At 28.5% G+C, this 144,179-nt stretch overlaps 2 protein-coding genes across 2 annotated transcripts; both read left to right on the top strand.

The window, feature by feature from the left end:
* Positions 1-35,902: 35,902 nt before the first annotated feature.
* Positions 35,903-37,059, top strand: LOC135932008 (calcyclin-binding protein-like). Its single transcript, XM_065469339.1, has 6 exons — positions 35,903-36,097; positions 36,146-36,314; positions 36,356-36,452; positions 36,494-36,593; positions 36,637-36,746; positions 36,792-37,059. The coding sequence occupies exons 1-6, from the start codon at positions 36,080-36,082 to the stop codon at positions 36,943-36,945; spliced, it is 648 nt and encodes a 215-aa protein (XP_065325411.1). The 5' UTR covers positions 35,903-36,079; the 3' UTR covers positions 36,946-37,059.
* Positions 37,060-57,548: 20,489 nt separating this feature from the next.
* On the top strand, positions 57,549-129,317 carry LOC135925479 (probable N-acetylgalactosaminyltransferase 9). The gene is made up of 10 exons (XM_065460823.1): positions 57,549-57,871; positions 60,958-61,124; positions 75,785-75,962; positions 93,529-93,732; positions 95,285-95,402; positions 125,030-125,218; positions 125,990-126,124; positions 127,431-127,535; positions 127,783-127,926; positions 128,251-129,317. The coding sequence occupies exons 1-10, from the start codon at positions 57,549-57,551 to the stop codon at positions 128,398-128,400; spliced, it is 1,713 nt and encodes a 570-aa protein (XP_065316895.1). The 3' UTR covers positions 128,401-129,317.
* The last annotated feature ends 14,862 nt before the right edge of the window (positions 129,318-144,179 follow it).

The raw sequence follows: 144,179 nt of genomic DNA, 5'->3' as shown, positions 1-144,179 counted from the left end.
TCCGCAACAAGTCTGAAAGATTTAATTGTTGTTTGAGCATGTTCCGCCCTTATGGGGACGCTAATTAATTGTACCTGCGGAGGAGGAATATCCCGAATATCAGATCGCATGGGATAGGTCTATCCTAAACTATGCGCAATGTGTGGTCTCAGGTTGGAGCTTCTATTGAAGGTGCAGCGCGTGCAGAAAGTAAATCCAGAGAAGGCTAGCAGCCTGGTAACCGATTAGATCAACTATTTAATGGACAAACCCACTATTGCCTTCGTAGTCGTATTTGAATGGTATTCTCCGTGTAGTACCCAAGGATGTGACGTTGGCCATGATGTCCGTATCGTGTAATACTTCACTGGATGTGAGAGTAACGTTAGCTGGTTTGTGATAATAAAAATAACGGCAATGTAAGCAATTTAAAATTTAATTCATGCCTTAAGAGTATTTAAACTTCTGAAGACATTAAACCTGAAATTTATATAAATAATTAGTGCATATTTATTATACCAATGCTTCAATCCTTTTGTAGATAGTTTAAGAAAAACGGCATTATTGGCAATGAGGAAAAATTTGACAATATACATGAACAAACATTATAGGACACTGAATATTTTTGGGTGAGTCCATACCATATGCAATACCTGATTATACTAGTTTATCAATCAGTTTTTACAGTCATTGAATAAAATCTAGTTATAAGCAAAACAATAGCATGCCTTAGGTTGAGTCTTAAATACCAGATTTTAAATTGCGAATAAAAAATCAAATAAATTATGGTTTCTTTTTCCCCCATTCAAAATATTTTTGAATCTTTTCTTTTATAATCTTTATAGATATTATTCAAAAAAAAATAAAAAAATAAAGGAAATAAAACAAAATTGATCAACATCCTAACTATATTTCAATTAGAGGTGGGCGCGGGCAGTGAAATTAAGTGTGACACGATGGGTTACGACTTGAATGTGAATAAAATTTAAATTATAAGGCATGACTGAACGTGATGGGCCTTTCCAAGATTTTTGCCAGGCGTAATTGGACGTGAGCACAAATTTTACTTGAATCACGGAGATTTTAATTTTTAAAATTGTTTTTTATGAATAAAAATTTGCAATTTTAAAATTATAAATTATACATAAGATAGGCCTAATAAATTGAATTTTCAAAGTCTAAAGTTTTTAACAGGTGATGAAAAGGCAGATACATTTAAAACAACTTAAAAATGCTAAATGATTTAAAATTCGACGATATGAATAAAACAATACCAACTAACATTTTTAACTTATCTAATTCATCCTGCATAAAAATCCGTATATTCTCTAAATAGAAGATTTATTTAGAGAAATTCTAGATAATTCTGATGAAGCCTTAACATCTACCGATAAAAGTTGTGAAGATGAACTTAAAAGATTCAACGCTCATAAAACTAATATAAATGAATATTTTTTGAATTTTGGAAGCAAGAAAATTGATTTCCTTTTTTTGAGAAAATTAGCTAGTAAAACTTTGCCAGCTCCGATAAGTTCGGCTTTTTAGTAAAAGGTTATTTTCTATAGCTAATCACTTATTAGAGGAAAGATGAACACAATTGAAATAAAAAAATAAGCATTTTTTTTTCTAAATAAATATTTTAATTGATAAATTATAATTATTTTGGGTTATTAATATGGAATTTGAAAAATAAAAACTATGATAGATTAAATTTTTAAAAAAACGTAAAAGTTTAGTATTAAAGTTTTGAAAAATTTAAAACACCATGAATTTTCGGGCGTAACGGGCTTGATCAGAATATTGTCTTTCGAGTCGGGTCAATTTTTTTAGTAGTAAACTTGAAAGGACGTGAATTTCTTTATTGCCACTATGAGCGGGCGGGCCGTGAATAAAAAATTAGGCCTGCGCTCACCTCTAATTTTAATCATTTGTCATGTAATAATATCACCATAAAAAATATAGTTATTAAAAAAACTCAATAAAATTGAATCTAGCAGATGCTTTTCAACTATAGTTGATGGTGTATATGATCTTTCTGAATCAGAAGTAATAGCTTTATTAGTAAGATATATTGAAAATGGTAAAACGCTTAAGCTAGTTGAAAGATTAATAGATATATATGTATGGGCAACACGTCTGGCACTGGGCTTTAGTTCCATGCATGAATCTACCCTCGAATTTTTCGGGGTGAAGTTATGATGGTGCTTCAAATATGAGTGAAAGGACCGAAGGAGTACATGCTTTTATTAGAATTGATGCCAAAGGTAGATTTTGTTTGGTTCTATTGTCATCAATTAAATTTTATCATTGTTTAATTATGCCAATAGATAAAAAACAAAGAAATGTTTTAGGGATCTTAGACGAGATTTACGTGTATAAAAGATATGCTGTGCTCAAAACATTTTAGAGTGATGCTCTAAAAAAATCGCAAGAATTTTTAGGCATTAAGAATACCACACGGTAATACTATCTCATTTGTTTAGATTCTAAATGTTTATTTTATATTTATAAAAACTGGCTATCACCGTATAAAGCTATTGTAAAAAAAATAATCATGATGTCTTGAGACAAATTTGACAAAAGGATTCTGGAGATCCTGCCACTTCTAGGTTAATGATAGTCACTACCAAGTCAACGTATACAATTTTCTAAATACCAATTAAATTTGCTAAATGCCGACCAAATTTTATTAAAATATAATAAGACCCTTATTTTTTAACATATTTTATAACAAAGTCCGGCCTCCTATATATCATCCCCCCTAAGAATGGAACCACCAAGTTAGATTAAGAAAAATAACATGATCATTGCAGGGATTCGAACCCATAATTATCGGATTGGTGACGCTCTTGCCGACTAGGCCAGAGAGGCTTTCCAAAAATCACGATTTTTCAAATATATATTATAAATAAATTTGGTGGTGCCTATCCAAATGAAAAATAAACAAAATACAAATTTGATAGGTATTACCTTAAGGTGACTATCATTAACCCCACTTCTACAATGGCTAGTGCTATACTTTTTAAAATAAAAATTTTTTATTTTATCACTCTATTATAAAATATTGTTAATAACAAACTTGGCTTGTACAAAATTGCAAACCATATCTAATAGGGTTTGCAATAAACTCTGCTCAATTGGCAAAAAATTGCCTGATTAATTTGAGAAGCATAATTAGACATCTTATCTTGAAATAAACTAATATTCAGACATCGCTAATGCAATTTTTATCCCCTTGTCACCTATACTCTGTTTTTGGTGAGGAATTCCTTAAATTTATCACATTATTAGGAAGAAAATTAAGCCTATCATAATGACGCCTTCTTTTACAAGCCATTACGATGGCTATTCATTAAAGTAATTGCTTTGCTATACATGTTTTAATAAAGTATACATGTGAATCGATTAATTTTATTTAATTTTATTTTTATTCATTTGTTTTTTTTTAAAGTTTTATATATATATGCGCTATATTTTTATAATCGTTAATTTTTTATATTATCTTTTCTTTTAAACTCTTTTTTAATAATAAACTCAATAAACAAAAAACAAAAAAAAAATTTTAATTGTAATTTTTTAATGTTTTTCAAAAGGCATTTTATGAAGGGGAGTTAATATCTTATGATTTTGAAAGTTCTAGGCTTCAAACATTACCAATTAAAAGGAAAAGTATATATATATACCTTCATTTTTCACTTTAAAACCAGTATGTTTTATGCTGCACCTGATTTGTTAATAATGAGTTTAATGAAAGATTTAATGAGGAATCGATGTAATATTTAAATCAAACATAATTTTTTACATCAAATGGAATAGCGGAAAAGACAATGTTAAAGATAATATCAAATCTGTGAATTTCACCATTTGAATTCGAGTCAAGTTTTTAAAGAAATGTATAAGTTTCTTCTAAATATTTGTATAATGGCTAAATGGAGTATGTGATTATTACACATGATCTGGAGGTTAAACAATCTAAAAATTTGTCATTAGAAATTATTTTATTAAAATATTTACAATTCATAAGGAAGGGATGGGAAGAGAGAGAAGAGAAATTTTGAAACTTATGATTCAGACAAGGCAATTGGTTTATTTTACCTTCTTGCTTACCTCCTAATTTTTCTGTTTCAATTTATCAATTATACACAAATATTTATTAACCTATTAGCTCATGCACTGCCGAAAGAGTCGTGAGTAAAATTAAAATAATTAAAACAAAACTTCGTAGTACCATTAAAGATGTTTTCTGGATTATTTCATTTTACCAATGGAACAAAATATATTTAAACCATGGTTAGCAAGTCGGTAAATTGACCGAAGGAGTATTTGACCTGGTCAAATATGGTCAAATACTCTAAAATGTTATTGGTCAATAAATATATTGATTTAATTAACAAATATGTATTTAAAGCATATTTAACAATCTAATTAAGTTACAATTTATTTTAAAATATATTTGATTATAAGATTTTCATATTAAAATATTAGAATCTCATTTTGGAATATTAGAATTTCATTCTGAAATACCTCATGATTGTATATCTATATATAAATAAATAATATTTTGCTAAAGCATGGTTTGAAAAAATTACTAATTGCCAATTTATATACATTAGTACAATTATACAAAAAGATGAGCGTCGCAGTTGTTGAAGAAGTTGGACATTTGCCACTGAAAGAAATTAGCTATGGATAATAAATTAAAATTTTTAAACTATTTATTAATATTTAGCCATCTTTTTGTTGTAAGCATGATAAATGTACCTTTGCCCACGTAAAAAACGAGATGCTTAATTTGTAAAACACATAAAAAAAGGGGGGAAAAAAGAAGGTATAAATTATTATATTATAAAAATAATAAAAATTAAATTAAAGGAATTGATAAGGTTTTGAGAAATAGTGGTTAATAGAGAATAGAGATAGAAAGAAAAGAATGAGATAATAAAATTTAGTGATTTCATTAAGGGAGGGGAAAAAAATAAAGAAAGAGTTATTTATAAGGATTGGAGATTATAAATAAGTTAGGATAAGAATATTTAAATATTTGAATATACTTGATTATCTTCTTAATTATTGGTTATGAAAGAAAAATATGAGTATAAAAAATTGTAATGTAAGTACTGACAAAAATTGTGAATATGTTTAAAATAAATATACAAGTTGAGTATCTTGTAGAGATTTCATTAATGTGTAATTGATAATATGAGATGAAAATTGATAAGGTAATCTAAAAAATAAAGAAAGGATTAAGTGAAATATTAGCCTGAATCTTTTTATTCACATCATTTATTTTATTCATATTTAGAAAGTTGAGGCAATATTGTTTATATCAATTCAAAGACGATTTTTCAAATCTCTATGTCATCGCTACGTAATGTCATCGCTACGTCATGTCATCGGTCATGTCATCGCTACGTCAGGTCATCGGTACGTATTTTTTTTTATTTGTTGATTTTATTTATTTATTTTATAAAAACAGATGAATGGAATATCGAGAATTGATGGTGTACACATACCTAACATGGTAGCGATGACATGACGTAGCGATGACATGACGTAGCGATGACATGACGTAGCGATGCCATGACGTAGCGATGACATGACGTAGCGATGACATGACGTAGCGATGACATGACGTAGCGATGACATGACGTAGCGATGACATGTCGTAGCGATGACATGACGTAGCGATGACATGACGTAGCGATGACATGACGTAGCGATGACATGACGTAGCGATGACATGACGTCACGATGACGTAGTGAGCACATCGGAAAATTATAATATAGATTATGTAGTTTTCAAAAACCATTATCAATTGAGGCATATATATATATGAATTAATTAACCTTTTGAGGCATATATATATATGAATTAATTAACCTTTTTTATCATTTATAATTCTTTAGACGCAAAATTTTTTTATATCAACAATCAAAAATATTTTATACTCTAATAAATAGATTTTGTATTAAAAAATATTATTTTTAGAAATGTCTTGTATTATTTTATAAATTTTAAAAAAGTATAATATATTAAAACCCGGCCGAAGACCCGCAAATTGGGGGGGGGGGGGGTATGTGAGACGAAGCCCCCCATAAAAATTTTTTAGTTGATCCCCCTGAGGTTGTAAAGGCTAGCGACGCCCTTGACATAATTTAATCATGCCAAGATTTTACAATTTCCTCAATAGAAGAAAAAAATTTAAAGATACGTTGAAAAAGAAAAAACTTATCAAATACATGTGCTCATACTGCTGATTATTTATTGGATCCCCAATATACGGGGAGCATCTTAATAGTAGTGAATTTGATTAAATATGTAATATAATACCAGGAAACCAAACCGAAACGAATATAAGTTCGGTTCAGATTCAGGTTCTGATAAAAATAAAATTTCAGGTTCGGTTCGTAAAAAATAAAAATATCGGTTCGAACCTCTAAAAACCGGTTTGTACTACATTCAAATTATATATAGGGAAAAATACCTTTTTTTTATTTTATCATTAAAATAAAAAACACATATACATAAAACCTTCATTTTTATTAATTGCACATTATAAAATAATATTTAATTTATAAATATAACCAATAAATATCAATGATTAATTTAATATGAGCAATATTTAACTTTATTTACTTAAAATTTTTTTATTAAGCCATTAATATATTTTCAAGATTCGTCTCACTCATATTACAGCTATAAGGAGATAGTATAAATTTAATTGTTGAAAAACATCTTTCCACACTAACTTGAGTAGTTGGCACTGCCAGTATTATATCAGACAATTTATATAATTCTGGGTATCAATTACTCTGATTTCTCCAATAGTCTAAAATATTAATATTTTTATTTAACTTAGGTTCTTTAGAAAAATTAACTAAAATATTTCTAATATTCACCGATTTTTGTAACAGATTTTGTTTGTTACCATCTTTTTTTAAGAAGACTTTCTACCAAATCCTCTTCAGATGTCGATATATTAACCGGCGTTGATTCACCTTCACTCGTAACAAAGTTTAATTCCATATTATGCCATATTTTAATAATATGCTCTCTAGCCTTCTTTTTTTCTTCTTCAGTCAGAAGCACTTGATATCTATATAATAAAAATTAAAAATATCATTAAAAAAATCTTATTATTTTTTATGAATAAATAGAAAAATATATAAAGTAAAATAAAATCATTAATTAAGGTGAATAAGATTATTAATTAAATTTATATAAAATATAATATAATATTTTTAAAACATACCTTAAATCTAGATATACACATAACAAAGGGGAATTGTTGTTTAGAAGTTGTTTCTCTCTAAAATTGCATCTATTATTGAACCAGCAAAGGGTGAAGTAAAAATAAAAATTTCTAATTTAGCTTTTAGCCATATGCCATAAAAATCCCCTAAAGTTAGCTGCTCAAGTTGTAAGTTCTTGGTAGCTACTTTAAATAGTTTTTGGATATATATCAACCCTATATTTGCTTCCAATTCCAAAGCTGTAAAATAAATTTCACTATATGATACTTGAATGCTCTGCAATTAAAAGTGACCAACTTAATACAAGCATCGATTATTATTATTTTTATTAAGTTTTACTGATATTGTCTCTTCTTTTATACTTTTTCTATTGTCTGTTGGCTTTATCACATCTTAAACCTTTATATTTTATTGCTTTTGTTGTGATATTTTGTTAATTTTATCGAATTATAGAGGGTGGTTTCTTTTTATGTGACGCTCAAGATTTACTCCATGATAGCCTTTCATATTTATTTGACAATCAGTAATATTACATTTTGATGTGTCATTTATAATACTATATGTAAATAAATTATATATTGGATTTAATTTTCTCTAGGTATTATAATTTATAAGCTTAAAATATTTAATAAATGTTGTAAAATGGCAATATACTAAAGTTTATAAAAATTATGACTGACACTTACCAATCAAATGTGATTGATATAATCTTTAAAACAATTCGAATATAATTAAAACAACATCTATATAATGTTATTAAATAGTAGAGTTTTCCGACTATGAACTCGAGCCGGAGTCGTAAAAAACGGCTCAGATTCAGCGACTTGTCTATTTATTATTTAAAAAAATTATTTTTAATATGAGGTGGGAGGGGGTAAATAAATGGGCTCGAGCCCTCTCAAAATTTGAATACCCCTCTTAACGAAATATTATTTAATGGCTCCGTAATAGCCCCGAAATAAATCATTTTGATAGCCCCCTAAACGAGAATCCTATTATGTATTACATATAGATTTGATACTATTTCTAAAAAAATAATTATACTAGAGAATGTTATGGTAGGCAGGGAGTTTTTAAAATCAATTTTTATTTTTTTATAGATCAAAAAATTGGATAATAATTTAATAATACTGTACATTTAAAAGTAGTATATATGTTAGCGTCAATGTGTTTTTTCCGGCAATGTATTATTTTTTCAACTTTAAAATCATTTTTTGAGCCCTTTTTTTAAAAAAATCTGATTTTACTGAAAATACATTCCATCATATTTGGAATGCCTATCTTATCAATTATAAATAATTTTACTATTAACCTTTGAGTCATTTATAAATTATAGGAAAAATTACATTGACGCTAACATATATACATACAAAATAAAATTAGAATAATATAAAATAAAATTATACAAGGTTTTTATATACGAAAATATGGATGTTCAAAATTAGTAATACGAATATATGATATTTAATTTATAATACTATTTAATGACCAATATTTAAATAATATTTTAATTTAATAATTTTTTTTTTAATTGTTCCTTGCTGTATTTGAAGTGAGCGGATATCGTTAAGTTTTGTCCAATTTATTGTTTAATGTTTGCCATTGTTGTTGTTGCTTAAGTCATGTATTTATCGTTGGTTTGTTTGAATCGCTAGCTTATTATCCTGATCGTCAAATCATTAGCTTGATCTTCATCATCTCATTAGCTTGATCATCATCTCATTAGCTTGTTGATCTTGTTATTCATTATCATTTGTAGTTATTATCATCAGTACCTACATGGCCGGGGTGGATAGGAGACAAATGTCTCCAAAATATATTGGTATTTTTTTTTTGGGGGGGGGGGGGGGGTAAGTATAGATTTTTGTGGATAGATATTTTTTAGGGGGTAAGCTATAATTTTTGGAGTTAGTTTTTTACTTAAATATAGTCTTTTTAAATTCGATAATTGATATGATAGATCTGTCTATTACAAATAATAAAAAACTATAAATTTTTTCTTTTTTTACATCTTCTTATTAATATATTTACCATAATATTATACAATTTCACACGTAAAATAATTAGTTAATCTCTTAAAAGTAAAGAAGCTAACATGTATAATTAATTTTAATAATAAATTTCAGTAAGAATATAATAAATCATTTAAAATTTCAGTAAGAATATAATAAATTATTTAAAATTTCGGTAAGAATATAATAAATCATTTTAGCAAAATACTTTAAATTTTCTTATTAAAAATAAGATTTTTGATAGGTAAACAAATTTTAACTATATTTTTTATTTAATAATTAGCAAACATCCAAAGTTATTAAAGATTCCCGTATTATATTTTTTCTCGATCAATCCCAATGGAGTGGCCTATACAGCTTTTCAATTGCCGACTAATTATTAGCAAGAATTAAAGATTTGATTATTATTTCTAGCCTAAATAGGCCTGAAAGGATGTTAATAAAATTTTATTGTTAGTATAAATGGTAGCTTATTATAAGATTTTTTTATTAATATCACTATAGCATCGTGGTTTGGCGAATATCGCGGCCAAAGGCTGCAGAATTTTTTAGGCGGGTAAGAATAAATTTTTTAGGTGAGTTTGCCTCCATCAAATTTTCTGCCATGTAGACACTGATTATCATTGTTTGTAATTATTATTTGTAAATTATTATCAGCATCAAATTATCTCGAATAAAATAATTTTGGAATAATTGAAATGATAATAGAATAAATTAAAACGGAATAATAAATAGAATAAAGAATATAATCGTATATTGGAATATTGAATCATGAAATATTTTGAATTTGATACGATATATATCCATAACAGTTTGTATTTTAATTTTACAAAAAGTTTTCTTATTTCCCCAATCAACGTTTTTCCAGTTTTGATAAGAATCAGAATCATAATCAGTCATGAATAAACCAGGTATTTTCTCTAAATTAACTCAATTATTTGTCTCAATATTTTTATTGCAAAATTTATTTTGAATATTTGGTAATAAATTATGTAATCCATTTTTGTTGAAGTTATTGCTATTTTGAAATTTATTATTATAATGATAATTTCTATTGTTATATATGTCTCATAATAATATTTATTTTATAAATTTCTACTTTCATAATAACTTTTATTACTAAATTTATTATTATGATAATCATTTTTTTTTATAAATATATTGATTTTTGTTATAATAATTATTTGAATTCTTATTGCTGATAATAATTATTATTATAACTATTTTTATAAGTTTTAGATTGAAAAGTATTATTAGGATAATTAGATGTATGAATTGATCTAGGTGTTTCTTTTATTTTCTTTAGTGATTTAAAATTACATGCTAATTTTAATCTAATCATTACTTCCTCATATGTTGAACTTTTATCCTTCATAGCTTCCATTCATATAAATTGTCTGGAAAATTAAGAATTATCTCTCTACTGACTATTATATATATATGTACAAATTTTTCTATAAGGATTAATCTAAAATCCTCTCGTGGCGGTTGAGAATCTCTCAATTACAAATCATTTACTGTAAAGCAATTCTTAATTTTGAAATTTTGATTATACCGAAAAAAATTATAGAGGGATAGAGTACGATATATATTTGAGAAAATTTTTCGAGAAAATTTCTAAATTATCTTAATATATTATAAATAATTTTATATGAAATTTTTTTTAAAAAACGGAAAAACTGTATGAATTTTCTAGAAGAGATACTCTTCACATACTGGAATTTTTTTTCCGGCAAAACTAAGCACATTTATAAATCGCCCTTAGTAAATAATTAAAATGAGATTTCTATGGAGAATTCATAAAATCTATTCCAATTTCTATATATCGATTGAGATCTAGAACAGTAATAAAGCTAAATATATATTTTTTAAAAAAGCTTAGTTTTAATTAAGCGTGTTCTTAAAAGTAATCATTTATATATTTTATACCCATTGGACAAGTTCTATAAATAGAAAGTTATCATAAATGCAATTAATTTTAATATATATATATATATTTTACAATGATATAATAAATTTATGTAGTAATTTTATTTCATGTTGAACCTTGGACACCGTCTACAATGACTTAATATTTACTTGAGGCAAATCCCCTTGAAAAAATCTCTAATTACCTCCCTAAAAAAATTAATCACCTCGGCTGTGATATTCTTAAGCCCCTAAAACAGTTAAAAAATGTATCACCCCCGCGAACGTTTAAAATTTTAATAGGTCTATAATTAAAGTATATTAAATAAATTTTTACAGCAGTATATGCTGGCCTTTTCATCTAAAAATTAATTGATACCCCACCCTTAGCTTAACCCCCTTAGATCTAACCCTTACATCCTTCGAAAGATTTGTTAGCAAGCACCCCCCTCCCTCCCCACACCAAGTATGTAGACATGTAATCGACATTTTTATTGGATGTACCTATTAAATTATTATATGTTCTTGCAGAGGAATAATTAATTATTATCTAACATTTGTGACTAACTAAGGTTGGATCTTTTTAAACAACCCTTTTATTTTAACGTAACTAATAAGCTATCATAGCTTTGTGAGCACTACATATATAGGTTTAGCTTTTTATGCAAAATATGATAATATAACAACATCAACTTTAATTAGTTGGTGAGGTTTTGCTTTTGTTATTTGGTATTGTCCCCCACTCCCTTTCACTGCGGAACCTGATAAAAAGTCGAGATGGTGAAGGCATTGGAAGAGACTTACTTTTTAGTAATAGTACTCTAACAGTGTAAAAATAAATTGTTAATTTAAGTTTAAAGTTAAAAGCGATATGAGTAAATAATACCTTTAGAGGAATGAAATTATTATGGCGCTTTGTGAAAATCTAGAAAAGGTGTAGAGCAGATTATGATAAATAGTGTCTTTTAACGATAAACAGCAGGGATTGAAAGCAGGAAAATCTAGCATAACTGTTTTGAAGCAGATAAAGTTCGGAATTAAAATTTAGAATTTCCTTATTGATAATCTATTCGGTAATGCGAGAATAGTAATCGAAAACTTACTATGGTATTTCAGCAAAAAATAGTAATAGGGAAATATAATAAAGTGACAAAGACAATCCCCTGGTCTAAATTCGCCGATATACATAGGAAAAATTAAAAACTTTTGTTTGTGAAGATGAGTTATCAAATTTTGGATCATATAGCGCGCTTGAATTAAAAATTCCTGAAGTGCGGTACATAATCTCGCAACAATGGCACTCGATCAATGGAAGAAGAGATTGTTAGGCTGTTTTTACAAGAAAAAAGAGCCTCTATTTAGAACAAATTTCGATAATCAAATTATATTTCCTGGTAATTCGATAATTGCATTCAAATGAACATCTCAAAGTATGTTTGTTTTCTGCGTTATAATATATGACCAAGGTTTTATTTCAAAATCGTGAGTTCCCAGTTATTCATATTGGGAATAAATTGCTCTGAAAAAATAATATTTGAGAGGGCCTTGATATTATTTTGTCAAGTTTTAACATTTTTGATCTCAAATTTGATAGACTAAATTAAATTCTAAAGAATTTTGAGGATATTTATGTACATGTAATCTTTAATAAAATATCAAATTCCAATTAAAAAAAATATATAAATGACATGTTCTAGAGTTTTGAAGATTTCGAAACGCGGAAATTTTCTTGAGCCTACAATATATTAATCAAATATTTTAATTAAATTTCGAGTGAAGGAAAAATTATTTAATGGTACTATAGAAATAGGAGGAGGTGGAAGATCTAGATTTGTTTTTGTAGTATCACGATTTAAGAAAGTTATACATTTCTGCCAGCGGGTGAGGAGGGAGAAAGTGGGGATTTTACACAAAATCCTCAAATTGAAGGAGGTAAGGATAAATATTTAAGATGGATTCAACCATTTTTTTTAGCAGATCTGCCTTGGATGAAAATCTATTTAAGACATGTTTTTTGTAAATTGTTTTAATATATTAAAGTATCCGCCTATATTTTTGTCAAATATTTGATCCATTTAAAAATTAATTTTTTTGCTTAAAAAGTATATAATAAAATAAAAATAAAAAAAAAAAATATATTTTTTTAAAAAATATTCATCTACATCATATATTATGGTCCTCGACCATATTTTATAATTTTCTTATAAATTTTATCAAGACGATATTTACGAATTTGATATACAACTTCAAGTTTTATTTATTGAATTAAAAATAAAAATAAATTACTATAGATTTACTAATGTCTATTATATATCTAGAATGCACGTACAATTAATGAAGTGACAGATCGAAATGAGAACCTGTTACTTTTTGCTCAGCTCCGATAATAATGTTAATTATCATTTCTTATAATATAAATTTCCTTCACTATTTTAGAACATTAGAATATTAGCAACAATAATTCATCCATGATTTAAGCTTAATTGGTCTCATATCAATCTGCCAAAATCTGTTGGTAGGTTAATTAACCTATGGAAAATCTGCAGGATCAATTACATGTAGATGCTTATTCGAAGGATTGTATAGAAAAATCTGATATTTTCTATGGGATAAATAGTTCGCAAATGGAATTTCCTTTAATAATATTTTTCATTCAAATGATGATTTAATTGATATTTTGTTTACTGATATAAATAGAAATATATAACACCTTTGCCATGTTTGTTTATTAAAAGCCAAATATGATCTTAATGAAAAACGCGGATGGTGAATCTAATTTGGGTAATGAGAATTTTATTCGTTCTCTTACGATTGATGTTACCTTTTATTTAAAAACCATATCCAATTTTTATACTTTTTTCTCCCCCCCCCCTTAAGGTAGGCCCAGTTTAACCCCTTAGTATTAAGTGAATACTATTTGATTAAAAATATATTTAAATTAACCTTTAATTGAGACCCATATCAAAATTCTTTGTTAAAATATTATTGATTACCTATGGCTAATATTTAATAATAAAAATCTAAAGCCAGCATGCCCACAATAATTTTGTTCCCCTAACCCGGTTCAAGACCATAATAATTTTTGTAGTTCAAAACTAAAATAAAATCTTAAAAAAATCATAATGCTCAGAGATCTTCATAGTGCTTTTTTTCATCAGGCCCCACCCAGGCCTGCAAAAAATTTTTTTAGGCCAATGTCTGGCCCATATTATATATTAAAAAATTTCCAAGCGTTCAAGAGCTTATTAATTTTGATTTTTCTCAAGCCCAGCCCAACTCATTATAATTTTGAAATTTTTTCTCAAACCTGGTCCAACCCATAATAATTTTAAAAAATTTTCCCAAGCCTATATTAATTTTAGGAATATTTTCCAAGCCCAGCCAATCCCATAATAATTTTGAAAAATTTTTACCAAGCTCGGAGATAGTTAAATTTCTAATTAATTTATCATAGCCCACCTTCGGCCTAAGGAAGTGTAGCCTGAAAATTAAAAATGGCTCGGAATCAGAAATTCCCATGATTAACAAATGGTGAAGTATCACAAAATATAATATGGGTATGGGGTTAAGAATGGATATTAAGAAAATATTATTAATGTATGTATTGCCATAATATAAAAAAGTATATTTTCAATAGCTAATTTTATTGAGCAGGAACAATGAAAAATAAAAATTATACAAATATTTACTATATGCAAAATAATAAGTATATATGCGAATTAAGATGAATATTGTTTGAAGAACCATTTTGGCAAGCTTTTTCTATCATGTAGGATCCTTGAGAATATAAATTTTATAAATATTTAAAAAAATAACGATTTTCCTTTTTGAATTTGGACTTATATTTTTTCAAAGAAAAACAGCAAGGAAAAGGGAAAGAAAAATGAGAAGGAAAAGAAAATGGGAAAGGAAATAAAATCTGGAAAGGAGCACGGAGAGGATAAAGTTAAGAGAAAGAAAATGAAAAGGTAAAGAGAAAGAAAAGGAAAAGAGTAAAGGAGAGGAAAGGAAAGGAAAGGGGAGAGAAAAAGATTAAGGAAAAGAAAAAGGGAATAATAGAAAGAAAGGGGGGGGGGATGAAGGTAGGATGGTTAAAAAGTCTGATTTAGGTCGATTTTTAAAAACAACACTATTATTTTAGCCAAATTAATATGTAAGACTGAAGATTTTGCTCGTAGATGGCAAAAATGTTGGACCCATATTTTGCCAAATCTCGAGGCTTATATAATATTATTTTGTCTAAAATAATAATAGGGTTATTTTTGTAAATTGACCCAAATCAGCATTTTAATAACCCTATAAAAATTGAAAGGTAAGGAAAAAAGGTAGAAAAGGAACAGTGAAAGGGAAAAGAAAAAAGGAAAAAATAAATAAAACTTATTATTATTTTTGTTGAAATACTTGTAGAGGAGTCAGCTATTATTAATACCCTTTAGAGAGCATATCCAGTGTAGTTGATTAATATCCACTGTTTGGAAATTTAAACCCATTGTATGGTATCTTTATTATTATGTATACATATCTAATGAGGGGTAAGGCACATCTTTCTTTTATACCACATTTTTGTTTAAAATGGTGAGGTTAATGTATTGTGTTGGATGTTAATGAAACTATTTTCATAAATATTCATAATTTTGATTATATGTGTGTTGATTTTATATTTAAATTATTTCAGATGGATGATAACATATTGAGTTGAAGGCTTTTAAATGTCAATAATCATGATATATAGGTTAAATTTATGAAATGTTGCTTTTTCTAATTTGATTTTTAAGGCTATGATCAATTCAATTGCATTTCTTCCTTTACGGAAAGATTTAATGTTATCATTGGTGTTAATAATTTTATTATTAGGTTATAAGTTGGTTAGAATTTTATAAATTAATGATGAAAAATGAAATAGTTATATCTCTAGAACCATTTGGTGATTTAGTGAAAGGTATTTAATGATGTTTGCAGATTTCAGGAGGTATGTTTGCTGCTAACCATATCTTGTTTAAAATTGGAAATAGAATTTTTGATGTTGTAATTGGGAATTTTTTAAAAGTTCATTTGAAAGATTATCTGACATGGATTTGTGAGTAATAGTGGAAAGAGTTGTAAAGTTATTAGGGAATCTGTAAATAAAAAAAAGGTAAATGAAAAAATTTGCCTGATTCTTGATCTTTCTGAAGTATATATGAATAATTTATAATGATCTGTTACCAAACGATAATTTCTTCCAATATTACAACTGTCAAACAGATTTTCTCAAAATATTTATTCCTACAAAAAATATACAACAAAATAAATAAATACGTACCGATGACATGACATAGCAATGACATGGCGTAGCGATGACATGACGTGGCGATGGCATGACGTAGCGATGACATGACGTAGCGATGACATGACATAGTGATGACATGACGTAGCGATGACATGACGTAGCGATAACATGACGTAGTGATGACATGACGTAGTGATGACATGACGTAGCGATGACATGTCGTAGCGATGACGTGACGTAGCGATGACATGACGTAGCAATGACATGACGTAGCGATGACATGACATAGTGATGACATGACGTAGCGATGACATGACATAGTGATGACATGACGTAGCGATGACATGACGTAGCGATGACATGACGTAGTGATGACATGACGTAGCGATGATATGACGTAGCGATGACATGACGTAGTGATGACATGACGTAGTGATGACATGATGTAGCGATGCCATGACGTAGTGATGACGTAGTGAGGACATCGGAAAATTATAATATAGATAAATATAATTAATATATTAATATTGTTATATTTTTTTATTACAATAACACTATATTTAATTTATTTTTATATTAGTTAATTTTGCATAGGTCATAAAATTTTTTCAGAAATTTATTTAATGAGAAAAGGCCTATTCTGAATTTCGATTCCCTTTTTAGAAAAAGATCGTAACAAACTTATATACTATAATTTGCAAACTAATAGTTTGCTAATATTAAATTCCTAATTTTACCTATAACAGCATTAATAACCTAATCAAAATTAGCATTTTTTTTTGAAAAAAAACCATAAAATACCAATATCTAAATGATAATCCTCATAAAATATATTAATATTGTAAAGATTAGGTTGGGTTCGATGAGAAGAATTAAATGTTTGGTATGTAATTAAAAACATGTATAGTAATTAAACCAGAGTTGTACATTTACTCAAAATAAAAAGATCTTCAAAGATCTTTTATTTTTTAAAAATTTTAATATAATATTTCTTGTTTTATACCTCTCCTTCTGCCTTGATGAAAATTGAAAAACATCTGGGCTTTTAATAAAGGGGTAAAAAAAATAAATATCATGAAGATTTTTGAAGATCGTTGATCGCAGCACACAAAATTTTTAAAAAATAAAAGATCTTCAAATTTTACGATCTTCAAAGATCTTGCTCAAATTTTTGAGCTAGATCTCGCTCAAAAATCTTTAAAGAAGATCTTTTGTACAACTCTGAATTAAACTCGATAAATAATATTAAAATAAAACTTTATTTATATATAAAAGTCAACATCTTACTGTTATTAATATTATTAATCTTTATATAAGCAATTTGTTTTTCTTGTTAATATGAAAGTAAATAATGTTTTTTATATATAACAAAATATAGCCTCAGAACCATAGGCGTAGCCAAAATTTCCCTAGTGGGGGGAGGGGTTAAAAAATTACTGAGGGCTTCGCCTCCAGGCCCTATATAAGCCTGGAACAAATTTGAAAATTTTTATTAATTTATACAAAATATAATAAATTACTTGTATGTACATTAATATAAAAGCATGGTAATAATTTATTCCAAACAAGTATAAGAAATTTATTTATAAAAAGTAAGTGGACATATAGTTGATATTCCTTTATTATATAGAATTAGTTACAAAATACTAAGTAAAATTCCACTTTTACAGACATATTTGATAGATAGAGAATATATTAACAAACGCCGATTTTCATATCAGCGGCGCACGGCCGGCGCAGAAATTTTTTTCAATGAATTTTTATTTTCTACTATTTTAAAATCATAATTATATTGACGTCATTATAGAATTCAATCAATCAAAAATATAAAATTCCAAAAGTTACCATAATTTTACATATTTTTAAAATGGATGCATCTACATTTAATAATTCTATAAATAATTTTAGTATCCTAACTCTGGATAATAAAAAATCCATAGTCTCGAAATTTTTTGCAAAAGAATTAGAGAAATTATTAATGCTCTAAGATATAAAACTGCAGAGGTTGAATTTGAATTCGAAGAAGATCAAAAAAATGTATAAGTACAATAGATTTAACATCAGACATGTTAGATCTTGACAGCATTAATCCATACCCGGATACCCGTTTTTAAATTGGCAATTCCAATGATAATAATAATTCCACGAATAACCTTAAAATTAAATGTCCCAACACGTTGGCATAGTATATTAATTATTCTAAAAAGCATATCTGGATTAAATAAGAATTTAATTAATAAGAATTGGGAAGCACTTTCTCAAATTATCAAATTATGAATCTGAGCTGGTAGAAGAACGATTAGTATTTCTTTCAAAATTTAAAGAAACTGTCGAATTTCTTTCAGTACAAAAAAGGGCCTACTTTAAACTTGGCGTTACTTTTTAGAAGTGAAATTGAAACAAATTTAATAGTAAATGATAATGATAGTTCTGAAATCATTTCACTTAAGGAAAATATGCTAAAAAAAAACTTGTGTTACGATTTTCGATGTGTAATCTGTAAGTAATAATATATAAGTATATTCTTTTATTTTTTATGAAAAATTATCTAGGTATTGGCTTCTCTTTTAGATCCAAGATTTCAAAAATTGACAATTGTGTCAAAGTATTTAATAGAGCAAAATTGTTCAGCTTCAGAATTTATAATAAAACATCTTAAACTTATAGAGAATGATGATAATCAGGTAGTAAATATAGCTAATGCAAGATGAATTATTAAATTTAAGTTATTTGACAAAATTGGCAAATAAACACTCAACAAATATAGATTGTGATTCCAAGTTAAGTGACTTAGAACAAGAATGCCACAGTTTTCTTGGAAAACGATATTCACAAGATATGGAAGTTCTAAATTTTTGGAGGGAAAAGAAGAGTAAACTTCCCAATCTTTCCAGGCTTGCCAAAAAATTCTTTGCATTTGAGTGACTAGAACACCTAGTGAAAGAGTTTTCTCTACCTCTGGATTGACGTTAAATTCAAGGGAATCATTATTATCCCGCTAATTTAAATAAAATAATTATTATACATGATAATTATAAAATTACGAAATCGATTTTGGATTTATAATGAGTTTTCTATTTAATAAATATTAAAAAATATGCCGAGATTTCTGTAGAGTATTGCATATTCGTTTTTTTTAAATAATAAGCAATTAAAAAAAAATATGTTATAAAAATTTATAACTGCGCCGACTTACGCCGATTTGTTGACAGTGGCTAAAAATCCGCACGCCGCCGGCCGTTTATAGGATTTTTTGAAAATTGCGCCGGCCGCCGATAGTTTGTCGGCGCACAGGTCTAGATATATTGCAAATCTACGACATTATTCCACTGTTCGTATTGTGTTTTAATTTTTTTATTTAATATTTGATTTAATTTTATCAATAGTATATTTTACTTTTATTAAGATTAATAAATTAAAATTACTCAACTTTATAAAAAATTATATTTGATATATTATATTATTTAGTAATTTTATGGATCTATTATTAATAATTATATTACATTTCAATTTTGTCTTAAGACCAGGGCCATAGGCACGTGGGAGCCCCGGGGGTGGGCAGACCCCCCAACTTGGCCCCCAGAAAAAATCTTTGGCCCCCAAAAATGGCCCCCATAAATTTTTCCAGCCCCCCAAATTAAAAAAATTTTTTTGTAATTGATCATTAAAAATAAATTTTAAATATTTATTCAAAAAACATCTTGTTTGTAAATTTATTCCTATCCTGTTTTATTTTTATCCAGTAATAAAGCATCATTCGTTCATATTTTATCATTTTCATGTGTGTTTGTGTATAAAATTGTATAGGCGCTTAATTATAACGTTTAAATTGTACTTATTTCAATGATAATTATTTTATTTATTATGGTTCAATCACAATATTATTATCTTTTGAAGGTCTCTGATATAGATCTGGGTGCAAATCAAAAAAACTGGGATTTTCTGAAGCTAATCAAGTATTATTCAAGGTTTGATATACATATCAAATCTAAGGAAACAAATTGATACCGATTTGTAAATATTTATTAAAATAAAAGAGGTTCTTATTAAATTTTTATAAAATTTGGTAATTATTGCAGTGTTACTAAATGATTTGGGTCGATTTTTAAAAATGGTCCGATTTAGATCTTAGACAAAATAATATTATCTAAGCCCGATATAACCAGTTATTTAAAACAGCGGTGAATATTTTAGCAGATACCACCAATTTTGGTAAGTCAGCAAATTAATCGTAATCTTTTATGATCATAAATCAAGATTTCATGTTATTTCTTAACATACAGGAGCTACTTTTCCGTAGACTGGTTCAATAAAAATTACGGATGCTGCAGATGTAGAAAACATAATTTATTCTTTCTAGACTATTTATAGCAATGTTTTCATAAACCATCCAAAAAGATCCTGAATTAAATATAATTACGAAATTTATATATACAAATACGCGATATACATCACCCAGATTCAAAACGAAGTAATATCTATTATGGTAGATATGGTGCTTGATTATATTTCTGATAAATATAACAACATATTTTTCTCTTAAGGCTGATGTGACAAAAGATGCATCAGGTTGTGAAAACCTGAGCAATTTATATTTTTTTGGAGAAGTCCAAGAAAATTTAATAGGGATTATTAATTTACAGTGTCTTTCTGCTGAAAGCATTACTAATTGCATAAAGCAACTTAATGAGTTAAATATTAATTCAACGAATGATAAACCAGGCATATGATGGTGCACACGTTATATCTGGCCGAAAATGAGGAGTGCAAACCTTACTTCAAAAAAAAATAATCATCCACATGTTGCATCTTGTGGCTCAAAATTTGTATAATAATATTGTTATCATTTCTAATTTTTTTAATTTATTTAATGCATTGCATAATTTTTTAGGCGGTTTAACGTATCCTGTAAAAATGCAGGCCATACTCTTAAGAAACTTTTAGACCAGAGGTGGACTGGTCATTTAGTAACATCTCGCATCATTTATGTTAATTTTGAGGCTATTGGTGAAGTTTTTCTAATGGAACTCTTAATTTAGAGGTTTCCACTCATGATGTCGAAACCTCTGGTCTTTTAGCTCAATACGTTAATATAAATTGCGTTATATTAGCCATTATAATTTATGAGATATTAATAACAATAGATCCACTATATAAGTATCTACAGTCAGTAGGTACTTATATAGATGCTAAAAATTGTATTGATTCCACGATCAATATATTTAAAATATTTAAGAAGCAATAATTCTATTGATTTGATTAGAATAAAGGTTGAAAAACATTTAGCAAAATTTAATCTCACTCCCCACAAATCATCAAGCGTACGTAAAAACGCCTATAAATTTCCAAGATTTTTTAGTCGAAACTAAATTACAATTTGATTACGAAAAAGACACCAATTGGAGTTCTTTAAAATGGAATTATTATGAAATTATTGATTACTTTGTTGATAATTTTTTAGATAGATTTGCACAAGATGATTATAATCTACTATCAAGTTTTAATGCATTGTCCCCCTTTGATAGTAATTATTTTATATCGGACAAAATGGCCACATTAGAATAATTATTAAACTTAAATATGGAAACTTTACATCATGAAATGAAAATAGCTAAAGGATTATTAGCTGCAGAAGTTAAAGAAACACATAATTTTGAAAATATCCTAAAAATTATGTATAAAAAAAATATCATCATGCATTTCAGTGGAATTTCTTTTATAATTCTATTGAGTAATATATAGATTTAATTTTATTATTTATAAATTAATAAGACTATCTAAATTTATTAAATGAATACTATTTTAATTATTAGATTAGATTAATAATAAATTATATTTCCACTATGTCAGTTTGCGATCAAATTCTGTGTTAAAAATATATCAATATCCCTCACTAAATATTAATTTAGCACTAACAGTTGAATCTTAATTGACTTTTATTATTTAAATTATTATATCTAATTAAAAAAATATAATCATTTATTTATTTTTTTTTAATTTATTTAAATTACGATAATTAAATTACAATGACATATTATATACAATATATTATATTAATCAGTTAGAATATCATATAATAGAACATTTAAGATACTAGTAATTTATGTAATACTAAATATAAAAATAAAATCATAAATTCAATATTAATTAATGAATAAAATTTAGATATAAATTGTAAGTAATTAGGGGGTATCAGTCATTGAGAATATGAAGCTGAGGTAATTGGATTTTATTATATTGAGGGCTAATCTTTGGCGTAGGTAGTAACCCTCGTTGGGATCTTCGGTTCTAGTAGAGATCCGTTTCCCCAGCTCTTTAAAGAAGGCAAGGGCGTGAGAGCCGAACGATGTTAGAGTCGTGGCGATTAGTGGTAGGAATGTGTAATTGGCCAGAAGCGATGGCGAATATTTAGCGAGTTTATTCGTCTCGGCGTCTACTAGAGCATCTCTATTTATATTGGAAGGGGCAAGGGGATCGATGCATGAGAAATCCCAGGTTAGAAATTCCCCTCTCTTCCAAGGGATCATGGTAGAGCCATCGGGACGCTTACCATCAGAATTGTAGAGTCCAGTGGGTTCTAGGGTTGATGGGATACCGGCAGATTTTAGGGCCCTGGCAATAGTATCATTGCATTTTGAATGTCTAATGAATCTGCCTCTACAGCGCTTGCAGTGTAAAGAGTGACGGCCTTTGGAGTTGACTGGCGTTTGACAAAGGATGCAGTGATAGGGTATTACCATATCACAATTAAGTCTTAGACCGATGGCGTGACGTAGCTCATCATTGCTTAGGAGCTGGTCAAGGTTTCGCGATGGAAAAGCTTCGAGAAATTCATACCCGCTGTCTGCGGAAATGGAGAAGAGTAGAGAATGGTCCTCGGGTTGGCTCCTCGATTTAAGGTATGCAACGGAGTTGCCAACTAGAGGCTTATCCCAGTCCTTCTGCAGTGTCGATGAGGGAGGATCGACTAATGAAAGAGATTTCCATAGATCAATTGCCTGGGGAAGTAAAGGGTCAGGATGTTTTGTGAGTGCGTGTATGATGGGCTCGCAGGACAGGCGAGAGGATATGAACGCACTAACAGAGAGTAGGGAAGGCGATCGTATGCCAATGCCGCCGGATTTGGTTGGCAAGGTAGCTTGTAGCCAAGATAGGTCTCCGAATTTGAGATTGAGTATATCCTCTGTAAGGTGTTTAATCTCTAGCTCGTGTGCAGCGAGGTTGACGTCGTATTGGAAGATACGTGACGATCGGAGTGTATATAGAATTTTTGGGATTAGGAGGTAGTTCTTTAATAGAAAGAACGCTTGGTGGGCTGGGAGGCGAGATAGTGTACCGCGCATAAGGGATATCTCTAGTAGAGTGTCGGCGAAGAACTTGACAAAGGACTCGTCTTTACCCACTGGAGATCCGAGATGTGTTAAGAAGTTCAATGGTGTATGATTGAACATAGGATCATAGTTAAGGTCGATGATTCCAAGAGGACAATATTCGCTCTTGTCTTGATTGATTCGCAGTCCCAAACTGCTCTCGCTGGATTTTATTATTTCGACCGCCTTCATAACTTCGCTGGGTGAGCCGCCTAGTATACCATCGTCGATATACCAGTTATGAAGGTTTAGTTTACATTGGTCATTTTTGCTTTGTATTAGGCTATTAATGCCCAGACTGAATAAGAAGGAGCCTAGAGGGTCACCTTGTTGTATTCCACTACTAGAAGGAATCAATCTATCTCCAAATTGAAGATGCGATGGACTAGCATAACATTCGAAGATGAATTGCGAGTATTCTGGGTAAAGGGTAAGGATGGGATTAAGAAACGCTGTACGTTTTAGAGAGTTAAAAGCGTTTGAAAAATCTATTTTAATTGGGATATCGTCACTGGGGTCTGTTTGTAGATACATTCTGGTCATGTGTAAGGATACCTCGCATCCCCCTTTTACGTTGACTCCTAATTGATTAGGGCACAGGTGATTAGATACTGTGAACAATATTCTGCTCACTACTAGCTTTGCGGTTAATCGGCGCCAAGTGGTTCCAATAGCGATAGGGCGAATATCTTTATTAGGTTTGTGGAGGGCGATGAGTTTAGCTCCATAAAGGAGTGGAATAATGGCGGGTGGTAAGCCTCCAGCAAGCATACGGTTGATGAGTTGAGTAATTTTTTCCAAAACGTCGCATTGTTGTGTGATGTAAGGTGCGGTTAGATCCTGTAGGAATATTGGGCGAAACCCATCAACCCCCGGTGAAGAATCGCGTTTGAAGGAGAGAATAACCTTTCTAACCTCGCTTGAGGTAAAAGTGGTTGCAATTAGAGGAGCTTCGGGGTAAGACGGTATTTCGTCCTTAAGATCGTGTGGGTGGTGTTTTAGGAGAAGAGCTTGATAAGTTGTTTGATCGTAGGGAGCTAGCTTATTGTCAGATGTTGCCAGTCGTATGGCGGATTTAACATTCAGGTTATCCAGCTTTTTAGATATAAGCTTGGCCTTGGTGAGTAGGTCATTTTTGTGATTTTTATTTTTATCAGTGTCATCACCTTTAAAAGATGTGGAAAAGTGATTGATGGGTAAGGGGTAGATAGTAGCATCCTTGATTTGCTGTGTCAGATTTTTTACTGGCAGGATCAGGAACTTGCAAGGTAGTAAAGGCAAATGACAGGGTGTCTAGCCAGTGTTTTATGGAAGAATAATTATTTATCAAGGAAGTCAAGTTCTTTGAGAGGTGTTTGGCAACTTGAAGTCTTGCTCCCTTAGGTATACGTGAAATCACAAATGGTTTTGGTGTGACTAGAAATATTTCTACATCTGTGGAGTCGGTTGGATTGAAAGTGAGAACATTTTCGGCGGTTGAGGTGGGGACTATTGGGCTAGTAGGCACATCAGTCAACGTGGGAATGGTAACTATAGGTTGTGCGAGGGCAAGGGCAGAAAAGGCATTTAGGGTTCGAGGGATAGCTGGTGATAAGATGGGAAACCCAGATTGAGGACATTTTATCTTCTGGTTTCGATGAGATGGCAATAGCCCCAATTTGGTTACTTTAACGAGTTTATTACATAAAGGGCAGTTAGATTTGGTAGAAGCTGTGCTGAGGTCTGGTAAGCTCATGAATTAAAAAATTTTTATCAGTTTAAGAGTGAAAATGTTGGATATTATTTTTATCTTCAAATATGGGTTTCTTGTGGGTTGGTATATTAAGGAAGTTTAATGAGTTATTATTTTCTGTTGGCAATTATTTTATTTTTTGTAAAATATTCAGTTTCTCTTTCTGCTTTTATAGCAATATTAGCTTGCTTTAAAGGATTTGAATCAATAGTATAATTAGATAAGAGATTAAATGTCTTATCCTTTTCAAGTGTGAATATTGATTGTGTTTTGTGCATTTAAATAAAATGTTTGGATGACAATTTTATATTAGTCAACAGTTTTTGGTATAAATAAGGGTAAATTGTAAAGATTGGTAAGAATGATAGAATTGATAATGTAGAGTGTTTTGTTGGAATAATATAAAAGAACTTGTTGGTTATTAATTGATGTATAATAATTGAGGATGATTGGTAATCTAAAAGTAAAGGAAATATTAAAGGAAAAAGTATTTACTTAAATTTTTTGTATCATTAATCTACAATTAAATTTTGATATATTGGAATTGTATAGAATTCATTGATGCAAAATTATGAAAGAGGACTGAATATTTTGGATGATAAAATCATTTTTATGTCAGGTTGTGGTATTGGCAGTGGTTGTAGTGTTGGCAGTGGTTGTAGTGTTGGCAGTAGTTGTAGTTTTATTGTTAGATTAATCAGGCGTAGCTTTTATGATTTTTCTAAGCTTGCAATTTGTTTATTTTGAAATTGGATATCTTGCTGAGATCCACTTATTAAATTGTTAACATATTGCTGGATTTAATTTTATAAGGTTGGGTGGCAACATGATGATACAAAGGATATTGATTGTGTTTTGTACATTTAAATAAAATGTTTGGATGACAATTTTATATTAGTCAACAGTTTTTGGTATAAATAAGGGTAAATTGTAAAGATTGGTAAGAATGATAGAATTGATAATGTAGAGTGGTTTTGTTGGGAATAATATAAAAGAATTAAATTTTTTGTATCATTAATCTACAATTAAATTTTGATATATTGGAATTGTATAGAATTCATTGATGCAAAATTATGAAAGAGGACTGATATTTTGGATGATAAAATCATTTTTATGTCAGGTTGTGGTATTAGCAGTGGTTGTAGTGTTGGCAGTGGTTGTAGTGTTGGCAGTGGTTGTTGTGTTGGCAGTGGTTATAGTGTTGGCAGTGATTGTAGTGTTGGCAGTGGTTGTAGTGTTGGCAGTAGTTGTAGTTTTATCGTTAGATTAATCAGGCGTAGCTTACTATGTACTTTTAGGATTTTATGTGCTTTTCTCTTCTCAGACTTTAACCAAAATTAAATAGATAATAAAAAAGATACTAAGAATCAAAGCCTGACAAGCGAATCAATAACTGTATTTAAAAATGAATTAATTTGAATCTTATATATTTTTTTATGAAAATTAACAAATTTAATTGTAATTTGCCGAGTTTAACATCATTAATCAACTATATTATTGATTTTTAAATTTAATTATAATATCTCTTTCTAAAATTATTTTTAAGGTCCAAATCCACATAAGTATAAGAGTTTTATCTATATTATAATTTTCCGATGTCCTCACTACGTCATCGTGACGTCATGTCATCGCTACGTCATGTCATCAGTAGGTATTTATTTTTATTTTTTTTATTTGTTGATTTTATTTTATTTTATTCATACAGATGAATGGAATTGATGGTGTACACATACCTAACATAGATTGAGAGTAAAAACAATATTCCCTCAAATTTGTAAATATGAATGAAACTTTTTATTTCACTTAATCCTTTCTTTATTTTTTAGATTACCTTATCAATTTTCATCTCATATTATCAATTACACATTAATGAAATCTTTTTACATATTTTTCTTTCATAACCAATAATTAAGAAGATAACCAAGTATATTCAAATATTTAAATATTCTTATCCTAACCTATTTTTAATTTCCAATCCTTATAAATAACTCTTTCTTTATTTTTTTCCCCTCCCTTAATGAATTAAATTTTATTATCTCATTCTTTTATCTCTATCTCTATTATCTATTAACCACTATTTCTCAAAACCTTATCAATTCCTTTAATTTAATTTTTATTATTTTATAATATAATAATTTATACCTTCTTTTTCCCCCCTTTTTTAATCTTATTTTTTAATTACTTTACAATTTAATTAACCTTAATCTTAATAACATTACATTCATCATATTATTTTTTAACTTTTAGAATATCATAGGCTTGATAAGTCCCCAAAAAAAAATTTTCTGATGAGAGCCAAACCTTATCAAATCCTTTAATTTAATTTTTATTATTTTTATAATATAATAATTTATACATTCTTTTTTCCCCCCTATTTTAATCTTATTTTTTAATTACCTTACAATTAATTAACCTTAATCTTAATAACATTACATTCATCATGTTATTTTTTAACTTTTAGAATATCATATAAGGCTTGATAAGTCCCCAAAAAAAATTTTTTGATGATAGCCCTCCAACTACCAAAAATATTCATCTAATATTGACCCATCTACCGGTTTTACATTATTTTAATGTATGTTTAATTTCAACAATAGTTTATTTATATTTTTGCCTGATTTCTTTATTTTCCTAGGCTAACCCTTATCCCTCACATTGCTACAAAACATGATGAATCTATTATTAAAGATAAGCAAAGAAAATAATGACGATTAAACAAACGCCTTACCCGTTCTATTACTGGTAGACAAAATAATAAAGAACTATTGTAATATATTTAAATAAATTGATTTTTTATATTCGCTTAAAGATACATATTTACAATTTATAAAAATAGAAAAACATATATTGTTATATTAAATCACTTTACAATAAACTAATCAAATCATTTCATTTGGCGACGTCGATTTATTTTTCAAGTCATTTTTGACGACGACGAATTATTTAAAATAAAAAGATTAAAATTATACCACCTCTGAAGAAGATTGAAGAACATACTCAATTTCATATTCAGAATTTGTCAAAGAAAAAGTTAATATTCAGGATTACCTATATAATATAAAACTCATTTTCAAGGTAAAAAATATTTTCGATGAAAATAATAAAAAGGATCTTTTATTGGCCTATATAGGCACCGAAAATTTAATTAAAATTAAAAATTTTTATTTTCCAAATATTTTAAATAATATAAATTATTTAACCTTAATCGAGAATCTAGAAAAAATTTTTAAGGATGTCTCTAGCATTTTTCTTTATAGGAATAATTTTTTTACATTAAAAAGAAATAACGAAAGTATAATTGACTTTTCAATTAAATTAAAAAGCATTTGCGCTTTATGTAATTTTAAATCGCCGGTTGATGAACTCTTAAGGGATATTTTCATCTTAGGAGTAGGGTTACCCGAGCTGGACAAAGAACTTCGGTCAAAATATGCCGAAGGAAATATTACTTTTGAAGATACTGTGCGTCTAGCTATTGCGCTGTCTTCATTGGAGAAGGAAACCCTGACAGAAGTTAATAGAATAATTAAACATAAGCCTATGCAAGATTCCAAAAATACTTATTCTAGGAATAATTATAACAACGTAAACAAATTCAATAATAATAATTATAATGCTAACAAATTCAACAATAATTTTTATAAACCAAGTTTTAAACCTAATTTCAGTCAAAAAAAAGTAATATGCTTTAGATGCGGAAAAGCAAACCATAGAGCGAAAGAGTGTAGAACGCATGCTATACAAATGATTTTACCACGGACACCTCGCCTGTCTTTTGCTAATAAAGCTACAATTGATGCGAAGATAAATGGACTGCAGCTTACTATGGAATTCGATACTGGGGCGGCGTGTAGTGTGATAGACGAGGTTACTTGGAGTCGCATAGGCAAACCAACATTATCACCTGCTTATAAACTAGTAGGATATAACCATATCAAAATCGAAGTGGTGGGTAAATTTTTAGTGAAAGTCGAAGTAAAAAATATTTCAAAATTTTTACCTATTTGGGTAGTTAAGGGTGAGAATTCGCTCATTTTTGGAATGCCTTGAATTTGATATAAAACTTCCTGAAGAAGTTCGTATTAACAATATAAATATGAAAGATTCCAGTTTAAATACAATTGTTTCAAAATTTCCGCAAATTTTTTTAAAAAAAATTAGGATAAATAAAATTACAGGAAGCCGTCATAAAGATACAACCAAATACAGTGCCAATTGCGTTACCATCTAGAAGAATTCCATTTCCGTTGCGTCGAACCGTTGAAGCTGAGTTGGACAGACTTTTAAATGAAGGCGTTATCGAGAAGGTAGATCCAACAAAGACTCCAATTACTTGGACTACGCCAACGGTTAATATTTTAAAGAAATCCGGTGCCGTGCGGATATGCGGAGATTTTCGTTTAACAATCAACAAATATTTAGCGATAGATAACGATTTACTACCAACTTTCGTTGACCTGGCAAATAGGATCGCGGGTGGTAAAATATTTTCAACGATAGATTTAAGAGATGCATTTTTACAAATCGGAGTTAGTCCAGAATGTAGAGACCTTTTAGTAATTTCGACTCATGTCGGTTATTACCGATATCAAAGAATTTATTTTGGGTTGACTAGCGCTCCGATAATATTTCAACGTTTTTTGCAAAACCTATTAAAGGGAATTCCTATGGTTAGTGTATTTTTAGACGATGTAATTATTGCAGGCGAGAATAATTTTGATCATATAGTAAATCTAGAAGAAGTATTAAGAAGATTTGATAAGGCTGGACTGACAACTACGACCGATAAAATTAAAATTGGAGAAAAGTCAGTTACTTATTTAGGTCATGTTATTGATAAATTCGAAATTCATCCGACCGTAGATAAGATTAATGCTATAAAAAATTGTAAACACCATCTAATGTTAAAGAATTACGTTCGTTTTTGGGAATGGTAAATTATCATGAATCGTTTATTAAAAATTTACATTCTATTTGTGCGCCTTTAAACCGACTAACGAGTAAAAATGTGAGTTGGTTTTGGTCAGCAAAAGAAGATGAAATATTTAATGTAGTTAAAAAAATATTATCAAAAGTAGTTACAATAATTCCTTATTCAGCCGATATTCCTGTCGTGATTTCTTGTGACGCTTCCGAAGATGGTCTAGGAGCTGTTATTGCACACCGATTTCTTACTGGCCAGGAGAAACCGATTGCTTACGCATCGAGGACACTTTCAGCAGCTGAAAAGAATTACGCCACTATTGATCGGGAGGCTTCGGCCATCATGTTCGCTATCGAGAAGTTTCATCAGTACATTTATGGAAGACATTTTATTTTGGTTACTGATCATAAACCTTTAAAATATATCTTAGGTGATAAAAGAGACCTTAATAAGATAACAAATAACCGTTTAATACGGTGGGCCACGAATATTTTATATTTTATAATGATAGAATCATCATTCCTGATAACCTAAAAAAAGAGGTTTTGAATGTTATCCATCTAGGACATCCGAGGATAGTGGGGATAAAATCCTTATGCCGATACTATGTCTTCTGGACAAATCTTGACCGAGATGTTGAAAAATTCGTAAAAAACTGCAAAAGTTGTCAGGAAGGAAAACCGGGAGCCAGAGATGTATCATTATACAACTGGAATATTCCTACCCGACCTTGGGAAAGAATACACATTGATTTGACAGGCCCCGTGTCTGGAAAGTACTGGTTAATTTGCGTAGACGTTTTCACCAAATGAGTTGAAGTTGCAATTTTAACACATATCAATTCGACGAGTGTAATAAATAATCTGCGTAATTATTTCGCTAGATTTGGTTTACCTCGTTACATTTATCAGAAAACGGTACTCAGTTTACTGGATCTGAATTCAAAACGTTTCTTTTTAAAAATAATATAAAGCATTTTAGATCGGCCCCTTATAGCCCCAAGTCGAATGGTTTGGCTGAGCGCTATATACGTACGATAAAGACGCGTTTCTATGCTGGAAGGAGAAGTGGGACTCCGGACCAGTTAAATTAAGCGAATGTTTTAATTACACACCGAAATACTCCAAACGCAACTACCGGTAAATCCCCTGCCGAAATGATGTTTGGAAGGCCGCTCAGGACGACGTTAGATCATGGAAATTATCTACGAGAGAAAGGACTGAAAACGAGGTAGAGACCTGTGTAGTCAAAGAACAAAATTTTCGTGAGGGTTTTCCGTTAAGGAAATCGACACTAGAAAATTCTAATGTTAGAAAAATTTCTTGTATCAACACGAATAAATTGGAGGTTCCACAATCGAATTATGGTAAATCCCGTTTGTGTTTTAAATGTAACAAACCGGGACATGTAGCCATAAATTGTACCGAAAATTGACTATATGATTGCAAGTGTAATCATATATTAAGTAGGAGATCGGGAGGTAGAAATAGTAATAAGGTAAATAACCATGCTGAAATGAGATATGATTCTCGTAAAAGCCGTGGTTTTAACATAAATTTTTTTTATCTGATGAGAAAAATAAAAATAATGAAGATTCTAATAATTTTAAATGGGAGAAATATCCTAAGGGTATTGTTAAATATTCCCATAAAAGGGATGTTAATACTTTCAGATGGGAAAAATATCCCAGTGATATTGCAAAAAATATATAAATATTGTTAATGAACCATTAAATTCCGAGTTAAATGGGAATTCTCATGAAATTAATGTTTTAAATGAGATAAATATTGATCAGTCAATTAAAACATATGAGATTTAATGACTGAGAGATTAGTCGAACCTTGTCCTTGTCCAAGAGTTCGTAAGAGTTGACTCGAGGGACATCGACATGTTGTTCGACACAGGGGCTAGCATTTCCATAATGTCTAGAAGAAATTATTATAAGTATTGGCCTGGGGGTAAAATTGAAAAAGAATCTATGTGTGTCAGACAATTTGATGGGTCTGAAATTGTAGTTTTGGGAAAAACTAAGTTAGAGTAATTCTCCATGATACCACATTTTTCCTAGATTTATGGGTAGTGAAGAAAGATGTGGAAACCCATGGGGTGGGATTGGATTGTTCAGTTAAGTCCTTTCAATAATTATTAGAATATTTTTGCCATACATAATGGTTCGGCCCTAAATGAGACTAAAAACAAAAATATTGCTAATAATGCTCGAAAAAAAGTTTATGAAATAGAAGGGACGGATTTAACTAAAATTCAACCCTTAATTCTGATAGATATGTAAATTCCACGGAATTAATGGTTGAGGACAATATTAGCATTAATGGAAACCCAATGGTTGCTAATAGTAATGAATTACATAAAATGCGTGAAGATATATCTCTTTTAATGAATAAATATTAAATAATTTTCGAAGACAAGTTAGGATGTCTTAATGATTATCAAGTGGGAGTAAAGTTAGGGGTAAAGTTTTCAGTGGGCCAGGTTTAGACCAGATTGTTTGACAATCGGGGAAGGAAAAGGGAGAGGTTCGAAATTAAGTGAAATTTTGTTAATAACCGGGTACTGTGATCCGTCATCACGATCACAATAAATTGGGGTAAAAGAAAGGGTAAATATTATGAGAAGCAGCGTCTGCATGACAGGATTTTCACTGGGTGCAAACCCCCTTCAAAAACCTTTGCCTACCCCCCTAAAAAATTCCCGCCGCCTTCGGCGGCGATGTCTCTTTATCATTATTTTCACCTATTTATTTATTGATACTCATTTCGAATAATTTATAAAGGATAACTTAAATTAATCTAACTCTACTACTAACTATCGATATTTTGTGAATATAAAGAATTTATTTTTTAGATAATAAATTTAATTAAAACCTCCATTATTTACAATGATTTAATTATTATGGCATTTTGAGCTTGCTGAAATATCTAAACCTTTTAAATTATATTTAAAAGGATAGTTTATTTGGAAAACAATGTGTATGATTGTTTGCAATATATAGATTTGGTCGATGAATTGTATTATAATAATACTATAATAAAAGTATTAATTTTTACAGCAATAAATTTTGTCTTATTTCATCTCAAAATTTAATAGATAACCCCCAAAAAAATTTATCCTACCCCCATTAGCAGCTTACCCCCTACCACCTCAAAAAAATAGGATGCAAACTGTTCCTACCCCTCCCACTCATGTAGACGCTGAGGAGGAGATATACTCGATTATTTTTATAGTATGAATCTTAAAAGTATTAATTAAACGGTTTATATCGTGTCAGGGCTCAGTATTTTTTTTTATGATGTTCAATTTATAAAGGTTTTTGTGGTCAATTTCGGTCTAATTTATGGTTCAATTTAGACAATGGTTAAAAGTTGTTTGGTATATACATGTAAAAGAAAAAATTTTTTTATATCTGCCAGATAATAGGGGCGCATTTTTTTCAAATGAATAGAAAAGTTTTTCATGGTATTAAAAAGTTTGTTCTCAGAGTATGTCGAAAGGTTTTTGTTTGGATCAATAGAATTTTTTTTTTATAAATATTTTTACAAAAAAATGGAAAGTTTTGTTTTCTTAATGTTATTAAAAATTGTTTGTCGTGCGTAATCTGTTTTTGTAACCTGATGACTGTTTTAATGAATAAGAAGATTTTTATGATATTAGTAAAGGTTGGTGAATAAATTTTTGTTTTAAATTTTTGTCTGGCCAGTCCAGGGTAGATGGTAGTTTTTATTTTTAAAAAAAAAGAAATTTTTTTTTGAAATTGCCATTATGTTTATAAGTCAATTAGAGAAGACATGAATAAGGATTGGGGGATTCGCCTGATTGACCTAATATTTGAATAGAAAAGTTTTATTTTTGTGTTAGTAATAAAGTTTTTGTTTGGTCATGTTTATGTTTTGATTATTCACATTGATAAAAAGTTTTTTTTCAATCGGCAGTGTCTGCCAGTTGTCATTTTTTTTATCTGGTTTTATGTTGTAGCCGGACATAAAAGTATATATTTGTTGGAAAGAAAACACAGTATCAATTTAGTAAATGACTTTTTATCATGGTGCTTCATAATATATATTGAAAAGAGAATCTTAAACATTTGGTAAAAAAATTTTTTGTTAAATATTTTGTTCTCCCAGCTCTTCTGTTGTATATCCCCCCCCCCTAACTTATTTTTATTGGAAGTTGCCTCTAATTTTGTAATTAATGAAGGAATGAATAATACTGACCTGGGGATCCACATGACTGTGTTAGTTGTTTTTGTGGATAAAATATTTTTCCTTTTTTTTTGTGGTATAAATATCATTAATTTTTTTTACGGTCACTTATGATAATTTATTCTCTTTTATATTTTTGTTTGTATTTCACTTATGTATTTTAATAATTTAAAAAAAAAATATATAATAATAATTTAAATAAATTGGCAAAATCACATATAAAACATATTCTCCATTATCAGACTCTTGTCAAGTTAATTATCAAGCCAATGCTGAAGTTTATCGTTTACTCAACCTTTCGGAGAAATGACAACCAAGCCCGATTACGATGGATGACGTCAATGTAGACAAATATAGAACAAATCTCTTTACGCTAAAAATATGATATGATGAGAATTCGTATTAGCCAATTATTGTCTTAACTATTTGCACGAAGATGTCCATATAGCATACCTTTGTAGACCATAAACATTCATTATTCTCTTATCAGCAATAATTAAGAGGCGTAATTATATAAATTTGGATTAAAAGTAGACAACGGGATATCAGATATTCTTCCTATGAACATAATATCAAGAAAAATTCTCTTATTATAATAATCCACAAAGTTCCGCGATACTTACATCCAGATAATTCTAATTATATATCACGAGATTCTACATGATTCACATTATTACATCAAAAATTTTGTAGTAGTATGCAATTATTTTTTTTAATGTACAGCCATTGGCCCATAAAGGGGTGGCATGTCGTAAATTATAATATTTTTTTTGTATTTGAAATGTCAATCATTTCAACTTTGATTTTTGTGATATTTTTTTTTTATCCTTTTGATGGAAAATGATTTTTATCACTCATTAATTTTTTTTTATGAAAAAATTATTGAAATTCATTATTAATTTTTTTATGTTGAAATTTATAAACCATTTTTTGATGATTAATTCTTTTATGTTTATGTGTTTAAAATAAAAGGTTACGATTTAAAATTCCACAAGTATTTAGTTGTTATCACATTTTTAGCTTTGAGTAATTTTGATAGTAGGAAGGATTGACGTTCGGGTCTTCCGATTTTTGATTTTCAGTTGAGTTTTTCTGCTTTATTTTGTTAGCGTTTTCTGCTTAATTTTGATAGTTATTTTTATTTTGTTTTTTTTTTGTCATTTCTGATTTTTATTAATTTTTACATATATAATATAACCTATTCGTGATAAAAACTCTGTAATATTCTGTCACCTTAGACTATTTATAACTAATTACTTAAGACCTTTAAAAATATAGATATAGAGTCTCTTACCTACGACATAAATATAATATAATAATTTATTTTTTTTACTACCAATTGTTTAAAATTTACCATCACATCAATCTAATTCCGTTTATCCTTTTTTTCATTACCTCATCAACAAAGAAATCAATGACTACTTCAAACCAAGTATGGCTTATAAAAAAAACGTTATTTCATCGTGCATTTTTAATTTAGCTTAAATTATTCAAAGAAGAGCTTCTAAAGCTTCAACAAATTGCTACATACCCATATGTTAAAAATATTTTGAATAATGAAATTCAAAAATTAGCACAGCAAATACCAGCTCAAAATAATTTCGTAAACTATAAAACTCAACCATCAACAACTAAAATTCTTAATTATGGTTTAAATTATTGAATTTTACAGTAATCATATATAATTTAGGTTGGGATCAAAATAATGATTATTTAGAAATATTCTTAACTCTTAATGGAATACAATCTATATCCCAAAATAACATTGATGCCCAATATGGTGAAAGGTAATAATTATATAATTAATCATTAATGATGAAAATGATAGATCTGTTGAAGTTGTTGTTAATGAACTTGGTGGCAAAAATTATTCTTTTTTGATTAATAACCTTTGTGAAATAATAGATCCAGAATACAGCAAATTTAAAGTTTTTAAAATAATTTTTAAGAAATTTTATTTTTGAATTATAGATAAAAACAGACCTATTAGTTATACACCTAAAAAAGAAATCTAAAGGAAAACATTGGCCTTGTGTTACTGAAAATGAAAAGAAACAAAAAGAATTAAAGGACTCAAAATTGTATATTATAAAAATATTTTTTTGAAATTATTTCTATTATTTTAGTAAACCTTCACTTGATAAAGATAATTCTAATCCTGAAAAAGCTTTGATGGACCTGATGAAGAAAATGTATGATGACGGAGATGATGAAATGAAAAGAACTATTCAAAAATCTTGGCATGAGTCTCAGGAGAAGCAATCTAAAGGAATGTTTTAATAACTATTAAATTTGATTCTTGTTTTTAATTACAATATTATTAAAGGTTGTTAATTTGTTAAATAAAAATAAATTGCTATTGAAATATTTGATGCTTTAAAAATAAATAAAGTTGATTTATTTAATGAATATTATGATGTTTTAAGTTCATGGGTTTTTAATTTACTCCATATTTAATTTGTCTTTAAAACAATAAACTAGGGCTGTGCTGATTCACAACAGATATTTTTCCAAAAATATTAAAACCTGGTAAGTCACTAGGGGAAATTTATAATATTATTTTTTATTAAAAAATATACGATTGGTGTATTTTACTGTGGCCATTAGTTGAAGATTTTTTAATTAATAAATTTTAATTTAACATATAATAAAATATCTTTTTCCCCTTTTAATGGATTACATAAATTTTACCAAGATCATAATCTCATATACAAGAACCATGGCTTTTTAAAAAGATCATGAGCTTCTTATTAATCACACATTTTGTTATAATAGCATGAAATTGGAGAAAAATGCACTATTCTGATATTATTTAAATTTAGAGGAAAAAAAGTAAGTTATAAATTTTGCATTAAATTAGACAAAGTTTAATAATCTTGAAAAGAATTATATAAATGTTAAAAATATGTTTTTGGCCTTAAAGCCCTTTTATTTTGTGAGATAATATAAGGTGTTTTCTTTCAATCTTTTTTTTATAATGCTTTTTGGGCTGTAAGATATAGTAGTGATCTGCATCTGGCCTAATTTTTCAAGCCTAGCCAGGCCCAAAAATTTTTTATAAAGTTTTGCCCGGGCTGCTCCGAACCTGATTTGCCAGCCCGGCCCAAATTTGTTAAATATAGAAATTAATTTTTATAATTACTCAAAATAAACGATATATGTTATATGGTGTCTACTTTCTATAAATAAAATCACATATTTTTATTTTACGTGAAAAATTCAACATAAAATTGATAATTTTAGATATATTTTAAAAAAATTTTAAGGCCTGAATTTTCTTAAAAAATATTAGGCACTACTTGGCCCAAAGCCCGTTCAGGTCGGGTATAGGCTGGGCCTACTTTTGCAGATTATAATGTTGTTAAACAGCTCCATTTAGTTGATTTTAAAAAAGGACTAAATCAAAATTTATCCAATATTATTACCTAAGCCTTGAAATTTTGCCAATAGAAATCCAAACCTTTCTGCCATATGTGTTTTAATTTTTTAAACATTTCAACAAATAAATTATATTTTAGTTCCTGTCATTAATTTATTATTATTAAATAAAAAAAACTGATTATATATAAAAAAACAAAAGAAATAGAAAATATTGGCCCTATTCAATATTTTTAGTAAACGCTAAATATTGGTGCTGATCCGATATTTAATATAGGCACAATATATTGAGATTTAAAATAGCTGATTCATATATGATATTTTTCAATGCTTCAAATTCAATTTTTTTATATTGTTAAATGAAATCTTACACGTTTTTTTCAAATATGGTCTATCCATTTTTTTTCTTTATATTTTGGGATATACAATGGGTTATTATTTTTTTTGTTAACATTTCTGGGAATTGTTTGAAATTGAAAGAAATGTTTATTAAGGATAAAATGGATTTAAAATATTGAATAAATAGGTATCTCAAAACCAAGGAAAGTATCCAAGCTTCTCTTTCTATTGGATCTCTGTTCTTAAATTTGTCATATTTTTATAATAATTTTTTGATAACTAATAAAAAATGGAATTTTTCTTGGAAATGGGGGTAATGTCCTCTTAGATATTAGCCTGTTTTCTTAAATATAATTTTGGCTTAATATAAATATCACTTTAAACATCGTGAAATTACGCGTGACACGATGGCTTCCGGTGTGTGTGCTTTTAAATTATTAGGCGTGATGGGCCTTCCCAAAATTTTTACCGGGCGTGAATCTCTAATTTTATTTTTAAAATTGTTTTTTATGAATATTAATTTTCAATTTTATAATTATAATATATTTTCTAAATTAATTTAGTTTTTTTTAAAAGGAATAATTTTTGAAAACAATAAAAACTTCCTCATTTTATAAACAAAATTTTTTTTCCTGTCTTATTAAATTTACATTGAATGAAAAATAATAAATCTCTCAACTCTCGTTCGGCAATGAAAATTTGCTAATAAATAAATTTAATTTAAATATGTTTTATTTTCATTTTCTTTACTAAAATATTTATCAATATTCAAAGAATACTAGGATAATCCTAGCGTAGATTCTCTTCTTACATGAAGTTTATCTATGAAACAAAAATTAGTAAAATTTTGTCAACCTGATATACAATAACAATGAAAACCCTAAAAAACAGGACAACATTTTAAAGGAGAGATTTATTATGCAGCCATTTTATAAGGTAGTCAATTCTAAATCCGAATTTCAAAAGTCTTAATTTTTAATAGACAAAGACAGAATGCGAAATGATATAAAATTGGATGATATGCATAAGTTAATGCCAACTATCATTTATAACTTTTGTAATTCATCCTGCAAGCATAAAAACCATATATTCTAAATGAAACATTTAGAGAATTTCTATATTATTTTGACAAGCATCAACATCTACTAATGCAAGTTGTGAAGATGAACCTATGCTCATAAAACAAGTAATCAATATTTCGAAGTTTTGGAAGCAGGAAAATTCATTTCTTTTTTTGAGAAAGCTGTTAAATTTAGTCAGCCCCGGCCAGTTCGGCTTTTATCGAAAGGTTATATTCTATAAGAGGAAAGGCGAACACCAGAATTGTTAAACACTACATTTAAAAGTAGCGAACTACCGCTATCGCTATTTGTCAAAAATGTAGCGCGCTACCACTATTGCTACTCATCAAAAAAAACTAGCGGCCATTAGCTTCTATTTTTTAAAAGTAGCTTTCGCTTCTTTTTAAGATACTTTTTATAAAGTAAATTTAGAAACAAATTTGTTTTAATTTTTGCGTTTAAAAAACGCGTCAATGAGATTTTCTATTATATTATCTGTTAAGGTTGGCAGGGAGAAAAACAAAATTAAGAAAGTATTTTAAAAATTTTATTTTATTTTTTCATTTAAAAAAATATTTAACTAAAAATGTAGTCAATTTTCATCCTTATATAGCTTATAAAAATCAATTTAATAGTTTACCATTTTAAAACTATTAAGTTAATATTATACAATCAGTCCTTTAGTTAATATAAAGAATAAAAAAATCAATCCGTAAGGTTAATATTAAGTTAATAGATAGCGAAAAAATAATAAAAAAATCAATAAGGATATCTTAGCATACCACCCTTTAAGAAATAAACTCCGCTTAAGTTCTTCTTGGACGTTATTCTTTTATGTTCAAAATATAATCTTGGTATCGTGTGGATAATGTTATATTTCGACTAGGCCACGTAACGTCAGCTGTACAATCTTTTTCTTGGCAATAACATTTCTCCTTTTATAAAATGTAATCGTTGGTGAAGTGTTTTGATCATGCATGTGGTCTAAGTGCCTCCTTAATACACCATTTTTCGTGTGAATTTGTTATAGCATATTACTTTCTTTTTTAACTATAACGCCTTCATCCCATTTATTTACTCCAAGTTTTGTACCAAATTTTTTCTCCAATATCCATAGTTCTATTTTTTGGTAAAGTTGTGAGCAAAATGTTGTCTTTGTCTTTTTTATACTTTAATAAATCCCAATTAGTTCTCATATCATGATTGAACATAAGTTTTCTTGGTGGGATACCAGTCGTACTGTTAGGCGTGTTTCTGTATTGAATAAAAATTTTTTGATATCTATATCTATATTATTTTGTTCCATACACTTTTTCACTTGTGATTTGAAAGTTCTCACCATACTTTCAACTTACCCATGTGACTGTTAATGGTGGGCTGAAGTCTAAAAGTGTTGTATGTCATGGTCTCTACAAAATTTGTTGAACAGTTGACTTGTAAAGTTTGAGCCATTATCAGAAACTATTTGTTCTGGAATACCGAATAAGCTAATAGTTTTCATCAATTCTTTTATTGTGAATTCCGCGGTTATTGATTTCACCGGCGTGATTATAGGAAACTTACTCTACGCATCTACTATAAGCAACCAGTATTTGTTAAAAAATGGCCCAGCGTAGTCAATTTGTATTCTTTCGAATGGCTTGTCCTTAACATCCAAGGATGCTGTGTGTTAATGGGATTATCAGCCCAAATGTTAGATGATTTGCATTCTTTCATTTCATTATCAATATCATTGTTAATTCTAGGCCACCAAAGGTATTTTCTAGCTAAATGTTTAGTTTTGCCGGCACCCATTTATTTTCTTTAAATAGACAATTTCCCATAATACAAATTCCGTCACCATATTGTTATATGTTTCATTTTTTGTCGTGTCACCGTTTCTAATATCGTTTATTATTTCCATTAATTCTCTGTCGTTAGAAGTTTCTTTTCGATCATTTTAAAGTTAATTGGTACGTCCCATAAATCATTATTTTCTTTTATAACATCCACAATGTGTATTTCTTCTTCTAAAGGTGTTAAAGGCAATCTAGAGAAACAATCTGGCACCGTGTTGTGTTTACCCGCTCTATGTCTTATTTTGAAGTCATAAGCTTCTATAACAATGTTCCACTTCTGCAACCTCATCGACATGGATGAGTTTTCTTTTAAACCTTTGGAAAAAATGTAGATCAAAGGCTTGTGATCAGTGATGATTGTAAATTTTGTTTCAATTAGATATTCTTGAAATCTTTTCATTGCTAAAATAATCGCTAACTCCTCGCGTTCGATGTTAGTGTAATTTCTTTCGGATTTTAGTTAGGATCTTGAGGCAAAAGCTATCGGCTTTTCTTTGCCGTCCCCTTCTATATGAAATAAAATAGCTAGCTCCTAAGCCACGTTTAGATGCATCAGCGGCTATACCTATGGGTAAATTAAGATTGAAAAAGTTAAACATAGGAGGCTGACTGATTAGAGTTTTTAATTTTTTATAGAATTCTTGATGTTCGGTATCCCAATACCATTTATCTTTGTTGATTATTTTACACAGTGGATCTGCCAGATCTGCAACCGCTTTAAAAATCCAATTCGAATATCCTTAGATATTACAACAACACTACAAGAAAATGGCCAGATTTGTACTATGGAAAAATTTTAAATTATCTCATTTTCCTAAGTTTTATGAATATTATTATGTTCAAGATAATAACCATAAAATTATTTAATTTTTCACCACTTACAATTATTCCAATTTTGTTGAAATATTGTAACCTTTTACCAATAAAAAAATCGGATCTGTCTTGGACCTATTTTCGAAAATAAAATTTTTGGATTAATTGGGCAGAAAATTAAAATAATTTTTTATAAATGGTCTGACCTGAAAAATATGTTCGATATAAAACTCTATTACATATAATCATGATGGTCCCCAGAAATGGCCTCCAAAAATATTTGCAGTAGAGATCGGCAAATAACTTTTGAGCCGGTTTACTGTAGAAAATTCACTTTTGTTACTTTCTTGTGGTAATCTTGAAAGAAAATCAGGATCAACGTTATATTTCTCAGCTTATATTTTATGCTAAAATCATAACCTCCTAATGTTATATTCCCTTTTTGAAGTTTAAGGACATAGTACTGTCGTCCTTAAGTCCTTTGGTGAAGATATGGACTAGAGGTTTATGGTCAGTAATTATTAAATTTAGTCCCTATTAAGTATTCCTGGAATTTCTTTATAGCGAATATAAAAGTGAGAGCCTCAGCTCAATTTTGGTGTAATTTCTTTGAATATTAATAAGGTTCTCGACACAAAAGCTATTAGTTTTTCTTTGCCGTCTTTTTCAGTATGAAATGATACAGCTCCTAAACTTAGATGCGTAAGTTGCAATTCCGATAGGTAATTCAGGGTTAAAATAAGTCAAAGCTGGAGGAAGACTAATCAACGTCTTTAGATTATTGAAACTTCTAGAATGTTCTAAGTTCCATGCCCATTGACAATTTTGTATACAGGATCAGCAATTTCTGCAAAGTTGTTTAAAAATTTTCTATAGTAACCAGCCATTCCTAGAGTGTTGATAATTCAGCAGCTGATTTTGGTACTATCATGTTTATTATTGCTTCAATTTTGTCATGGTTAGCATGAATCCCCTCGGAGTCAATATCATGACCCAGGAATCTCACTTTGTTTTTAAAAAATAAACTTTGGGCAAAATTAGGTACTAACCTATACGATAATATTTTTTTTTCAAACACTTTATTGATGTTGTTTGAATGTCATTAGCCCAAAAGGAAGTCTAGTAAATTGATAGTATCCCTTGTGTGTGGATATAATCAAATGATATCTCCAACTTTTATCAATCGGAATCTGTATAAATTTAAAATTGATCTTGGCAAATTTCTTTCCTTCCGAAAGTTTAGGTATTTGATCATTTATTCGTGGAAGTGGATATCTAAAATCTTCTAGAGCTGGGTTTATAGTGTCTTTAAAATCAGCGCAAAGCTTAATGCTCCCAACATCTTTGTAGACGGCGATTTTAGAACTTGCCCATCGAACATCTTTTACCGGCTCAATGTTTTTTCTTGTATCCATCTATTAAGTTCTTTGCTCACAAGATCAATCTTTGCATAGGGTATACTTCTTTGTGGTATAATTTTGGGTTGAGCATCTCTTCTTAAATGTAGTTTAACATTTGCTTTGTTAATTGGTCTGTTGGTAAATTTGGATTCACAATTCTTTAATCAGTTTTTATTAATTTCATCTTCATAATTGGTGTCAATATTTGCTATAAATTTGTTCAAAATATTTTTGAAGGTGTTAATCCATGTACTTCTTAAAGCATTTTTCTTGATTCAACAACCATTGCTTGTAAATTTTTAGTGATATTTTCATAACTTACTTTGACTTGAGTTGTCCCGATGATCTTGATTAAGTTTCCGTCTAGGCTGTAAGTTGCAGCTTGGATTTTTAAATTTCTCTTATGCCAATTTCCTTAGCCATCTCATGAGGTAAGATAGTGAAATTAGATCCTGTGTCAACTTGCATTGTTGTAGCAACATCATTTAATTTTAGAGTAGTCATAAATGCATTATCATATCATTAAGCATGTCAGTTAAGTTGTTGACATTAAAATTATTATCATTATTGTCTTTACAGTGTCAACTTTGTCTTCAACAATTTCTTCAATATTCATGTTGCAATTGTTATAGTTATATTGATTCTGGTCATCATATTGTATTTGCTTTCTCTGGTTGTAATCATGCCACCTGTTGTTTCCTCCATAGTTATTTGAATAGGATCGGTGATTGTTGCGATTTTGATCATCTTATTAAATTTGTTTCCTCTGATTATTATTACGCCAGGCGTTGTTTTTACCGTAGTTATTTGAGTTGTTGTTATTAGATTGATAATTGTTTTTATTGTGATAATTTCTAAAGTTGCTGTTGTTAATATAATTGTTACTATTTCTAAGATTACTATTATTGTCATAATATCTAAAATTATTATTATAGTAATTCCTATTCCTATTATAATTATTATTATATCTATTGTCATAATTTTGTCTAAAATTGTTTCTAAAATTATCATTAGGTCTATTGTAATTATTGTTATTCTCATACAATTGTATCTAGGTAAAGTGAAGATTAAATTCTTATGTTCATTATTTCTATTATTAACATCTCTATTTTTATTAAGTTTTTTATCATTACTTGCATAATTTATATTATAATTATCCTATTTAATATTAACGCTACCATTTCATTTAAGGTTGTATTAACATTTTTACTTAGTTTATGTTTAATGTTGCCATTTAAAGTAGATGTCCTAGTTTTTCCTTAATACGATTATCATCTGGAAAAGCGCATTGTTAACTAAGTTTGGATAATCTTAAGTACTATTCTAAAAAATTTCGTTTGTGTCTTGGGAGTCAAGTTTAAATTTATTAATTAAATTATTTATATTTTGCATAGGTACTAAATATCTAAGTTTTATTATTAAATTAAGGTTATCTGATCATATAGACCTAATTTTATCGTAGACTTCATCTGTTAAATTATAAAGTAATGTATTAATCTTAAAAGAGTCAGATGATGCGCTGTTCGCAAAGTAATTCAATACTCGGTCTATATATAAATTATATACCCATTTAATATGGGAAATTTATATGGAAGCTCTGTGATAGCTCTAAATATATCATCCATTAATAATTTTATAAAACGTTTATTTAATAGAGTTTATTTAGTAGATCTTTATGACAAATATTTTAACGGTGTTTAAAAAATGAATACATTTCTAATTAACAAATACACATAGCACTTCAAGAAATTCTGCTTCGTTGTAAATATAGAATTTTCCATTTAAAGATTCTTAGAATCTTAACATATCCAAAGTATGGAACTGGAAAAAAAGCGTCAGAATTAGATACACGAAAATAATTGATAATAAAAGTTCCCGTTAATTCGAACAATAGATCACAAATAATATATATGGTTATGGGAATGATCAAAATTTTAAAAACGTATATCGGAACAAATAATATGAAAAATATGTGTTTTTATTACCTTTTTATATCGAATATTTTATGTTATACAAAATACTAGTAGGACTGATGAATATTTTTTATCAGTTCATCCTCGCTAAGGGCTACATGTAAAGAGGACATACGAAGAAGAAGCTTTTATTTTTACTTCATTTTATTATTTCATAAATTATATCACTTTTATAAAATATAGCTGGTATATATACAACAAATCTTTTTAATTTGAATGCAAAATATTATAAAATAGTTTTTATCAATATAATCTATTCAATGTAAAATAAACTTATTACAAAAGTAAAAATAAGCTAATATGAATAATAAGTTTTTTCTAAAAAATAAAAAATTCAAAAATAAGAAAGTTCATTATTCAACAATATTGATTGATATGACCAATACTTAAAGGAATCGATTTATATATTATAAGTAAATTAAAAAATGAAAGATCATTATTTAAATTAGCAATTATCAACCTGGGCTTATCTTTACCCAACTCTATCCTTAATTAAAATAAAAGATAAATTTCTGATAAAATTCTTAATGTCAACTGCTATTTCCTTATACTATACTATACTATACTATACTATACTATACTATACTATACTATACTATACTATACTATACTATACTATGCTATACTATACTATACTATACTATACTATACTATACTATACTATACTATACTATACTATACTATACTATACTATACTATACTATACTATACTATACTATACTATACTATACTATACTATACTATACTATACTATACTATACTATACTATACTATACTATACTATACTATACTATACTATACTATATGCATATTCATTTCAATTTCTATATATTATCATTTATCCTGATTAAAACTCCATCTAATATAATAAATCGAAACTAATTTTATTTCTTCTTTCTAGCTTATCCTTAGAGTAATAAATAAATTAATCATTATAATTCACACATTTACCGTTTATTCTATTATACATTTATATACAACCATAGACTTATATTAACATAGCCTGCTCAACTACCAATTCTATAATGTTATAAAAACGTCTTTCATTTGGCAACCATTTGCAAAATAGCAGCCTTTATTTTAAGAAGTCTATGTTTATAATGTATATAACCTTAAATATTTTATGTATTTAAGAAATTTTATATTTAAATTCCAAAAATTTTCAAGATATGACATTTTTCAAAAAGATATAAAAATAATTTATTATTTATATTAAACAATTTTTTTAATAATAATTTATTATAAGAAAATAAAGTAACAAAAATAATCCATAAGATGGATCATTTAAAAAAAATTTGATTTGTAGCAAAAATAGTTTAATCTACAACAGAATATGAATATATATTTTATAATATAAAATGACATAAATTTACAATTCATGAATATCTCGTGAGCTACTATGGTAACTTTTAAAAACTTTTAGTGACAAAAAATGTAGCATATAAGATTTAAAAGATACCAAGCCAAAAATCGAGCGTTGCAAAATAAATTATCGAAAAATTTAGATACATTTAGTATAGTTAGCGCATTACTTCGCTACTTTTTTCAGATACTAAAAATATTTTCAAAAAAATTCTAAAGTAGCGTAAAAAACAGCCTTAGCTACTTTTTTAAAACGCTAACGGTAGCGATTGCATCTACCTTTTTTTGTGAAATAGCGATAGCAATGGAGCGCTACTTTTAAAAGTATCTTTTAACAACACTGTATTTACAATAATAGTTTTTATTTTTCAAACAAAATCATTCTTGAATGTTTTTTTGCTTTAAATTTAATTTAAAAGGGTTAGATATTCAATTCATATTCATGACTAACAATACACCATAACAATGCATTCATCGTAAATGAGAGGAATTAATTTAATTCATCCAATTCCATTGATATACCAAATTACAAAATTACAGACCTATGATATTTCATAAAAGTGAGAATTCATAATGCATGGTTTTTAATTTAATTCATTCATCATCAAATTAAGGAGAAAATTCTAATTCTTTGTAAAACTTGATGATCTATCAGCTAGTAATTATATAAATGCCATATTTACTTATGCATATAAATTATATAATTAAAGATATATAATTGTATATCAAATATTTAATAGATTAGAACCTTAAAGATTTTTAATAATGGAAGGCACAAAGAACTCCTTGGTAAATTGTTCTCCAGAGTTTTGAGTAAGTTTGAATCTTCTCATGACATGTATCCATTCTTCAATAAGATCTTTAGTGTAAGAAAATATATTTGGTAATTTAAACATTGATACTGTGAAAATCTAAATATTAACTCTCTGACGAAATGGATAGGCTATATTTTTTAATTTGATAGATTTTCATTAATTGACAATTTATCTAAACCTTAGTCATCTTAACCTTGAGTATAAAATGTGAAATATTTATTAAAATAAAATTACTTGAAATATAATTTACCAATATTTTTAACGTCTTCTGGTGAGATATCTTGGGTATTATACAAAATTATCATTAAAAATATTAAAAATATCATATATAAACACATGATAGAAATTGCAATTAGCTAAACATTTGCATGATAATTTTATTGGCCAAATTTGTTGTGACACGGCTTTTATATATATTATAGATGCTTGAACAAGCCGATTACTAATTGTTTTTAAAATGTTTGATGATAAAAGCTAAATATTTAATTTATGTAAAAAATATAATTACCTTATCTAAAATTTTGTTACTTGAAAAATAATTACAAATACAAATTTGACAAAATATATTATTATCATAATATCTGCTTGTTTTAAACATCTATGTTAAAATTTATCAATTTGTTTTGGCGCGTGAGCAAGGAAAAAGTTAGCAGTCTTTCTAATAGGCGGATGGCGAACGACTTTCACATCCAACATCACCACTATGCAGATGCACGACCAATATTTACGAAGGTTTTAATTTATTAAGCAACATTATAAGCAGAGTGTTATAAATGAGATATATAATATATATTATTAATGTTATAAATGTCATAGTAAATCATGTATTCTATCACATGACAATTATTATAAATCTATTTTGATTTGTATATGACATTTATAACAAATAATATATATAATATATCTCATTTATAACATATCTCCACACATGATCTTACAACTCCTCATTGTGATTTCCGCGTTTCTAGTTTTCTGTTATCTTCCATATTTTCTAAAATCTCAGCTATATCCGACTCTCTATTTTTTATATTTTCTTCCTCTCTCTCTGACTCCATATTTTCTCCATTTTCTTCCTCTCTCTCTAACTCCATATTTTCTTTATTTTCTTCCACTGGTCCAGACTTCTCCATTTCTTTAGCTACCTTCCTTTTTCGAAGTTGATCCGTATGCTTTCGTACCATTCTATCCTTGCTTTCTACCAAATAAGAATATCTACCAGTTCTGGATTTAATAACTCCTTCTCTCCAAACTGAATTTATTTCATTATGCACCCATACCGGGTGCAATCTCAAATTCCCTCATTTGACTATGTTCATCATGCGCTGCTTTTTGTCGTATATTCGATCGTTCCATTTCATCCCTAACATTTGGATGTAACCAATTTAATCCTGTTTTTAAATTTCGCCCCAATAATAACTTTACCAGTGAACGTCCAGTTGATTCATGTTCACCCATTCTATATGCTATCAAAAGTTCTCCCATGGCTTCCTCAGGCTCCCTGATGTCTTTCCAAGTTGCAAAATATCGACTCTTGAGGGTTCGTATCGTTCTTTCCGCTAAACTGTTCGTTTTTGGTTGGTACGGTGTTGTATGTATCAATTTAATATTTTTCTCGAAACAAAATTTTCGAAATTCTACAGAAATAAATTGAGGTCCATATCTATTACAATTTGTCTAGGTGTTCCAAACCGTACGAACCATTTCCTTAAAGCCCTGATTATTGTCGTGGACGTGGTCTCTCTCATTAACCCAGCCTCAACTCATTTAGTATATGCATCAACTCCAACTAACCATGTATACGAATCAATAAACCTCGCGAAATCCAAATGAATTCGTTCCCATGGCATATTAGATATGTTCCACGAATATAAAGGAACCTCCATAATATTCGACCGGTTACTTTGACATGGCATACATTGACGAACATATTGTTCAATGTCTTTATCGCAATTAGGCCACCAACAATACATTCTAAAAATTGATTTCATAGCATTTATTCCTGGATGCCTTTATAAATAATCGTTAATATTGATTTCTTCAAAACGGTTGGAATTACCAACTTCCCATTCCATTCAATAACATCATGATCTACTGACAATTCCTCTCTACGATTATAAAAACAAACTAACTCTGTGTCTTTTTTCGATCAAAATCCACCCATCCACGCTCAATGTTTTTAACTACTTTTTTAAACAAGCAATCATTCCTTGTTTCCTTTTTGAGTTCAACTTGACTAATATTTATATCGTGCAAATTCTATAGCTCTGATTTATAACGCATTTTTTTGATCATTATTTGATTCTATGCGTTCTACTGGCAGTCTAGATAAAGTATCAGCTACTTTATTTTCTTTTCCTGGAACATATTCAATATCAAAATCATATGTGGACATTTTCCAAGCCCAGCGCGTTAATCGACTATTGGATATTTTAGGTAGTTCCCGTTTATCACCAAATAATTTTTCCATAGGTTTGTGATCTGGTCGCAATATAAATTTTCGACCAAAAATGAAAGTATGAAATTTTTCCTTTCCAAACAAAAGTGCTCGTGCCTCTTTTTTTATTGGTGTATAATTTTTCTCTGACTCCAATAATGTTCGCGAGGCAAATGCGATAGGTCTGCTAATACCTTTTTTTTACTAAATGACACAGCACACCTCCAAAATCAGTGTTGGAGGCGTCACATTCCAATATAATTGGCAAGTTTGGCGAATATGGAATTAGGGTTTTATTTGTTGATAAAAGCTGTTTTATTTTATCAAATACCTCTTGTTTCCTGTCCGACCAACCCCAGCAACATTTAATGCTTATTAATTTATGCAGTGGAACGGCAATTCCATGCAGATGTGGCAAAAATCTCTCGTGATAATTCACAAGTCCTAAAAAAGATCGTAATTGGTGTATATTATTAGGAGTTGGTATCCTTCGAATAGCATCTATTTTTTCTTTCGCTGGGTGTATTCCATTTTTGTCTATTACAAAACCTAGAAAAGAAACTGATTCATTTAAAAAGCGTATTTTGGCCCATTTTGCCTTCATACCCACCTGTTTTAATTTCATTAATACTTTTTTTTAGGTTATTCAAATGTTCTACATCATTTTTCCCCGTTATGTTAATATCGTCAAGATACTCCGGTCATTTGGGAGTCTTGTGATAAATTATCCATATATCTTTGGAAAATGGTCGGCGCACTAGAAAGACCGAAAGGCATACATTGATATTGGAAATAACCAATATGGGTTAATATGGTTAAGTATTCTTTTGAACTCTCTTTTATTGGTAATTGTAAATATGCATCTTTCAAATCTATTACCGTAAATTTCAACCCATCTTTTAATTTTGTTAAAAGATCATCCACCGTTGGTAAAATATGATAAACGTATAAAATATATGGGTTTAATGTTACCTTAAAATCCGCATAAATTCTGATTTCTCCATTTGTTTTGCGTACGTTTACTGTTGGAGTAGCCCATGTCAAACGTTTTTTTGTTGGGTCAATCTCCTTCAATATTCCCGATTTAACCAATCTATCGAGTTCCATTTCAATTGGTTTTCGTAATGGAAAAGGTACTCTACGAGCTGGCCATGATTTCGGCCTTGCTGCCTCCTCAGATGTATGCTAACATTCACCCGTCCTGGCTTGTCATCAAAAACACTGAAAAATTCTGTCGTCATGCCAGCAATTTGTTTATCGGTTGTTATAACCTCTTGTGATACTACGTATAGTAACTTGTCGTGGGATAAACATATTAAATGCCAGTATCCATGGTAGTCCAAATAATGGTTTGTCTTTTGAACGAGTCACCACAATCGGTAGTGATCTGCTTATCGTTTCAAGACGAACCCTTACAATAGTCTCACCAAGTACATCCAGCGAAGCTTGGGCCGGCCAATTTCATCCCAATATTGTTTCCCAATCAACGATACCTGTGCCCCGTATCATAGTCAAATTCTATAGGTACTCCATTTATCCTAACAGATATCTTCGCACTATTTCTACCAATTTTGGAAATGTTATTAATTGAATCTGATGAGTCATTGTCATCTTGATGCATAGCATGTAACTTCCGTCCCTTACAATATTTAGCATAATGCCCTACCTTTTGGCAATTATAACATTTCACCCTTGATGCAAAACATTGAAAAAAGGGGGGGGGGTGAGTTCTTCCACATTTTGAGCATTTATTGTACTTACACATATCATTATTGTTAAATTTACTGTTATCTCTGAACTTAAAATTATTATTATTAGTATTGTAATAACTAAAATTTCCTTTTTCTTTATTATTATTATATGGGTACTTTTGATTAGAAAAATTTCCTTGATTATTCTCTATCTGCTCCTTAGTATTATTGACTTTTTTACCATCATATTTGTCACTTTAACCTCAGCCCTTTCCATCGTCAAAGCCATATTTAAAACCTGTTGAAAACTCACCCTTTCTCCTATGTCATTTATTCCATCTGGAAATCTGATGCGAATATCTTTCTCCAATGCACCCATTTTGATTCCAGCCACCTTCTGACCCCTCAAACTCTCATCCAGGTCAGATTCAAATTTACACTCTTGTGCCAATTTTTTAAGTCGGTCTGCAAACTCACCAACTGCTTCACCCAATGACATTAATACTATAGACTGCCGATCGTAATGCTAAAATCAAAATTGAAGTGGCAAAAATTGAAGTGACTGGTGACCATTTTGTGTTTGTATCTTTTACGAAAGAAGCATATGATAATTTCATAAATTTCAGGTATATTTTTATTATGTTTATATTTATAATATATATATATATTCTAATTAAACACCAATTTATTATTTACCTAATATATTATAGTATATATGAATCAAATAAAGGTCACTACTGAATATTTTACTTGAAATATTTCTGCTCTTTATTAACATTTGCAATTTATTATTTAATAATGAATATCTTTTATAAGAATTCAATTTAATATTTTTTAATTACTAAAAGATTTAAAATGGTAGTATATTGCTGTGGAAGCAAAATTTCCTTTCATAAGTATGATATCTCAAATTAATTATTCTATTGTAAAAATTATTTATGGCAGATTTCCCATGAAAGATAAAATATTATTACAAAAATGGGCCCATGCTGTGAAGAGAGAGAACTTCAATGTAACAAAATATAGTAAATTATGTTCAAAGCATTTTACACCAGATTCATTTATTCCATCTGTTACAAATCATGTTCAATTAAGAGAGGGAGCAATACCATCAATTTTTAATTTTCCAAAGCATCTTCTAAAAGTAACAAAATAATGAATAATAAATTATAACATGCAGGTTTCCTAGAAGCCAGATTAATTCAAAAATACATGAATATTTTTTTTATAGAAATCAATTCTAGATTTCTTTTGTATTTTTATAATTTATGTCTTATGTCTTTTATATTTTATTTTTGCTTATAATTATGTTATTCCTTAATAAATATAAACTATCCATTTCTAAATATATTTCTTTATTTAAATTTAATTCACCAAAGTTTAAAAATCAATAATGTAAATATATATCATGAAAAATACAAATAATATATATTATGTTATATTTACATCAAATAAAATAATTGTATTATTATAATTAATATGTATCGCGAAAAGAAAATATTAATCTTATAAATCAATAATAAATACAAATAATATATATGTTATATTTATGTCTAGTAAAATTAATTTATTATAACCAATAAAGTCAGAAATTTTCAGATAATTTGTTCTTCACCTATAAATATTTAAGTTAAATAACATATTTTTATATTACTTGGTTTATTGCCCTTGAAAAAGTACAGCCTTGTTTAGTTTTTGCCTGATATTTAATTGTAATTTTTGATTTACTTTATTACCAAAATGATGCATTCTTATGTGCAGGTATCTGAAAATAAATTTTTATTAAAATCAAGTAAATATTATATATACCTTTTTATTATAAGTCTTATTATAATTTGATAATGACTTAACCCTGCCTCTTGATCAAATATATGATCTTGCAGGTAACTAAGGATATTTGTGCCTAATATTTTTGACAATATTAGACATTCTATTTTTTTAACAGCATGTCTTTTAGTTATTTCATCTACTTTTTCAAAAGCCCTGAATGAGCTCTCTGTTATTTTGGACACGCTTTGGGATGGTATTATCAATCCACCATAATTCTTAATTTTTATTAATGTATAATTATTGTCGTTTGCGGAATTATCAATTAGGGAATGTAAACAGATATCACATCTAACTTTCTTTTCTTCATATTCAGTAGTGACCTTTATTTGATTCATATATACTATAATATATAAGGTAAATAATAAATTGGTGTTTAATTATAATATATATATATATTATAAATATAAACATAATAAAAATATACCTGAAATTTATGAAATTATCATATGGTTCTTTCGTAAAAGATACAAACACAAAATGGCCACCAGTCACTTCAATTTTTGCCACTTCAAATATATTAATCGGCAGTCTATAGTATTAATGTCATTAGCTTCACCATCCCCTCTTTCTATACGAATAAACTTAATTCTCGAGCTGAATAACGTTGAAATAGGCTTAAATACTTTTTTACACAATTCAATTGTCTCCTCATAATTAAGTTCTTTCAAAATTTTTGGATATACAAAAACCTCATCTCTGCCAAATTTCTAATCCCCATATAAGCAAATAATATTTTTTTATTGGTTTCATTATTTATTAATATACCTCTTACCTACAACACATCATCTATATATTCAATATAATCTTGAAAGTTGTTTTGTTTATCATAATTTTCAAATTTCATTTGTATAACAGAGTTGGGCAGGTCCTACGGAAAAAGAATCTAGATATAGATACAGATTCTTTGTAAAAAAATGAATCTTAGATACAGATACTAGTATCTTTTTCAAAATATCAAAAAGATACAAAATAAAGATACTTGTATATTTTGCCAAATTAGAGTGTCTTATAAATACAAGATACTTTTAAAATATAATTACCAATTAAATTAGAATATTTATTAAATACAGTTTTTATTATTTATTTGTGAAGAACATAACAAGCGCATATAATAAGAATGAATATTTACAATAATTAATTAAACATTTAATGATGAGTTAAATATCATAATCAAGCATTTTAATATTAGTAATAGCCCATTTTTAGCAAAGATAGGGAAGGGATAGGAGACTAGTATTTTTAATGGGAGTTAAAATATTAATTTGCAAAAGTGTATTTAAAATAGATTAATTATTTTATAAGATAATCAAATTTTTCAAACAATTTTTCATTAGACATTTGCAGTTTCGACGTACTTAACATTGTGCCCCAAAGCTTAACAACTTTTCAATTTAAGCGATGAGGTTATTGCAGTATTATATTTATAAAAAAAATTCCTAAAATATGGATGTGATGATGTCAAAAAGCCTCATTATATTCAAATCATAGGAAAATATTTTCTTAAAATCTTTTGCCCATACCATCTTGGGCAGCTTTCAATAAAGGGAGACAATTTTGTAAACTTGAATTTTTAGGTAACCTATGCCCCTTTTAACTATATATAAATAATATACTATAATTTGTTTAATTAACAAAATCTGTGTTTAACCCTTTATCATTTTTTTGTTTATACAGGTTTTCCATCTAGTCTTATATTGTCTTTTTTAACTTTTATTTTTAAAAGATTTCCATATAAAATTTTTGATTTACTAGAACTTCATTCCATAATTTAAATTTCACTACTTTCTTCTCCACTACCATGAGTGTTACCTTGAATTCATAGTGGCAGGATTGCGCTCATTTAATAGCTGATAGTTTTTAAAATCTGATTAAGAGATCAATTTTTCTTTATTAAAATAATTATTTCTTAGATTATTATTATGAATTAAATTGTAGATAAAATTAATATTAATAGATAAAAATTGTTCCCATAAACAGATTTTAAAAATCGATCAGCTGTTAAATTAAAAAATATACTATTTAGTTACATTTATATATAAAATATAGGGATATACCGATATTTTTATCGGATCGGGCCGATATCTCACCTATTTTAAAATATTGGTTATCGGCCAATATCATATAATTAACCGATCCTATCCAATATAAAATGGCGTCTTTAACAAAAATAAAATGTTTTAAATTTTTTAAAAAAATTTATATCTAATATCATTTATTTTTATTAATAAAATCAAAATCCATATTTTTTTAATAATAATAATTAATAAATAAACATTCTGCCATATTGTTATTTTTTTGCGCATTCTGTTTATAAAATTGTGCGATAACCTCTTCAGAATCTGTTTTTAGTAAAGCGGTGTTATTGACAGTTACCATTGCCTCTGTCTGATTTCTGATAAATTGGAAATTTTGGTATTTCTAAAAAGAAATCTTCTATATATTAATGTTAAATATTATTTTAAATACTTATTCAAATTTTATAATATATTTGTTTATTACTTATATGTATATAGATTAATGTTGTTACTTATTATATAAAAGTGATTTAACAATAAAAATATTTTATATACTATTACAATTGCAATAGAATTGAATATAAACTAAAACTGATAATTATAATATATTTAAATGACATAAGTTATGGTATAATTAAATTATAGATGTTATACTAATAAAAAGTATATTACAAATTAAAATCATTGGTATCTTTACAGAATACAAAATTAAATATGATATCGGATCGGTAATCGGCCGATATCAATTTAATATCGCAAATATCGGATCGGAGGCCTCCAAAAAGTGATATCGGTACACTCCTAGTAAAATTAATCTTTGCTTATTTCGTTTTTGTATTGTTATTTTTTTTAATCTATCTACATTAATATGAGTTGTTAATTTTCCTGCTAATTTTTATTGTCATTATATTTAAAATATGGTGGAAAAAAATGAGGAAATTAATATAAGATTCTCGAAGAAAATAAGATGTATACTGTGATATGTGAAATTTTAAACATAATATTAAAAAGAAACTGTATCTGTATCTTTTATCAAGAAAATGAAAAAGATACAAGATTCTTTTCAGAATAAAGGATCTTAGATACAGATACAGATACTATACCTTATTAAAAATATCAAAAAGTTACTGAGTACAAGATACTAAAGGATCTTGTATCTTGTATCTTAGATACAAGTATTTGCGGTACTGCCCAACTCTGATTATAAGTAATGTAAATCACAAAATTAAAAATAATTATTCAAATAAAGTAATAATTAATTGTCATTTACTCTTCGAAAATTACTTCGTAATGATTGCCACTTTATAAAATATAATTTATGAAATTCTTAACTTACAATAAGGAAAAATCGGTAAATCCTTTTGATTTAATATTGATAGAGAGATTAATTTTTAATAAATATAAGTGATGTTTTCTAGGAATCATATAAAGTTTCCTGAGAATAATAAGAATCAGGTTTATTTATCAAAGAATCCCATAATATATTTTGATAAATTTATGAACCAAGTTTATTTTATTAAAGAATCAAATTTATTTTTCACTGAAAATACAAATAAAATTCGCTGTTTATATAATAAATTATATAATTAAAATAATTATCGAAGGTAACAAAATGACCTTTCGAAATAAATTGTAACTTGTATAATGTCATTAACAATTAGAATTTGTATAGTTCAATGTCATTAACAAAAAAGAAAACAATTTAAAATTTGAAAATCATTATCAAAACAAAAAAAACTTATAGTTTAAAGGATAATAAAAAAAAATTTAAACGACTTCTTAACAATAAGTTATGATATGAACATCTTTATTTGCTGAATATGAAAATGATAAATTTATTTATTAAATTATTACATTAATTCCTCAGGAAATTAAATTGCTCAACATGTGGCAAAACATGTGTAAATAAAAAAGTCTACAATTCGTGACTCGCTATGATTATATCTCGAAAATATCATTACCCTAGAAATTACAGCACTTTTATTAAATATGCCGCTTGTTTCTTCTTAATTATAACAATTTATAATATATATCAACCTATATTTCACAACCAAGATCCAAAGAGAAAATCATACTATTCTTACATTAAATATATAGATAAATACCCTGGTTTAGGAGAAAATGGAAAACCTGCTTATTTAAAGGAACCTGATGAGATAGAAAAATCAAAAGAAATCATTAAAAAAGATTCGTTTAATGTTTTATTGAGTAATAAAATTGCCTTCAACAGAAGTATACCTGATAACCGTCCAAAAGAGTACATTAATCTTTTAATTCTCATTATTAACATAATAATTTTTAATGGCCTAACTGAAAAATATCTTAACTATTACCTTTTAGATAAGAATAGGTTAAAATATCTTGTATTGTTTTAAAATTGAGCTAGTTAGATTATTTTTGAATCAGCTTTGCAGTAAGATATATATCAATTTTGTAGCTAAATTTTTTAAATTGAAATATTATGATGGGGGGGGGAGAGCCAAATTTTAATTTTTAAGTCATTCTGTTCATTAGACTTTATTTGATATGATACCCTATCATAAATTGTCTATCATTATGTTTATTCATTTTGTTTGAATTTAGTAAATCCATTTTTATTAAAAAAATATTATTTATTTTAATATACAAGTACTCATTAAAATTTATGTTCTTAGATTCAATAATTTTTAGTTTTTTTTCTCTTAGGAGTATGAATATTCATTTTTTAATCATATTAATACTGTTATAATTTCCTTTATTGTCATGATCTACCTATTATTCACTAATAAATATCAAATAATAGAAATACAATTAGTATCATCACAGGAATCAATATCTATATTTGATCAGTATTTAAATCATATATATTATGGTAAACAATAGAATTAAGATAATGCAGCCTATTAAAGCATATAAATTTTATATACAAATATGAAATAATACTGCTAGATGATATTTTCAGATTCCTAAATTATAGATTTTTGTCTTTTATTGTCATGATATTTTGTTTGCGAGAATTGAAAACTTGCCCCAGAATGTTTGGTAATATCTTCTACATTTTCTTTTGGCCAAATATATGCTTTTTATATTAAGAGCACCAGTACTTTTTATTAAAATGTTTTATATATTTTTATAATTTATACCAGGTTTTTGTGGAGTGAGAACATATAATTTGATGAATTTGGCTTTTACAGCTGCATATTTCTTCTTCACTTGATCATAATTTAGGTTATACCTTTCTAATTTCCTCCCATATTATTTAACTTGCTGTCGTTCTCTAAATTTTAAATCATCTTGCTCTAAGCGTTTTTATGCACTATTACATTCTCCATAAATGAATATTCTGACACTAAAACAAATATTATAATATAAATGGCTATATTTTTTTAAAAATTTATAAAAATTGGCAGTTATTTATAAGTTGTTTTAAGATATCAAAGTCAGGAACAACTTATTTGTATTATAATTCAGAGGCTTTATTAAAAAATAAATATGAATCTTTATCTTAGTATTACATGCTATTACATATTGACAGCTAACAAGCCTAAAATTTACCTACCTATTTATTTTTATACTTCCCATTATGATTAATATAACTGCCCATTTCTTATTATAATTTGAAAAATATTTTAATTACTTAAATTTTTTTCGTAAGAATTTCACAAGTTTATTTAAGCTAAATTTATTTTATATATTTCTATTATTTAAAAGAAAATAGTAAATTTTTATAAATTCGGAAACATCATTTAGACCACTATTTTATTTTTATCTTGATAGTAATAAATAATGCCATCCGTGCCCAAACTATTTTTTTAAATATACTTTGATCTAAGATTTACTTAAAAAATAATAGAGAAACCTTTTTTTTGATATATTTAAATTATATTATTATTTTAACTTTAATATGTTTATACTAACTTATATATATTTTCACTTAGCTAGCCATTGGGTTAAATTAAGGCCTAAAAATGTTAATATCACTATGCAAAATTTAAAAAATCCGAAGGGGTCGGGTTCGAAACTCTTATTGATTTGTCGTATAATTTCGAACTACATTCCATTATGTGTTTTAATGGATTTATAGAATTAATTTCCTATTTTTTTTCATTTGCGAATTTTATTTTTTAATGCCGACTAATGCATAATTTTAGTCATCTACTCATTTTCCTTGGTGGTTAGGGTCTATTTTTTTTATAAGCTTTAAAATCTTTAATTTTGTAACAATTAAATCTTATTAAATTTTTGAAGTTAATAGATATGGACCATCCATACTATAGTAAAAAAAAAGTGGGTAGAATCGCCTTTTGTCTGAATATCGGTTTTAAACATGCCATTTCCGAGAAGCGAATTATGATATCGACATTCGCGAATTACCGCAAATAAAACAATCCATTTTTGCGAAAAATAATAATTAAGAAACAGAGATGAATCTGATACTTCTACACCGTTGATATCGGTATTGGCCGACACTTTTAATTTTTATCAGTACTACGCCATACTAAATTATACCAAATTAATTTTTTCAGATTGTTATATTCTTTCTTTTACTTTCTCGTATATACCATCATTTTTTTGTGCCTTTCTTAAGTTAAATACTAATATAGATGGTCAAAACGTTTTAAATATTATCTGAAAGAAAATATTGTGAAACAAGTGGATACGAATCTAGGCTTGAATTGGAACACATATGATGCAAATGACATTTATATTAATCCACCTTTTGTGTATGTTAAAATAAATAAATAAACAGTTAAAACTTCCTACATAATTTTTTACTGTGGTATCTGTATCTATATCGGCAAAAAAATTTATAGCCCATGCACTACCTCTAAAAATATCATTTAACGTAATATTTTGATTTTCGAATGCGATGCGGAATTTATTTTTGATTTGATGATGCATACGTATACTCATTTTGAAAGATATTAAACCCATACTTGTGGTATAGTAAAATCAAGTTGATACTTGGCTGCTTGGGAACTACAATCTAATATCAAATTCTTTCCAGTTAAAAAATTTGAAAACCTTATGTTTTCATTAATTTTCGGAAGATTATTTTAAAAACAATCTTCTTTTTTTTTTACCAATTCCATATATTTTTTTAAAATATATACTATGCAACTTATCCATTATTCCCTTCTATTCTTTCAATTCCAGCAGATTGATATAAAACTTTAAAATTTTTATGTATTTTTTTTTAAATTAAAATTTATAAGGTGTTTCCATTCAGTAATAATTTATGCTATTGCAATTTAAAATCATATAAAAATGATTTTTTTTTACCATCCCACTTTTTCTTATATTTCAATTTTTATTGTTTGTTATACCATTAAATCAATTATTTATAAAAAAAATCATTTATAGATGTGCAGAAATAAAGTATGACGATGATCTTCCAAACGCCAGCATAGTAGTGATATTTAACAATGAAGCGTTTACCGCCATTATCCGAATGATATGGAGCATCATTAATCGTACCCCCACCCAGCTCGTTCACCAAATCATATTATTTGATGATTTCAGCGATAAAGGTTAGCAAATTTTATACCCTTGTTTTTTTCAGACATTATAACCTTAGTTCTGAGACTGCCAAAGGCAGTGTTTACAAATTTTATTAATTTTTTATTTTGATAGAGACTGCCCTATTTTTTATAATATATATTTAAAAAATCCCGATTTCGGAAAGCGTATGTGGCCTATAAGAACGTGGTTTGCCTATCTAATAATTCTGGGTTCACATCAAGGTCCACATTATTTTTTCTGAAGCCAACTTGGTATTTCCATCATAGGGGGATGATATATGATAGATGGTAGCGACACGGGATTCCACCACTTAATATAGAAATGGATTTAATTTAGCTTGTTAAATGCTAGTTTTAAACATAGGGCGCTATTGCTTCCACTATTTTTTCAAGAAAGTAGCGCGTTATTAGATAATTTAAAAATTTGACGCTACTTTAGATTTTTTTAAAAATATTTTATAGTTATCTCTATTTCCACATATAAAACATATTGGTATTAAAATGTGACTATAATTTCAAATATATGTAATTTGGTTATTTTTTTTATTGCATTTCAATGGTATTAACATATCTACTGTCATCCCCAAGTCTAGAGCGATGATCAGAAAGTATAAGCTTTGTTGTATTAAATAATCGTTCAACATTAGCATTTAATGGCAATGCAGTATCAAATTTAAAATACATATTTTTTTATATAATAAAATTATCAAAATATTTATTTGAGTATTTTTAGATTTAAAAAAATGCGTCTAGAGGATTTTCAGTATTATTATTATTTATTTCAAAAAAATCATATATAGTAGGTGACGTTTTTGATCTGACTAGCCTGGTTTGGCATCCTTTATATTTTTAATCTACAAATTTTTCGATAATAGGTTTAGTATATGAGCTAAACCAAAAACAATAATTTTTTTTGAGATGATGTAGGCCATCAATTATTTAATGACATGACTCCCTAATTCTTTTCATATATCAGCGTTGTCGATAGTTACATCACAATTTTATTTAATTTTTTATGAATAATCTTATTAGTTCTGACAATATTTTATAGTATGTTATGGTATAAAATGTAAATTATATCAAGCAAAATAGAATCAGCAACTTCACATATTATTGTTGCACAAATCTTGAACCATCCAAATTGCAAAGCCCTTTAATCATTCTCAGGTTTTGTAATTCATAATTACATATTTTTTTTTTATCTTGATATCAACAAAATGATTTCAGATTAGATCAAATTTACCACTCGATTATGCCATGCCACATTATTAACAAAAATAAATAAATACGATTTTAGATGATAACGATTAGTGTTGGTGAATGGCTCGATTTGAGCCGATGTTTAAAACGGCTAGCTTAATATTTTAGCCAGTAAAATATTGCATAAGCCTCGAGATTTCTCTAATAGATATCCAAACCTTTGTGCCATATATGTGCAAAATCTTCAGGCTTGCGTCATATTTTTTAAAATATAATATTAAGTTGAACGTTTTTAAAAATCGAATCGAACCGTTTACCAACGCTAATATTAAAGCAAAAAAATCTGAAAAAATTATATTTGAATTAACTAAAATTAATTTTTTCAAAATTAATATTGATTTAAATCCACCTTTTAACAAATTTATATATAAGGATATAATATTATATGCCTCTCTATAACGGTTTTAAATAATTTTGCAGGGATCTATATATTTTCTTATTAAATAAAAATTATATAAATATTTGTTATCCTTTTTTTTGCCCCTGATTGCTCCCGGTCTAAGACCGATAGGACCGTTGACCTTCACTAATCACAATAGCATTCATTTTAAAAATTAATGAATTATTTTCTTTCATACTTACTGATAAACTAAGATTTTTTATAAACAGTTTATACATATCGAATTTTTCCAGTCGGCTTATCAAGTTAGCTAATAAATTATCATATATATTTTTTCAATAATTTCCTAACCGGATATATTACCTTTTACTTGCAAAGAAATATTATACTATGGTTATAGAAGTCTTCCACAATAATATAATTAAAAAAATCTTCCAATAATAATAAGACAAATAATATCACTAATAATTGCTTTTATTTCCAAATATTTTCGAATTACGAATTCACACATAATCAAACAATAAATATAATCGAATTATCAAATCTATATATCACATATATTTTTATCAATAATCAAATTAAAATCAATAAATATTTTTATATGATATACATTTTAGTAAATAATGTTATTTTTTTTTATCTACACATACATATATTTTACTAAGCTTACAACATTTCGAATCCCGGAAAATAATTCCCCGGAAAAAAAATCCCCGGAAATTAATTCCCCGGAAAAAAAATCCCCGGAAAAAAAATCCCCGGAAAATAAATCCCCGGAAATTAATTCCCCGGAAAAAAATCCCCAGGAAAATAATTACCCGGAAAAAAATTCCCAGGTAAATAATTCTCCGGAAAAAAAATCCCCGGAATAAAATTCCCCTGGAAAATAATTCCCCGGAAAAAATTTCCCCACTATACATTGAATTGCTAATGCATTGCTAAACTGCATTGCTAAAAGGCAATCAATCATTATCAATTATAAATCAATCAAAAATTTATTACGTATATTTTTTTAATGATAATTTTTTAAACTTTTTTTAAAATATATATAAATCATTTTTTTATTATAAATGAAGAATACTGATTAAATGATATAGTATATAATTTTATTTTTATTTAATATTATTAATAAGAAATTTATTTTTCTAGCTTATTAAAACAAATATACATTTTATTCAATTTTAAAAATTAACAAATATATATCCGTAAGAGGGCGTTATATGTTTTAATATGTATCATTTTAGGAAACCGGAATGATGATTGGATAGAATTTTTTTTATATTTGGGTATATATATACATATGAAAAACCTAAAAATTAAAAATTTTTTTTAGGTTTCTTTAATGTTTAATGATTAGGTTTAGAATAGTAAAATAATGGAAATTTTTTAAAGTAAATATTGCTGGCGTTATTTATCAAAATCTCTTTATACGTGTATATTTACGTGCTAAGCATTATTCTAAAAAATATTTTGAAAATAATTTGATTTGACCGATTGCCGAGCTCAAAACCGACCACTCACTAAATATTCGATTGACCAAATTTATTAGGAATATAATTTAAAAAATGTTGATTTTCGTTTTATATATCTATAAATACGTATAAAACATAATCCTAATAATTCTTCAGAATTAATTTTATCAAAATTTTTAAATATTTTATTTGAGAATTATTATTTCGTTGATTTATTTATAGGGAATTTTTTCTCCTAATTTTGTAATTTTAATTATCTTAAAAACGGAGATTTTTTTTCCGGGGAATTATTTTTCTAGATTCTTTTTTAATATAGCTTACATTTAATATATTTATTGTAGCTTTCATTCTCTTCGCTACACTGCACAAGGTACGATTCCCAAACAATTTATTTTAAATGAAATAGTTACATTTCTCATATTTAAATAAATATATTATGCTAAGCTAACCTATCTCATATTTTACTTTTAATAAACCTTTTATCGGTCCGTTGTCTCACCCCCTCCTTCATTATTATATAGGATTTAACTTGTAATATACAATAAATTTATTGAATTTAAAACAAATTAAACAATAACATAAAATTTATCGAATTTAAAAACATTTAATGGTAAATCTAAATATATTTCCGCGAATATGAAGTTAATGATTTATTTTCAAAAAAGATACTCCAGCAGTAGTCCGCCAACATATTTATACGATTCTTGCCGGGAATTTAAATTGAAAACTTAAGACCCCCCAAAACGAAATTCTTTACCATTTTTCTCAAAAAGCAATCGATAAAAAATTATAAAAATTAATAAATTTATAAGGAAATATAAATCTAACACTATCACCAATTTTCAGGGATTTTCATTTGATACTTTTTAAAATATATCCGTATTACCATTTTTGAGATTTCGAAAAGTTGCCTTTATACGATAATATTTTTAAAACTTGACGTGAAGGGAAAACTTAGAAAACGAATTCGAACTCAGTGTCAAATTCTGCACCAAAACTTGTTTTTATTTATTTTTTCTCCCATTTTTCTTGTCACACAGTACAATTAATAAAAATTGATAAAGACATAAATATTAAATAAAACCTATACAATAATTTTAATCTATATTTATTCAACTTTTAGGTAGAGATATCAACATCCAAGGATGTTTTTATCATCTAACTCAATCAACTCATAGAAAGATTCATTAATTGGGGTTAGAATCATCATATCGGAATGATCCAATGTTATGCTTATTTGCAGCTATGATCGATGGATTAGCATTCTTACCTATACACGATGTCAAACGAGGTATGGAGTATTTAAAAACCATTGTATCGGATGAAAACAATGAATTATTGTTTTATTTTGATAAAAATTATGTGAATGGAGAATTGAGACATGGGAAAAACTCTCAAAGGCAAGTAGAGCCATTGTTCCCACCAGAAACATGGAATGTGTTCAATGTTACGATTGCTGGGGAAAATCGAACAAACAATGTATGTGAAGGATGGAATAACCGATTTAAGCATATTGTAGGCAACAAAAAACCGAAGATATGGGAACTACTCGAAAAAATAAGGATGGAAATAGCGGTTGATATGGGAAAAATCGTCCAATGGAATATTGAGACATACACTCCCAAAAAAATCGTATTTATGCAACGAAACAAACTATTTTAAAAAATTTATGCATTGATTATTTAGAAGAGAGAAGGGACTTGCCCAATTTTCTCTCTTCAATTGGAGAACATATACGTTCTAGAATTGTTTCTTTTGAATAATATAATTTATTATTCTATATATCATTTAATAAAATTATAATTATTTCTTTTCTGTAACTTTTGAAAAAAATTCATAAGCAAAATAATAATTGTTAGATTAGAAAAATATAATACTCACTGCTGATAATCACCTCTGGATGTATTTTGATTAAAGTGGTCAGCATTTTTCATTACTTTTGGCAGTATTTAATTAAAATTGGGCAGTAAAAAATATAATTTTGCAAGTTTTATAGTGATTTTGTATTCAGTCAGTTAAATTCTTAAAGTAGGTAAATACTTCAGTAAAATAATATTTATCAAATAGAGGGTATCAGATTGAATTGCTAATTTCCTATTTAGCCACAAAATTTATAAAATTATATTATTTAATAGCTTATCCTTGTAAAAACAAAAAGGGGCGCTATTTAAGAGTCAGTAAACTGTGAAAAGCCTTTTATCATATTTCTAAAAAAATGATTAAAATTTGTGTAAAAATAATTTTTCAATAAATACCTAAAAGTTGATGAAAGTGTGTAAAGGTGAACTAGATTTATTTAACTTTCGTTTTATTATTTAAAATCTCAAATCCTCGAAGAAATTTGACTTTAAAAAACATTTCTATTTAATTAAATACTGCAGAGCAGATCCGGGTCACGGGATTTTTTTTCCGGGGAATTATTTTCCTAGATTCAAATTTACTAGTAATATAATTTGAAAATTGTTCATTTTTGTTTTATATATCTATAAATACATATAAAACATAATCTCAAAAAATATTTTAAAAATATCGTGGTTTGGCGGATAACCGACTCGTATATGTTTTACTCGTAATTATAGATATATAAAACAAAAAATGAACATTTTTCGAATCATATTACTAGTAAATTTTATGAATCGAATATTTAGTAAGTGGGGTTTTGAGCTCGGCAATCAGTCAAATCAAATTATTTTCAAAATATTTTTTAGGATAATGCTGAGCACGTATATATATACGCGTATAATACAAAAATGAAGATTTTTCCATGGATAACGCCAGCAATGCAGTATTTGGTCATTCGGTCGGTTTTCGGGTCAAATCACGATATTTTTAAAATATTTTTTGGAATTATGTTTTATACGTATTAACAAAAATCAACATTTTTCAATTTATCTTAATAGCAAATTTGATCAATTAAATATTTAATAAGTGGTCGGTTTTGAACTCGGCAATCGGTCAAATCAAATTATTTTCAAAATATTTTTTAGAATAATGCTTAGCACGTAAATATACACGTATAAAACAAAAATGAAGAGATTTTGATAAATAACGCCAGCAATATTTTCTTTAAAAAATTTCCATTGTTTTACTATTCTAAACCTACTCATTAAACATCAAAGAAACCTAAAAAAATTTTTAATTTTTAGGTTTTTCATATGTATATATATACCCAAATATAAAAAAAATTCTATCCAATCATCATTCCGGTTTCCTAAAATGATACATATTAAAACATATAACGCCCTCTTACGGATATATATTTGTTAATTTTTAAAATTGAATAAAATGTATATTTGTTTTAATAAGCTAGAAAAATAAATTTCTTATTAATAATATTAAATAAAAATAAAATTATATACTATATCATTTAATCAGTATTCTTCATTTATAATAAAAAAATGATTTAAATATATTTTAAAAAAAGTTTAAAAAATTATCATTAAAAAAATATACGTAATAAATTTTTGATTGATTTATATTATATAGGATTTATCGCTACACTGCACAAGGTACGATTCCCAAACAATTTATTTGATTCCCAAACAATTTATTTTAAATGAAATAGTTACATTTCTCATATTTAAATAAATATATTATGCTAAGCTAACCTATCTCATATTTTACTTTTAATAAACCTTTTATCGGTCCGTTGTCTCACCCCCTCCTTCATTATTATATAGGATTTAACTTGTAATATACAATAAATTTATTGAATTTAAAACAAATTAAACAATAACATAAAATTTATCGAATTTAAAAACATTTAATGGTAAATCTAAATATATTTCCGCGAATATGAAGTTGATGATTTATTTTCAAAAAAGATACTCCAGCAGTAGTCCGCCAACATATTTATACGATTCTTGCCGGGAATTTAAATTGAAAACTTAAGACCCCCCAAAACGAAATTCTTTAACATTTTTCTCAAAAAGCAATCGATAAAAAATTATAAAAATTAATAAAGGAAATATAAATCTAACACTATCACCAATTTTCAGGGATTTTCATTTGATACTTTTTTTAAAATATATCCGTATTACCATTTTTGAGATTTCGAAAAGTTGCCTTTATACGATAATATTTTTAAAACTTGACGTGAAGGGAAAACTTAGAAAACGAATTCGAACTCAATGTCAAATTCTGCACCAAAACTTGTTTTTATTTATTTTTTCTCCCATTTTTCTTGTCACACAGTACAATTAATAAAAATTGATAAAGACATAAATATTAAATAAAACCTATACAATAATTTTAATCTATATTTTTTCAACTTTTAGGTAGAGATATCAACATCCAAGGATGTTTTTATCATCTAACTCAATCAAATCATAGAAAGATTCAGGAATTGGGGTTAGAATCATCATATCGGTATGATCCAATGTTATGCTTATTTGCAGCTATGATCGATGGATTAGCATTCTTACCTATACACGATGTCAAACGAGGTATGGAGTATTTAAAAACCATTGTATCGGATGAAAACAAAGAATTATTGTTTTATTTTGATAAAAATTATGTGAATGGAGAATTGAGACATGGGAAAAACTCTCAAAGGCAAGTAGAGCCATTGTTCCCACCAGAAACATGGAATGTGTTCAATGTTACGATTGCTGGGGAAAATCGAACAAACAATGTATGTGAAGGATGGAATAACCGATTTAAGCATATTGTAGGCAACAAAAAACCGAAGATATGGGAACTACTCGAAAAAATAAGGATGGAAATAGCGGTTGATATGGGAAAAATCGACCAATGGAATATTGGGACATACACTCCCAAAAAAAATCGTATTCATGCAACGAAACAAACTATTTTAAAAAATTTATGCATTGATTATTTAGAAGAGAGAAGGGACTTGCCCAATTTTCTCTCTTCAATTGGAGAACATATACGTTCTAGAATTGTTTCTTTTGAATAATATAATTTATTATTCTATATATCATTTAATAAAATTATAATTATTTCTTTTCTGTAACTTTTGAAAAAAATTCATAAGCAAAATAATAATTGTTAGATTAGAAAAATATAATACTCACTGCTGATAATCACCTCTGGATGTATTTTGATTAAAGTGGTCAGCATTTTTCATTACTTTTGGCAGTATTTAATTAAAATTGGGCAGTAAAAAATATAATTTTGCAAGTTTTATAGTGATTTTGTATTCAGTCAGTTAAATTCTTAAAGTAGGTCAATACTTCAGTAAAATAATTTTTATCAAATAGAGGGTATCAGATTGAATTGCTAATTTCCTATTTAGCCACAAAATTTATAAAATTATTTTATTTAATAGCTTATCCTTGTAAAAACAAAAAGGGGCGCTATTTAAGAGTCAGTAAACTGTGAAAAGCCTTTTATCATATTTCTAAAAAAATGATTAAAATTTGTGTAAAAATAATTTTTCAATAAATACCTAAAAGTTGATGAAAGTGTGTAAAGGTGAACTAGATTTATTTAACTTTCGTTTTATTATTTAAAATCTCAAATCCTCGAAGAAATTTGACTTTAAAAAACATTTCTATTTAATTAAATACTGCAGAGCAGATCCGGGTCACGGGATTTTTTTTCCGGGGAATTATTTTCCTAGATTCAAATTTACTAGTAATATAATTTGAAAATTGTTCATTTTTGTTTTATATATCTATAAATACATATAAAACATAATCCCAAAAAATATTTTAAAAATATCGTGGTTTGGCGGATAACCGACTCGTATATGTTTTACTCGTAATTATAGATATATAAAACAAAAAATGAACATTTTTCGAATCATATTACTAGTAAATTTTATGAATCGAATATTTAGTAAGTGGGGTTTTGAGCTCGGCAATCAGTCAAATCAAATTATTTTCAAAATATTTTTTAGGATAATGCTTAGCACGTATATATATACGCGTATAATACAAAAATGAAGATTTTTCCATGGATAACGCCAGCAATGCAGTATTTGGTCATTCGGTCGGTTTTCGGGTCAAATCACGATATTTTTAAAATATTTTTTGGAATTATGTTTTATACGTATTAACAAAAATCAACATTTTTCAATTTATCTTAATAGCAAATTTGATCAATTAAATATTTAATAAGTGGTCGGTTTTGAACTCGGCAATCGGTCAAATCAAATTATTTTCAAAATATTTTTTAGAATAATGCTTAGCACGTAAATATACACGTATAAAACAAAAATGAAGAGATTTTGATAAATAACGCCAGCAATATTTACTTTAGAAAATTTCCATTGTTTTACTATTCTAAACCTACTCATAAATTAAACATCAAAGAAACCTAAAAAAATTTTTTAATTTTTAGGTTTTTCATATGTATATATATACCCAAATATAAAAAAAGTGCTATCCAATCATCATTCCGGTTTCCTAAAATGATACATATTAAAACATATAACGCCCTCTTATATATATTTGTTAATTTTTAAAATTGAATAAAATGTATATTTGTTTTAATAAGCTAGAAAAATAAATTTCTTATTAATAATATTAAATAAAAATAAAATTATATACTATATCATTTACAGTGAAACGATACACATGTTTAAATATACTATAAAAGGGGGTAAACAAAATAAGATTTTATTTTTAATAGAATAAAGATTGAAATTAAATATGGACAAGCAATTAATTAAGAAGATTAATAGTTGATTAATCATTATAAAAAGAAATGTGTTACATATATATAATTTGTGATGAAAAATGAATTTTTTTCTTATTTTCTTTGAGAATGCTCAAGTAAGATATTTGATTAAATTTCATTTAAAATTCTAAATCATTTTTTGTAAAAAGTCTTTTTAATATTTGAAAATATTTTAGAATTTCTTAAATGTAATCTATTTTGTATATCCATTTATTTCGATAAAAATATGATAACACTATAAACTTTTATAATAATTTCGATAAAATAATTAATACATAAAAAATATAATTAAAATTTATCAAACATTTGTTGTTCTTCCGGCATTGATAACATTTTGGTAAATATATCTAATTTTTCTTTATTCCAATATTTGTGTATTCTTTTTGGTCTTTGAATTCTCGACGAAGATTGGGAGTTTTCATTTAAATTGGAAAAATTAGTATTACTATTGGATAATAAAGATTCTATATTAAACATTTTTTTTTATTATTTAAGAAAAATTAAAAATAATTAATATGTAAGTATTTTAATTTTTTATTTTGAATTAAATTTTAACACATTTTTTTTATAATGATTAATCAACTATAAATCTTCTTAATTAATTGCTTGTCCATATTTAATTTCAATCTTTATTCTATTAAAAATAAAATCTTATTTTGTTTACCCCCTTTTATAGTATATTTAAACATGTGTATCGTTTCACTGTAATCAGTATTCTTCATCTATAATAAAAAAATGATTTAAATATATTTTAAAAAAAGTTTAAAAAATTATCATTAAAAAAATATACGTAATAAATTTTTGATTGATTTATAATTGATTATGATTGATTGCCTTTTAGCAATGCAGTTTAGCAATGCATTAGCAATTCAATGTATAGTGGGGAAATTTTTTCCGGGGAATTATTTTCCAGGGGAATTTTATTCCGGGGATTTTTTTTCCGGAGAATTATTTACCTGGGAATTATTTTCTGGGGAATTTTTTTCCGGGCAATTATTTTCCGGGTATTTTTTTTCCGGGTAATTAATTTCCGGGAATTTATTTTCCGGGGATTTTTTTCCAGGGAATTAATTTCCGGGGATTTTTTTTCCAGGGAATTAATTTCCGGGGATTTTTTTTCCGGGAATTTTTTTCCGGGATTTTTTTTCCGGGGAATTATTTTCCGCTTACCCAACATTTCCACCCCTAACGGGCCAAGGACATGTAAAAAAAAATATATAATATATATACAATATAAACACATTCTAAATTTACCGCACATAATGTTTTTTTTTCTTTTAATCATTTTCCGGTTGCAATAATTTAATTTCTTCCATCTCCGTATCAGTATATTCCATATTTTCCTTTGTATTATCAACTTTCATATTTTTCTTTTCAAGATCCGTTGTATTTATATATCTTGGGTTCTTCTCCAGGCGTATCCCTAGTTGATTGGTATCTACCTTATAGCTTGGGTCCTTTGTAGCTTTTGGGGTTCCTTGATATCTTACGGGAGGCCACACTCTATTCCCATAATACTTCCTCCTGGATTCTAATTCATTCACTTTATTATAATCCATCTGTCCCACATTTATTTGTTTTTTCATCTTCGGATCATAATTTCTTGAACAACTAGGAATATTATCAGAAACCTCTAATTCATCATTATGAAATTTCGGTACACAGTTTTTTTTTCAATAAATAAGAAGGAACTTCATAATCAGCAAGCAAATGCTCTTTGGACTGGCAGCGGAAACATTGCCGTCCCATGATATATTTATTTTTCTAAATTCCATGTTTTATCAATATCATATTTTCCCCTAGGAAAATAGGGATATAGTCGAATGTCTTAGCCTTTATGGCTTCGGCATTCCTAAGGCTTTATTTTTTTTTGAATCAAAAATATACACAGAATATAATTGCGAGAAAACAATAATAATAACAAATTAGTAATATGTGCTATTTATAGGGTAAATTATTTTAAAAAAAACAAACAATTAAAATAAAATAAAATAACAATATGTTTTTTTATTTTTGCACAACCCTCAAAAAATAAATGACAATTAAATATATAATATATAACAAAACAGATTTAAAAAATACATACGGTAATTTTTTTGCATTTACAATTTTTATATAATTTAATTTTTTTTATAAAATACATACGGTAATTTTTTTGCATTAACAATTTTTATATAACTTAATTTTTTTTATAAAATAGAGTTTAATATTTTTTTCAAATGTTTAATATACGACAAATTTTATCTAATAATACAAATTCATTTACATTAAATCCTGATCCTGTTTTATCTAATTCAAATTCAATACCTAATATTACAAATAATTTCCATATGATCAATTCTTCCTCTGTAAGTGGTGATTCTATTACTGATCCAACATCGGCTATTCCAAGAAGAAAATATACTAACTGGAATAAGGAAAAAATTGATATAGTAAAAAAATTATTATCGGTACCCGAGAGAGAGCGAATGAAAATCCTTTTGATTTTTCAAATTAATAAAATGCATCAATTTTTGGAGATTGGTTATCGAGGACAACCAATGAATTAAGGTAAATTTATAAAAATATAATTTATATTGAAATATATTTTAAAGGAATTTAGAAAAAGGAGAATATATATATAAAGAAAAAACGAAAATTAAAATATCCAATTTTTAATGTATTTTTTAAATCTGTTTTGTTATATATTATATATTTGATTGTCATTTATTTTTTGAGGGTTGTGCAAAAATAAAAAAACATATTGTTATTTTATTTTAATTGTTTGTTTTTTTTTAAATAATTTACCCTATATAATAATAAATAAAGGGGGACAAAAAATCATCATATTAATTATTGTATCTTTAGATTTATAAAAAACAATGTGAAGTATAATATTAAAATTTACCACATATGTTAGTTGAAGAAACGATATGTATATATTTTTTTTCCTTTAAAAAAATTGGAATGGAATGTGATGATATTCCATGTTTATAGTTTTAATAGTTATAATTATAAATTTATATTTTTTTTTTACCCCTCTCTTCACATCTTTATAATTTTTTTTGTGGTTTTCATACTAATTTTTTTTCCTTAATTGATGTGATGATATTCCATGTTTATAGTTTTAATAGTGATAATTATAAATTATATTTTTTTTATCCCTCTTCACATCTTTATATTTTTTTGTGGTCCATATTTATTTGTTTTATAATTGAAACTTAAGAAAAGAAGAAATAATTGTAAATGATATCATAAAACCTCATGTGTTGTCTGATAAATTTACAACATAATAAATTGTCGTTGGCTTATAAAGGATTATTTACCACCGGCCCGGTCCTTCAGGACTCTAATCTAGACCGATGATTCATTCATTAAAATGCATTAGTTCATATATTGATTTCAGCCATTGAAAGGGATTTAGACGAAATGCGAAAGGAAATAGCATACCAACAGCCAGAGTTGTTAAGAGATATTTTTTAAATGGCTCTAGATACAGATACATCGCCTGTATCATAATTGTATACAGGGTTCGTTTTTCTCTATCTGAAACTGATTATGAGAGCACAAAATACTTAAACAATATTTTAATATTTTGTTCTCATTCAATCGAACACCATATAAAATTTTTATCATTCTTTTGAACAAATTCCCATTTAAAACTAGCATTTATTATAAAAAAAATTTTTTTTACATTAAACTTATAATTTGTTAATTAAAAGTTAGTGGAATATCTATATATTAAAAATTAAATAAATTTATTTGCTTAAAATAAATTTGTGCATCAATGGTATTGTTTTTATTTATTAGTGGACGTCATGGCTAAGCAAGGATTTATATATTCCTTTACATGAAAAAAATATCCTTCACAATTTTGAACTGATATTTATATTTAAATGTGAAAAAAAATGATATTTAATGAATATATATTATTTTATATATAAGTTTTAATTGTATATATATATTTTTTAATTTTTTATTATATTAGTCTTAATATTTTTTTATATATTTATTTAAATTATATGCTCATATGAGATAAAATGAATTTTGCATTCAAATATTTTTATTTTTAGATAAAAAAAGCTTTAAATTACAGTATATCAAAATGTATTTTAAAAATAGCTAAAATAGATATAGATAGGACATTTTTATATCTAGATACTTTAACAACTCTGCTAACAGCCAATGAAATTAGCTACAGCTAGGGTTTAACAATCTTCAAATGAGCATTTGAAAATTTTTTCGCCCAAAATTTTGAACAAAATCTTAGAAGATCAATGTAATTGAAGATTTGATTTTTTAAAGATCAAAAATTTTTTACAAATATTTGTGATTTAATCATAAAAAATTTTTTTTATGCATAAATAGGCCATAATATTACTTAAGAAAGATTTGGAATTTTTGGCAATATTAGATCAAAAATCCTGTTATGCCCAAAAAGTTTCTTTTAAGAAAATAATTTTAAAAAATCTTCCGAAATCGAAATCTTTGAAGATTTTTTATTTTTGAGTAAATGTTAAACCATAGTTTTGATATCATAGTTCTATTAAATAGGATACACTTAACTATATACCTTGAAAAAATCTCAATTATTTATAAAATAATTTATGACAATCCTTCAGATATATTGTCTTTGGAAATTCCGACAATTTGTCAACCGGTTACGAATTCTTATATATTAGTTTTAAAAGTCTCGGACATGAATCTAAGCTTGAGATAGAAAGGCAATTAACTTGTTCTAGATTTTGCAAGGCCGGCTGGTCTTTGTTAAAAAAATATATGCCGGTGTATTTTTAGAGTCCTAAAAAAATTAGGTTCGTGAACAACGAACGTCCAAATTTTTATCCATATCTTAGTATATAATCCCCTCCCCCCCCCACTCCCAACGTTTTTAGAAAAACGATATTATAGCTTTATACATTCTATTTATATTAATATCTACCTTTATATTTAAATCTAAAATTTCTGCACAGAGGAATTAAAACGTCCCTTGGATGACTACGTAAGGGACCATTTTTCTTCCAAACTGGTTCAAATTTACAGGAGCAAAGAGCGACTAGGTCTTATTCGAGCGAGGATAGCTGGGGCCGAAAAGTCCAATGGAGATGTTTTAGTATACCTTGACGCCCATTGCGAAGTCAACATTGGTTGGTAAGTCACCTTATTATTTAGATTTGATTGTTTTTATACCGAAAAAAAAGATATGAGTAAATTTAATTTATTGACGGTTCATTCACGATCATTAGTCCTAATATATTATGTGTGTGCTGTGCAGTATAAAATTACATAAGAAAAAGAATATTTAAAAAAAATTATTTTCTATAAGATATATTTAAAAATCGCTCTCTTGATCATGTATTCTATTACATAATTTTTACATCTTAACCTGTTTATTAAAAAAAAAGAAAAAAATATTATGATTTCGGAAAGTTTATATGAGAATAAATAAAGATTATTAGAAACCTGCCCGCCAGAGCTGGTTTTAAAATGGTAAAATTTAAAAAATCGCCATGGTAAAATAAAAAATACAAACCCAGGCTGGGCTTAACTTTTTTACAGAACCCGGTCAAGGCCGATTTAAAAAAATTAATTTAAATTGTATCAAATGATTAGTTAAAAAATGTCGATAAATTATATAATGGGTCGTCTTTTAGCATTCATTTACTGTTAGGTTTAGTTATTAAAATAATTTTGATAGATTATTTATGCCTGAAAGCCTGAAATTGTTAAGGCATTAGGCAGGTTTTGATGGGATGCTTTAAGCAAACATTATTTTTAATAAAAAAGAAACCCAGCTATATTTTATAGAGCACCAGAACTAGACAATACGAAGATGACGGACTTGTTTTTTTGAAGATTATATGGCCATATTAAGCAGGGTTTAACAAAAAATTTTAAATGAGCATTTGAAGATTTTTTCTTCCAAATGTTTGAGCATAATATTTTTATAAAAAATGAAGAAAAAATTATAATTTCTTCATGGAAGATTTTATACATTGAAATCATTAAAGATTTGCTCATAAATATTTTTTCAAAAAAAAAATTGGAATTAGGCAAAATTTGATTGAAAATCTTTCTTAAGCATACTTAAGAAAATCTTCATTTTTTTAATCGTCAGAGATGAAAAATATTTGAAGATTCTTGATTTTCAGCAGTTTCTAAAATCCCAATTTTAAGCTATAGCAAGTTCTTTCAGGTAGTGTGTTACCACTCCTTATATAGGATTGTAATTTATTTATCGAAGCTAGTGGGAGAGACTTAATACAAATAAAGAACGAATGTTACAATTCCTTATATGAATTGTAATCAATTTGTCGAAGGTTGTAGTAGAGACAGTAACAACTCTAATTTTGATTTTATTTAAAATTTTTCCATTTATATACATCTTTCTAATATGCAAAAATTACAAGTATAATGAAAATTCATAAAAAAAATAATGAAAATTACAAGTATTTATAAACATAATTAAAATTACCAGTCTATAAAAAAATAATTTCCTTGACTACATATTCAAATTAATATTTAACCCTCGTCGATTTATAATAAAAATTCATAAAAATTACAAATATTAAAATTACAAGTATGTATTCAAATTAATAATTAGTACACGAATACAACACCTCCACCCTTAAGACTATCTTTCCACGGCCTCTTTCGTTAGTTCCCCATTTTCCCACACCGAAAACTCTGTACCGTTACTTGAGGACGCTATTGTCATTGGACAGAACTTTAATTTGTGCATCCCTCCGCACGACCAACATTCTAACCGGTTTCTCAACCCAATATGGCTCAAATCTTCGTTCGATCCGTTGTCTTTTGGTTACTTCCTGTAGTAATTCCTCGTATCTTTGTTGGGCTTCCGTTCTTGCCGCTTCAATCCATCTGTTCGATTCTGCCGATCCATCCACTTCTCTAATTTCCATCTTTATAATCTTATTACCTACTCGGAAGTATGATGCTATCTACAAAAATTACTATAAAAATATATACATATTCCATAATCTTCTAATGATCTACTATCCACCTGGTAATTTCTTAACCGTTTAAACCCTCATAATTAGGTCTATCATTAATTTTATTTCATCGAGAATGATGATTCTCCTAATTAAGTTTATCATCCATTTATCTCTTGATAAAATATGATTCTCCTAATTATGTCTATCATCAATTTCATTTCATCCAAAAATATGATTCTCAAATTAGGTCTATCATCAATTTATCTTCTTATAAATTATGATTCTCATCATTATGTCTATCATCAATATGATTCTCATAATTATGTCTATCCTCAATTTATCTCTTTATAAATTGATTCTCATAATTATGTATATCATCAATATGATTCTCATAATAATGTCTATCATCAATTTATTTCTTCTAATTATATCCCATATCTTTTACTTGCCCTAAGCTTCTAAGTCTTACTTGTTTCAGGTGTCTAGTAAAGGTTCCTTCTTGCCCTTCAATTTCTCTACCATGATAAAATATTTTCTTTTTTCATATTCTAAAAAATCTACATGTATTCTTTTACATGGAATGTCCGTTTCTGACCATTTATCTGCTTTATTTTTTGCTGGTACATTAGCCCACATGTTACAAGTCTCGCAGCTTCTAGCTAATTCTTCAATTTCACTATTCATCTTGGGCCACCAAATATATTCTCTTGCTTTATTCTTCATTCTTTCTATGCCTTGATGTCCTGTATGTAATACGACTAATGTATCTTTTCTTAACTTACTCGGTATCACTAATCGATATCACAATTGTCTTCTATATTTAATTCATTCCTTATATTCTTAAAAGCTTTGTCTTTACTTTTCCATTCTGCCTCTCCTTTCAAACAAGTTCTAATTCTTATTAATTCTTCATCTTTTTCGGATATCTCCTCTATTCTTTCGAACGTTATCGGTTCTTCTCTTGTATCTATTTTCAAACTTTACTATTTAATTTTTCCTCCTCTTCTATATATTCTAAACTATTGATTACTGTATCCTTTTCTGCCATGTCTTTATTAAACAATCTCGATAATGTATCTGGTAAACAATTTTGTTTACCCGCTCTGAATTTTATCTCAAAATCGAAATTACCAACTAAAATTAACCATTTCTGTAGTCTTGGTGAAATCATAAGTTCTTTATTTTCTTTCTTAAATAAAGCTACCAACGGCTTATGATCCGTATATAAAACAAACCTTCTTTCAATCAGATATTCTTTGCACTTCGCTAACCCGAATTTCACAGCCAGAGCCTCTCTCTCAATCGTGGAGTAATTTTTCTCAGTGCTATTAAACCGTCTCGATAAAAATAAAATCGGTTTCTCAACATTATCGGTCATCTGTAATAAAACTCCTCCTATACCTTCATTAGATGCATCAACCGCTAATATAATATCTAATTTCTCATTCAAACAATTTAAAATCGGTTTCTCTACCATCTTTATTTTCAATTTTTCGAAACTTTTCTCCTGTGCTTCTCCCCATTCAAACCTTTTATTTTCTTTAATTCATACAACGGTGAGGCAATTTCTGCAAAATTTTGAACAAACCGATGATAATAATTCGTTGCTCCTAAAAACGCCTGTGCTTCAGTTTTATTATTTGGGGCTCTCATATTCATTATCTTATCTATATTCTTTGCAATTGGAGTAATTTCATTTCCCTTTATAATATGTCCTAAATACTTTATTTTTCTTGCTCCAAAAACACTCTTATTCATATTAGCTTTTAAACCATTTTCTAATATAATATAAAACACTTTAACTAACCTAGTATTGTGTTCTTCTTCTGTTCTACCAGATATCAAAACATCGTCTAAATAATACATAATTCCCTTTATTCATTGAAATAACGCCGCCATTGTTCTTTGAAATATTGGAGCCGATACTTTCAAACCAAATGGTAAACGACAAAAAGCAAATAATCCCCTATACGTTATAATCGTTAATATCTTACTTGTTTTCTCACTCACCTTTATTTGCAAGTAAGCATTCGAAAAATCTATCTTTGAAAAATTTTTTGCTCCTCTTAAATTAGCCAGCAATCGCTCTATTCTAGATGGATATCTTTCGTTTATTACCCACGGGTTAACTGATACTCTATAGTATATACACAGTCTTAAACTGTTATCTGGTTTTCTTATGGGAACTAACGGTGTTGCCCACACACTATGCGCTATAGGTTTTATAATTCCTTCTTTTAACCATTTGTCTAATTCTTTATCTATATCTTCTATCCACGAAAACGGCAATCTTCTTGTGCACCAATATTTAGGTCGATAATTTTGTTCTAATCGTATATCTACTTCAAAATCTTTAATAATTCTTCTTTAAAGACTTCCTTATATCTATTCAAAATATTCTTTATTTCTTTGTTAAAATTATCCTCAACAACATTCAGTTCTACTATTTTATTAATTCCTTGTTGTTTGTCTTTGACTGTATTTACCTCTATTGTCTTTATATTTCTTGTTTCCATATTTTCTTCTATATCTAATTAAAAATTCTGGTGTTCGATTTTTGAGTTCATCGAGAACTATATCTCTTAAACAAGGTAAATCAGTCTTCTTTTTATCCTCACTTCTTATTATCTCTTTCTTTATTTTGTTGTTCTCACGGACATTTTCAAACAAAGACCACAAATTGTATTCAGGACCTATCTTCTTAATGTCATTCCAACCTAAAATAGGCTCCATCTTTAGTGTCGTAATCCATAACTTTACTTCCTTATTTATATCTAACAATTTTATCACATAAAAACCTAGAATTTTAACCATGCTACCTAACTTTTATTCTCTTTGCAATGAATCTTTCTTTTGAAAAATATTTATTAAAATCCTTTACATTCATTAAACTAATCTCAGCTCCTGTATCCAATAAAAAGCATATTTCAATTTCACCTATTTTTATCTTAATCCTCGGACATTTATTTTTCCTAATTATTTTTTCGAAATCAATTTTACGTACGTTTTATATTTCAACCTTTTCCTTTAAAAAATTTTTATCATCAAAATTATATTTATTCATATATTTTAAATTAATATTATTATCATTTATTCCTAAATTATAATTAAAATTATAAAAATCAGATATACTATTAATATTATAATTTATAATCCTTATGTTTATTTAGTCATTTATTACACGCTTCTTGAGCATGTCCTCTTTGACCACATTTTAAACACACTAAATTATTGTCCAAGTAACTTCTACAATTGGAAACTATATGGCTTTTACGTCCACATCTCGCGCAATTTAAATGTTCGGTTAATTCACATTGCCTCGAAATGTGTCCATATCTTCCACAACTGTAACACTTCACTGTCCTAAAATTATCTAATTGACTTATCTTATTTTCATTTCTTATAATATTCTTAATTTTTTCTAGCTCTTTATTTTCTAATCTTATAAAAGATGTATTTTTTCCTACTATTAATCCTAAAGTAAAACTTAAAACTAGAAATACAAATATAATTATACTTATATATTCAAGTATTAAACTTAATAATTTTATTTGTGTAATATACATTATAGCGTACTCAATAACCACTTAATTAAAATGATCTTGATTAATCTTAAAAAATTAAATAAATATAAAAATAAGAATAAAACCAATAATATGAGAAGAAATTTATATAACATAAACAAATTTTCCTTTTTAACCGAAAATTATCTAAAATTTATATATAAACTGTTACCACTCCTTATATAGGATTGTAATTTATTTGTCGAGGCAAGTGGGAGAGACTTAATACAAATAAGGAACCTAGTATTAAATAAAATTAATATATAATTATTTTATATTTTCGGTTAATGATCTTACGAATGTTACAATTCCTTATATGAATTGTAATCAACTTGTCGAAGGTTGTAGTAGAGACCGTAACAACTCTAATTTTTTCAATTTAAAATAACAACTCTAATTTTCTTCAATACAAAAAAACTACGTACTGATTTTATTTAAAATTTTTCCATTTATATACATCTTTTTAATATGCAAAAATTACAAGTATAATGAAAATTCATAAAATAAATATTAAATTACAAGTATTCATAAACATAATTAAAATTACCAGTCTATAAAAAAAATAATTTCCTTGACTACATATTCAAATTAATATTTAACCCTCGTCGATTTATAATAAAAATTCATAAAAATTACAAATATTAAAATTACAAGTTGTATTCAAATTAATAATTAGCACACGAATACACACCTCCACCCTTCCACGGCCTCTTTCGTTAGTTACCCATTTTCCCGCACCTAAAACTCTCTACCGTTACTTGAGGACGCTATTGTCATTGGACAGAACCTTAATTTGTGCATCCCTCCGCACGACCAACATTCTAACCGGTTTCTCTTAACCCAATATAGCTCAAATCTTCGTTCGATCCGTTGTCTTTTGGGTACTTCCTGTAGTAATTCCCCGTATCTTTGTTGGGCTTCCGTTCTTGCTGCTTCAATCCATCTGTTCGATTCTGCCGATCCATCCTTTTCTCTAATTTCCATCTTTATAATCTTATTACCTACTCGGAAGTATGATGCCATCTACAAAAATTATTCTAAAAATATATACATTAACTGGACCATCAAACAGTATAATCCATACTAAACTTCCAACTTTAAATTTCTCATCATATGTATCATCCTTTTGCTTTATCTTTTCTTTCAAAAAATCTAATTCAGTTCTTGTTTTTCTACCTAAAAACATCTCTGCTGGTGAATTTCTTTTGTCAGTCTTAGTATTGTTATATGCTAATAATAACAACCACCATTTTCCCTCTCCATATTTTTCTTTTTTAGCCAGCTTTTAACAATAGCTACCATTCTCTCGGCTTGCCATTTACTTCTCGGGTAATGTGGTAGCGATACTAAATGTTTAATATTCCACCTATCACAAAATTGGTTAAAAACTCTACCTTTAAACGCTGGGCCTCTATCTGATACCAAGATTTCCATTGATCCATATTTACCTGCAAAATCTTTTATTTTAGTCAACACTATTTTCGTCGTTAAACCTGAAACTTGTTGGCAATCTATCCATTTCGATCCCTACCATGATAAAATATTTTCTTTTTTCATATTCTAAAAAATCTACATGTATTCTTTTACATCGAATGTCCGTTTCTGGCCATTTATCTGCTTTATTCTTTGCTGGTACATTAGCCCACATGTTACAAGTCTCGCAGCTTCTAGCTAATTCTTCAATTTCACTATTCATCTTGGGCCACCAAATATATTATCTTGCTTTATTCTTCTTTATATGCCTTGATGTCCTGTATGTAATACGGCTAATGTATCTTTTCTTTACTCGGTATCACTAATCGATATCCTCTCAATAAACAATTGTCTTCTATATTTAATTCATTCCTTATATTCTTAAAAGCTTTGTCTTCACTTTTCCATTCTGCCTCTCCTTTCAAACAAGTTCTAATTCTTATTAATTCTTCATCTTTTTTGGATATCTCCTCTATTCTTTCGAACGTTATCGGTTCTTCTCTTGTATCTATTTTCAAAGCTCTTATAACTTTACTATTTAATTTTTCTTCCTCGTCTATATATTCTAAACTATTGATTACTGTATTGTCTGCCATGTCTTTATTAAACAATCTCGATAAAATATCTGGTAAACAATTTTGTATACCCGTTCTGAATTTTATCTCAAAATCGAAATTACCAACTAAAATTAACCATTTCTGTAGTCTTGGTGTAATCATAAGTTCTTTATTTTCTTTCTTAAATAAAGCTACCAACGGCTTATGATCCGTATATAAAACAAACCTTCTTCCAATCAGATATTCTTTGCATTCGCTAGCCCGAATTTCACAGCCAGAGCCTCTCTCTCGATCGTGGAGTAATTTTTCTCAGTGCTACTAAACCGTCTCGATAAAAATAAAATCGGTTTCTCAACATTATCGGTCACCTGTAATAAGATTATAAAGATGGAAATTAGAGAAGTGGATGGATCGGGAGAATCGAACAGATGGATTGAAGCAGCAAGAACGGAAGTTCAACAAAGATACGGGGAATTACTACAGGAAGTGCCCAAAAGAAACGGATCGAACGAAGATTTGAGCTATATTGGGTTAAGAGAAACCGGTTAGAATGTTGGTCGTGCGGAGGGATGCACAAATTAAGGTTCTGTCCAATGACAATAGCGTCCTCAAGTAACGGTACAGAGTTTTCGGTGCGGGAAAATGGGGAACTAACGAAAGAGGCCGTGGAAGGGTGGAGGTGTTGTATTCGTGTACTAATTATTAATTTGAATACATACTTTTAATATTTGTAATTTTTATGAATTTTTATTATAAATCGACGAGGGTTAAATATTAATTTGAATATGTAGTCAAGGAAATTATTTTTTTTATAGACTGGTAATTTTAATTATGTTTATGAATACTTGTAATTTATTATTTATTTTATGAATTTTCATTATACTTGTCCAACCACAAGAAAATCATTATTTCTCATCTTATAACACATAAAAACTTACACAAAAATAACGTTTTTATCTCCCTTTTACAATAAGCATCCTACCGTTCATTCCACTTTTTCCTTTAAGTTTTATTTATGTACCACAGCCGTAATACTTTTCTTTCCATACTACCACATATAAAACATTAACCGAAAATAAGCATGTATATTATAACCCTAATTTTCCATTACATACCAGAAGATTCTTATCTCCTTTTTACCAAACGATTTCCACCATAAAGTTAAAACCTATTTATTACAAACAACTGGTATACCAATTTTTCCATTACAAACATGAAAGAATTAAAACCAATACACTTGCATTTTATCAATACATCTTACTACCATCGTGTAATAATAAATAAACCAAAACAAAAAGGGTACTAACAGTTCACGTACATTTTAATTCCCGTCTTTATTTTTACATAATATTCATCCCGCAACTCCTCATAATCACGGAACACCTTTGGTGCATATTAAGAGTATCTTTCCCATTAATTCTCTCAAATTATATATATATTAAATAATCACTTTCACCCCGATTACTCCCTGAGTTTTACTGTTGTCCTCAACTATTAATTCAGTGGAACCTATATATCTCAGAATTACAGGTTGAATTCCCTTCTTTTACAGTTAAATCCGTCCCTTCAATTTCCCCAATTTTATCTCGGACCTTATTAACCACCAGACTCATATTCTTAGTCTCATTTGTAGCCCCCGGTTTTGCAAAAATATTCCAAAAATTATTAAAGGGACCCAACTGAACAATCCAACTCCACCCCATGATGGTTTCCACGTTTTCTTTCACCACCCATAAATCAAGGAAAAAGATTACATCATTAATATTAACCCCCAATTTGGCCCTTCCCACAACGGCAACTTCAGACCCATCAAATTGCCTAACGCACATCGCCTCCTTTTCCAGTTTACCCCCAGGCCAATACTTATAAAAATTCTCCTGCGACATTAGAGAAATACTAGCCCCGGTGTCAAATAGCATCTCTATATTCCTATGGTCAATTTTCAAACTAACCCTCGGACACATACATGGTCCATCTAATCTTTCCGTCATTAAAATATCATATGTTTTAATCGGAGAATCAGCGTTTATTTTATCTGAAATAATAATTCCATTGGCATTCACATTGCCCCCCTAAATTCAACTCGGAATTTAAAGGCTTATTACTGACAATTACATTTCTTTTAACAAGATTTGTGGGACATCTTTCCCAAATAAAATTCCTAACATCATTTCTAAGAGAATAACGGACAATATTTTTCGGATATCGTTCCCACTTAAATCGACTAACCCCCATCTCAGGGAAATTACGAGAATGACCTCTTATTTTTATTCTATCATTCCCATTATCTCGATTAACAATATTAAATGTTTTATTATACAAATTTTTCCGACCTCTCGGAGCCCCGATTCCTATATGATTCACCTTGCAATCATATAGTCAACACGAATTTTGATATACTTCCATGCAGTTCACAGCCACATGTCCCAGCCTTTTACATTTAAAACATAATCTGGTCCGGTTTAAACTAACCATTTTTACATTAGCATTTCCTATTTCAGATTTCTTTAACGGAAATCCATCTTTAAACCTATGTTCTGGGACCACGCAGGTATCCCTTTTATGTCCTCTCCATCCGCAACGATGGCAAATGATAATTTCCTTAAATTTTTTATTTACCGACACCCCATTACTTTCCTTGTAACTATTTTTACTATTATTACTACTTTGTTCACATTTAAGGCACTTCCCAGAATTTCTGCTCAACCTCATCAACGCATTGATGACTTCCTTCATTTCCTTCTCTTCCCGGAGAATCTCGCCGAACCTCTCCAAATCATTCCCAGCCTTGATTTCATCTAAAACATCTTTTAGACTACTTTCCAAGTCTGCCTTTTTAACATAACCAGCCAACACCGCAGTGTCTTTTTTAAAATTACTATACATTTCTGCCAGTACCGCAGTACCCCTTTTCACCAAAATTTTCAATATAATAATCAATAAATACATCATTACCAATATCCCAATAGTAATCACCTGCTTACCTAAATCCAATTCATTAAAGTTCTTATACAAAACTTTATAACCCAAATCATTATAAAAGAGAACCTTATCCCCAAAACTATGCTCCCCACTATGCCTAAAAAAATAAACCATTTGCTCATAAATTTTTTAATTAAAATTACCGCCCAATTAATTTAAATTAAATAAAAATGTTTATATAAAAAGAATATATGGATATTGTTACCAAAAAAAATCCCAATTAAATCCGTATTTAGTGTTAGTACTACTGCGTTGCCAAAGATTTATCAGATAAAATATATATCAATAAAATTTTGTTTTACCTTTAAAACCGAATCACTCCAAATCTTCCGATCTGCGTCACGAGCACCACTAAAACAAAACCAGAAAAGTAGAAACCGTGAACAATATAAAGGAAAAAAAAACTAAACTGACCAAGATCCAAAAAATAAAAGATATACTCACTGAAAATTCACAATCTAAATAACCTGGCACTTTTTATTATACAAAATGGTTTTACAAATCTTTATGAAAAATTATAATCATAATAATTCTCTTTCACAAAAAAAACTAATGATTACTTTTATAATAACTTGTGGGAAAAAAAATATATCCTATCACATGTTTTTTTACAATCCAATCAACCTTATTTAAATCGGTTGATTGGCATTTCGCTTTTAATATCCATAGATATATTCTTTATGTTTTCAGGCTACACAGACATGATAACATTTTGTTTGTCTATGTGATTAATAGGCAAAACCTCTGTTCTTCATTAATAGAACCAGTTACTTTATTTTTTTTAAATATAAAACGAACAAAGATAAAAGATAAATACCAGGTTCGTATCCTGGTCACGGCACCATTAATAATTTTTCTTTAATTCAAATCCCAGTTTTTTTAATTTAAGTCAAACAACAAATAATGAATAATATTAAAATGAACTGTACAAAATCTAAATAATAACTATTTCTAATACACAATTTTAAATTAATGTTAATTATAAAAAAATTATATGTATAAACTGGCATATAAAAAACTATAAAATAATGTGAATTAAAAAATATTATATGAAAAACTATAAAATAAATGTGAATTATAAAATATAAAGTGAATATAACCACTATAAGAATCACTTAAATGACCCAAAATAGAAATTTGAATTTTGAGCCTTTAAAATTTATATATAAAGTATAAAAAATTTAAATGTTGGAAATATAAATTAATACACAAAAAGTTTCTTAGGAATAATTGTATTTTGTATGTTATATATTTACAATGTAAAATCCAATCTTCGTTGGGATTGAGTTAATTTTTCAATTATCTCATCCTTGCTTGTCGTCAAATGCCTATTAATATTCAAAAGATCCAAACCTTTCAATCTACTTTCAGAAGTTGTATTTCTTGGTATGTTTTTCAGAGAAAAGAGAATGTTCTCTCTTTAGTTTACTAATGGGAAGAGTTGCTAATATATATAATATAAACCCCTTTAATACATTGGGAATATTATTTAAAATGTGTTTGAAATAATGCAGAGCATCCATAGCATTTTTTGGGACTATATCAACCATAGTTAATCTTATAAATATAGTTATTCAGCTAGTAAGGCATCATAAGATATTTTAACATCTTCATGATAAAAATCTAACAAATATTTTTTTTTCTATCACCATCTGAAAAAGGTTGGGAAGGCTTTTGTGGAAGTAATATTTTCAGATTGGTAAGTGCTGCATGATGTATTAAAAATTCATTTATTTGGGCTATAAATGTATCTGTATCTAAGATATACTCTTCTACTGATCCTATATTTATGTTTTAAAGATAAGCTTGCCTTGCTACAAGTCGAGGGAGACAAATATTAAACACGTATAGCTCTGCTTTTGACTCAACAATAACATATAAAATATGAAATTCTTCATCAACATTAGCCCTAATTTCCTTGAGTTCTAATAAAATGCTCTCCACTATCCTTCTTAATCAAATCAATGTCATGTTTTTGAAAAGTAATATATAAAATAGTTGTATAATTAAATAATACATTCTAATGAGAAATAAAATTTGGAATAAGCATTGAATCCAATAATTTTAATGCTTCTGAGGAAATATTTCTTTCAGGCCATTGTGATATTTCAGTAATAGCAAATAATTGGCTCTTCTAACTCCATGAAAGCTGTTACTGCTTGATGGCGGAGACTCTATGTTGGACAAGGTTGCAATTTCTTTCTCCCTGTTGGACAAGAAGTTTTAGAAATAATTATTATTTGACTATAAATTTGAAAATGAGATAAATATTAGGCCATTAAAAAAATATTACGCCGGAAAACTTGAAATCGAAATATTGATAAAATAACTTATGAATGTGATAATAAATATAATTAAATATATATTTAATATGAGATAAGGAATAATTATTAACAAGTATAAATTAATATAAACAATAATATTTTTGAAAAATATATCCGGCATCTGCATTTTTTGGCTCCAATTTCAAATAAATATACCTCCATTACTACTCATTACTTTGATACAAGATCAAACTAACCTTGAAGTCTATAAATATTTAAATTTATTATGCTTAGATAAAATATTTGTGTGTGCCGAAATTTTAAAAAAAGGATTAGAAAAAATTAAACTATATATTAAGTATAAAAAAAATTATTGGATATTAAAACCAGGGACCCGCCATTTCTAAGCAATCATTTTCCATAAATCTGACAGTAATATAAAATAATACTAATTTAAAGATGTTTACCCCAATTGCTTTCCATGTTTTATTTAAATGTTCTTTAGTTGTAGATTTTCATCCTCTGTTAGTAATATCTTTAACGTGTATCCATATATAATGTTGACAAAATGGATCATTTTTAAAATTAGCCTCTCTTGCTTTGATACTGGTTGATGAGAAAAGGGTGTTTGTACCTATTGTGTTTTTTTTAGACAATTTAGTCTTGCTGCATAAAAATCCCCCTATATTAATTGTTCTTTGAAGATTCTTTTCTTTAATAATTTCCCATTCATCTTCACATAGATCGATGATTTCATCCATTTCCATGTCATCACAATATCCTTTTAATTTTTCAGTTTCTAACGATACCTAAGTTTGGAATGAACCACTTTAAATGATGAAATCAGATGCAAATAATTGTTATATTCTGAATTTCCTGTGCTAACAACCATTCAATTGGTTTTACTTAATTATATGGGTCATATTTAGTTTGGAATTTTACCAAGATAGATAAGTGATTAGTGATATGGAAATTTGCCATGTTCCAATTGCTATTTTGGTCTAGTTGATTATTAAATATTAAATATATTTGTATAATACAAAGTAGGTTACAATTTACAAACAACCAGTGGCATATTTAGAAATTTTTTCGATTTTTTTTAAAACCTTAGTTTAAATTATAAATAGAATTTTATTTATAAAATATGTGCTTTCTAATTTTGCACCCTCCACGAAACAAAATCGGTTACATGTCAATACCGCGAAAATTTTAGCGCGAAATGTATTATCGCGAATGCATTATCGCGAATGTCGATTACCGCTAAAAGATATTATAGCGAATGCATTACAGCGAATGCATTACAGCGAATGCATTATCGCGAATATAATATAGCGAATGCATTATAGCGAATATAATACAGCGAAAATATTATAGCGAATGTATTAGCACGAATGTAAAACCGCGAAAATGTTATCGCGAATGTATTATAGCGAATACATTACAGCGAATGAATTATCGCGAATATATTACCGCGAATGCATTATAGCGAATGTATTATAGCGAATGAATTATCGCGAATGCATTATAGCGAATGCATTATAGCGAATCCATTATAGCGAATGAATTATCGCGAATGCATTATAGAGAATGCATTATAGCGAATGAATTATCGCGAATGCATTATAGCGCGAATGCATTATCATATCGCGAATGGAGTTTCATGAAATTTACAATTTTATATTTATCGACTTTTCGACTGACTTAGTTGAATCTGAAAATTAAGTTAAAATGGGAATTGGCTCTAAAAACATTTTTTTATTGAAATTAAGGCTAAGGCTTTTCTTTTTTTTGACTCAAAATATATAAAAAAGATTCTAAGTAATAAAATAGATTTCTCTTTTTCATCTAATCATTTTAAATATTAAACATCAAGTTTTTTCTTTTTAATTTATTGAAAACTTGTAGGGGAGAACGGGGTTATGGCGAACCCTAAAGGCAAACCTTAAGAAAATTATAAGTACTTTTTCATTTTTAATAAAAAATATCTCATTTTGTTCAGCTCTATTAGTTTTATGATATGTTTAAATTTCAAAAATACATCTCTAAAATTTTTTCAAAATATCATTTTTCCTGGAATTTTTTTTGGTAACCGAGTGAACCCTACCCGGGGACGAACAAGCCCTTGGTCGAGATTATTATAAACTCTGCTTAATTTTTCATATATAAAAGTTATATATTTTTTTATTAGGATATATTTAATGATTTAAAACATAAAAGTGTTATATAAAATCATTTAAAACATTCACAATCTTTGCAAATAAAAAAACAATAAAATTGCAAAGCCATGTAACTAATAACTGACATTGAAAGCAGTCTTGATTGTTATGCTTGATATAATTTATTTGTATACCAAACAATTATTTATCATATAATAACATTTTTCGATTTTTTTTCTTTTAGTTGGTCTCTCCTTGGCTTTTTTTGCATGTCAAATTTTTAAAAAATAGCAAAAAAAAAAGGTTCGACCTAACCCCATAAAAATAGCCCCAGTAGCACCACTTTGATTAAGATCATATTTTGAAGTATTTATATTATCAATTTTGTTCGGGTAAATTGTTATTCTATAAAATAGGATTTTTTCTTTTATATAAGATGATTTTTGTGTGGTAAAATTGTATATTAATCTTTATTTTTGAAAAATAGTAAAAGTGTAAAAAGTTACTTTTGAAGGTACGAATGATATAAAGCATTATAAAAATTCTTCAAGCGGTCCGATAGAAATAAAAATTATAGCCGCATATGCAATATATAAGTATATAGTTTTAGTAAAAAATTATCTCTTAGAGTTGAATACTCTAGAAAATAAAGCCACTCTCACTATAACCCTGGTTTCATTATAACACCGGTCTCCCCTAATTATGGGCATCAGAAATTTTTTAGCTTTAGCTGATAACATAAAATAATCACAAAGTTCTTTCCAAAAGTGTCTTACTTTGTGGAATAAACAAAAAATGTCTACCAATATGGCAGGTAACATCAAGAAATTGGGTAGGTATCTGATAAATTCTAGTGGAATTCGTATTACGAATCTATGGTTTTGCTTGATAAAATCTTAGTTGAAAAACAAAAGGAGCATGATGAGTTATATGATAACCATGAGGTTAGCTTGATGAACTGGATTAATATTCTACTTTTTCCTAGAGAATTCAGGAATTAAACTTGATTCCAATTTTTCTTCTCATGTCAAAATTTTATCATTATCAGATCTTTGATAAAATACATATTTTAGAAAATTATCGTATGTTTATATTGTTAGTGGTATTTAATAATGAGATTTGTTTAATAATGCCAAAATATTTTATGTTATAGTTTATGAATTTGAAGAAATCTTTAAAAATATATATGTCCGACTACATTTTTTTATCTTAATTTTCTAAAAGCCACTTTATAAAATTTAAAATATTTTGTTTTTATGTTATAGTTTATGAATTAAAGGAAATCTTTAAAAATATATATGTACGATTACATTTTTTTTATCTTAATTTTCTAAAAACCACTTTATAAAATTATATATTTTGAGAATATTAAGACAGGAGATTTCATAAAAAACGATTGAACCGTTTCGGAGTTTATAAGATTTCAAAACGCGACGTTTTTTAGCCGCCCGGTAAATAATCAAAATTTTTGATCTCATTATCAACTTTCTTCCAATAGTAGGAATAGGGCTAGTAGTCGTTTTTGTCAATATCATCATAAGCTTGACAATTTATAATTGAATTTATTAAATACCATGAGATAGCCCAACAAACACTTTACTTAAGTTATAAATTAATAAATATTTTTAATATTTTATATTTTAAGATTGATTCTAGTAAAAGTTAATTTTTGCCCCAACAAGCCCCAATCCCCAGGCTTGTAGATTACATTGGTTTATTAAGTCTCCTATAGGATAATTGTTATTATCATCGTTAAAAAAATTGAGTATACCAAATTCCACATATTTTTTAATAAAATAGAATTTCATAAATAACAAGTGACGTGTTTTAGAGGTAAATAATTTTAAAACGCTACTTTAAATAAATATAGACAATTAAGCTGGTTCTCTGGTTTTTTGGAACTTAATAAATGGGTTAAATATAATTTTGTCAAATATAAATCACTATTGCATTGTGATAATGTTAGTTGTAATGCATTCGCGATATTGCATTCGCTATGATGCATTCGCGATAATGCATTCGCTGTAATGTATTCGCTCTAATACATTCGCTATACATTCGCGATAATACATTCGCTGTAATGCATTCGCTATAATGTTTTCGCGGTAATGCATTCGCGCTAATATATTCGCTATAATACATTCGCTATGATGCATTCGCGATAATGCATTCGCTATAATGTTTTCGCGGTAATGCATTCGCTATAAGGCATTTGCGCTAATATATTCGCTATGATGCATTCGCGGTATTACATTCGCTGTAATGCATTCGTTATAATATTTTCGCGTAATGCATTCGCGCTAATATATTTGCTTGATACATTCGCTATAATGCATTCGCGGTAATGCATTCGCTATAATATCTTTTCGCGGTAATCGACATTCGCGATAATACATTTCGCGGTAAAAGTTTCGCGGTATTGACGTGATACGATTTAAAATAACTGAATTTTAAAAATTTGGGTGCCCCGTAAAATGTTAAATTGGCCGAGCTTAAAATATATATAATACCCGGATCGGGACAAAAATAATTTGTTTTAAATCTGAGCCATGCTTAAAAATAGAATTTCTTTAAAAAAAATCCCGACTGAGCCTAAGGATATACTTTTGATAATCCTATTAATCTACTCTGGCCCCAGGCGTATTTTATTATCCTTAGTATCATTTATTTTCTTTCCTTTAAGTCATTTGTATTATTCTATTCTACTTTTCCCTAAATCATATTATAATCACAGGATTAGGATTTGAAGTGTATATTTTTTTAAAGGCTCGAACCCTTGGCTCAAAGAATCAAAGAGAAACGCAATGCTGTCCTCTGCCCTATGATTGACGCTATCAACGATCGTACAATGCAATACAGCTCTGGGAGTGGCATAGCTCAGGGTGGGTTTACCTGGAGTCTGCACTTTACTTGGTTATCTGTCTCGGAACGAGAAAAACAGAGATTGTCATCTCCTACAAGTCCTATTAGGTGAAAGAATGAAAATTTTATGTTAATTAGGCAATTAAAAAAATACAACATATTTATTTTTAAAAGGAAATGTGATTTTCTTTAAACGAATATAATTTGCAGGATGATTTGTACAAAAACAATTAGCAAATTGTACTTTAATTCTCCCGGGAAATACTAACTATTAATTACTTGCAATCAAGTTAAATATTCCGAATTTAAATATATGTCGGAGTGCCAATTGTATCCCACAAATTTAAAGCAACAATATACCCCCCGGTTCGAGATTTTCATAGGCTAAGGGCAATTAAACATAAATGTAAGTCAGGCTGGGTCAATTTCAATTTTTATTTTGGGCTGGGTTGATTTTTTTAATGGACTAAGTTGGACTTAAATATTTAAAACTGTAAATTCACATATATTTTTTTATGATATATCAAGAATTTATTCCGTGCATAATCTATTCTTTGCCATTAACACAATTTGATATGTATAATTTAATATTGGACATTGATCAAAATTTAAACAAAATTCTACGTCACCATCTCTTTGGGGTTAATTCTTGTTTTTTTACTATGAAAATTTTATCGCGTAAATTTTTCTTTACTAAAAATGGAGAAACTTTAAAAATATTCTCGCATTTTAGCTCTATTTTTTTGGAGAAAATTAAGTAAGAAGTAACCGGGAAAAACTTTGGGAAAATTGGGTGTAACAATTTAAAAATATTTAATGATGATTAAGGCCATTTTTTTAAAAAAAAACATTTTAAATTTGGTTTCTCTTTAAAAAAATATGTTCCTGTATTTTATTTTGAATTATTTTTGAGGCTTCTTTCATTTTTTTGTTCCTTTTTCCTCGATTTTTCTTCCGATAATTATAGGAAATTGTATTGTAATTTTTAATAAAAAGGTATGAAATATTTTTTGAAAATTTACCTTAGAAAGAAGGTACTAAGAAAGCGTTGATGACACATGAATTACGATTACAGATATAATGTCTCATGAGAAGTGGCATAACTTGAGACTAAAAAAAACTCGTTTTAATGAAAATAATTTGTTACTTACTTTTATTAATAAAGCAAAGGGTTGGTGGCAATTCGATTTCCGACGGGACCCGTGAGCCCCCTTTTTGAAAGGTTAAAGTTATATTTAAAGGGTTCTCAGATATTGATGTAGGGTAGGGTTAGTAAAAATTTTGGGTCTGCGACACAAACTGAGAATATTAACATCCCCTATTCATAATATTTATAATATTATCTCAATCATTCGTATTATTTTTTTTAAATGTTTCATTATTATGTTAATTTTTTTTTTGTACAAATTGCTTTGCAAATTACCTTGTTACGTTAATTTTATTTTGCAGGAACACTACAAACGACGGCGTTTCTTTTATTTATTTGTGATCAACAAAAAATGCCATTTTTAGACCAACGTATTCATATTTTAAACTAGGGAGCGCGTTTTTGAAATTTTAAACTACAAATGCGTTGTTTTTTTTTGACAAATTTTACAATATTTTTTTTAATAAAAATTAAACGAATAACTATATTATATACATTTGATTACTGTAACAGGTCGCCCACAATGGCAGGTGGTCTCCTAGCCTTGAACAGGGAATATTTTTGGGAAGTCGGAGCCTACGACCCGGGAATGGACATTTGGGGAGGCGAGAATCTGGAAATGTCGTTTAGAGTTAGCTTTTTAATTTTATTATTCATGAACATACCGTAAATCGTAATGTCAGCTTAAAGAGCAAGCATTTGCGACATTAATTTTTTTGAAAAAGGGAAGAAGAAAATTAAATTTTCTCCAACCCGCCCCAAAATTTGTATTGATATATAAATTTTTATTTAAAAAATAAATTCCATCTTAATTTTTTTTTTCTAAGCTTTAATCCAAATATAATCCTAAAAAATTATATAAATATGATTAAATTAAAGGTATTATGCTCTCATTTGCAAATCCATTAATTAAAAGTGAAACTAACTGCAAATTTCTTTCAAATAAACCTTGAAAAATATTATAGATTTTAAATAACATTTATGCGATCACATGATTTCAAAAATTATAAATGCCTAAAAAATTCTGAGGAAAATATTTCAATTTAAAAACTGTATAGTTCAAATTTTCTTTGTTTTTATTAATACTTTTTTGATAAATTAAAATGTTTATATATATGCTACGCCTTGAAAAAGTCACTTTTATAGAGCAGCGTATATCAGAGTTGTTAAAACAATTTTTTGTATTGAGGAATTTTTTGGTAAGTATTTATCAAGTTCTTATGGCGATAATGTTTTGGTATAAAAATTTTTGCAAAACCGCTACTTTATTTATTTTAATTAATTTAATTTAAAGAATGATTTAAATTAGATTTAAATTTATGATATCTTGATGGCTAATCTTCGGTTCACAATTTGCTATTAATTTTATTATTATAGTCAAGATTTATCATACCGTAGAGATGATAAGCCCGAATATTCCCTAAGAATTTATTGAAAGAAAATATTCCCAATTTTTTAAATATTTTTAAAAATCATTAAAAATAGTTAAATGCTAATTTTTCTTATATATAGTCACAAATAGTTTGAAAATATTCATTCATTCAAAATATTCTCATTGCTCACATTTTATAGGTTTCCTACACCTAATAACAAATATATTTTATTTGACTGTACAACTTTCTCCAAAATACATTACTTATATCTAGGTATGATTTAGCTAAGAATGCTATTTTTTAATTTTAAAATAATATGCCTTTCTTGTAGTCTTTTGATATAATTTATTAACTAATTATAATATAAATGTTTTCTGGGGTTTAAACAGTTATTAGACCTTAAGTTAAAATTTAAATCACATTTCTATTAGAGATCATCATATTTTGCCATTTTAAATGCTAACATAACATCCAACATATTTAATAAAAAATCTATTTAGATATATTTATTCCCAAAACTCCCATAGGAAAGTGTCACCCCCACAATTTATCTTTACATGTTCCCGAAAGCATTCAACCAATATCTTCTAATAGCGTAATCTTGTTACTGTCTACTATGAACGCTTCGAATACTTGAGTTTTTCCTTCGTATTTAACGCTGATTTATACTGGACCTATGATTTTTATAGCTTAACCATCATATTCCGTTTTTTAGCTTCGCTAATGCCCACTTTCTTCGTTATATATCGTGGTAATATGGTAAATTTTGTGCCAGTGTCTACCTGCATTGTTATTGGTATTTCCTTGATTATCAATATTACTTTGTATGAATTATTTACCGTATTATTAGTCTTCTTCCATGTTATTTACGTCTATATTGAATATATTATATTCTTTCTTTTAATTTTCATGTTGTCTTATTTCTCTTCCATTTTCACTGTATTTATTTTATTTGAATATTGAATTTAACTTATATAATTGTTAATCATTCGTATTGTTTCTGTTATTATTGTTGTAATGACTGGTGTTTGGTGCATCATAATCTCTTAAGGTTTGATTAGGTTACATGTTATTGCTAAATCTTTGACTGTTTCTCGAATCGTTGAATTGTCTATAATTATTAATATCATTGTATCTATAATTATTATTGCCATGTATCTATAATTAAATCTCGGGTAACCATTGTAGTAGGTGTTTACGTCTTCGAAATCTATCGTAATTGTGATATCTGTCGTAATCTTGATACCTGGGAATGTAATTATTATTTTGATTATAAAACCTTCGATTGTCATAACTAGTGTTGTTAATTAGTTAACTTCTTCCGACTACAACTAATAGTCATAGTCGAGGAAATCGACTAAAAACTTTAGCGTCTAAATTAGTCGACTAATTTCTTGGATTTGCTTATAATTATATTTCTATTTATTTTAATTTTGAATTTGTTTATTTTTAGCACCTGGCTGGCACCAAATCTAATATTTTGTTTTTAAAATTATTATTTTATTTATTGAAAATTAGGTAGATTTTTTTAAACTTTAATAAAATAAATATAATAAATATCAATAATTTTAGTCTTAATCGACTAATTTAGTGGCTAAAGTTTTTACGTTTCGACCATCTGTTAATCGACTAAATTTAGTCTATTATCAACACTAGGCATAACGATATCACGGAACCGATTATTACCTGTAATAGCTATCCTATTGTGTTGTCTTTGTTTATGTTTGTCATCATATTGCATGAGTTCTCTATTGTCTTGTCGGCTGACTTGTTTATCGTCCTCTACCTTTTTATTAGTTTTAACTCCTACATGTTTTATCTTTAGTTTTTCTATCTCAGATATATGTTGTCGTCGCTTTTCTCGGCATCTATCTCATCTATTTCATTTCCTAATTTCATGATTTCATCTAATGTAATATTATCGTTTATTCTATGTCTTTATTCTTTGGATAGAGTGGAACATTTTATCTCTATAGCTCTCTCATATATTAAATTACATTCTTTACTTAATTGGTAGATACGCGAAACCTATTTGAATAGCAGCGTTGAATTCGCTGATCTGTTTTTAGTCTTATCTGAATTTAATATTTTAAACTTGGTTACCAGTAGATATGGGCTTATGAATTCATAGTTTTATCAGAATCAGGACTTTTACTGTTCCTATCTGTCGTATTTGTATATACGGATATATTTGTTTATGACCTAAAATTAATCACTCTGAAACCCTTTTTTAAATAAATTATTGTTTTAATGCTAACCCAAAATTAATCACTCTGAAACCTTCTTTTTTTATAATCAATACTTTTATTAATAAATTAAAAAATATCACTCTCAAAAAAAAAACTAATAATACTTTTATAATAATTTGTGGAAAAAAAAATATATCATATCACATGTTTTTTTACAATCCAATCAACCTTATTTAAATCGGTTGATTGGCATTTCGCGTAATAAACATATATATCCGTATTTACAAATACGACATGCCACCCCTTTATGGGCTCATGGCATATCGGCATACATAAAACAAAAATTCTAACATAATTCAACATGCATACTAAATGCCTATATATTTATATATTTATTCGCGATGGACATTAAGTGCCCTAAAAAAAATATAAGGCCTACACTACTATTATGAGAATATCTTCACAAATAACCTTCCTAGGCAGACATGGGGTTGCCCCAAAAATCATCAGTGCCAGCCGTCTGCGGAACATCAGTGGCTAGAGTGGCCACAGCTCTCTACAATACATCTCCCGCACTCTGCCCGCGAGATCTGCCCGGTTGTTGAACACGATCATCGTAGTTTCGTATCGTTTGAGGATGTCGATCAATATTCTCGGCAGTCCTTATAAGAACGGAAGTTGTAGGCTGCCCCGAATCCATCTCCCTATAGGTACGTTTCGGCCCTTCATGCGTCTCCACACGTGGGTTCTCCGATATGACTCCCATAGGCACACATATCTCCCTGGGTAGTTTGAGTACACTGATGTCTGAGATGACCCTCTTCCTGACAATTGTAGTACCGTTTGTGTCTAACTCCGGAGGTCGGCGGATGATTTTCGTCCCTTTGTCTTTCGCCCAAAATCATACCATTGTTTTTCTTTATTAATGTAACTTGTAGGTAAAATTCCCCTAAATCAACTAGTCGAAACACGGTTTCCATTCCAAAGTACCAAAGATGTTGTTTGAGGAAGCAGCCAAAAGTTTAAAAATTTATAATTTAATTTTTACAACTAACTTAAATTTTTTATATAAAAAATTTTTTACAAAAAAAAAATTAAATTTAATAAAAACTTTTATAAAAAAAAACTTACACTTTATATATAAAAATTTTTTTTATATTTATTAACACAATTACAACCTCTACCAGGCTCCCTTCTACCATTCTTCCCTTTTATTTTATTTTATTTTAACAATTACATTTTACATTTTCTTTTATGGCCTGGCCGAAAATACATGGACCATTACAATATAAACTAGAAAAGGGGGGGCAAAAAAAACCAAACACGCCGCACGTGCCAACCACGAGAAAACAATTATTTATAATTTTGCAACACACCAAAAAGAAGCGTACATAAAAAAAATAATGTTTTTCTTCTCCCTTTTATAACAAGCTCTTTACCGTCCATTCAACTTTTCCCTCTTATTCCTCCTTATGTACCACAGCCGTACTATTACGTTGTGCCGTATAAGTCCGAATAGAAAGCAAAACTCCGAGTATAATAATTTTATTGAATTTCCCACACAAAAAAATGAATAATTTTATTTCAAATTTACTATTACAACCAAAAAAAAATATATTAAAAACAAAAATAAAATAGTTAATAATTTTTATAATATTTCGCTTCCCTTTTATAGGGAAGCGCATAAAATACAATCTCATTATGATTTAACAAAACTTAATTTCGATATCTAAAAATAAAATAAAACAAAATATTAAAATACGGTCTAATAATGAACCTGCACAATTTATTTATTAATGTTCACGCAATAAATATCATCAAATATGTCACTCATTTATGACATTTCCCCCCTTTATCGGACCTCGTTGGCCCCAACAACTGCCTATACTCATCTTCTCCTACCCGTAACACTGGCGTGTCCGACGCCATTCGTTGATCTGATTGTATTGCTCTGTTATCGGAAGATGCGGACGTTGGCTCCGACTCCTTCCAGGTTCGCCCTCCCATAGTATCAAACCGTTCCTTGGGACACCACCGGCGGATATGTCCCGCCATTCCACAACCATAACATATCACCCTGTCTCTTTCTTCACGTACCGTTTCCCTTGAGTGCTCTGATGGTCTTCTTTTCCCCTCCATTGATCTCGTGCCTTCCTGGGCTAAAGCCCTCCATTCACTAGCAAGCGGTTCCATATCCGCACTAATTATCGTATTTCGCATCAAATGAGTACCCAGGTCTACATATCTATATCACATAATCATTTACCTTCTCTTATTATTATTTTATTTTATTCTGCTTTCCCCCTTTTCTTCCCTCCCCTTTCCTCATCACTCTCCTTGCATATATATATATAACGACTTACTTATTAATAATCGGCATACCGAATAAAATTATGAATTTTATGTTTTCTTCTTCTCTTACTTATTCAAAATTTTCCTTTTCTCAACACTCTCTTACTCGTAAATCATTTCCTTTATATTTCAATACCCCATCTTCCTAACTCTTTTTTTTTTTCCTCTTTCTCTCTCTATTTTCGTTAACAGAAAAACTTTTATTTATTATATTTTTTATCATTTAACCTTAACTCCTACTATTTTTCTCTTAAGAAAAATTAAAAACAACAAACAACCATTACTCCCTTTATTAACATCTTATTATTATTATTATTATTTTTTCCTTTTAATTCACTATTCCCTGCCAACAAAATACAACATTATAATATAAAAAACATTATAATACAAATCACTCAACCCTAACCCCGTTATTAACATTATAATATAAAAAACATTATAATACAAATCACTCAACCCTAACCCCGTTATTAATTTTTTTTTTACCATTACTTTTTGTTTTTTTTTTTTAAAATTAATTTTTATTTTTCTCAATACTTCTCTTTATTACATCATCCCATCCACCTATTCCCATTATTCATACCCATTCTATTCCTGCCTCCGCCCCTCCGTTTACCACAAGAACCTTCAACTATTTTCGCTTCAATATTATTCCGCCGCTTATTCCTTCTTCGTTACCGGTTTATTCCACCAAATATATTTCGAAAATTTATTTTACTTAATATACACTTTCAAAACCCTTTTCCCTTTACATTATTTTATTTAACCTAAACTTCCAAAAAAATATTTTTTTTTTTAATAATTTATTTCTCCTTAATTTATTTAATTCAACATTTTTTAAACATTTCTCTAATATTTATTTCAGCTCCACCAAATTTCACACAAAAAAAAAATTCAAAAAAAACAATTTTCCTTTTACTATTTTACTCTGATACATTATAATTTTTCTTTACAATTTGACTCGATCATACTTTGACTTATATTCCCACCTTATATATATATATACCCCTCTTTATATCATACTTCCCCTTTCCCTTCCGCCTTCCGGAACGACCACCTACACCACCCCCGTGACCTTGACCTATATATATTTTTTGAACTTCGGACCTCTCGTTGACCTCTTGCCCCTGTCACTTTCGCCCCGCTTCCGTTCCTCTGCGTATCTGATCTTCATGTCTTACACCAACCTTACCATCCTGAAAACGGACCCGACTTAACTTTTTTCCCACCCTTTCCATCACAACTCCGGCTCGCCATTTCTCCTTTTCACCATATACCCTCGCCCACACCGACTGTCCCACCATAAACTTTGCTAGTCCCTCCTCCTCCCGTTCTCTCCTCGGACCCTCAGACTCTGGCCTCAGAGCATCTAACCCAATCCTCGTTCTGCGCCCTAAAAACTTCTCTGCTGGAGACAAATCCTCTCCCCTCCTACTATTATTATAATACATCACCGACGTCCATACTTCTCCCTTCCCATACTTTGCCTTTCGTAACCAATCTTTCACCAACCCCACCATCCGCTCTGCCTGCCCATTGGAGCTTGGGTGGTATGGAGGAGATAAAATATGCCGTATCCTATTTTCTTTGCAAAATTTCGCAAACTCTGCACTACTAAACGCTGGTCCACCGTCAGACACGATTGATTTAGCCACTCCAAACTTTGCCCACAAATTCTTCAATTTTCTGACCACTACTTGCGTTGTCAACCCTCCTACAACTTCAAACTCCACCCATTTAGAAAATGCATCAACCACTAGAAAATAATCCTTTTTTTCATACTCGAAGAAATCGACATGAACCCTCTCCCATGGCTCCGTTGTTTTCGGCCAAGTCCCTTCTCTATCTCTTGCTGGCATCCTGGCCCAAGTATTGCATACTACACATTGTCTTGCTAGTTCCTCAATCTCCACATTCATCCTCGGCCACCATACATATTCTCGTCCCCATTGTTTCATACGCTCCATTCCCTGATGACCTGCATGCAACATTGTTAAAACCATTCCTCTCAACTTCCCAGGTATCACTGCCCTATTTCCCCGGACTACACATTCGTCCATCACCGTCAATTCTCCTCCAACATTTTTATAAGCTCTATCTCCTTCTTTCCACGGCTTCCGGCCCATTATACATTCTTTTATTCGACTCAAATCCCTATCTTTTTGCGTCTCTTTCCGAATCTCCTCCCACGTTACCGGACCTCCCTTCAACATTCTCGATACCACCATGACCATCGCTACCTCCTTCTTACACATCTCCTCCGTACTACCTTCTTCCACATCCTCCCCTGCTCCGCATCTCGACATTATGTCCGGCAAATAATTTTCTCGGCCTCTACGATATCTCATCTCCATGTCAAAACTACCCACCATCAATAACCACCTCTGCAACCTCGGCGACATCATCAACTCCTTGTTATCCTTCCGGAATAAATGAATCAACGGCTTATGATCCGTATAGACTACAAAACGACGCCCAATCAAATACTCCCGACACTTTGTCAATCCGAAAATTACAGCTAATGCCTCTTGCTCAATTACCGAATATCTCGTCTCCGCGGCCCTAAAAATTCTAGAAAAAAATAACACCGGTCTCTCCAGCTCTTCTATACGATGCAATAACGCTCCTCCTACTCCCCTTTGAGACGCATCTACCGCCAATATCACCTCCAGTTCATTATTAAAACACACTAAGACGGGCTCTTTTCAAATCCGGCACTTCAACTCCTCAAACGCCTCCTCCTGTTCATCTCCCCAATCAAATCTCTCTCCCTTTTTCAACAACTGGTACAAAGGTGCCGCTATCTCCGCAAAATTCTCTACAAACCTGTGATAATAGTTAACCATTCCCAGAAAAGACTGTATTTCCGACTTGCATTTCGGCCTCAACATGTTTGCAATACCCACCATATTCTTATCCAACGGTCTAACCTCTACTCCATTAATCCGATGACCCAAATAAACAACCTCCATTACTCCAAACACGCTTTTTTCTCTACTAGCACGCAATCCCTTCTCTTTGATTCTCCAAAATACCTCCTCTAGCCTCCTATTATGCTCCTCCTGCGTAATACCTGTTATCAAGACATCGTCCATATAATAAAATACTCCCTCCAAACCCTGAAAAACGGCCGCCATTGTCCTCTGAAATATGGGTGCCGAAACACTCAACCCAAACGGCAATCTCTTAAACGCAAATAGTCCCTTGGGCGTAGTTATGGTCAGCAACTTCTGCATCTCCTTCCTTACCTTCAACTGCAAATACGCATTAGAAAAATCCACCTTCGAAAAATATAAACTCCCCTTCAAATTCGCCAATATCTCCTCTATCCTCGGTAACGGATATTTTACTTCCACTACCCACGGATTCAATGTTACTCGGAAATCTGCACATAATCTCAACTTCCCATTAGCCTTTTTCACCGGTACTAAAGGTGTCGCCCACTCGCTATATTCGACCGGACATACAATATCTTCCTTTACCCATCTATCCAACTCTTGCTCTACCTCTCGCCTCCATTCAAAAGGTACACGACGTACAGCACAATACTTCGGCACACTTCCCTCCTTCATCCGAATCTCCACCTCATAACCCTTCAAACAACCCAACTCTTCCTCAAATATTTCTCCATACCTCTCCACTAACTTCTCCACCTCCTTTTGGACATCCTTTATTCCCTCTCCACACCCCCACAAATTTTTCGCAACTCCTTGTTCTACAAAATTCTCTCCCTTCTTCTCACTAACCAGCGGCCTCAATACTCCATATCTACTGTCTTGGACATTTCCTATTTCTCCATCTACATAAATCGGACCTCTCCCCAACATATATTCTCTCGCATTCTCTTCACTTTCCCCCCAAAACATGGATCTTCCATCGTCTACTTCAATATTATCTCGGCCCTCCATCCATTCCAAATTTTCTCTCGACATTCTCTTCTCTTCATTCACTCGGACCATATTTATCAAGTCTTCCCGAATATCTTCTTCGATCGCCACAAATACTCCCCATCGGGCAAATACTCCCCAGAATCCATACCTCGGCCCTACATTTGTAATCCAATCCCATCCCATCACCGGCTCAACGTCTCGGTTAATTATCCATAAGTCCAACATTTTACATCCTTCCCTTCCTACCTCCCCAATATGCACTCTTCCCATCATCTCCATCTCCGATCCATCAAACTGCCTCACTTGCATAACGTCTCTAATTATATTACTACCCGGCCAAAGTCTTCTAAAATCCTCATATCCCATCACCGAAATAGCTGCTCCGGTATCAAATAACATAGATACCATCTTCCCGTTGATATCGAACCATACCCTTGGACTCGGCAGATACATTAACTCCCTTTGAACCTCCTGCTGCAACATTTTAACTCTCAACTCTTTCTTGCCCCCTCCTAACGCCACGGTCATTATTTTACTCTCCTTCCCATCATATAGTCAATCTTTATTACAATCTCTGGCCCAATGTCCCCTTTCTCGGCACTTGAAACACGTCATCTCCTCTCCAATATCCTTTCCTTCTTTTCCAGCTATCTCCGTCATACTCCTCATATTCACGACCCCCGACGACTCTCCTCTCTGTGGAAAACCTGCCCTTGTTTCCACCTTTCCCACTCGGCAATCCTTTAACACATGTCCAAATCTTCCACAACCCGTGCAACGTATTCTCTCTGCTCTGCCCGGACAATATGTCGAAATATGTCCCATCTCCCCACACGCAAAACATTTGACATCTCTACAATTCACCGCAATATGACCCATCTCCCCACATTTATAACATCTACCATTCCGACCTCTCTGTCCCCCACTGTTGAACGGCCTTGGCATATCTTGACGTCCACGGTATATATCCAAATGTCTGTCATCTATCCTCTCGTTCTTTAACCGGTCAATTTCTTCATTATTGACCCAACCCTTCATTATTTCTTGAACCGGTAACCACGTCACTCTCCCCAACCTATCATCCTCTCCATTATGCCCCTCTACCAACAACGATTGCCCACGAATCCTAATACTCCTTTCTCTTCGCATTCTCCTTCCAAAATATAAACTACACAACCATATCATCAACACTACCACCGCTCCCAATACATTATATTGCAACTCCACATATTTTGTAATTTTAAAACCCTTCATTAAAATATTTAAGTATTTAAATTTTTCCTAATTTATTTCTCTAACAACACTAAATTTTATAAAATATTCACAAAAAATTAATAATTAATTTCACCAAAAATATCTTAACTACTTGTAATGTCAGACAATAAGATAAAATCAATAAGGTAAAAACTCCAATAATACACATATACATTTATCAATTTCAAAAAAAAATCAATACCTTCCGCTAATCTTTAATCTCTTACGTGTATTGACGTCTTTTGAAAAAAAAAATCGGCAGCACTTTCGTGTAACTTGCTTTCTAATAAACTTTTTTGGAATTTCTTCTAATAGATTTATATAGACAAAAATTTGGGCAGCACTTCCGTGTACTCTACTTTTTCAGTAAATTTTCGATTTTCGTCAAATAGATTTATATCGGCAAAAATTTGGGCAGCACTTCCGTGTACTTTACGTTTTTTGAAAATTTTCACTCCACAGTCACCTCTTTTGACGGTACTTGTTCTTGACGGTCTTTCAACCCAAACGGTCCCTTATTACACACGGTACTTGTCCTTGACGGTACTTGTTCTTGACGGTACTTGCTCTTGACGGTACTTGCTCTTGACGGTACTTGTTCTTGACGGTTCTTCAAATTGACGATCTTATCCACCACAACGCTCCACAAAAATGTTTTTCCAAAAATAATTTATAAAAATAATTGTTTTTACTTTATTTTTTTGGTCACGGCACCAACTATTACGTTGTGCCGTATAAGTCCGAATAGAAAGCAAAACTCCGAGTATAATAATTTTATTGAATTTCCCACACAAAAAAATGAATAATTTTATTTCAAATTTACTATTACAACCAAAAAAAAATATATTAAAAGCAAAAATAAAATAGTTAATAATTTTTATAATATTTCGCTTCCCTTTTATAGGGAAGCGCATAAAATACAATCTCATTATGATTTAACAAAACTTAATTTCGATATCTAAAAATAAAATAAAACAAAATATTAAAATACGGTCTAATAATGAACCTGCACAATTTATTTATTAATGTTCACCCAATAAATATCATCAAATATGTCACTCTATTCATTTTTTTGTGTGGGAAATTCAATAAAATTATTATACTCGGAGTTTTGCTTTCTATTCGGACTTATACGGCACAACGTAATAGTTGGTACTTTTCATCTTATACTACCATACACCCGACATAAAAAGTTTGATAAAAAAAAATTTAATATAACTTTAATTCTCCAAAACATACCAGAAGATTCTTATCTCCTTTTTACCATACGATTTCCACCATAAAGTTAAAACTTATTTATTACAAACAACTGGCATACCAATTTTTCCATTACAAACATGAAAGAATTAACATCAATGACTTTGCATTTTATCAATACCTCTCACTACCATCGTGTAATAATACATAAACCAATAAACTTGCATTTTATCAATACATCTCACTACTATCGTGTAATAATGAATGCACCAAAACAAAAAAAACCATCAGTTCACGTACATTCTAATTCCCGTTTATGCTTTATTTTTGAATAAATATATTTTACCACTGCTCTAAGATGAGCCTAAACCTTCGGGTTGAACCTCCCATTTTCATTTTTTTTAAACATTATACATATCTAATCTACTTTACATTCCCTCCAAACTACCCTCTAAGTCGGACATCATCATTATGGCGCACCACCGTGCCGCCAATTTCCAACTGAACTAAACTCAACTTCGAGCCTTTATTTTCACTGACAATGCCCTTGACCCATTTTCTGCCCCTCCCATCAAACAGGCGGGTCCATACCTTTTCCCCAACACCGAATTTAAATTTCGAGTCTTCCAGAACTAAATTTCCTTTGTCCTTTATTTTTAAAAAATCCAACGGCAACCTAGTTCCGACCAAGGAATAATTCCGTAGGGCTCATTCCCTCCCGATTTCGCGAGTTAAGATAATACAACTGAGCTAAGTACGCTCCATCCTTATAATTTACTGATTTCCTTAGCCAATTCTTCACGACGGCTACCATTCTCTCAGCCTGCCCATTCGAGCTGGGATGATAAGGCGACGTCAAAATATGCCGAGTCTGTGACTCCACATAAAACTGTTTGAATTCATCGCTCACGAATGCTGGCCCCCCGTCAGAAACAATGGTATCTGGCAAACCGAATCGGGCGTACAATTCCCGTATTTTCCTAATCACTATTCTGGTGGCATACCCATTAACCTCGGTGTATTCCACCCATTTTGAATACGAATCAACCAATAAAAAATACGCCCTTTTATCCAGATCAAAGAAATCTATGTGAATACGCTCCCAAGGTTTCTTTGCCCGGGGCCAAACCTGACCTACCTCCTTACGGGGCATAGCTGCACACGTATTACAAGGAACGCATTTCCTTGTAATTTTTTGATATCATTGCCCATACCTGGCCACCAAACATACTCCCTCGCCCAAGATTTCATCTTTTCCCGACCTTGATGCCCCGCATGTAATAAATTCAAAATTTTGCCACCTAATTTATAAGGAATTACAGGTAATAGAGGGCTTGGAGAGACCCGTGTTGTTTTTCGTGAGGTGGAGACCAGGTATTCTGTGATTGAACAGGAGGCTCTGGCAGTGATTTTCGGTTTGACAAAGTGCTGTGAGTATTTGATTGGTAAAAGATTTGTAATTTTTACTGATCACAAACCGTTAATCCACTTATTCCGGAAGGACAATCAGGAGTTAATGATGTCTCCCCGGTTACAACGTTGGTTGTTGTTGGTGGGCAGCTTTAACGTGGAGATCCGATACCGTGGGGGCAGGCGCGTACGCAGCGGGGGGGGGGGCAGGGGGGCAAATCCCCCCAAAGCCAAAAAATGCAGATGCCGGATTATATTTTTCAAAAATATTATTGTTAATATTAATTTATATTTGTTAATATTTATTCTTATCTCATATATACATATATATATATTTTATTTATCACATTCATCTACTAAGTTATTTTATCAATCAATTTCGATTTCAAGTTTTCCTTGGCGTAATTTACCTATTATTTTCAAATTTTAGTGGCGTAATATTTATCTAAATTTCTAATAAAATAATAATTATCTCTGAAACTCCTTGTCCAACAGGGAGAAAAAAATTGCAAGCTTGTCCAACGAGATCGAGTCTCCGCCACAGTAACAGCTATTTTGGAGTTAGAAGAGCTGATTATTAATGTTATTACTGAAATATCACAATGGCTTGAAAGAAATATTTCCTCAGAAGCAAGAAAATTATTGGATTCAATACTTATTCCAAATTTTTTTTCTCATTAGAATGTATTATTTAATTATACAACTATTTTATGTAATACTTTTAAAAACATAACATTGACTTGATTAAGAAGATGAGAATAACGGAGAGAGCTAGTGTTGTTGAAGAATTTCATATTTTATATGTTATTGTTGAGTCAAAAGCAGAGCTATACGTGTTAAATATTTGCCCCCCTCGACTTGCAGCAAGCAAGCTCATCATCAAAACATTAATATAGGATCAGTAGAAGAGTATTATAAAACAAATGTCCCCTCTCCCAACCTTTTTCATATGGTGATAGAAAAAAAATATAAATATTTGTTATATTTTTATCATGAAGATGTTAAAATATCTTATGATGCCTTATTAGCTGAATAACTATGATTAAAAGATTAACTATGGTTGATACAGTCCCAAAAAATGCTATGGATGCTTTTTATTTCAAACACATTTTAGATTATACTCCCAATTATTAAAATGGTTATATATATATTAGCAGCTCTTTAGTAAACTAATGAGAGAAAATTCATGTTTTTAAGAAGAATAACAGAGCCTTGCAGAGGTACCATTTGCAGGACCAGGCCCAGATTTTATTTTAAAATTTTTTCCGACCCGGGTTTTTTTTAAAAAAATTTTCAGGCCCGGCCCGGCTGGCTTAGCCCGAATTTTTTAAAATAAATTATATTTATTTTTGATATTTATAGCTAATAATGGCGATTTCAAATATTTGGTTTTAAAATATACAACTCGGCTCGGATATTTTTTCTTAAAAAATTTTCAAGCCCAGCCCGGGTGTTTTTTAAAAAAAAAATTACGAGCCCGGCCCGGGTATATTTAAAAAAATTAAAATACGGTCCGGCTCAGGGGCCGGGCCTGCAAGTCTGTGAAAAACATACCTATGAAATACAACATCTGAAAGTAGATTGAATGATTTGGATCTTTTGAATATTCATAGACATTTAATGCCAAGCAAGGATTGTTAATTGAAAAATTAGCTCAAAACATACAAAATACAATTATTCCTAAGAAACTTTTTGTGTATTAATTTATATTTACAACATTTAAATTTTTTATACTTTATATATTTTAAAAGCTCAAAAAATTCAAATTTCAATTTTGGGTCATTTAGGTGATTCATATCGTGGGTTATATTCACTTTATATTTTATGATTCACATTTAAATGCCGGTTTATATATATAATTTTTTTAATTCATATTAGTTTAAAATTGTGTATTAGAAAAGTTATTAATCCTAATAAATTTATGCTTAGTATTTTTAATTAAAAATATTATTTCTTAAAAAAATTTATTATCCCCCCCCAGACCAAATTCCTGCGTACGCGCCTGCGTGGGGGTAAAGAGAATTGTTTGCCTGATATTTTGTCCCGATTAGGATTAAATGAAAGAAATGATGAAGGGAATAAGGATAAGGTTCGGGACAATGAGAAAGCATTGGTGTGTTCGCTTTCGCATATGCTCCGAGGATGTCCTACCAACTGGGAAGAACTTAAAGTCAGTACTTTAAAAGATAAAGAGCTGAGTCAAATAAAATTATATATAACGGGGAAAACCCGTGGGGAAATAATGGTTGGAAAAAATTTAAAAAAAATTGAAAGGGAATTGTCAATTGTTGATGATTGTGTAATGAGGGCAAATAGAGCGATAATTCCTTATAAATTAGGTGGCAAAATTTTGAATTTATTACATGCGGGGCATCAAGGTCGGGAAAAGATGAAATCTTGGGCGAGGGAGTATGTTTGGTGGCCAGGTATGGGCAATGATATCAAAAAATTACAAGGAAATGCGTTCCTTGTAATACGTGTGCAGCTATGCCCCGTAAGGAGGTAGGTCAGGTTTGGCCCCGGGCAAAGAAACCTTGGGAGCGTATTCACATAGATTTCTTTGATCTGGATAAAAGGGCGTATTTTTTATTGGTTGATTCGTATTCAAAATGGGTGGAATACACCGAGGTTAATGGGTATGCCACCAGAATAGTGATTAGGAAAATACGGGAATTGTACGCCCGATTCGGTTTGCCAGATACCATTGTTTCTGACGGGGGGCCAGCATTCGTGAGCGATGAATTCAAACAGTTTTATGTGGAGTCACAGACTCGGCATATTTTGACGTCGCCTTATCATCCCAGCTCGAATGGGCAGGCTGAGAGAATGGTAGCCGTCGTGAAGAATTGGCTAAGGAAATCAGTAAATTATAAGGATGGAGCGTACTTAGCTCAGTTGTATTATCTTAACTCGCGAAATCGGGAGGGAATGAGCCCTACGGAATTATTCCTTGGTCGGAACTAGGTTGCCGTTGGATTTTTTAAAAATAAAGGACAAAGGAAATTTAGTTCTGGAAGACTCGAAATTTAAATTCGGTGTTGGGGAAAAGGTATGGACCCGCCTGTTTGATGGGAGGGGCAGAAAATGGGTCAAGGGCATTGTCAGTGAAAATAAAGGCTCGAAGTTGAGTTTAGTTCAGTTGGAAATTGGCGGCACGGTGGTGCGCCATAATGATGATGTCCGACTTAGAGGGTAGTTTGGAGGGAATGTAAAGTAGATTAGATATGTATAATGTTTAAAAAAAATGAAAATGGGAGGTTCAACCCGAAGGTTTAGGCTCATCTTAGAGCAGTGGTAAAATATATTTATTCAAAAATAAAGCATAAACGGGAATTAGAATGTACGTGAACTGATGGTTTTTTTTGTTTTGGTGCATTCATTATTACACGATAGTAGTGAGATGTATTGATAAAATGCAAGTTTATTGGTTTATGTATTATTACACGATGGTAGTGAGAGGTATTGATAAAATGCAAAGTCATTGATGTTAATTCTTTCATGTTTGTAATGGAAAAATTGGTATGCCAGTTGTTTGTAATAAATAAGTTTTAACTTTATGGTGGAAATCGTATGGTAAAAAGGAGATAAGAATCTTCTGGTATGTTTTGGAGAATTAAAGTTATATTAAATTTTTTTTTATCAAACTTTTTATGTCGGGTGTATGGTAGTATAAGATGAAAAGTAGTACGGCTGTGGTACATAAGGAGGAATAAGAGGGAAAAGTTGAATGGACGGTAAAGAGCTTGTTATAAAAGGGAGAAGAAAAACATTATTTTTTTTATGTACGCTTCTTTTTGGTGTGTTGCAAAATTATAAATAATTGTTTTCTCGTGGTTGGCACGTGCGGCGTGTTTGGTTTTTTTTGCCCCCCCTTTTCTAGTTTATATTGTAATGGTCCATGTATTTTCGGCCAGGCCATAAAAGAAAATGTAAAATGTAATTGTTAAAATAAAATAAAATAAAAGGGAAGAATGGTAGAAGGGAGCCTGGTAGAGGTTGTAATTGTGTTAATAAATATAAAAAAAATTTTTATATATAAAGTGTAAGTTTTTTTTTATAAAAGTTTTTATTAAATTTAATTTTTTTTTTGTAAAAAATTTTTTATATAAAAAATTTAAGTTAGTTGTAAAAATTAAATTATAAATTTTTAAACTTTTGGCTGCTTCCTCAAACAACATCTTTGGTACTTTGGAATGGAAACCGTGTTTCGACTAGTTGATTTAGGGGAATTTTACCTACAAGTTACATTAATAAAGAAAAACAATGGTATGATTTTGGGCGAAAGACAAAGGGACGAAAATCATCCGCCGACCTCCGGAGTTAGACACAAACGGTACTACAATTGTCAGGAAGAGGGTCATCTCAGACATCAGTGTACTCAAACTACCCAGGGAGATATGTGTGCCTATGGGAGTCATATCGGAGAACCCACGTGTGGAGACGCATGAAGGGCCGAAACGTACCTATAGGGAGATGGATTCGGGGCAGCCTACAACTTCCGTTCTTATAAGGACTGCCGAGAATATTGATCGACATCCTCAAACGATACGAAACTACGATGATCGTGTTCAACAACCGGGCAGATCTCGCGGGCAGAGTGCGGGAGATGTATTGTAGAGAGCTGTGGCCACTCTAGCCACTGATGTTCCGCAGACGGCTGGCACTGATGATTTTTGGGGCAACCCCATGTCTGCCTAGGAAGGTTATTTGTGAAGATATTCTCATAATAGTAGTGTAGGCCTTATATTTTTTTTAGGGCACTTAATGTCCATCGCGAATAAATATATAAATATATAGGCATTTAGTATGCATGTTGAATTATGTTAGAATTTTTGTTTTATGTATGCCGATATGCCATGAGCCCATAAAGGGGTGGCATGTCGTATTTGTAAATACGGATATATATGTTTATTACGCGAAATGCCAATCAACCGATTTAAATAAGGTTGATTGGATTGTAAAAAAACATGTGATATGATATATTTTTTTTTCCACAAATTATTATAAAAGTATTATTAGTTTTTTTTTTGAGAGTGATATTTTTTAATTTATTAATAAAAGTATTGATTATAAAAAAAGAAGGTTTCAGAGTGATTAATTTTGGGTTAGCATTAGAACAATAATTTATTTAAAAAAGGGTTTCAGATTGATTAATTTTAGGTCTGCATTGGATAAATAATATATTTACTATCCATTTATGTAAGCTTGTTATTGCCATGATATCCAAGTGCCTTGTGTTTTGGCATTGAAGGTATGTCTGTCCTTTGTTTAATGTAAGTTACGTGTATCGCATGTCTATATTGAACCTAAAGTTGTTTGTCGAATTGTTCTGTCTAGAGTCGTTGTTTCTAAAGTTGTAATTATTGTTATGCCCAATTGTATCTTTAACTGAACTTTGGGTAATTGTTATAGTACGATTTGAATATGTTTTCAAGTCTCATATTTCCATGGTAATTTTGATTATCGTTGTATTGATCTTTTATTGCAATTGTCGTAGCGATTCAATTATAATATCGATTGTCATGGCGGTTATCGTAGCGACTCTCGTTCCCCAATATCTATAATACATATAAAAGCCATGTCACGCTCACTGTCGCAATTTATAATATATATTTTAAAAATCGTGAATTTTGAAAATCATCTGTGGCCTAATCGGCAAGAGCGTCGTTCACAAATCTGATGGCTTTGGGTTCGAATCCCAGCAAAGATCATTTTTTTTTCTTAATCCAACTTGGTATTTTTTTTAAATCTAACTTGTTGGTTCCGTCATTTGGGAAGGGCATTAACTAAATTTCCATTGGACATAAAATGTCATTTACAGACCTCTGGTGGTAAATACATGGGAAAATAAAAGTTACAGAAGCATATCATTTATAAATGGATTCTTTGGCAGAGGTAAAATCCATTATGATCTGCTGTTTCTCATGTCATCCTGACTAGAGGTCTGCCATGGGCAAGTTTTGGTGCACCAGCTGCTCATTTATTTAAAAATTTTGTTCAGCTTGCCTGTCCAATGTTTAAATATTATTATATAGGTTGATTTGACTCTTTATATATTATTTTAATGTTTTTACTTAAACTTATAAATTATAAAATGAAAAAATAATACTATCTATGATATATATAAAAACCGTGTTACACTCACAGTGTCACAATTTATAATATATAAATCGTAAATTTTGAAAAGCGTCTGTGGCCTAATCGGCAAGAGCGTCGCTTACAAATCTGATGGCTTTGGGTTCGAATCCCAGCAAAGGTCATTTTTTTTTCTTAATCCAACTTGGTATACTTTATTTTAATTATATTAATTTCCTTATTTTTTTTAATTTTTATTATTTATGTACTCAATAAAAAATTTAATTTTATGAGTCTTTTAAAATTGGCTTTAAGAAATTGAAAACCAATTATTTTAGGATGAGCATCACAGATTGTTCCATCATCAAGATACCAAATATTTATATCCATATCAAATTTAGATTTAAGATAATGGATGAGATAATGAATACCAAGGTAAAATAAACGAGGACGTGCTGCTGGATCCTTTCGTCAGAATCTATGACATATGAGCTGAATATAGGAGTTTTAATGTTACAGTATGTCTCTAGGAATTTTGAATAAACAGGAAATTTGGGATAAAAACAGAGTATTTAGGAAGGTTTTAAAAGCATTTAAATGATTCTTTGAGATGAATGTAGATTTTATACGCATTGAGAGGGCAAAAACCATTGCGTCTGGATGTGGAAAATCTGTTAAAAGAATTTATAAATATCATAACTCACAAATCATATTTTTATTCCATATTTTCCAAAATATATTTGGACCTTTTCTCTAAACATTTACAGAAATCTTGGAAGAATGAATATGGATAATCCAGGCGCGTACGCAGGAATTTGGTCTGGGGAGGGGATAATAAAATTTTTTAAGAAATATTATTGTTTTTTAAAAATATCAAGCCTAAATTTATTAGGACTAATAACTATTTCTAATACACAATTTTAAATTAATGTGAATTATAAAAAAATAATCTTTAAAGAATCACTTAAATGACCCAAAATAGAAATTTGAATTTTTTGAGCCTATACAAAAAAAGTTTCTTAGGAATAATTGCATTTTGTATGTTATACATTTACAATGTAAAATCCAATCTTCGTTGTGATTGAGCTAATTTTTCAATTATCTCATCCTTGCTTGTCGTCAAATGCCTATGAATATTCAAAAGATCTAAACCTTTCAATCTACTTTCAGATGTTGTACATCTTGGTATGTTTTTCAGAGACCTGCAGGCCCGATCCCCGGGCCGGGCAGTATTTTATTTTTTTTAAATATACCCGGGCCGGGCTTGAAATTTTTTTAAAAAACACCCAGGCCGGGCCTGAATTATTTTAAAAAAACACCCAATCCGGGCTGTATTTTTTAAAATAGCCTTATTTGAAATCGTTATTTGAAATTTTTTTAAAAAAAACCTAGGCCGGGCCGTAAAAAATCTTTAAAAAAAATCCAGGGCGCGCCCTGCAAATAGTACTTTTGCAGGCCTCTGTTATTCTTCTTAAAAAAGAGAATGTTCTCTCATTAGTTTACTAATGGGAAGATTTATAAACCCTTTTAATACATTGGGAATTTAATCTAAAATGTGTTTGAAATAATGCAGAGCATCCCATAGCATTTTTTATGACTATATCAACTATAGTTAATCTTATAAACATAGTTATTCAGCTAGTAAGGCATCATAAGATACTTTAACATCTCATAATAAAAATCTAACAAATATTTTTTTATCACCATCTAAAAAAGGTTGGGAAGGCTTTTGTGGAAGTTATTTGCAGATTAGTAAGTGCTGCATGATGAATTAAAAATTCATTTATTTGGGTTATAAATGTATCTGTATTTAAGATATACTCTTCTACTGATCCTATATTAATGTTTTAACGATGAGCTTGCCTTGCTATAAGTCGAGGGAGACAAATATTAAACACATATAGCTCTGCTTTGACTCAACAAAAAAAGTAAAATATGAAATTCTTCATCAACATTAGCCCTAATTTCCTTGAGTTCTTATAAAATGCTCTCCGCTATCATCTTCTTAATCAAGTCAGTCCTGTTTTTGAAAAGTAATACTTAAAATAGTTGTATAATTAAATAATACATTCTAATGAGAAAAAAAATTTGAAATAAGCATTGAATCCAATAATTTTCTTGCTTCTGAGGATATATTTCTTTCAGGCCATTGTGATATTTCAGCAATAGCAAATAATTGGCTCTTCTAACTCCTTAAAAGCTGTTACTGCTTGATGGCAGAGACTCTATCTCGTTGGGCAATGTTGCAATTTCTTTTTCCCTGTTGGACAAGAAGTTTCAGAAATAATTATTATTTGACTAGAAATTTGAAAATGGTAGATAAATATTACGCCACTAAAAATTTGAAAATAAAAGGTAAATATTACGCCGGAAAACTTGAAATCGAAATTAATTGATAAAATTACTTAGTAGATAAATGTGATAATAAATGTAATTAAATATATATTTAATATGAGATACGAATAAATATTAACAAATATAAATTAATATAAACAATAATATTTTTAAAAAATATATCCGGTATCTGCATTTTTTGGCTTTGGGTGGGGGATTTGTCCCCCTGCCCCCCCCCTGCGTACGCCAATGGGATAATCCATTCTTCTCATTTGACTATTCTGATTCATCCATCGTCAAATGAAGGTAAAATTTATTATTTATCCATAAGGAGAAAATTCTGATTTACCCCTCATTCTTGACCAGGGTTGCCAGGTCTCTTCCCATCAGCGGGAGACTCCGGCAATTACACGCAAATATCTTACTCTCGCAAAACTACCGCAATTGGAAATCTACCATAATTTTTAAATTTCTCCCGCACAATTTTTTTTATTATTTTAAAGTTTTTAATATATAAATCAGTGGCGTAGCCAGGATTGATTCATAAGGGGGGGGGGGTTAAAAATTCCCTGGGGGCTTCGTCCCCAAACTTTATTTTAAAAATTCCGATCAAATATAAATATTTATTCAAGGAGAAAATGGTTAACAAACGCGACAATAGCAAAAATTAGTCAGCTTAGAGAAGGTAACAATTTGAATAAAGAATTGTGGAAAGATGTACAAAAATTGTTGAGGAGCGATAGAAGGAGATACATTGCAAAAAAAGCCTTTGAAATTGATAAGGATATGAAAGAAAATAAAATCTATGATGCTTATAAAAAGTTGAAATATTTCTGTAAACCGTACAGCTTCAAGAAGCTTCCATATCTAGTTTTAGCAAATGGAAAGCAAATCTCGGACCAAGAGGAACAAATAGCACTAACTACTATATGTTGGTCTTCGACTCAAGAAGAGCTATCCGCTCAACAAACACAAACTAGCACTCAGTTCCGCCCCCGTCGGGTTTCTCCACAGATGAAATTGTAAAAGAAAATTGCGTAATAATAAAGCTCCTGAACTAGATATAATAACAGCTGAACATCTCAAAATTGCACCTAGAACTGCATCCTCCTTTCTACTATCTCTTTTTAATAAAATATGGGAAACCGGTAAAACCCCCGTGGAATGGAATAATTCTTTCTTGTGTAATTTTCCCAAGATAAATGACCCAAAGAAATTTAATGACTATCGCGCTGTAGCTCTTACATCTACTGTATCTAAGATTTTTATTGTCCTGCTAAAAACAAGATGATGTCATCTGTATCAAACTTACTCCCTAAATATATTTGGTGGAGGACGCTTTCGGAATGCGGGATCGAACCTAATGTTATCTACGTCCTAAAAAATCACTATTCTAATATCCGCTTGTTTTAAAATTAACAATTATCCCCCTCTTTCAGAATAAAAAATGGCATGAAACAAGGATGCACACTTTCACCTTTCTTGTTCAATATCATAATGTATAAAATCATAAAAGAAGCCCTGGGAGCTGCAAATCTAATGGATATGGGTTCCAATGTTACGATAAGTGTGGAAAATAGGATAATATCTTATGCTGATGATATCGCCATAGTGTCTACAAGTGTTGAAGAAACAAAAAATTTGCTATACTTATTAGAAACCTTAAGTCTGAGATTGGGTCTAAAAATTAACTTTAGTAAAACTTTCATTCTTCCTTACCCAAATGCAGCCCAAAATTTAAACTTTACAATTGGAGAAAATGTGATTAAGATAGTAGACAAAATAAAATATTTAGGCTATGCTTGACAATAGTGGATGCTGTAAAGAAGAGTTGAAAATAATACAAAAATCGAGAGGGGCGTTTTATAATTATATGAAAATTTGGAAAACCAAAGAGATTTCTGTGTATACCAGGCTAAGAATTTTCACTACTATAATTACTATTTTGTGGGGACTTATGGGAAATCAATAAAACAGAGAATATAAGACTGCAATCATTCATAAATAACTGCCTCCGAACTATAAATGGCATCTTTTACCCAAAAGTATTATCAAATAATAATCTATGGAGAATATCAAAACATACCCCAATTCATATTACCTTAAAGAAACGTCGTATTCAATTCCTAGCTCATATCATAAGGAACTCGGACTATAATCTAGTTCACGATGCCATTACATGGCTCAACACTTATAATAAGAAAGAATACACAAAATATAAATCTTTATGGTATTATAAAACTATAAAAGATGTAATGGAACTAAAATATGAAACAATTTATCAAATTAAACAACTGTAAAAATTCCATCAAAAAATTCTTCTGGATTAAGGATCAGGGGTTCGAACCGAACCGCAAAACCGGAATGAACCGTTATGATTTTCTGAACCGTAACCTTAACCGAACCGTTATGAAGAAAATATTAAAAGAGCGAACCGAACCGTTATAAATATTTTAAACCGGTTCAAAACGGTTTTAAAAATAATTAATTTTAAATTATTAACCTAAATTTAAAATTTTAATTTTCCTTGGGGGCATTTTTTAAATTGGTGATTTCTTTTCAAATTAAATATTTCTATATTATCAACATTATATATCAAATTAAATATTTTTATATTATCAACATTATATATCAAATAATACCAGGTTTGTTGTTTTTTCTTTAAATACTTAATTTATATAGATTAGACAATTTATCTGTTAATTAAATAAGATATCTTAAAATAATTAGTGACATATTAAAAGCTTTATATCCAGCTTATGTTTTGACAAAATATTTACAAAGTGAACAATTGACAATGGGCGATTTTTATGCTGCGTGGATCAAATGTCTCATGCAAACGAGTAAAGTAAACACTCCATTTGCCAGACTTTTAGTTTCTACGATGAAAGCACGAGAAATAAATTTCAAAAATGAAGTTTTTTGCTCTGCTATTTATCTCGACCCTAGATATAATGTATTTTTAACTTTTGAAGAAAGAGAGATCGCCAGAAAACATCTTTGTAAAACTTGGAACTTGATACGAAATCTAAATAATCAGAATATTAAAATTCTAAATACTATGCCTACGTGTTCGTATTCGAAGGATAATTTAGATGATGATTTTGAAGATTTATTAAAGTCGCATGAAAGTCTTAATAAGAATAATTCTCAGGGCATCGAAAATTATAATAAATGTATTCTAAATAGAATATATAATTCAGTCATTTGATAATATAGAGAGATTAGAAAAAGATACTAATCTTTCGAATTATTGGGAAAATGTAAAGAATAGTATGCCAGAACTTTATAAGTTAGCTATAACTGTGCTAGCAGTTCCAGCTATGCAGGTCTCCGTATAAAGAGCATTTTCAAGCCTTAAGTTTATACTCTCTGCGCAGAGAACTAAATTAAATCCTGAAATATTAGAAAATATTTAGTTATCCGTTCGAATTCTCTTTTTAAACCTAAATAGTATAGTATACATATTATTTTATTCATTATTGTATTTACGCATGTTTGTTTTTATCTTATTTATTTATGAAATAAAAAAAAACTAATTTGTGTAATTTATATTTCCTAAATTTAATAAAAATATTTATTAGATTATCATGGATAAATTAAATAAGAAATTATATACTAAAAAGATTTTTCTCTAAAATTAATATATACATGGTTAATGATTAATTTTTTTTAAAATTAAATTTATAAAAACCGGAACAAACCGAAAAGAACCGTTATAAATTATAAACCGAACCGAACCGATATGATTTTTTTTAAAAAAACCGAAATGGAACAAAACCTTTATAAAATTTTAAACTAAAAACCGGAACGAACCGAACCGTTATACAAAACGGTTCGAAACCCTGTTAAGGATAGATATTATAAATGAAAAATCTCTCGGCTTGATTAAAATTTATAGCGTTAATCTCAACTAGTATTTTCTAAACCTTTTCAGGACAAACTGAAATTAAATTGGTATGCTCTTTAAATTTTAATTTATGATAGTAACGATTCACAGCTTTAACTAATAAACTTACATTTAAAATCAGCCACAACCCACCTTTAAAGTAAATAACTTATACTGCAGTTCTTGGGCATAGGCTGTTTTTTTCTGCCCCGCCCTTTTTCCTTAAATATGAACGTCTGTAACATTTTTCGAAATGTTGCGCGTACAAGTACGTGCGGCTTTCCCACAAACGTGTAGAGTCCTCATATTTTTAACTTTACACCCCAAATAAATTATGTTCCAATTATATGAAAATGAGGAAAACCTAGCGTAGTTCTGTTGTTAATTCAACGTCTGAGGGCATATGCGCTATATATCACGTATCACGTAATTAACATCATTCATATTTTATCATTTCCATGTATGTTTGTGTATCTTAATGGGCTAGGCGCTTATATCACGTATCGCGTTTAAATTTATATATAATATAAATATAGTACCTCCAAGACAAAGAAGTATAAATTAAAACTAAGTATAAAATATTATCTTTGAAATTATAAAACGTGACCGACTTTGTTAAAATGTATATAAAGTAATTATAAGAATTAATAGGGGAATAACTAAGGTAATTCACAATCTTGGCCGAAGGCAGGCACTTTGTGGACCTTCGGATCGCAATTTATTTTTTTAGTAATTTCTATATTTCTACCGCAATTTTCATATTTAACCCGCAAAATATCAAATTTCTCCCTCCATTTAAAAATTTTGACCTGGCAATCCTGTTCTTGACGGGCTATCAGCTAGTTATAAATATAAAGAATCTTGAACAATGCACAGATGAAAAACTTAATTGCTCAGGTATAAAACTTAAACTCTAAGATTATAAAGTGAATCGCTCAGAAGAATGTATAAAGTCCGAAATAATAATTTAATAGCTCAGAAATAATTTTTCTTGGTATAATTGAGAAAAAGAATGGTCCCGTTCTCGTGGACTTCTGCACCCGCTGATTTCAATCACCATCATAACCCTTCCCTCGGTTATCGTAGTCCTTGCGGCTCCTCTAAATAAAAACTATCGATGACGACGGTTTCTTTTAAAAAAATTTTGTTTGGTAAATATGGTTTTGGATAAATAAAAATGAGGTAAAGTTTTCAAGTTAATATATTTACTTCTAAAACCTATTTTGAAAGATATGAAAATTGAACGTAAAAAAATTAGAATATTTTACATCCATGAAAAATAAATTTCCCTTTTTTTCATAATTTTAATTTTCTATATATACGGCGCAATTCATATAAAAGATAAATAAATTCAACAAGTCTTTTTGTTTATTTTTATCAGCTTTTAAATTTTTGGCTAACAAATTATTATTATTATTTGTGAAAAGCAATATCGTTAACATATTTTTAAGTTTAATTTCTAAAATAATAGTTAATAGTTTAAACATAATATAAAAAGGTAGAAATTATTCCCACATTTTAAATGTTAGAAAGTCAGAATGCTCCTAAAGACATAGTGATGAGTAAAAGTTACAATTCTCCATCCTATTCTGAATGAATAACTGAGTTATGATTATCCATTTAATAAATTGATCTTTTAAATATTTTTTTTACCCTCCGCACTCACTCTGAAGACTTAGAGTGGTGCGTATCAATGTAATCAATCGACCTCTATAAATTTTCATTTGATTACATAATCATATATTATGCTAGGATATTTTTAACCACCCATCCCTACTATACCCACTGAAGAAGTGAGTATCATTATAATCAATTGATATTTTTATATGATACCCATGTTGAGATAATATACTAGGAAATTTTCAACACCCCCCCCCTACCTACTTCAAAGACATAGAGTGAGAATCAATGTAATTAATTAATCTCCTTATTAGTTTTCACCCATGTCTACATAATATTAAGAAATATAACCCCCACCCCCTCCAACAAATATCCTGTTGACATTGAGAATGTAATCAGTTTATCTTTTTGTTAGCTTTCATTTGATACCCATGTTAATAGTGTTGTTAAATGGCTCAATTATTTTAAAAACGGCTACCCCAATATTTTAGCTAAGAGTATTAGGCACGCCTAGAGATTTTGCTCATAGAAGGTAGAAATGCTTGGAAATCTATTAACAAGATCTCGAGGCTTGTGTCTTATTTGGCTAAAATATTGAGTTTGTTGTTTTTAAAAATCGAACCATTTAACAACAATACATGTCTATTATATTTAAAAAATTATAACACCCCCCCCCCCTCCTCCCATTGCCTAGACCCGAAAACTATAATATTAAAACTCAAAAATTCATTTGATTAACTTTAATATCAAAATAAAATACTTAATACCAAAAAATCTGAGAAAATGAAAATTTTTACTTTGCAAATTTGTCTTTGATTTTCAGAAAATTATCTGTGAAATTCAGTATAAATCCTTAGCTTTAAGTATTTTTAATTAAAAAATTCTGAGCGTTTCAATTGTTATTCTATGCCTAATAGTAAAATTCATTATAAATAGTTGTTTATTTTGGTGTTACAACATATATTATTTCAATTACTTGTATCTAAAAAAATTGAAAAACCTGGCCTGGCCGGTAACCTTTAAAAAATTAAAGCCGGGCCTGAAAATTTTGTCATTTGTAGACTTCTTATAATTTAATACCAAAAGGAAGATAATATTTATTTAAAATAAGCCCTAGTGTCCTATTTGTTTAAAAATTAGGGCGAGTCCATTTTTTTCCAAAATTGGTGCTAATTTTGAAAAGAGGGGTGCTTTAACACCAGAGTATCTATCTAGCGACGCCCCTGATTATTATTCGGATAAATTAGTGTAATTTTTTGGTTGATAAAATTTTCTTTTATCCATCAGCGTTTAAGATTTTAAAAAATGTAAGAAAATATACTTTAAATTTTCCCGAGATAAAATATTAATACAGAGATATTTAAATCAGGGACCTGCAAAGGTACCATTTGCACAGTCCATTTAGGATTTTTTTTATAAATTTTTTTCGGCCCAGCCCGGGTTTTATATTTTCAGGCCCGGCCCGGATTTTTTTTAGATTAATTTTTAAGCAAATAATAGCGATTATTTTAACTTTTTGCTAAAATTTAAAATAGAATGTATCCTATTTTATTCTTTGCAATCATGAAAACCATTTTTTCAAAAAGTTTTACTACGGGGGGTGGGGGGGGGGGTCTTCCTCTGAGTATATTATAATAGTATATAAATTTTAAACGAAGAATTGAAAAGGAAAGTTAGAAATAAATGAAGGGGAAACTCAGTGTATTTTCTAGATTATAATTTTAAAAGAAAAATTTTTAAGGAAGATAGTTTAGAAATAAATGAAAGTAAAACACAATGTATTATTTATGTAGATTATATTATAATTAGGGATGTACCGATATTTTTATCGGATCGGGCCGATATTTCACCCATTTTAAAATATCGGTTATCATCCAATATTATAAAATTTTCCGATCCGATATAAAATGGCGTCTTTAACAAAAATAAAATTTTAAAAAAAAGTTATATCTAAAATAATTTATTTTAATAAATAAAATCGAAATCCATTTTTATGTATATTTTTTAAATAATAATTAATTAATAAACATTCTGCCATATTGTTATTTTTTTTGCACATTCTGTTTATAAAAGTGTGCTATAATCTCTTCAGAATCTGTTTTTAGTGAAGCTGGTGATATTGACAGTTACCATCGCCGCAGGCTGACCTCTGGTAAATTGGAAATTTTGGTATTTCTAAAAAGAAATCTTTGATATATTAATGTTAATATTATTTTAAATATTTATTTCAAATTTCATATATATATTTGTTTATTACTTATTATGTATAGAGATTAATGTATTACTTATTATATAAAAATGATTTAACAATAAAAAATATTTTATATACTTTTAGAATTGCAATTGAATTGAATATAAACTATAACTGATCATTATAATATATTTAAATGACATAAGTTATGGTGTAGTTAAATTATCAATGTTATACTAATTAAAAGTATATTAAAAGTTAAAACCATTGGTATCTTTACAGAATACAAAATTAGATATGATATCGGATCGGTAATTGGCCGATGTTAATTTAATATTGGGAATATCAGATCGGATCGGCCTCCAAAAAGTGGTATCGGTACACCCCTAATTATAATCATATTGGATATTTGAGAGAACATTTTTAAAGGAAGCTGGATATAAATAAATGAAAGTAAAACCCAATTTATCATTTGATTTTGTAGGTGTGGCAGTGCGGAGGATCACTTGAGTTCGTGCCTTGCTCCCACGTCGGACACATTTTTCGCTCTACACATCCGTTTACCTGGCCGCCCGATAAGAAGGACACACACGGGAAAAACTCCCTTAGGATGGCTCGCGTCTGGATGGACGACTACATAAGACTCTTCTATACTCATCGGGTTGATTTAAAGGTCTTAAAAAGGATGTTTAACTTCTTTTCGGGATATTTTTGTCTGTATATTCCTTCTTTTGTTGTATCCTGTTTGTTTGAAGTTATTTTGAATGAAAATAAATAAATATTTCAAATGAAACTGGTTGGGAGATCATTAGCTAAAAACCATAATTTTAGTATTTAGATAAAAGGAGTAAATGTAATTATTTTTCATTCATATTTTCTTATTTTTTTTATATTGGTTTTGTAGGAATGAATGATAAATAAATGTAGTCTTAGAAAATGATTTAATTGACCAAGTAAAGTTTTAGTTGATAAGCCATCCGGTCTCTAATTATTTCTACTTATAATTAAGTGTGGTTATAAAAGCATTATGTTTCATTTTACAGCATTTTTTAATATATTAAATTTTTCTTATTTTCTTTAATCTCTCTATCCATCTTCCTTTTTCCCCATGATACCTCGTTATTATATATATGAACTTACATAGCTTTCTTCTATAATCCAATAGTTTTCAAGAGATATACATTTGGATTATAATATTGTTCTAAATCTACTTTTAGTTGAAATGTTGTTATGGTCAAAAATACACCCAATATTTGCTTTCTATATATTAAAATAATTCTTATAACCAGATGACATTACGTTTTTTTAAAAAAATGGTTCTCCTATTAAAGTTGAGTGGTTAGAAGCCCATGAGCGATTATGCAATTTTACAACCATGTAATTGTTTATGATTATAAATTATATAATATATGAATAATAATAACTATGAAAATGCTATGTCAAGGATAAAGAGTGTGGTGATATATCCGAACGGGTAGCCCTGAGGAGGAAACTAAAATGCAAGAGTTTTAAATGGTTTTTGGATAACGTCTTCCCCGAAAAATTTATCCCCGACGAAAATGTTAAGGCATACGGAAAGGTAGTTATATTTTATCATTATTTAAATTTAGTTTCTTATATCTTAATCAATAGCTTCTGGTACATTTATACTTTTGAAATGCAGATTTTTCAATGAAAATGAAATTTAAATCTCTATTCATTTTTAACTACATCTTATTTTGCAACAACCAAGATATTTCCTAAATATTAGGAGTTGATTTGTAAATTGATTAGCTCAAATAATATGAACGATATATATCGCGTTCCCTATTTAAAACTTAGGTTCTTTTTCTTACCTTTTACTGGGAATAGAGAAAAAAACTCCGGAAAAAATACCTCATGGAAAAAAAATCAAAGGATGCTTTTACCATTTATGTCAAAGTACCTATAGAAAAATTCAGAAGCTATATCTGAAAAGCCAATAAAGGACCGATGAACTCTAAGCTTCTTTTGTGGCATGATGGGCGGCTTAGCATTTGTTCCTTTATGTGATATGGGCATGATATTCCTGAGATCGGTTACCCCGAGCAATACTAAGTATATTCTTGATTATTTCGATAAAAATTATATCAAGGGAGGTCACAAGAAGCAATTCTCAATCCCAGATACGTCTAACTGAGCCTCGATTTCCTCCAGAAACTTGGAACGTGAATCAGAAAACTTTATCCCACGAAGAACGTATATATAATCAATGCGAAGGTTGGAATTATCGTTTTTCTAATCTGGTTGGGAATAAACATCCATCAATCTGGGAATTGATTTAAAAAATAAAATGCGAAGTGGCTACCGATGAAACCAAACTTGAACGATGGCGTGTAGTTAGTTGGACACAGAAGACAAAATTGCAGAGTTACAATATCCAGAGTCGGTTAAAGAAACTTTGCGAGGAATATCGTGATGGGGTGCGAAGCCTTCCAGATTTTATAAGAACTATTTTCCTTCAATATTCAATGTCAACCCATATAATTATTATTCTAAATGATTAAATCTGCATATACATAATCATGATTTACCAAAATAAATATTTCTTATTACAAAATTTTGTCAAATTTAGTCTACTTAATATCATAATTAAGGATGAATTTTGTATTCATTAATATAACAAATAATTTTGACAAAAATCTAGGGTATTTTTTCCCAGTACCAATTTGAATATCAGCATTTTATCTTGTTTACGCATTTTTTATGGAGAGTATATGAGTAATCATTAAATAATGAATTAGGGCCTAAAAAAATTTAGCTTATTTATAGTTTTTTTTCCCTGGGGGGGGGGGGGGGTCCGGGGGTTTTTCCGGGATTCTCTTTTACTATCACAAAATTAAACTTGAGTCAAATTTTCAAAATAGATTATGAACGAAGAGACCAGCATATGCTTTGACATGCTCGGTCGGGACCTCAAATTGCAGCAAAACTTGGGTCTTTATCAATGTCAAGAATTTAGTGCCGAGGAGGTATGAAAACTCGATATTTCCATATTACTATATTTTTTATAGGGTCTATTTAACTAGGAAGTGAGAAAGGATGGAAGGAAGAAAGGAAGAAGAAAAGAAAGGAAGGGATGGGAAAGAGAGAATAAATAAATAAGAAGAGGAAAGATAAAAATCCATTTCCATACACCTTTATTTTCAATTTCAATATGTTTCGAATAGTTGATTCTCAACTGTTTTAAAAAATAATTCCTCCCTCTCCTTGCAAAAGCAATTTACATTAGCCCTGGACGATAGGCTTAGGATAGAAGATTATTGCGCCTCCACAGGCACGGAAGGGGCCACCATCAACTCCCCTGTAGTGGTAAAGGAGTGCGATGGATACGGCATAACTGACAATTGGATATTTCGTCGGGTTTTAGTCATTATTTATTTTTTTTCTAAATTTATATAAAATCCCTAAATTAGGGAATATTACAAAATCCCTTAATTTTAGACCTAAATCAACTTTTTTTTAAAATTTTCTGAAATACTTTTTTGCTCTACATAGGCAAATATTTTTGTAAAATTGTTAAATATTAATTTGTAATTCTAGAATATCTTTTTGGAATTTATGTTTATAAATTTGTAATCGAGGAATATAACTGTGTAATTGAAAAACAATTATAAGGATTTATTTATTATTATGGCATATTATTAAATGTTCCATACTAATAACATCCTTTTTAAACATATTTAGAACGGTCCTATCATACACAAATCTTCTGGCCTTTGCATAGACATGTTTAATAGGAGTTCAAACCAAGACGTTTTCTTCAACACTTGTCAGGACATTCCTTCTCAAAAGTGGCTCTTCCAAAATCAGGGTTCATCGCAAACATTAGGATAAAATTAATTTCGTTCCTTTTTTTACTTTTAAAATTTTATGCCAAAAAATAAATCAAAAGATTTAAGAGATAAAAATCTATATATTTATTTTAAATATTTTATTTATAGTTATAAAATAAAATCTGTCCTTTAAAAAGAAATTTATAGTTATAAAAAAATAAAATCCGTCCTATAAATTTTTTTAAATATACTTTACAACCAAATTTTAAATTTTTCTACTAATTATCTAGTGGACATATATGATATTTAAAAACACTCAAAATTTACCATTTTTATTATTATATGTGTTCCTTCAGGGATGTATTGTATGAATCGCGTTTACTATATTTGGCTCACCATATAAATATTTGAAATTTTTTTAAGCAAATTTTATTATAGCGAAATATATTATATAGTGTAGGTGATCTAGTTGTAATTTACCAGTATACATATTTTTCCTGATTGGTCAGATCCTTAAAAAAAAATACATGATCGCAAAAGTTTTATAACGAAATTATTTAATTTAATTAAAAATTGATCAATCCTTACATCTGTTTAATCGTGACGAGATAATGAACCAAAAAGATTTATCGTTTTTATAAAAATATTATATATGCCCCCCCCCCCTCAACAAGTTTTTTTTATGGACATTTTGAAATTTAATGGAAAATTTTTATTTATAATATCTAATTATACCCCAAATGTAGATTGGTTTGCCGGAGTACTCTACATAATCTATATTCCGAATTTCCATTTCAAGATAAGCCATGTTTTAGCGTTTTTTATTGTAACTTCATAGTGTCAACTCTCGAGGAGAGTTATATCGCTGTCACTTTTAATGGGTTATCATTATATAATTTTTTTTTATTAAGTTATTTAAATTAAGTGATATTATATCGTATTATTTATGCATGAATTATAGTTTTTTTTATGAAAACCTCGGTTGAAATTTTATAATTAAAATAAGTTGTTACTGTTTTTTCTTCTTGTTTTATTTTTTACCATTCAATTCGTTTATAATAATTTGTTTATAATCTAATAAAATTTATTTAGCTTTTGAGAAGTATCTTGAGATAAAGTAAACCTGATCACTTATTGTTTCTTTTTTCAAATTTAATATGACACATATTATATTGAACTTTATGAATGTTTAAATGCATTACATCATACACATTATAATATTGATAAATAGTTAAATTTTATACAATTAAATTATAGCAAATAAATTGGGACCATATGGGCAATATGCCATTGAAATTATTGATTTTTGAATAGGTGTATCAATGATATTGAAGCTTAACAATTGAAATATCATCTTGCAAGAAGTCATACGAATATAAAGGCACTACTGATATTTGGCTGATATCCTATATTCTTGACAATTTATATCGAAAATATATATTATAACAAAGATGGTTATAAAAATTTAACTGAAAAATTAATAAACTGCTTTTATATTTTAATGATCCCATTCTTTGTTAATAAGTGAAATAGTTTACCGATAAGATATGTCAGCGTCATGCAATGAACCTGTTTATGGCAGTTTTTCAAAAAAATGAGTGATTTGTCCGATAAGTCCAGCCCTACAATTAATGAAGAGGTCTCGACTTGATAAAAAAAATAATTTTTTACTAGCAGAGTCCCACCTTAAATTTCTGAAGAAGCCTAATTGCATATGAGTGTTCGAATTAAATTTAATAAAATTTTTAGTTTAGTTCACTTTTATACTCTTAAAATTTACGATCTGAAAACTTAACGTGTGACTTGATTATAACTCGGGTGGGAATAAAGGAAAATGACTAGACTTTATTTTAATAAAATAGGATATTTATACAATTCGAATGTACCAAAGAGTCCTGAAGAGCCTTGGTTGGTAACATCAATAACTTATAAGCCCGACCCTTGTCCCAACTCCCAACCTGATTTATCGAAATTACAAATGATTTTTAAAATAAAAAAAGTTAAAAAACATGAGTTGGAAAATATTTTGGATCACTAATCAAGATAAATTATATTGTATGATAATAATAAATAATAGAGCAAGCCAGTAACACAATTCAAAAAGTGAGTACAATTTTGAAGTCAAATAGAATTATAAAGGTTTATCACTTTTTTTGAAATAAGGATTTGTTAATAATTATCATGTTGAGGTTGAGATTTGCAAGAATATAAGATGACATAGTTCTGATAAAGATTCCTGTTAACAGTAATGATGAATATGAATAAAAATTAAAGATGCTGTTAATATAAAAAAAATAATTAATATGTGATGACGAATTTTGATTATCTTAGGAAAATTAGTTTATTGTTTATGATATCAAAGAAGTCATAACACATAGTGTGTAAAGGATTCTTTACAGTGAACCTTTTAAGATCACTAACAGAAGAGATTTGGCTATATTTTTACTTTTTAGAAATTTTGATACGTGGATTGGAGAATTATTAGAGTGGGCATTAAAGGATCATTGAAAAAAGAAAAGCTTATAACACTTGATTTGAAAGATCTTTTATTGCGGGATTCATAAATAAATAAAGGGTTTATATGCCGTTACAACTTATTGGTATTGCTTTTACAACCAATACCAATTACCTAAATATATTGGTTTTGATATATTGTTTAAATACAATTTTAACCAATACCAATACCAGTATTAAAAATAACATAATTATTTGGGTTTATCGTGGATAATTATATTGTGGTATTTTTTTTACTTTCATTGCAAAAACTGATTGCATCTGTTATTTCTTCCAAATACTACTGTGATATCAATATTGCTGTTATTTATAATTATAATTATAGTTTATTTTTATTATGGAAGTAAATTTTTTACATGATATCTATCAATTTATCTATTCATTTAGGATATTTTAATAAATGGAGACCAAATAGAGTTAATAAATATAGATGCTGTTGGTACTAATAATAATAGCGATAATGAACAAGAAGAATCATCAATATCTAATAAAAAACGAAATTCAGCAAAAATCTGGGAATTTTATACTACTTGTGATAATTAAAAAAAGGCAATTTGGAATAAATGTAAAAAAAAAATATCACTTCCCAATTTTGGAACCTCATGATCAGTGGCCCTACACTTTTTGAGCGAATGAAGCAGAATACCCCCATGAAAAGTATCCCCCCCCTTCGAAAAAATGATAATTATGACACCCATAAATTTCAAAAATAATTTTTATTGCATCAATTTTTAATATATAATATAATAAAATGCAAAAAATATAACTTTATAAATATTATTTTTAAATTAATAATTTAGATAAATTAGGGGAAGAGAAAGCGAAAGAATATATAATTTCATCAGTATTTAATTGTTTAAATAAAATTTTTTCCATTGATAATATGGTTAAATTATTGAGAAAAGAATCTTTCATGGTACTGCGCAGTCTTGTTTTAATTAATTTAATTTTACTCATGACTCTTTCGGCAGTACATGAGGTTGTGGGAATGGTTAATAAATATTAATATTAAATTCTTAAATTAGGGAAAGCAGAAAATTTTAAAAGTAAACGATAAGGTAAAATAAATGAATAGTTTTTCCAATCTGAATCGTAAGTCCCTGAATTATCATCATCATCAGAAGAAGCTAAATAATGTATTGGTAAAAATATTTTAATTAAATAAATTTACAATTCTCAGAATCTGACAAATCTTTAGATTCTTGAACCTCTAGGTCATGAGTAATAATTACATTCCCCATTTTGGCCATCTTATAAATATTTCTAAACTTCAACATTTCTTCAAAAATTTGACTTGAATTTAAATTGTAAAATTCACAGATATCCTCGATATCTTCTTTAATAATTGATATTTCTGCCATTCCCTTTGGCGTAAAAAATGATGTTTGATGTAAAAATTTTATGGAATCATCATTAAATCTTTTAGAACTTTCAAAATCAAAAGGTAGATTTCTCTCCTTCATAAAATCTTGCGCCTTTGAAAAAACATCCAAAAATTCAGTGTTATTATCTATTAGATTAAAAAATAATTAAGACAATAATTTATATTATACTTCTCAAATTAATCAAGCAATCTTTTGCCAATTGAATTTGATTTATTGCATACCCTATATCCTTCGAAATGATTTGCAATTTTGTACAAGCCAAACTTGTTTTCAACAATATTTTATCCAAAACACAAAGTGATAAGATAAAATCAAATTTTTCTATTCTAAAGACTATAGCACTAGCCATAGTGGAAGTGTCAGGATCTTCAGAATCCTTTAAATTTGTTAAAGCTGCCCTCAAGGAATCATAAAGTTGAAAAAAATTTACAATAGCTTTATATGACGATAGCCAACTTCTAAATAAAAAAAACATTTAAAATTTAAATAAATAAGGAACTATTACCGAGTGGTATTCTTGAGGCGTAGAAATCGTTGCGATTTTTTCAGATCATTACACTGAAATTTTTTGAGTACCTCATATCTTTTTACACCATTAAAATAGACATAAATCTAATCTAATATTCCTAGAACATTTCGAAGTTCTTTAATTGATTGGCATAATTGAACAACGATTAAATTTAATCGATGACAATAACACCAAATAAAAGCTGCCTTTGGCGCCTCTGCTCTAATCAAGGCTTGCACACCATTGATTCTTCCACTCATGTTTGAGGCGCCATTATAACTTTGCTCAACTAGATATTCAAGGGGTAAATTCATCGAGCCAAGTTTGGATATTATATTATGCTTTATATCGAGACCTATGGTATTTCCCGTACAATATATGTCAATCAGTCTTTCAACAGGCTTCGGCGTCTCACTATTTTCAACATATCTTACTATCAAAGCTATTGCTTCTGATTTCGAAACATCGTACGTGCCAGTGGCGTAGCTAGGAATTTTTCTTAGAGGGGGTCCATACATATAAAATCCTGGGGGCTTTGTCCCCAGACCCCTTTTAACGGGCCTTCGGCCGGGTTTATCTTAAAAATCATAACCACATCTTCGACAATATATAATAAATATATTTTTTAAATGCATGAATAATATGTTATTCTTTATAATAATACTACCCAGAATAATTTCAATAGTAATATAATATCCTTCCACAAACATCAAATCCAGAAAAATATAAATATTAATGGTATTTATTTGATATAAAGTCACTTTTAAGTCTTTTGAACGTATAATCTAAAAAAAAAAATTTTGCTCTGGGAGGGGTCCAAATCCGAAAACCACCCCCGTAGCTACGCCACTGGTATGTGCCATCAACTATGATTGAAAAGCACCTGTTAAATGTAATCTCATTTTGAATTTTTTTTATAACGATATTTTTCATGGTTTCAATGAGAATGTTTATGTTATTATATGATAATAGGTTTGAATATAATTTAGTTTTTAATCCCTTATTTTTTTTATCCTTTTTTCTTTCTTCATTTTGCTGTATATACATTTTTAGTATAGGTTCAGAATCTGCAATAAGCTTAATAAGAGCCATCATATTGCCTTCTTGTTGCCTGTTCCCCCAGAAGGCTTGGTTATGAGATATAAAATAATCTAAACATCTTATTATAATTCTTATAATAGAACGGTTATTATCTACACATTCTTTCTGAGGTGTTATAAATTTTAATATCGAATATGTGCCTGTGAAGATTTATGCAGAATAATATAACGATTAATATTTTTCCATTTATCTAGACCTTCACATGTCCATTTTGAATTTGCGTGTGGACCACCAAATAAGAGACATGTTAAGCAAAAAATTTTATATATTTTAATACTATAAGTAATCCAATTTCTAGGAATTTTGCTATTGTCAATATTGGTTAATATTTTTAGGCATATTTTAAAATTGAAAAAATAATTTATGACAAGAAATTTCGGATAACAAATTTACTAAACATCGACCAAAATTTCCGTCAATATATAAAATTAAATATTAAGTGGGGGGGGGGTCTTATTGTTACATTTATAAACCAGAAATCACATGATCATGATGGATGTAAAAAAAAGTACCCCCACTCAAATTTACTGAAGCAGTTGCTTCGGACCCCCCCCCCTTGTAGGGGCCCCTGCTCAGGATTATGGACACATCTTAAATCCATCCACCCAACTAAGAAATGTGAGCAAATAAATATTGGCAGTAAAAAAATTAAGACAATAAAATCATTTTTACTTAATAATATAAATAATAAAGATAATTTAAATAATTTAATTATAAACTTTTTCATTCAAAATAACTTAGCCTTTTCAATAGTTGAGGATATCACTTTTAAAAATTTAATAGCATATTGTAACCCTTCACTAACATTAGTTTCTAGAAAAACACTAAAAATAGAAATTATAAAACATTATCATAGTTCTTTTATCAATTTAAAATCTGTACTTTCTAATATTACATCTAATTTTCCTTAACAATGGACATTTGGTCCTCTCCAAATAAAATACCCTTTATGGGCATAACAATTCATTATATTGATAATGATTTTAATTAAATAATCATTTATTAGATTTTATTCCTTTTAAATCAGCACATAATTCTATTAATATTTATAATACTGTATTAAAAGTAAAATTTGGAATTGATTTTTTTTGCATTACATTAGACAATGCAAGTAATAATTTATCATTTCTAAAAATTTAAAAACAAAAAGATAATTTTGATAATGTGTGCAAATGCTTTTGCCCTATTTTACATTTGGCTGTCATCGCTTCATTGGAACCCTTAAATACAACTTTTATAAAAAAAAGGAAATTTTTAAAAATTTTTTAAACTTTCTATATCTAAATTTAATAAACTCGAAAAAATATATCTTGAAAAAAATCCACACTTAAAATTTCCTCACTCAATTTTGGTACCAACACGTTGGAATTCAACATACCAAATGCTTGAAAGAGTAATATTGCTCAAACCCTATTTGACAATATATACCAATCATTTACAAAATACCAATCAAGAAAATTATATTAATGCCTTAGCCTGGAATAATATAGAAATATACCGAGAATTTCTGGAACCATTTAATTTTGCTACAGAGATGGCCTCATGTGCTAATACTCCATCAATTTCAACAATTATTCCTTTATATACCAGTATTTTTGAGCATGTGGAGAGTTATAATAATAATCCTAATGCTATTTTAAAGACAGCTTCTTTAGCTGCCTTAACAAAACTTAATAAATACTATAATTTTAATAAACACCTCTTTATTATTTCAACAATGATTGACCCAAGATTTAAACTATCAAGTCATTTATTAAAGCATAATAATATGGAAACTCTTATTGGATATCTTACTAATGAATACAATATTTATATAATAAATAATAACAAATCAACGGAACTTACAAATAAAGCACAAAATAACAAAAAATTGTCCTTTTATGACAAAATTTATCAGGTGAAACCTCATAATAATAACAACTTAGAAATAAGTAAATACGTGGATGAAGCCACAATTTCCAATGATATAAATCCATTAGATTGGTAGAAATTAAATAAAAATAGATACCCAGTATTATCAAAAATTGCCAGAGATTATCTAGCTATTCCGGCCACCTCCTATCTCTGAAAGGGCTTTTTCAGAAGGACCGTATGTTATAACAGACCAACGTTGTTCACTAGATGAGCATCTATACAAGCTTGCCTGTGCCTAAAAAGTTAGATGCATATGCAAGATTCTTCTTAAATACATAAAATTATTTCCTCTTATATTAAATATATCATTCTTTTGCATTATATTTTGTATAAATAGACAGTTATGTTACATTTTTAGTTTACCTATTTTGCTATGTTATTTGTGATAAATAAAATGGTTCAAAATCAGTACGTTTATTATTGTTGATACAAAAAATACATGATTAAATCAAAATTTTTTATATTCACATCACCTAATAAATTCCTAGTTTAAAAAAAGAATTTGAATTCAGTAAAATTTTGAGAGTTGGTTCTTCTTAGCCCTGATTTTATGGCATCATGATTTTTTTTTCCCATGTTTATTTAAAATTAGAAATTAAGGGTTTTATAATCACTATTTATATTCTTTTAATTAGTAATTTGAATTTAAACCAATACCAATATAAACCAATAGTTACCAATATAAACCAATACCAATAGCAATACCAATACAAGAAATAGAAAATATTGTTTAAACCAATACCAATATTTTAGACCCAATACCAATACAATATTTTGTTAATATTGAGTTTTTACTATTGGTTCCCAGCCCTAGTTACAACATAACCAGCTAGACTGTTAGGAATCATTATGACCAGCATCTATATTGTTTTCAATTTTTTGAAAGAGGTAAGCATCTAAAGGGGAAGAATAGGGTAAAGTAATAATTAACACTATTTCTAGATTAAAACAAAATAACTGGTTAAAAGTTTCTAATATATCCAGAGTAGGCAGTACCGCGAATACTTGTATCTAAAATACAAGATCTTTTTGTACTTGTACTAAGTGTCTTTTTGATATTTTTATTAAGATACTAGTATCTGTATCTAAGATCCTTTATTCTGAAAAGATTAAAGTATCTTTTCAATTTTCTTGACAAAAGATACTGTTACAGATTATTTTTAAATTCATGTTTAAAAAATTTACAAACAGAATATAACCTTATTTTCTTCGTGGAATCTTGTATTAATTTCCTTATTTTCTTTCCGTTATATTTTTAAAATTTTGACAATCAAAATTAGCTGGAAATAGATAAAAAAAATGGTGGTTTGGGCAAAAGTTTTGGGAATTTTTTTCCCTATGATGATGAATAAAATGATACTTTTATGGCATCATATCACATCTATATTTTAAGAACTTATGGATTGAGCTGGGTGATAAAAAATAATTTCAAAATATATTATTAAAAGAAGCCCTAAATGTACTACCAATAGTATATAATCAAGCTCAAACTATAACATCAATAGATTCAACAACTAATAAAGATGATTATGATTATTTTTCTTTTGGTGAAACAAATGTTGCTGAATTCAATAATACAGATAACATTGAGCTGGAGGTTTATAATAAAAATTACAAGTATTCATAAAAAATAATTAAAATTACAAGTCTATTCAAGTTCATAAAAAAAATAAATTCCTAGACTGCATATTCAAATTAATACTTAACAATCGTCGATCACATATTCACAAACTAACAAATTATATAAAAATATAATTTATATTCAATATTTAACAATCGTCGATCACATATTCACAAAGCGAATATAACAATCTTATATAAAATATATTATTTTTATATAATTTTATTTATATTATAATTATACCAGATGATAGCCCTTCAAGAATGACGGGGAATCAGAATTTTCTTATTTATTTAATGATGGATGAATAATAAATTTTCCTATTTTTACACAAAACTCATCTTAGCAAGAATTGAGACTCCAAATATAAAGAGCGATAATCATTATATACATCAACAATGTTTTAGACATCCAATTGATAAGTATGACTTTCGGATATTTGCCATCCTTCTATTTTTTCATTATCCATAATTCCAGCGGGAGTAAAAATGGATATTTGTGATAAAAAATTTAAACAATCATAATTAAATAGATCATTTAGATGGTCAATTATTGCATTTAGCACAGGGAAAAATATTACCGTTCTATATCTATAACAATAAATAATAATTTAAATTTTTTTAATTTACTCAACTTGTTTTTTTTTGTTCAACATAATTATTGAATTCTGTTTGATCCAATTTGAATATTGATTTCATATTATATAAATCAGTTATTATATTATTTTTTTTCAAAAAACTATTAGATAAGGAATGTAATTTTAAAAATATATTGTCTCCATTAGCTATAGTATAAAATTATTTATAGAAATCGTAACTAATATTAACCTTTTGGTCTTTGTAATTTATTTTTTGTATGTTGTATTAATTTGGTTACCATAATCATTACCAACTGCCTGCATTTCAATACAAGCCTCATGTGTACATTTCAATATTTCTTTTAAAATAAATAGACTTAATATAAAATTTTCATCCTTAATTCTTGATAATAATCCATCGGCAATGGAAGAGGTGCTTGGGTCATTAGAATCTTTTAATTCAACTAATGATGCTAAAATATGTTCATAAACATCTAAAAAGATTTCTACAGATTTGTAGGATGATGACCAATTTCTGATAATATATAAGTTTCATTAAAAATATTTTATTTACCTTGTTGTATTTTTAATTCTTTTAAGATATTTCTTGGAATTTCTCATTTGATATTTAACAAACACACCTTGACGTCTAACTCCATTCATAAAATTATATAACTCATCTAATATTCCCATTGCCTTTTTCATTTAATTTTACATTCACAAACATGAGCAGCTACTAAATTTAGCCGATGTGCATGGCACCAAATATAGATGGCTTTTGGAGCCTCTTCAATATTAAAGCCTGCATTCCTTTGTATACTCCTCTCATATTTCCTGCACCATCCATACTTTGTCCAACCAAATAATCAAGAGGAACCAAGATCACTCCCCACTTATTTCTGATGATGTAAAAACATGTATGATCCTTTCTACAGGATGTGGATGCAGATCATCTTCTGTGTACAAGCAAAGCTATCCATTCTTTTTTAGACATATCATATGTTCCATCTATTATGATGCTATAGGCACGATTCTCTTTAATTTTTCGAATAATGCTTTTTGTTATTTTTATCTTAAAAATTTCAGTTATTTTTTTCACGTGGCCATATGACAGTAAATTTATATAAGGTCTCGAAATTTTATCTGATTTTTTTTCTCTGCAATTTTTCGTTGTTATCCATGTATGCACATAAAGTTGGAACCGTTTTTGCCATTAATTTTATGATACACATAAAATTACCTTCATTCGAATTAGAACCCCAAAAGGCTATATTACATTTTATAAGGTACATAATGGCATCGATAATATTATGAACAATATTACGATTTTCCATGATTATATCAAGCTTATTTGATAGCAAATGATCTTGAATGCGTTTATTTGCAAGCCAAGTCATGTTTGCATATTCACAATCTTTATGAAGAGAAGATGCTTCGTGTCTCTCTAAGTCACGCTTTATGTTTTTCCAATTATTTACTCCAAGTTGAGTCCAAAAAGTATTGGACTTAGGGCCACCAAACATAATACAATATAGACAAAAGACTTTGTCTAAAGTAGTGCTATAAGATAGCCAATTTCTGGGGTTGAGGGAACCATCTATATTAACCTTTCTATAATAGGTTATATTCATGCTCCTGTTTAAAAAGTAAAAAAAATAAATACTAGTATAGAAATAATGGATGGGTAAAAATTAATAAAAATTATATATTATTTAAAACCTCTTGAGAGTAACTGGATATTGAAATTTATTTGTACATGGCTGACAAGGGCCTACAGCAATTATGAAATTAATCAAAATATTTGTCATCTTAAATAATATGAAGTGAAATGGGTCATTTGATTTCTTCTTTTTGTATAGCTGAATAAGACTTGGACTTTGAATACTCATAATTTATTCCCTTCAAAATTATTATATAAATTTTATTTAAATAAAATACCTCATGCAAAGTAAGCGCCTCACTGGAACTGGGGATTGGATGAGGAGATAATACAATTTGTGAATCTTCAATCATGGAGATTTGCTATAAATAAAGAATATAATTTGTTTACTTATGAAAAACTATATTTTAATAAAATATTAGCCAAATGGTCATTTTATTCTTAGCTACATTATAATTAAGTTTTTAATAAATTTTGGAAATATTTAAATATCCTAATAATCATAATTTATTCTCTTCAAAAGTTATCATGTAATTCGTATTTAAATACCTCATCATGCAAAGTAAGCGCCTCACTGGAACTGGGGATTGGATGAGGAGATAATACAATTTGTGAATCTTCAATAATGGAGATTTGCTATAAATAAAGAGTATAATTTGTTTATATATGAAAAACTATATTTTTTATAAAATTTTAGCCAAATGGTCATTTTATTCTTAGCTACATTATAATTAAGTTAATCAATAAATGTTGGAAAGTAAGCACCTCACTGGAACTGGTGATTGGATGAGGAGATAATACAATTTGTGAATCTTCAATAACTGAGATTTTCTATAAACAAAGAGGAGTTATAATTTCTTTCCTTATGAAAAACTATATTTTTAATAAAATTTTAGCAAAATGGTAATTTTTTTCTTAACTACATTATAATTAAGTTTTTAATAAATGTTTTAATTCTACAAGAATACATGATTGAGAAAACAGGCATTAAAAATATTATGAAGTCCAACATAAAGTTATCAGGTTACAATGGCAAGATGATACAAGTGATAGGTACAGCACAAGTGAATGTATAATATAAAGGGAATTCACAAATTTTGAACGCGTTAATCATAAACATTAATAAAATGTCTTTCTTAGGAAGATCATGTTAAAACATTTTGAAAATATACTTGAAAGATTCATAGGCATGATAGATGCAGATTAATATAAAACACTGCGATTACATGAAGAAATCATAAAAGAATATTATAATGACTGTAAAAACAATAGTAATCTTATAAATAGAAAAATTAGTATAAATAAAATTGTGAAATACATGATAAAAGTATATTATCTAAAGAAATTCTAATAGCTATTTTGTATCTTTATCTTGTATCTTTTATTAAATTTTGGAAAGTATCTAGTATCCAGTATCTAAGATACATATTATTTAATAGTATTTGTATCTTAACCAACTTTGTATTCAAAAAGATACAAATACTTTAAAAAATATTTATATTAGTTAATTTAAATAGTATTAAAATTTAAATGAAAATAACCAGAAGTTAGATATTTTAAGACGTTGGTCGTCATACAGCAAATAGCTAACAATTAGAACTACCATATTTTATTTGAATCGTTTTATATCCGTCTATTAAAGAAAATAGAATAATATGTTTATCTTCGTCTTCAGATGATTCTCCAACCAAAAAATATAACTATAAATTTAAATTAAGTATTTTAAATGGGAAATTTTTTCAAGTACTTCAACATGATCATAATAAAATTACTACAGAATCTAAAGAATGCCACAAATTTATAAGTGGTTCTGCGGACTCGTCATCAAATTTTGTCAAGCATTTAAAAGTATAATATATAATTATATAATAAATCACATTTATAATCATATTCATTATCATTTCATATTCCATATATATCTGTTGCTAAATTTAAAAGTATTTTTAAATAAATTTTTATATTATTGATTGATAATGAAATTAAAATGATATATAAAAAATCTATGAAAAGAATAAGAAAACTAATATTGATAAAAAAGAGGTTGTTAATTTGAATACTAGGCCAAAATATAATCCAAATTTTTGGGGCACCATTTTTATATGATAGATAGTACTTAGCAATATTTGATCCACCTTCCATAGGTATTTTTTTTAATTTTTACATATATGCTTAAAATATAATTTTCTTTATAAAATTAATTAAAAGAAATATTTATTAAATATAACACAATATTACCCTCCTCTGCCCCCGTTGAACGATTATTTAGCTTTGCTAATATGATTAACAAACCAAATCGTCAAACATTGAACGATAAATTATTTGAAAAATTAATAATATTAAAAAACAATGCTGATTTATGATGCTGATATATTAATATACTAATTATATAATTATTGAAATAAATATCGCATTAAAATATATAATAAATTTGTTATTTTCTACAATTTATTTTCAAATTTTTTATAAATTTATATTATAGATAAGAAAATAAAGCTTTATACATTTTGATTTTGACTATTTAAAGTTTTTAAAAAAAAGTATCTTGTATCTTAGATACTTTAAAAAAAATCTTATTGAAATTTTCCCAAAGTATCTAGTGTCTTGTATCTTAAATACAAATTTTATAAAGTATCTGTATCTGTATCCGAATACAATTTTCTGAAAATTTGCCCAACCCTGCACATAATGTAAATAAAGGGGATGAAATTCACACAGATAAAATTTTGAAAATAGTTGAATCCAATTCATATTTTAAGGATAAAATTTATATAAAAAAAAGTAAAAGAATTTTGAATTCTTAATTCAATTAAAGATGAAAAGATTTAAATTTAAAAATTCCTAGAAATTAACATTACCTTACTTTTATTATTTTACTACATTATATTAACTTAATAAGTTTTTATATACTTTGGTTTTAAATTATTATTATTAATTTATTAAACATATTGTTAAATTGAACTTTATATAGTATATATAGATATAAAAATAGTGTGATAAACAATTAAAAAAAATATTTAATAATAAAATATATAATTTATTTTCTCTATACCCTGACTATTTTAATATTAATATTATTCTGGTAAAATTTTAAATAAAAATCAATTTCTATTAATTCACAAATTTAAGGTATATTTTCAATAATATTTATTGTCTTTAATTACAATAATAAATAAAAAATATTACATTTTGGAAGTAAGTTGTTATTGTCTTTTTTTGCAACTGGATCAGCTGGCTTGACATGAGGATGTTTATGTTTATAATGTTCATGTATCTTGTCACTTCTTATTTTAGAAGTTTTACAATTAATATAATCACATTTCACTTTAAATAAGGTTCTGTTACTTGGCATCTAGAAAGAAATAATTATTATAATATAATTTTTTACATATAATGTTTTTATTATTCTTTGCTTGCTGATATATGTTTTTAAGCTTCACTCAAAAAATTACCTAAAATTCTAAAATCTAGAAATTTATTAAAAAACATAATAAATATGTTAACCTCTAAGAAAAGTACCAAATAGGAAATATGTAAATATTAACTTGATAAAATGGTAAATGAAAATGGTTCACAAAGAAAGTTTATATTATTTATTAATTGACAAATATCTTTACTTTTGTTAAGATAGTTGCGATCAAATTCAATTTTTTATGTTTAAATTTTTCTTATTTTAATGTTACTATGTAAATGTTTTCAATTACTTAAAAACTATATATACTTGTCTTTTTTTATGTACGAGATACATATACATTTTATTTTTGATTGAAATTGAAATATAATTTTACACAAAATGAAATATAATTTTTATACAAAATGTCACAAACATAATGGTAGCAGCATAAAGCGTCTATTCAATGATTCTCCACTTTTCTTATAGTGATGAATCCAAAATCATTTTAAAGCAAAAAGAAAGATATAAAATATTAAACTTAAATTAACTTCTTAAAAATTATATAAAATCCATACTATCAAAATAAAAAATTTCCTCACAAATCTTATCTAAAAAATATATAATATAAACATACTGGCTTCTCACGAAAAAATAAAAATAAAGGTAACGTACCAAATACATTATTTTAATATTTTTTCATATTTTGTTTACCATTTTATTAAATATGCATTATGATATTTTTATTTTACCGTATTTACCTTCTAAGGAAACTTAACTTACTCACCTAAATTTTATGATATTTTTATTTTCATACTTTATTTTCAATAGTTATCTATTTTTATTAAGTTTATTTAAGTTAATAATCCTTGACCTTAACAGGTCAAATAAAATAAAACAACTTAACAGGTCATGATCAAAAAAAAATAAATAAGAAAAGAAAAGAAAAGAAAAGAAAAGAAAAGAAAAGAAAAGAAAAGAAAAGAAAAGAAAAGAAAAGAAAAGAAAAGAAAAGAAAAGAAAAGAAAAGAAAAGAAAAGAAAAGAAAAGAAAAGAAAAGAAAAGAAAAGAAAAGAAAAGAAAAGAAAAGAAAAGAAAAGAAAAGAAAAGAAAAGAAAAAAGAATAAAATAAAACATAAGAGCAATTTTCTTAACCAAAGGTCACGGTTAAG

This window comes from Gordionus sp. m RMFG-2023, chromosome 1 (genome assembly GCF_954871325.1).
Source record: "Gordionus sp. m RMFG-2023 chromosome 1, tfGorSpeb1-WG-v2, whole genome shotgun sequence".
Lineage (NCBI taxonomy): Eukaryota > Metazoa > Nematomorpha > Gordioida > Chordodea > Parachordodidae > Gordionus > Gordionus sp. m RMFG-2023.
The sequence above is the reverse complement of the archived record's forward strand: the minus strand, read 5'-3'. Positions and strand labels throughout refer to the sequence as shown.

Excerpts from the sequence above, each read along its gene's own strand:
- LOC135932008 (XM_065469339.1), top strand. Across the intron at positions 36,453-36,493 it reads GATGCCCAATATGGTGAAAG|ATCTGTTGAAGTTGTTGTTA; the intron begins GTAATAATTATA and ends TGAAAATGATAG. Across the intron at positions 36,594-36,636 it reads CAGAATACAGCAAATTTAAA|ATAAAAACAGACCTATTAGT; the intron begins GTTTTTAAAATA and ends TTTGAATTATAG.
- LOC135925479 (XM_065460823.1), top strand. The coding sequence starts at position 57,549 with ATGATTATATCTCGAAAATATCATTACCCTAGAAATTACAGCACTTTT. Across the intron at positions 125,219-125,989 it reads CTCATCGGGTTGATTTAAAG|GATAAAGAGTGTGGTGATAT; the intron begins GTCTTAAAAAGG and ends TGCTATGTCAAG. Across the intron at positions 127,927-128,250 it reads ACAATTGGATATTTCGTCGG|AACGGTCCTATCATACACAA; the intron begins GTTTTAGTCATT and ends AAACATATTTAG.